This window comes from Rhea pennata, chromosome 3, assembly GCF_028389875.1.
Source record: "Rhea pennata isolate bPtePen1 chromosome 3, bPtePen1.pri, whole genome shotgun sequence".
Taxonomy (NCBI): domain Eukaryota; kingdom Metazoa; phylum Chordata; class Aves; order Rheiformes; family Rheidae; genus Rhea; species Rhea pennata.
In genome coordinates this window covers 5,437,476-5,543,782 of record NC_084665.1, presented here as the reverse complement: position 1 = coordinate 5,543,782, position 106,307 = coordinate 5,437,476, and the positions used below count along the sequence as shown (strand labels likewise).

Genomic DNA, 106,307 nt, shown 5'->3' with positions numbered 1-106,307 from the left:
ATCAGCATCTGTTTATTCAGATAAAAGATATACTGATTTTTTTCAGTTTTATAATGGTTTGAAAATAGTCTTTTTTTATCTTAATAACAAAGATATTTTCTAACTTCTTATTTCAATACAAGGTGGGTTTTTGACTCTAGCACCAATTAACTTACTATTTAAGAAGTGGAGAAAACTGGTCAAGAAAAATTGAAAGGGCAGTGATTAATAGTGCGAATTTCAGGAAATGGAAGACAGGAAAAGAAAGAAAAAGAGAGAGAAAATGAGGCAGAGGATCAAGTACCCTAAAACTCACAAAAAGAGTATCTGAACACCAAAAATGGAAGACACAAAAAGAAGGCACAGAGACACTAGCTATCATAGAAAGACGTACTATCAGCTATCATAGAAAGACAACGTGGCTGGGAAAGTGAGGACGTTACTTCAGCTTGGAAGAAGGTGATTAAGTGGAAATAAGAGGAGCAGAGAGAGATTCAGGCTGGATGAGAACCACAAAAGCTCCAGAGCATGGGAGAAGGGGGGTACAAACCATGAAGACTATGTTGGGACAAGGAAAGTGAGGACATCAGGAGAAGCTGGCATGTAGAAATCCTGAGGGAGGGGAACTGGATGGAAAAAGAGATTAGTGCTGTGGTAAGGAGAGAGCGAGGGAGGCTGGGAGACAGCATAGGAGGTCCTGGTGGGAAGCAGAAGTAGGGCAGGGAGGAGGTCACCATTTGGAGGTACAGAGTGTCTGTTATCCTATTAGCAGATCCCCTGCTCCAGCAGGTGTGAGATTAGAGGCAGCACCGTCATACCTGACGTGTGAAGGAAGCTGGCAAAAGACCAAGTTCCAGCAAATGCTGTGACAAGGCAGCTGTGAAACACATGGCATGGAAAGTGTCTTTGCAGTGAGGTGCCTCCACTGTGTTTATTTTGGCATTAGCAGGCAAATGAGCGTGACTGGAAAAAAGCCAAATATGGATGGCAGCTGGTGATGGCTGAAGTGGGATGGGTTTTGTTCACCCCATTAGAGTCACAGCTCTGAGGGAGAGACAGAGAACAAATGTTGTTCTGGCAACTCTGCTTTTCACTGCTACAAAGAAGTCAGGGCAAAATACAGCAGATAAAGTTGCAGGAAAAACTTAGGATGAAATCCTGCAGATCAGAAAAGAAAAAAAAAAGAAAGAAAAAGAAAAAGAAAAATCAAGATCAAGGCACTGATAACAAGAAAGGAGTAGCAAATATGCTTGAAAAATGGTCCAGAGTGTAGGACTGGGACAGAGCTTGAAAAATATTGCAAAATTCCCATGAAAGATGATGTTCCTCACATCATCACTGAGCCAACTCTTTAGGTTAAGGCAAGAGCACCTGGAGTCTGCAGGCCCTTTCCATACTTGGAAGGCTCTTGTCTCTGTCTCTGCCTGGACCTTTCCATGGAGTGATCCATCTCTGGACCTATCAGGGACCCAGGACAGTCAGTGCAAATCAGGATGAAGGTCTGAAGGGAAAGAGGACCAAATGACACATTTCCCCATTGCTTCTTCCCTCCCTAAGAAGCAGTGTGAGGACGCTTGAATCCTTCACCTGTTTCATTCTGATCAAAAGAGATAAATATCTCAGAGGATACTCACAGGAGTTAATTGACATTAGAATTAAAATGGAAATAGTCTCAGCTAGATTGCTGCCCCTGCCTAAGGCAAAAGGCTTTAGAAGTATGTGCTCTCTTTGAGCAACTAAATTTACACTCCTCTTGGGTAAAACACATAGGCATTACAGCCAGGCACGTTCTCCCACTCAACCATGGTGATGTTGGCATTTTTTCCACAGCTGACAGTGCATAGCTAATGGGCCAAGTTCACCACGGTGCGCAGCAGCACTGCAAGCAAGCAGCAGTCAGCAGAGCTCTCCAAGGAGTGGATTGATGGTGTTTTGTCTCCCTAGAGCAGCAACCCCTGTAGTTTGGGTGTGTTTTTAAGTTCAAGAGAACCCACCCCCAGAGCAAAAAGAGGCAAGAGTCCAAGCTGGAGAAAATAGGAACAGGCTCTCCCTGCTATTCCTGCATGGTTTTCTACAGGCACTTTTTAAAGATAGCTTGTGGCCTTGGACATCCGAGTAAGGCACGGCCATCAGGACATGCCTTACCTTCTCTTCTGACTCATTTCCTGCTGCACACTCGGGTATGCAAAATGAAAGGTTGCAGGATTTTTAGGCAACCTTCATTTAAACAACTTTATCTGAGACTGCGAGCTGACCTCCCAGATGTCTGGAAAGCAGGCTGTTCCCAGGGTACCACATTTCCCAAAAATGTATGCTCATTATATCAAGTGGATGTAGTACTTTGGTGCTTAAAGACTTTTCTTCCATTTATGCTACTTGACTGAATCAATACTATAAAGATAAATTGTTTGGCCAAACTACTGTTTCCCTTTCAGGGTGAATACATTTGTGTTTGTATGTGAATGCAATTTTTCCAGAGCTGTATTACATTTATATGAGGGAGAGCAAAGCAATCCTTTATCCACAGCATGTATACCCCAATCTAACTGGACTCCATCAAACTGGAGAAGAGAGGATGAGCCTGGGAGGTGAATTTCTCAATCTCATTCTATTTATTCTTTCAGAATTACTATTTTAACATCCTCCCTGTGTAGCTGTATAATCCTCACTGAAGTTGAGCTGTTGAGACAGGTACCAATTTTCAATAGAACAGACAACCATGAAGAAGATAAAAAGGCATTAGCTGTGATTGAATCCAACGTCTATTTGGCACTGCACATTGTGAGTGCAGCCCTCCCTTTAAAAACGTTTCTTATCCCTATGTTTTTTATGACTCGGTCCCACATTTACCTCATTTTCCATGGACAATTGGCACTGGCAGTGAAAAGTACTGATACTGTTTTCCTCATTGTTTCTCAGGTGACTGGAAAATTTCTTTGCTATACATAAAATAACAAGTGATGCTTTAGTGAAGCATATTTTAAATATAGTAAACTAATCATTCCCCCAGTAGAGAGAATAGTTCAGGTATATGTCCCTGGACAGTTTCACTCAGAGGCAGGTAAGGTCTTTTTGCAGGTAGTCATAAAGCAGACAGAAAGAAGAACCATAATGAGAAGGAGCAATAAAATCGGTCTTGAAGCATTTAAATCAAAATTAAATCAGACTGGATATTATGTTACTTGTGTTGTTATTAACTCTGCCCAAAATAGAAGTATGACATAAACTTACACAAGGCTTTGTTCACTATTTACTACTACACGTAGTAACAGAGCTCACACGTAGTTCATCTTTCCATAACCACAGCATTCTCAGAAGAATGAGCAGGTATTGAATTTAGAATGGGATGGATGCATTGCAGTAAATGTTAATATTTAATTTCACGGAGCTTGCCAGCCCTCTGGCACATGCAATTCCAGAAGCCTGAGCCAGGTATCAATCATGCCTTTTACAGTGTTTACACATTGCCCCAGTGATTACAAGGGCAAAGTCTTGAACTGTAAAGAGTATCAAAGTCCCTTTGATAAGATGAACTGAGTCAGCATGGGAGGTGTTGTCACAAAACACATTAAAACATTTTCTGCAATGGCTCCTTTTGATATAGAGCTGGCCTCAAAGACAAACAAGTGATTTTTCTTGCAGCACTGATGATAAAGGAAGACCTGAAAGATCCCTGGCTCTCTCCAGCATAACTTACTCAGCAGCTGCCAGCAGCAAACGCTCCGGGCTGGTTTGTGTTGTGGTGGTTCAGAACAGGTGCTTCTGTGCACTTCATTCAGGTTGGCATTTCTAACCCCAAGACAAGGTAGGAACCGTATGGTTTTCGCAGGGCTCTCCTGTAGCACAGTGTCACTATTGGGCAAAAGGGAGAAGCAGATCTTTGAGGAGAAGACCTGCTTGCTCACATACTCTGCCTTGCATTCCTCCAGACACAGGTGTCATGCTCTTTGAGAAGGCAGGCCTGTGAGGTTCATCATCCTTGCAGGAAGCTCATGCATCTTCACCCACCCCTCCTGGCCAAGTGCAGCTTTCAAAAGCCTTAACCCCCTGGCCATCAGGCTTTGCTCACTTCATCACACGTGTGTGCCGCCATGCCCTGAAGGAATGATGCTCCTTTCTGTGCAAAGGTGCACAAAGCTTGCTTCTTTTCTTAAAAAAATAAATAAATAAAAGCAGAAAAACTACCTATCTTGAGCTAGCCACCTCAGTATGTGTAAAGTAATATTTAAGCTCCTTTGTACTTATTTCACGTGATCTTTAACTCTCCAAGGCTGCCAGATGATTGGCATATGTGGTCATTTGTGGCCATCTGGGAAACACAAATCAGCTGATATCACATGGAGCAGCTGGGTTTGCTGATGCTAGGGTGAGTGGCTGAGCCTGGAGTTAGTTTCGAAGCTGGAATTTGTCCAAAGCTTATCAGCTTTCACCTTCAGAAGAGAAGTGCAACTAGGTCACACATCTCATCTGCCAAAAATATTGGGCCTGACTTTTGGGGATTTAGAGAAAGAGGGGATGAAAAGACAGCTGGAAGATGTATTGTTGGAAAGGAGAGAGTATTTTTATAACCTGTTTATTTTCTCAGGAATTAAGGTTGTAGCAATTAAACCAGTTCAGATAAGTGATAAGAGATAAAAAAAAATGGAGCTCTGAGAAAGTTAAACAATTACAAAATTATTTCAAAAAGATGATAGAAGTCACAAAAAGATTCTATTGTCCCATTTCCCTCCTAAAGGTCTCATTTTTCTGCTTTGCTTCTGTTAGCATGTGAACATCTTCCGAGGAATTTCTGGTCTTGGCTTCTGTCTTACACCTGAAGCACCACCAAGACGTGCCTCACTGCTACCCCTCGGTCCTTTCTGCTGAGCCATTCAAGACCCTTGGGTTTCACTTGCAAAAGCTGTGTTTCCAAACCAGTGTTTGCTCTAGGGGTTCACCCTGGAAAAAAGTGCATTGGATGTGCATAGAGTGATGAAGCATGGGGGCAGCTCTCGAGGGTTTATAGCTGTCCTGCCAGGCACCTTGACAGGCAAGCTCTCTGGGGCTCCTGCAATTCCTTGTCATCATTTGCACAAGCACATTTGCACTTCAGAGTGGAGCCAGGGACTCTCTGCCAGGCCTAAACCCAGGGGCAGCTGAGCTGCTTCACGTGTCCAGCCCGGTCAGGAACTGGTGATTAGCAGATGCTAATTATTGCTGCTTACGTGGGCTCAGCCGCACCAACTCACCACTATTTTTAGCAGTGATACAGCTCTCTGGTCTAAACGCACTTTCAGGAGCGAGGGGCGGTATAAAGCCGTGGACCCTTTAGGGGGAATCATCCCCAAAGGGGCAGTGGTTTCCTTGGCCTACAAACCCTTGTAGTCCCCTGAAACTCACTGGCCTGCGTAAGGATGAGCAAATGCAGAGTCAACGCCTTGAATTATAGCTTTCAGCTCTCCTGCCACCAGGTGTCCACCCTTGAAGGACAGATAGACAGGATAGGGGGTTTCTCCTCCACAAGGATCAGCTGCCCTGGCATAACCTGAGTTAGATAGGTGCAAGCGAGAGCAGATCTGGAGCTGGTGGTCTTTTGGAGGATGGAGTATGGCGGCGCATTACGCGAGCATCCGTCTGGGTTATGACTTATTTTGGGAGCAGTAGCAAGGCTCGCTGCCATGTTTCCTAAGAGCCGAGTAAAAGTCATGCCAACAAACAAACTTCTATTTTAAATGCAACTCTGACAACTGTCCCTCCTCTACAGGGATTTGAAATGTCATTTTAAAGACAGGGGGCTTAGTACATACTGTACAGTTTAAGGAAGAAAGTAAGATGGAGCCTCCTGAATATAGTTTTGTTGGGTTATACTAGGAAAACTAAACAGAAGTCACACTCCATCACTACATCGTTAAAAAATGTTCATATGATGTTAGTGAAGGCCAAAGACTGTCTTATGCAAACACACATGCTGTGGTTGAACAAGGACCCAGCACACCATGAATAGGTTCATTCACCTCTGCAGGAGTTACTGGTCTTTCACAGCAAAATGCTGTTCTTTAACAGCAGCTGAATGTACCTCTCTGGACAGCAGATTTTGGCTCACAAAAAAAAGCCACTGTTGCTTTTAGAAATGGAGATTCAGAGCTACTTTTCGGAGGAGGAAGGGTTGTGTCTGCAGTTTCTGAGCATGAAACAACTGTAAGCCCTTCTTCTGAAAGCCTGGTCTAACAGGGTGCACCTAGGGCGTTCACTGAGGAACAATTTCTGAACAGGCGAAAGCCTTAGAAGCCTCACAGGAACAACCCCTTTCCCCCTCTCACCCATCTCTGCTCATTCCACCTTTCTTCTTTCTGTAATTCTGTATAACAGGCAAAAATGCCATGCACATTTTCATGTCCCTGGGAATGTTCAATGGCTTTGATGTCGTTTTGCAAGTTATTTTTAATAGCAATATTTCTTCTTCTTCTTCTTCTTCTTCTTTTTTTTTTTTTTTTTTTTTTTTTTTAAGAAAAAGCAATGATAGAAGAGTAGGGGACATAAAGCCAGCTGGCAGGGCTGAGCAGATGTGCTTCTGCATGTCTCCTCCTCAAAGCAACCCTTGTTCTACTTGCATGCAACACTTCTGCCAACTCACACTTTCGTAAAGCAAATTTATAGCCTGACTTAGAATTCAGAGAGCACAGCAGGCCCCCAGATGAACTGTTCCTCAGAGAAGTTTCCATTTGTGTAATGTTACCCCACAGGGTAGCTGACAGGGTATGATGCTCGATCGCATGCACATGACCCCCAGGCTCTCCTCTACTGTGAAGGTGCTGAAGTTGTTACAGGAGAGCCTAGGGAAAAAAAAAAAAAAAAAAAAAAAAAAGTAGCTTTTAGTCTCTTGATCTGAAAACGATCAGTTAAAGATAAGTTGCCTGTGATTGCATTCAGGAATATTTTGCATTGCTCTCAGGTTTTTTAGGCTCAAGTTCGTTGCCTTTGCTTAGGCATGGCAAGTGCCTCCTTGTGTGTTGTTCCTAAGAAGACTGCTCAAGAAAATTGGTAGATCATTGCAGTCTTCTGTATTTCTGCCTGGCCACAACATCAGAAGTCGTGAGCCAAGCAGTAGACCTGTCTCTCCTTAAGGTTCCATAAGAGTCCTTTACAATTTTCTGTGAGTACTTCTGGTTATTATAGGGGGCGACAAATTGCAACATGCCTAGTCCCCTTATTTCGTATAGAAACAGCAAATCTCTCAGTGGGTCTCATCAGAATCTGGATTTACAAGACAGTCGTTTTTTCTGCAAGAAAATCTATTGTACTTGACAGGAAGCGTGTATCCTGGCAGAATTATCGGGAGGAAATGCACAGCGTAAAGAGGCAATGAAGGGGGAAAGTCTAAAGTAATCTGGAAACCTACAGCATTTTAAAACTTGAATTTCTTTGATGTTCACAACATGTTTCCCTCTGCTATGCCACTTAACACTTAGATGGCAATTGCTTATGGACAGAAATAATTCAAAAGGATTCACTTTTACAGAATTTTACAGTAGGACACAGTCCTAGTAGTTGCTCATGTAAGTGAAGTTACTTGCTTACATCCTTTGAAGGATTAAGAAATGAACTCTCTTTAACTTAACAGTACTGGCCAGCTGTCATTCTTTGGCCATTTCTTTGCAGCAAGACTTTAAAAAACATTGACAACAACTGCTGAATATCAAAAGAATGATATATGTTAAAAAGTTAATGACATATATCTGCAACCAGTAAAGCATTTAAGCAACAGGCAACTGAATACAAACAAATAGAGGAGAGAAAATGCAAATAGTAATAATTTGTCTTAAAGGACAGATGATGATAGGTGTATACTAGTAAAATGAGCTAGTATTGTATAACGACATTCATTATTTAAAATATTTCACTGAAGTCCTAGCATGCAGCTGAGCCCAACAGGAGTATCCTTTCAACGGGAAAACCACAGAATTTGCTTTTTTCTCTCCATCTGAAAGGTGTGTAAGAAGAGCAGCGGCGGGGGCGCCAGCAGGGCCGGGGGCAGGATGGCTCGATAGACCTCCTCTGTGTCTCGGCAGCGGCGCTGAGCCATGAGAAGCGCTCGGTGCGCGCTGCAGTCAATGCAGGGATTGTAGTGCGGCTCTCCCTGGCTTCCTGAGCTCTGCCCGCGGCTTCCCGGCACGGATTTGCCTTTCAATAGCCTCTACTATATTTGGTGCCTTTTCACCGTTTTGCTGCTTGGCCTCACAACGCCACGGGGGGAAATGGCATGGATCTGCCGCGGGAGAGCCAAAGGGGAGCCAGGATCCACCCTGAAGAGGGGGCAAGCAGCATGTAGGGAATTGCAAGCTTACCATGCACTTAAAAAAAAAGAAGATACAGAGAACTTCAGCTCGCCAGAGCTCCCCTGCCTCCCGCAACACACACGGGAAAGACCTGATGTAAGCGGTACGCTGCCAAGCCGGGCTCTGCTGGCGCTTCGCCTTGGAGACGTCAGCCCCGGCCTCGCCCACCTGGGCTTTTCTGTGTTTTCTTCACTCGTTTCCAGCCCCTGGAAAGTTTTCTGCAAGGCAGGAGGGGCCTGAACCGCCAATGCGTAAAACAGAAGGCGTCACGCCACGTCGTCCCTCGCCCCTTCCCTTGCCCAGCTTGCTCCGGGCCTCCGCTCTCTCCGTGCTTCCCGTATCCCTCCTCCCTGGCCCAGTTTGTTTAACAACGGGACACTGACTTCCCTTCCCACCAAACACAACTGCCTCCTCCACTACTTAGCTCTTAACTATCCCACACCCCCACGAAGGCTGCGCTCCTGCCTGCACGCCCGGAGCTCATTTATATTTGCTGTTTATGCTGTGAACTTGATATTGCCTAGTAACCCTAAGATATCTTTTGCCATGCTGGTTTACTGCTATTTACGCACGTTCACAATGTCAGTGCTGCAGCGCTGTTAGCGCAGCCCTTGGCTTGGGTTTTCTCCAGGCTGGCTGTCTCACCAGACTTCTGGCACGGCGTTTCGTGCCTCCATGGCCAGCCCCACTGACCTCAGCTCTCCCGTCTTTGCAGCCGCCTGAAATGGGCCGATACGCTCCGAATCCCAGCGGGGGCTCTTCTGGCACTTTTGGCGTCAGCATGATAAACACACGGTTTAAAAGAGCCCGGCTGAAGCAGCTTCTCCATGGCGTTTTGCTTCGGCGCCCAGGCGCTGGCTGCCTGCCCCCGGCGTCGCCCCAGGCCCCGTGCCCAGAGAGCCGGCAGCCCAGTTCCCGGGAACGGCCCGCCGGGGACTCAGGGTGAGTAACTCCGGGCGTCTCTCGTTGCAGCGTGCAAACTCTCTGCAGTCCTCGTCACCTTCTGCCTGTCTCTTTTGGACGTTTTGTGCTATTGAGAACTAGACGGGCCACATCTGGGCTTTTTAACCCCTCTGCTCCCCGGAGAGGGTGGCCACGGCCCGCCAGGAGCCCGCTTTGGCCGCTGCCGGCTCCTGCTCTGTGCCAGGACTAGCCAGCTTGGCCAAAACGGTGCCCTGGAGTGTGCTCACAGCTTATCCACAGAGGTGACCACAGTCCAGTGTCACTTCTATGGTGCAAGTTAGCACACATCAGTATAAAACCAGGTGGTGAGCGCAGGACAGAGACTTTGGGTGTTTCTCTCCTGGGAACTTGGTTCCAGACGGGGCTGACGGTGAGGTTCCTCGCACGGACACCTTTACTTGGACAGGGCACTAGCAGCCGGTATCTCCTGCCCTGGGGAAATGGGATGCTGCTGGAATATGCTCTTTTCTCTGGAGCTTTTGTTAGACACAGCTTCCGAATTGTCCCGTCCAAGCTGGGAACGTGCATTTGAGATGTTTTCTGGCACTGGGGGCCGAGTGGCAAAAACCAGCTTGTAGCCACACTTTTCAGCTCTCTTACTCCTGACAGCCTCCAAACTGCCTCGCAGGAGCAGGTTGACCAACAAGTCATCAGCCGGGACGCTGCGAAGTGGAGGGTGTGATCCATCTGGGTGATCCATCTCCTGTGCAGTTGGTATAATTTCTGCAGAACTATGGGGCAGCAGTGGCAGATCCAGCCCTGGTATTTTAAATTATATTTCCATGGTTTTTGTTAGCCTACACATACTTTGTTAGAAGTTTACATTTCTGTTTTGGTGCAAAGGCTCTGCCTGAGACCACTATCTAAACCCTTCTGAGCTTTGGAGGATGCATCAGAAATGGGCAGTAGGACCCTGATTTCAGAAGAAACACAAAATCTATACCTGCACACCCTGTGTGTGGGAAAAACATGGATTTAAATTTAGATGGTAACTTTGCCACTCTGGATTTTCTCTAACCATGCGGCTGCAAAGGCCTGTACAGCTTCTGTCCTCTGCAGGAGGGGTGTGAGGAAGGCTTTTCTGCTCTCCCCCAAAACATTGCCTTCCCAGAGGACCGCAGCTGGGGCAGACACAGAGAGCACAGCTCACCCAGGGACACTGCAGGGCTAGCACTGGAAGCCAAGCACGCGGCTGCCCGTGAAGCACAGGAGCTGACCTCCTGCACCGAAGTGTTCCTCACATATCTGGGACAAGAAACCAGCTGGAGACCTGCGTCCTTCCCAGCTGGTCCCTGCCCTGGAGGATGCTGGAGAGGGAAGATGCCTTACTACTGGGAAATGATGGAGCTACCTGGGGGAAACAGGGCAAGAAAGTGGAAAAAACCATCACAGCAGAAGACAGCAGTGAGGGAAAAAAAGTGGGAAATGTCTACAGAGAGAATTCCTAGAAACAAGTGATGGAAGAATGAGAGAAAATGGGACACGATATGCCACCAAAAATAATCACAGGAAGTTTTGTCAGTGTGTTTTTTATGTATGCTGTAATTAGGACTTGAATTTTCTGCTTACAGCTACAAAAGGCAAAGTGCTCCGAGCTCTAGCAGTGCGTGACAGGCCTTTGCCCCACGCTGCCTTCTCCATAGCCACCCACAGCATCTCTGCCCTGCCAGATGCTTGGGCAGGTAAGGGCAGCAAGAAGCTTTGGGGCACAAAGGCATCTTTGTATCTTCTTACTTGTTTTAGTATGAGTTTGCAAAGCCGTGCAAACATGCATTTTTCTTTAAATGAGAAAACGCTTGTATGCCAGATACATATTGCATACATACGTATATGCACATACACGTTTGTTGCCACGCAGAAACATGCTGCAGTTCAGCCGTTCCTTTTGAGTTCTTCAGTTAACCCACAATTTCTCCTAAGAAGTATGTGACAGCAATCCAAGCTCCAGTTACTTTGTAGATGGAGGGCTCCACACTCACGCTGTCCCTCCTCTGAGCTGCTGGGCATGGGGCTGCCCCTACATCACCTGGCAGCTTGCACCTATTTCCCCAGCAAACCCTCCAGTTTCAGGAGAAAGCTGACTCCCAAGAGCTCTACAGTGCCGAAGGGCAGAGGTGGCAGCAGAGCTTTTCTGCTCTCCTGTGTGCAGCAGCCGCTGGCGCTGGCGCTGGGTTTGGGCAGGAGGTCGGGGCTGCGGGAGGCAGCGGTCCAGTTTCTGCCAGCCAGGGTGATCTGCCCTCCCAGATACCATCAGCTGGGCGTACTAGTTTGGCTGGATTTTCACATTCCTTCGTTCCTTCGCATATTGCAGGCTCCCTTGGTGAAGCCGTGCAGCCACCGCGCACATGGGGAGAGCTGCTCTGCACTGCGAAGTGAGGGGGAGGGAATTTGCCCTATTTTGGCTTTTCTGGATGAGCCCCTAGATAAGCATCCAAAGGGTTGTACCCAGGAGGTGGCTCCCATTTGAACAGGCTTGGGCCACCAATCTAGCAGAAAAATAACCTTGATTAAAAAAGGGGGAGGGGGGAGAAAGGAGGCTATTTTTAAGCCGGATCCATTCCTTAGCATGATGCACTGACCATGTAAAAGTGTGTGCTGGGAGCTGGGCACAGGTAGTGGCTAGCTGCGACTTCTTGCATTAATTATTTCATTCCCCATGAAAGCTAAGCCAGCACCAGTGGTGGCCTGGAGGGCTGCGACTGGTGTCACCACAGGGCCATGAAACTGCCTTGCCTCCATGTCATTTTCCATTCCAAAGTGGACAGCGAGCTGATCCACTCTGAATGCTTTTAAACTGCTGAGGAAGCTCCTTTCCTTTCTCTGTATCACTAAGAAGAAAAGATGAGCTCTTCTTTTCAGGTTTGCAGAGAGCTTGACATCTGAGCAAAGTTTAGGCAGAGAGCCTAGCAGTAGAAGTGCTGGCAAAATTGACCTGGATGAGAGTTTTATTCTTTCTCTTAAGGTCTTTTCTTAAGATGCCCTTAGAAGTACATGCAAATGGATTCAGCAAGGTTTTATGCCACTTTTGTTGGATCGAGATCAATCAGCTCTTCAGGTAGTTTCTTGAAATACATATATATCTATATTTTGGTGAAGTGAGTGGTTCTTCATTCCAAGAGAGATGCTCTCATCTCATCTGAGAGGAGACAGGGCCCTGGAGAGCTACAGCAGCTTCAGATTATGGAAGTCTACAACCTGGGCAGACCGGGCCCTCTGAAAATGGACAACTTAATCCCATTTGCACTAACAGCACATTACATTATGCTGGGGTATTTTAAGGCCAGGTCAGTATAAAGTGGCTTTTGTCTTAATGAGTATCAGATCAGAGATTTTGTAACTCCACTTATTGCAAGCCTCATAATCAGATTGAAGTCTCTAATTAGCTGTGCTAATGACTCTGCCATGTAGATAAAACCTAAAGGTGAAGGGTGATGCGCTAGAGTTGCTCTCTTACCTGGGAAAGACTGAGATATAGTGTACCGTTTCTTTTTTCTCCTCTCCTCTCTTTTTTTTTTCTCTCTCCCCCCCCCCCCCCCCCCAAGGAGAGCCAAATGCTCTCTCTCTTGAGGAAATTTATCCTCTGTTCCTGTTCCATTAGGTGATGAGCTGACCGCATTAAAACGCCATTCAATACATTCAAAAGCCGTATCCTCCTCCATCCTGCCCGGATCAGAAGTCTCTCTAAAGTGGTTTTAAAACATCCAACTGCCAAGCAGCATGGCTTGCCGAAGGCCACCGGCTGCGTGGCTTTTCAGGTTGTGCCAAACGAGATCTCAGTTTGCCGACAACCTTCCTTAGCTTTTGCTGAGGACCGCTACAGCCCAGACGTCTGCAGGTGATCCACGCAGCCTGCTTCTGCTCCGGATTTGTGCATGGAGAAGTGACCCCGGAAAGCAAATCTGCTGGCCCTGGGCAATTTTTATTAAAAGCTGACAACATAAGGGAGGAAGTTCTTGAAAAAGGAGGGTTTCACAATTTCAAGAGAAAGCTGTTTTGCCTGCTCTCGTTGAGTGAACAGCGGCTGGAATTTCTTGAGCTCCCTTAAAAGGCTATAATTCATTTTTCAACTGTTTCTACTAACGGCTCAGTGGAAATATCTTGTAAAAGTTTACGGGAGCTTCCAATCTTCCATGTCTCTAAAAGAGGCCGAAGTTAGCCTGCGTCTTCTCCTGAACTCATGATCTTGTCAAGCTTCTCACCTCCTTCCGTTTCCAGGAACCGGGCCGGGGCTTATTTTGTGACAAGCTGCCGTGTAAATGACGGCGCAGCGTCCCCACTGCCCAGCCGTCCGAACGACGGCTTGTCTTGCACGGGGTTATCATCGGCAAGAGTCCTGGGAATGCTGGCGGAGAGGCCCAGAGCGCAGGCAAGAAGCTGATAAAGCAAAGCCCAGTCCTCCACGTGCTGATCACTGCCAGGATGTTTCGCATTTTAAGACCTGTTGCAATGTCTTCTGCGTGCTGGGTCCTACACCAAGCAGGCAAAAGAGGATCGACAGCAGCCAAGACATGTCTTTACAAGGAAAACACTTTTTTCCCCTCCTTTTTGCTGTCCCAGCTCCTGCAAAGAGCTGATGCAGAAAGCTTTGCCTTGACGCTTGGTGTGATGATACATGGGCAAGAAGGGCCAAGGCAAGGGTAGCTGGCGGTGCCCATCGCCCACGCAGGGCGCTTCTGGTCACCGCCTGGCCCAGATCCAGGCCAAAGCTCTGCAGCGTGAACTCAACACAGCAGGCAGGCGCCTCCTCCCTGTCCTTATCCGAGGCTTCAGACTGGCAACCCTGCGCTGTGCAAATGCGGTTGGCGTTTCATAATGAATTTATTTCCAAGGTTTTTTGCTAAAAGCTGCGGCACTTGGGGGCCTTCAAGTAACCTGCAGCTCCCGACTGCTCGCCGGCACCCGGAGCTGCCACGGCCGCTGGGCAGTCGCTCTCGAGCCTGTTCTCGGTGACGTGTGAGGTTGTTACCCACAGCTACAGATAAAGTTCAGTGACCCGAAAGGGAAAAAGAAAACTGCCCAGTCGGTAAAGTTACTCCTTAAGCAATATAGCAAACTACCGCAAATGTCTCTTTGCTTTAGCAAAGAACTTGTGTTGCCTTTGATAAGGCTGTAAAACATTTCTGGTTGCTTCTGGATTTCTCTGGCAAAGTTACATAACAGGAGATTAAACTCGCTTGTGTTTCGCAACATAACTTGAGGAAACCGGGATGGGAAAAGGAAGTGCTCTTGGAGAGAGCCAGCACTGGCTGCGGTGGGAAGCACGGCTTCGAAGGGGCCAGCTCAACGTCAGCAGGACCCAAATACAGAACAGCAAATGCTAGTGGCTTCTAGCAAGTGCTCGTGGGGCAAAATGCAACATGTTATGTACTGCCAGTAATAAGTATAACCCAAGACAGCACAGGAGATTCTTGAAATCGCCCCAGGGCTCCACTCCTTCAGCAGCTTTAGCTTTCTTTGCTGTTACGTACCAAGGTTTCTGCTGGTCTCTGGCCCCATGTTATCCAGCTTCTGGATAACATGTTCAGAGACCTGGTTCCCAATCCTGCCTTGTACCTCTGCAGTGCCGAGCGACAATTCTTGGCCATCACCGATTGCGTTCACTTTGGTGAGGGGCTTTTCAGGGCAAGGAATGCCTCTCCTGGGCTCACTGTGTGTCAAGAGCAATGGAGACCCTACCTGATTTTCAGAGCTCCCCTAAAATTAATAGTGTACCACAGTCTTGCCTTATGTTTGTGATTTCTGCCCCTCTTTGGAAGAGCAAAACATTTCTTCATGGGCAGGATCAAAGGACAGTCTCGCTGCTGGGTAAAAGCTTAGTGAGGACTTGAGGGTTTAGCTCACGTTGCTATCACCTCAAATGCCTTTGTAAGGCTTCATAGCTGAATGGCGGACATCTGCTCTCTCAGGGCCCAAATTTGGGTCAGAAGGTGTGGACAGCTTTAAAGAGGCCGCTTGCCATGTCTCCCACAACCTGCATCAGGAGCCTGCACCAGCCGTGGAAGCATGGGATGGAGCTGCTGGAGAAAGGCTTCCCCTTGCCGAAGAGGACTGAGAGCGGAGCACCGCTGATGCGCGCCTCGCTGGCTTTCAGTGACTCATGCAGTAGGGTAGGCTGCAAATCACTTGGGAGTGCTGCAGCAAACCAAAACACATGTGCACAAGGAACATCCACTTCTGCAGAAGAAAGCGTTGCTATGCGGCAAATCATTGAGTAACTGGACAAATGTTCCAGCAATCCCCACCGGGCCTGCTCCAACGGCGCCGCCTTTCTCGCCCCGCAGCTGCAACATGACATCGCTTGGCTGGCGGGACCCAGGCACAGCCCCTTCCCTCACCGTCCAGAGTACAGGTTGCCAAGAAAAGCAGCAGAATGACTCACAAGCCTTGGAGTCACCATTTCTGACTGTGAATGAGAAATCCCATCTCTGGGGAGATGCTGGAACATCTCCAGAAGTTTCAAGGTGCAACCACGGCTCAGTCGCACCCACCTTTGCTGAAGACCTCCTATACGACTTTGGCTCGGAGGAGAAATTCCCTGGGTGGCCGGAGGCTGCAGGCTGGCCCCACTGCACTCCTTTTCTCTGCTTATGCCATGTCCTACAGCCCGTGACGAGGGTCTGCTACTGCCCGTGGGAAGCCCTCAGGACTTCCCCAAAGGCAGGGGCTATGACTTGGTAAGAATGTCCTTCAAAATGGCCAAAACACCGTAAATGTGCTGTAGAAGCAGTAGACTAGCATGTTTAAGGAACAGTGCTGCAGGCCAATTTTAAACCCCCTCCTGAGCTTGAGGGGGAAGGACGGTGGCTAATGGGCTCAGAGACGATCCGTGCTGCCACCAGGAAAGCCCGAGGGGCTGTGACATGCAACCAAAATGGGGCTGGGATTTGGTGTTTAGCATGCCGCTGAAACGAGGTATAATAGCCATGGCATGTGTCACAGTGCGTGGTGTGGGTAATAGAAATAAATTAAATTGCTTTCTGATGTTTCACTTACTTTCCCCGGGCATATTTAGTACTGTGAAGAAAACATTTTAGCGTAGGTTCTAGCTGAATTTTTTTATTACTCTGTAGCTAAGGACGGGAATCAACCATGGTGTTAATTAAAAGGATTGACTAAGCACTCTTTTCTAGTGAGAGTCTGTGAAATGGGATTGCTTCAGCTTGGATGATGTACATACTAAGCAGGGAAGTCTGTCTTGTTGCGAGAAGAAAGCTAAAAGAGTGAAATCCACTGATTTCCCTGAGAGAACAGGGAAAAGAGCACTGCAGGCTTTGCTGAGAGTTGCTGTGCTAGGGGAAGCACAGTGCAGTTTCCCACCACAAACATCTTCATAAATATTAAGCCAGAAATGGAAAACACATGTCTTCCAGTATTTTTTGAGGGAGGCTGCCTTGTGAATGCTGACTTGGCTAGAAATCCAAGTCATAGAAGAGACGAGAAACATGCTCACTTGTAGCAATAAATGAGCAATCTCCCTCTTAGTACACAGTATACGTCTTCAGACCTCAACGGAACACGTCCAAAACAAGCAGAACTAAAATTAAAATTAAAACAAGGCAAGAGCCATAAATAAATGCATTAGCATTAAATAGATGCTTGGCCGCACCACCGTGGTGGAAGATGTTGCCTTGAATGGGAGCATAGCAGCCTAGAATAAGATCAAGCAGCTTGAAGAGTTTGTTTTATGCTAAAGATCAGGTGGTATTTGACTCCTTAGGTCTGCAGTGAGGTGTTTAATCCTGTGCACACAAGGCAAGGAGGCGGGTGGTGTCCGAGGAGGTGTCAAGTATTCCACAACCATTGCAAGAAATAAAAAATACAATTGGATCTGTTTGATGGCAAAGGTGCCTCCTCCCAGGTTACCTCATTTCAGGGGAAATTCTTGAACACATTGGGATTTTCCAGCATACCAGGACTGTGAGGGCAGTCAGACTGAGTGCGGGTCCAGAGGGACTGTGGGATCTCTGTCCTTGGAGGCACTCAACCCTCGACTGGCTGTGGCCCAGAGCAACCTGTTATAGTTGGACCTGCCTTGAGCAGGCGCTGGATGAGGGACCTGCAGAGGCCCTGGAAACATACATGCTGCATGGAATGAGAAATTGGAGAAGCTTTAATCCCTCCTTTAATCTTGTTCTTACCTTATCCTTCTATACATGTTTGTTTCTTCACTAAGAAGTTCGTCATGCTCCAGTGCATATCTTTCTTTCTGCATTTCCAACATTTAAGACCTAATTACTTGCCAACCAAATGTCTCCTGACCAACTTCCCTGCAGCCACTCCACCTTGCCAGGTAGATGGAGAGGACTGTACAACCCTCGGGCTCCCCATGCCTCTAGCTGTCCGTCAGGCAATCACAGAAAATCACCCAAAACGAAAAAGCAAACCTAGAGGAGGAAATGCCAACAGGAGGACATCTGGGCTGTGACTTCAGTCACCAAGCAGGCCTGTTGGCTGAACTGAGTCAGCACAGCAACTTCCCTGTGGTGCAGTGGTGCAATCTCCCAGGATCGTGTGAGCGTGCCTCAGCTTCGCGGGCGTTCGGGGCCTCGGCTAGCCACGGGTGCAGCTAGCAACCACCCAGGCACCTCTGTCTGTTGCTGGAACATCCTTCTAGGGGAGGGAGCAGAACACGTCACCAGAAGTGACATGTCTATGCTTTCCTCTGTGCTCCACAGCCACCCATGGCCTCCTCCTGGGAGCGCATCACTGACTTTCCTCCCTCCCCAACCCCAAGCTGTTCTATTTTGTTATTTTTCACAGCCTCTCGGTGAGAGTAACCACCTCCTTCTTGTGACGTTTCCCCTCTGTGGTCACGGCCATGGGGGCACCCATGGGGGCACCCTTGCAGAAGGCACTTACCATCTCCAATGGCTCTCGGCACACTGCCACTGTGAGCCTGTTGAGCCTCGGCCCCTTCTCCAGCCTGGGCCAGCCCGGCACGAGGTGGGTTTTGGCTGAGCAGGGCAGGTGGAAGGGCTGAGCCTCCCTGGGGCCGGGCTGGCTGTTGCAACGCAACAGGGAAGCTGGGAAAGGCTGAAGTTACCAGGTCTGCATTGCTTCTTGCCCCAGGCTGGGCTGGCAGGGCTTGGACTGTGCCTCCATCGGGATATAGCCTCCTTTAGGAGCAATCAGTCAACCCTCAGCTCAGTCCTGGAACAGGCAGAGCTGCCCGCTCCGGTCCCGTTCGTACGGGGCCTCTGTGAAAGATCTCTAAGCGGTGATTTATGAACCTCTGACCTTCTGCAAAACAGGTTGCTTCTGGAGCAAAAGTGATCTGGGAGGCTGAAAACAGCACTGGGAGGTTAATGGTTAGAAGGGACAAACTGCAGACGAGGCTGGAATGGCTGGCTACGGGGACTCTAAAATCACTCGCTTGGAAAGGGACTCCGGAGGCCTTGGGGTGCTCCTACGGCTGGCTTTTTTCCTGGCAAAGCAGCGTTTTGGGACCTCCCAGATGGCCCATAGACTAAGCGTGGTCATCGCCGCTGGATCCGAGCCAGCTGCCGCGGTGCCTGCTTGCCTGTCTCTGTGCTGAGGCCCGCTGGGCTCCTGGTTGCAAGGGACCTGCCCTATTTTAGGTGCAAACGCAGGGAGATGGCTCACCCGGCACACGGACCCCCATCCAGCACGCTGCCGGCAGGTTTGCTGTAGGGTTGGCGAGGTCCTCGCTTGGTGGGTTGGGTTAACTTGCTGTTAGAGCAGGGTGAGAGAGTGTCTTGGGTAAGAGACATGCCTAAGGAATTTTGGGATGTTTAAACCCTTTTCTTCACCCATTTTACACAAGGGCCCTCATTTCAGGATTGAATGTGGAGCCAAGTTTGCAAACACCTCCCCGCCTGAAAGGTGTGGAGCAACCAGACCAGGTGTGTCCGGGTTGGCATGGGAAAACCGAGCCACTTCCAAGGGAGCAGGAAACCTGGGAACGCTCTGAGCCCCTCGCAGCCCCAACGCTGTCCTCGAGTCCCAGAAGCAGAGACACCGCACCACGATTTTTTATACCCGTGTCCAGCGGAGAGCTGACGCCGGATTTACCCTTGGGTCTAGAGGCGGGACTAGCCCCGGGCGAGGCGTGAAAGAAGGGAGACCGGGTAACAGCAAGACCAAGACTTCTCTGCCACTTGCCGTAAACCTTATCCCGAGGACCTTCTTTCCTACGGCAAAGCAGCAAGGCAACGCGTGCTAAATACCTCTTTTGAGACGACTTTCAGCGTGCTGAAAAGCTGCTCACTCGACAGGCCCTATAAAATCCGGCTTTCACCTCCGCGATGCCCAGACCCGCACGAGCCGGTTATTTTAAACGGAGCCATGCCGCTTGCACGGCTACGTGCCGGAAGACGCCCCAGCCCGTGCAAAGTTAATGCGGGTTAAAAATAGACGCCCGGGTCGCTCTGCAGCCTTCACGGAGCCCGGCGGGGAGCGAAACGGCGTTTTCGCAGGTATTAGCGCTACTCCCGCTGCCACCAACCCCCCCAGGAGACGCTGCCCCGAGGCGCCCGCCGCGGCGCCCCGGCGGGACGGGAGTGCTCGGGCGGGACGGCGCCGCTCGGGCTCGGGCGCGCGCCGTGTCCCCTCCGGCGGGCTGCTCCCGCCTCCGCGCACAACAGCGGCACGCGCGCACACTCACGCGGGCACGCGCGCACTTGTGCACACACGTTCCTGTGTGCACGCTCGTGCACACAACCGCTGCCACGCACGCTTGCGTGTGCACTCATGCGCACTTACTCACATGTGCGCACACTCATGCACACACGCAACATGCTCTCACACTCCCCCCATGGGTGTGCACACTCACGCGCGCGCACACCCACCCCGATGTGAACATTCCCCCTCCATGTGTGCAGTTGTGCACACACACGTACATATTCCCCTCCAGTGTACACATTCATGCACCCCCCCATGTACACACACTCACCTACAAACACACACAGGTGCACACTCATGCACACACACACGCGCATACACCCCCCCATGCACACACACTCGGCTGCACGCACACACACCCCGCTGCACACACACACACACCCATGTACATGCACACCCCCTTGTACATGCACACCCCTGCACACAAACACAAGCGCACACTCACGCACACCCCCATGTACGCACACCATGTACGCACACGTGCACGCCACCATGTACGCTCGCCTCCGCACACACACAGACGCACACTCACGTGCACACAGACGCACACCCCATGCACACACATACACACGTGCACAGTCACGCACGAGCACGCCCGCACGCGCGCACAGCCCCCTCCCCCCCCCCCCCGCGCGCAGGCGCACCCCGGCCGCCCGCCGCGATTGGCGGCGCCCCTCCCCCCGCTCGCGGCGGCGGCGGCGGCGCGGGGCCCGCCGGGAAGGCGGCGCGGGCCGAGGGGCGGCGCGCGCGCTGTGGCGGCGGCTCGCGGCGCTCCGGGGCCCGCAGCCGCCCCGCCCCGCCGCGCAGCGCCCCGCCCCCGCCGCGCCGGCAGCGACCAGGTGGGTATCACCGCCGCAGCCTGCGGGGCCTCCGGCGGGGAGGGGCCGCCCGGGCCCCGGGCGCTGCCGGGGAGCCCGTGAGGGGAGCCCGGCGGCGGCGCGGGGGGCGCGGACGACACCCTGCCCCGCTCGGCGCCGTGCCGGGGGCAGAGGCGGAGCCGCCAACGGCCGTAACGGCCGCAACGGCCGCGCGGGGGGCGGGGCGGGGCCTGGCGGCCGCGCGGCCCCGCGGCGGGGGGGAGGAGCCCGCCGGGCGGCGCGGCGCGGCCCGGAGCGGCCCGGCGCGGCCCGACCCCGCGGCGGGAGGGAGGGGGGGGGAAGAGGAGGAGGAGGAGGGTGGCGAAATGCGAGGAATTTTGGGTCCGCCTCTCTCATTGATGAAATTTAAATTCTTGTGGGTTTACCTTTAGCCAGTCGGTGCGAGAGGGGCTCGCGTGTCTCCGGGGGCCAGCGCAGGAGGAAGGAGCGGCCGGGGACCGCGCCAAGTTGATAGGCTTCTCCCTCGTGGGATAGCCCACTCTTCCTCCCGTTTCTAAATTACCGCCGCTTTGGAACCCCCTCGCAAGAGGAGGGCAGGCGGCGAACGCCGGCTATCGCGCGGAAAGAGGCGGCAGGGGGCGAAAATAATATAAAAAGAGAAAAAAAAGGAAAAGGAAAGCTGCTCCCCAGCCTTTTATTATATATTTTTGGGATATTTTTTTTCTATATTTATAAAAGCAAATTATTTATTTTGTTAAAGAGCGAAAATGTCGTCTTTTGCACAAGGTAAGCTGACATGCTTTGTAATTTTGGGACTCTTGAGCTGTGTTTATGTAGGTACCCTTATTTATTTTTCCAGTAGCTCAGTAGAGTGCTGACAGTAAATGGCACTGATAGGTGTATCAGTCTGATCAGCAGCCGAGTTAACCTTTACAAGATTTTCTTTTTTTTTTCCATTTTTTTCTTTTTTCTCTATGGATTTGACAGCAAGGCCTCATCAGTTGCATTCTGCCTTGTTCACTTACCTCTGCGTATGTGTCTGTCTTTCGGTATTGCTGTGCAGGCACAGTAAAACAAGGCTGAGGCGGTTGTAGCTGCAGGGCTTATATCCACAGTTAATGCACAGACAAGACCTGGAATTTATGGAGGGAGCTTGCGAGCTTCCCTCCTTCGTTAAGCAGCCTTGTAAAGTAGGGGAACCGTGGGGAGAAGCATTGAGCTTGAGTAGTCTTGCTCTTTTTGGAGGTTTGGGAGTATTTCTGATCCCAGTAGGCTCTGGTAATCTTATTTATTACATGCATGTGTGTATGCAAGTGTATGTGTGTACGTGGTCTGAGTTTCAGGTTCCTTTATTGCAAAGCAGGGAATCAGCCCACAAGAGGTCATTTCAGGAAGAAAAATGACTTTGGTGCATTGCTGTGGCAATTTTCTTTCCCTCCTTTTGGTTATTCTTAATGGAGAGTGTGTGTGTTTTCTGTAATGAATTCCATGCCTCTAGGATTTTTTTTTGTTATATATTTATAAATCAGTGCAGGCTTATCAACAAATGTCGCTCTACCTATAGAAAGAACAGTATGCATAAATAAGTCTTTTGGTATAGGTACTTGGATTTTACAGGAACCTAGGAAGCTTTGCAGGCTTTGGAAAATTGCTGTCACTAACTGAATGGATGTCTAGGGCTGTACAACACTTGCTATGTAAATGCATCAACTGTTCGCAAATGTCCTGTGACAACTGGGCAAAATACAGTGAACTGAAGAAGGGGAGTGTTACAGTCACATTTCTCAACTTGACACTCTAAAAGTTAACAGTGTAAACCACTTCTTGTATAAATAGATTGCAAACATACCTTTTAAAGTGTTCTTTTGAATTGTAATTGGCTTTTCTCAGCCTACTGTTGAAGGTAGCCATCTTGCAGACAAGGGATTTTTTTTTATATAAAACTGAAAGCTAGAGAAACCTATGTAAAGATCATAATGATGTTGTAAAATGTTACCAAGGACCTGACAATTGTAAAAGCTTTTTTGGAAAAGCGTTAACCATTTAAATATTCTTTTATTAGGCCAATAATACTAAAACATGTTGCCAATGTCAAGTGATATTTTTAGCATGAGGATCAGCCGCAAGGCTGAGAAATCCAGCTGTGTCTGATCATAACATCTAAACTCTTGCTGTACACTGCTGGCAGGAATGGCTTGGTAGTTGCAAACTTCAGAGTTAGCTCAGGCTAACGTACTTACCTCTTGAGAGACAGGATATATGTTTCATTTCATGTATGCTTCAGTCCAACACACGTTAAGAAATAGCAGTAGAAAAAGAAAAATGTTTGTAAAGGCTGGGTGGATATGTTCAGTTCTAAAAATCAAATGAACTGACATTCATTAACTTTGTGAATTATAGAGTGTGAGTATTTAAAGAGATTTTTATCCTTGTCAGGGATAAAAAATTGCCTTGAACTTTGAGTGGAGCTGGAGGAAGTTAAGGCATTCTTTCTGTACACTCTGCACTGAGCTCAAGAATAGAGGATTTAAAGTTTAGCTGTGTGTTCCAACTTATTGGCTCTCCGTGGTTTTTATGCACATAGTCTGACTCCAACAGATCTTAAAAAAAAAAAAAAAAAGAATGTCTGCTCTGAGTCTTTTTGTATGCTTGCTTTGATTGCAAAAGTAATTAAAATAAAATTCATAACCCTCAGCACAAAAGATTCCCAAGTTTTTGATGAGATGACTTCTTGCTTGACTTGCACTGTGACTCCCTCCTGTGCTGGGACTTTGTAATCCAAGTTCCAAAACAGTGAAGTTCTCTTCTGACTGAATTAATGAACACTTAGGGCAATAAAACTAACCTTATTACCTTTCTCCTTTTTAAATTAAAGAAGGAGGAACAGCAAAAAGGAAATTCATGAAAGTCCCTAAATAAGAGGTCATTGCTGTTTTGTTTTTGTGCAGGTTTTTGAGGAAGCAGACTCTTTACTCTGTTTCTAGTAGTGTATTAAAACTTCTTTTTTCTTACCTTGATCTAATTTATCATGTTTTTTCAAATGCAGAGTATGAAATTATTTATTGTAGTCCTGGAAAATATTTTACAATATACAGTATTGCATACTGCAAAGGGAGGGAATAGGTTAATGGTGAGATTAAAAGCACAAAAGCAAACTAGAAATAATGAGAGTCCAGTAGAGTTTCAGTGTAACTCTCCACGTTTCAGACACTACTAGTAACTTGATTAAAGAGCTCTTCTTTCTGAACTACTTGTGAAAGCATTGCCTACAGTAGCATTACTGTCAACATTTAAAATAAGATGTCCTGGATGGTCATTTTCAAAGCCCAATGTTTTTTGAAACCTCAAATATTTAAATATGCTTTCCTGTTCTGTGCTAGTTTCCTGTGTGGACCGGTCTCGTAAGAGTCTTTCACTATTTTCTATCATCCCTTTCTGCCTTCAGATTAGTGTTAGAGTGTTGATACCATAAAAGTGAAGTTAAGCTGAAATCTGAGGCACAGGTTGCAAAATAGTTCTGAAGATAATTCTTTTCTAACATAATTTGGAAGTTTGTGGCAGCAGGTACCCTTGGAAATCTGTTCTTAAAGTTATCCAACACCTCTGCCTCCCATCTTATTTTACAGAGGCACAACTACAACTTTTTGTTACAGTTTTCTAAAACTTTACCTGCCTGTAGGAAATAACTGTTTTTAGATATGCAGTTGCCCTGGCCCCTCTACGTCTCCACTGCTATTAGGGTGAAGCAAGGAGTAAACCTTAACCTAGGCTGTTAAATTTAACAGCAGCTTGTGTTAAAGGACTGCAGCTGGCCTTCTGCTATCAGTAGGCTGGAATGTATGAACAGCAGCAACGGATCTCTTTGCACTCATTCATTGTAGGTGCTTGTGGGTCTGGGTTGCTAGTTTCATAGATATATTACAGGTGTGAATGAATAACTTGTGCCCAAGAAGACTGATACGGAGGTCATATGGTGGCAAGCAGCAACTGTAAGCCTATGCCACACTTCTTAGGCTCCTTTCCCAAAACTCTGAGGGGCAGCGACATGGAAACAATTCTGAGTTTATGTTTGGAGTAGATATACAAATGCTGTTGTAGTAGGATTGTTTTGGAGAGCCTGTCAGAAAAAAGCCCTAATTCCCCATCCAATCCAAATCCTGGTGGACATCTTGTAATAAGATAAGTACTTAAAAGTCTCTGGCTTGCAATTACATACTTAAAGCAGGAAAGCTTTGAGTGGCTGTTTCTCTTGGCAGTTAAAGTATTAATATTCTTAAGTATGCAGACTAGAGGTTTTTCCTGCACCTGTAATACTTTAGTTGAAAGTATGTTTTTATGGACTCCAGCCACGTCAACTCTAACTGTCCTTCCTCTTTCTTTCTGCAGAATAATGATGTTAGTAGTAGTAATAATAATAATAGTATTCTCTCCATGCAACCACGCCTTAACATGTTGAATCTGGATGAGACTGGGTGGAGTTGCAGAAGCAGTTAAGAGGTTATGGTGAAGCCTAAGTGTTCTTCATCCCTAATTAGGGGGCTGTCTGGTTTTAGATTTTCCTTTTTTTTTAAAAAAAAGGGATGATCTAAGTTGACTGATCTGCATGCTTGACACTTGATGTTTGCAAAAAACAGGCTTATTTTGCTTCTCTGCAAGGACATTGATGATTAAATACTTTAAGACTTAGAGAATTTATACTATTATAAAGCACTAGGATATTATTACACTTTTATGCATTATAGTTTTCCTACTTACATGGCAGACTGTGAAAGTGTTGGTGCTGTCTTACTTGGACTAAGTTTAACAGCAAGAATGAAATCTCTGTTAGAATACTTGTTACTTCTAGAGTTTCTTGTAAGAGGTGTTGCATCATATTGGGAGGTTGACATGTTTTACAGCCTCATGAGCTACAAGAATTGGATGCTGTTGTTGCTGTATTGCTGTAATTGCAACATATTGAGGGGAGGATTACAAACATCTGAAAACATCTTGTAGCTGTTACTTCCTTGGAAGTTTGAACAGTGTTTCAAGATGCATCAACTCAAAATGCCAGAATGGAGAAACAGTACCTGTGTCTGTTCCATATGAAAGTATCAAACCAGTATGTATCTAATTATTTTCCTGTAGGAAAGAGCACTTTTTAATGAAGAGCTGTGCCTGTTTTCACATAGTTGAAAGCCTGCTAGGTATATCTTTCCACATCAAATATTACCTGTTTTTACTAATAAATGAAGCATTTGATTAAAGAAGAACCATTGTTAATTGCTATACTCATCTTTAGTTTGCATTTCCCTTGTGTTTCCCATAGTATATGCACTGCAGCGCTCGTCTGTCTTTCTCTCTTTTTTTCTTTCTCTTTTCCCCTACCTGCAAAACAGTGCAGTCAGAAAAATGGCTTCTGTGGGCTCAGAGCAAGGATTAGCTACTGTCACTGAAACTGAGGCTGTGGAATACTTTGCTTTAAAAAATAAAATCAAAACTATATTAAAATGAACTGCCTCTGGCTTTCTTAGACATTCTCAGTAGGAGATATATGTGTGTGTGTACACACACACACACACACACACACACACACATATATATTTAATGCATATTCTTCATACAAAAACTTTAAACAACTTCCCCTTCTAACACTATTTCCTGGCAGTTTACTCTGTCCACTTGCAAAGTTTCCTCCGACCCCTTTTTGCACTAGTATTTCAGGGTGTTTCTAAAACTCCAACCAAATTTGGCAGTACATAACTCTGTTACAGAGAAGGGATTGCTTAAGGGATTTGGCAGAACTTAAATTAACTAAGGTCTTTAGAGATTGTACTCGGAGTGTCTTTTAAGAATGCATATGCTTCATATGCTTTCCTTTGAAAAACAGAAGTCATGTTATCTCCTGTTTCTTTCTGTGAGGTACTTTGAATGTATGAAGTTTACTATATAACAAGGGCATTTGTATACTTATAAGCCCAATAAATGTGAAAAAGAATCACTGTCAAAAGCAGAACAAATGCTGAAATGATAGACAAACTAATTTTCTAGGTTGCTTAGTAACTGAAATGCAGACTATAGTGTGAAAATAATCACAAGATAGAGAGGAAAAAGGGAATATTTACTGGAACAAAACTGAAAGTGCACTGTATATTCATTAAAACATATGTTTTTATTTGGTTGTGTGAACAGATGGATACCCTTGATCACAGTGTTCTAGATGGAAGGAAGAAGAATGGTTTAGTGATAAACTTTATCACACTTTAACTTGCTAAAGTATGATGATATGGCAGGGCCTGAATTCTTTAGCTGCTAGCAAAAAAGCGTCCTGTTGGGGATTTTCAGACTTCAGACGTTTCTTCAGATGGATTGTTGTTTTGGGTTTTTTTTTTTTTTTTTTTTTTTTTGAGACAGTGGTGGGCTTTTTTTGAGGCCCCCAATTTGGTGTCTGTGCTCTAAGTTACTGGGAACAGAAGCTTCAGATTCCTGCAGTGCTAGAACAGTAACAAAATGAGACTGAATTATGTGAGGGGTTCTTTTTTTTTAATAGAAAACTGAAAGCTATTTGTTGTCTAAACAAGCTGGTTTTTGTCGTTTTCCTTAAACCTATGTTTTCTTTTTTTTGGTTTTTGTTTTTTTGTTTTTTTCTTAGCAATGTCTCAAGCAGGCACGTCGCAGTTTCAGGAAGTCATTCGACAAGAGCTGGAATATTCAATGAAAGTAGAACTTGATAAGATACTTGCAACTGCACCTTCAAATGAGCTAGAGGTAAGGAGTAAGATGAGGTTGCAATGCAAAGCGTGAGAAATTAAATGTAGGAAATCAAACTGAATTTTATAAAGAGAGACAAATCACAGAACACTGTAATCCTTGTTTTTGTGGTGTGCTCTGATTCTGTGTTGAAAAGTAGCCTGGATACAATGTCAATAGGAGTCTTTCAATTCTATGCAACTAGGTGACAGATTTATTACTAAGCATTTAATCATCTTTGGGTATTAAAGGTTCTATAGAATCTTTAAGGGATTATAGAAAGGGAGGGTAAAGTTCTCGTAAAGATTGGGCTGAATTCTAATTTAGGGTTGTGGTTTTTACTAAAGAGTTGTATTTTATGTATCTGCATTTCTTTTTGCACCTTGAGTTTTAGTGGAAATGGGTTTAGTTTCTGATTAAATTTTAGTGTGCATATACTTCAGTGCTGACCAAATTTCTCTTGTGACTGGATTGTATGTCAAGTTTTGTAGAAAAGATTCCTAATTAAAACAGATAGGCATTAAATACAAGTATTAACTAATGCATTTTCTCTTTGTAGCACACACAAAAAGACCTGGAAGGATTTCAGAAACTATTTCATAGATTTTTACAAGAAAAGGGACCATCTGTGGACTGGGGGAAGATTCAGAGACCCCCAGAAGATTCTGTAAGTTGCAATGAGGTGACACTCTAGAGAACATATAATTGAGATTTGCCAATTGTGCCAAATAGTGTAGTTACTGTAGAATGGATATAACTATCACAATTCCTTAACATAATGTAGGACAACACTTAATTTGAGCTCTAACTTTAAAAGAATTATTTATAGACATGTTGTATGTGTTCCTGAATATCAGGTCCTGCTTAACATAGGTACCAAGTACTCTGGTGGTATTGTGTTGTTCTTTGAGCACAAGAACAAATGGGACAGGTACCATCTTACTGTTTGGTACCTTCTCTGGAGTTAACTTGTGTTATAGGAGAAATACGTGAGACTCTCGTGGTATGTAGAATACTCATTGCTCCTGCCTGTGAAAGAAGGTTACACATCTCAGATGAGATTGTTTCTATCAATCCATTCTGCTAAGTAATTTGAAAAGGACATATGGCAAGTAGGCTGGATTCTGTAGCTCACTTAGTAATTCTGTACTCTACAGCAGTTCAGTAAAAGCAAGGAATCTGGAAAAAGTAGTGGACTTTTTTTAAAGAACTGTAGTTTTCTAATGCCATGTATGTTGTTAGAACTTTTAACCTGCCGTTTGAGATACTGCTGAAAAAGCACTAAATCTGTTATTTTTTTTCCCAGTACTGTTTAGTACTGAAATAAACATTTTGTATTACACCTAACCTCATTTTATTGATTCATCTGTGGCCCTAGGCTGTCTTTTGGCTCTTGTGTAAGTAACTGTGTAGCTATGCTATGGATTTTTGCTTTTTTCCCAATGTAGTAATCTTGGCATATTGTGGGACTTCTGTGTCCTTGCACGTTTGTGGTTTCTTTTAGCCTCTCTGTGATGATTCAATCAAGGCTCTGTTTGCAACTGAAAGGCAGGCTTTCCAGTTTCTTCCAGAACAGATGCAGTGCTGCTCTCTAAAGCATTGAAGAATGATGCTGTTTTAGAGCAAGTCTAGTTTTTTTCCCAGGCTGAGTGTTTTCTTTTAACTTCAAAAGCATGTGATGTGTCTCTCTTCTGTACTGTAACACTGCGTGAAGTGTTGCTTTGGGGAGGAAAATCTACCTTAAATAAAGAGGGCAAAGTGGGAAATTGAAGTTTTAGGTAATATGACTGACAAGGAAGGCTGAAGGAAAGAGCATTGCTTTTAATCTAGAGGGGGATGAGACTCCAAGGAGTGGTAAGTCTCTTAATTATATAATGCAGTAATGAAAGGAATAGTTCTCTGTTTCAAGATAAAGATAAATCCTGAAATGAAATTTCAGCAATTTGATGCAAGTCAGTGGCTGCTTTGGGAAGAAGGAGAACTATTGTTTATTTTTTTTTAAATTTGATACATTTCCACTGAAAATGTATCAGTCTGGATGTTGGGAGCAACCCTCAAACAGGAGGGATGGTAAAGCATCAAAATAGATTGATGGGGGATCCAAGCTGTTTTAAAAAAAAAATAGTTAGACAAACATCTGTGAAGAATGCTGTAGATTAGAGGGCTGAAAAGAGGGCAAGGTGAGAAAAGATATCTTTTCTTCCTTCTGACTTTTACTGACTTACCCTCATCTGTATCCTTTAGCTATGTAGGAACTTGTGACCACATTAAAAAGAGGAAGGAAAAAAATAAAAAAAGCCCTCTCCTGCATCCATGTGTCACTTTGGCTCAGGTGAGATATTAGACTGGTCATAGATGAAAATCTGCTTCCTGGCAAGAACTCCAAATCACATAACCCTATTTGATAAACTCCATAAAAGAAAGTTGGAGAGGAGGGGGAGAGTTAGGGAAAAATATTCCCAAATTTCTTTTCCATGTTTTTTTTTTCTCTCCATAGTAAGATTTCTTAGATGTTATATAATATGTACATACTTCCTGGACTGGCAGGAGGTGGGTTGAGTAGTTTCAAAAACTGAGAGCCAACTTAACCTCCTTGATTTTTGCTTACTATAAGAATTCTGTTTTCCTGTCCTCCTGAACCCATACTTGTATTTATGCCTCCCCTCTTCTCCCCATTTTAAATCATAAGGGGATGTGCCTTGGAAAGTGAAAGGAGTTTTACGTGAAACGCTTTCAGGTGATCTACAGTATCGTATCTACCAAATTTTTCTTTGCTAAGGAATATGACCTGTGAAGTTATTAGGTAAATGCTGATTTCTTTAAGACCAGAATTACCGGTCTTACTAGTAGGTAAGAATGGTGGGAGCTTATAAAATGAGAAAGAATGATAATTTTGGAAGGGCTTAATAACAAAGACCATAATATTGATTTCTTTGGGACTGGTATCCATCTGTTAAATACATGCATTTTTTTCCTGAGTGCTGTTGTTTAGCTCTCCTTGAGCTCTCTTCAGTTGTGTCTAGTTGAGTTTTCTTTTCTTAGCTATAAAACTCATCTTATACGCTCCTCCTTATCTTGGTAGGACAGCACAGCAAATGTTATATGTTTATATGTTCTCAGAAAGTTAGTTGGTAATCTGACAAGTGATTTGTAATTATGCATTCAGAAGACCCCATTATAGGGGCAAGAGGGTGGAGAAGAGGAAGAGTTTCTCAGCTACTTTTGAAAATTTTTGCATTACAGATATGGTCTAGGAAGGACCTACCCTTCCCAATGTGAATCGGTTTGCCTCCAGTTATTTCAGGGAATTGGTTTGTTCTGTGATCTGTCCAAACCACTGAGAATTCTGGCATGTGTAATCTTCAGCTGATACTGGTAGAGCTCAAAGTATATCTATATATACACACTTGCACATATATACCTACACATGTCTGTATATATACTTAACTAACAAACAAAAAAACCCCTCCAATAACCTAAAAACATGGCAGAGTTTAACAGGGTTTATCTTCTAATCTTCTGTTTTACATAAGATACTTGTGAGTTTCACGTTCAGTGGGAAAGGTGTTTCAGGCTTTTGCCCAACGCTATGCAGGAGCAGAATTTCTGATCAAACTTCCATGGATGACTGAATTATCCGTTGTGCTTTCTTTCAGTGCAGTTCTCTGTTTTCTTCCTCAAGTATCTAGGATACTACGGAAGAATGAAAGTAACTCTGAGAAGTAAAAACTCCTGTTAGAACTAGCCAGTAATTTGAAATGTATGAATGATTGTACTGTAATACTCCCCTCTCTTTCTCTGCAATGGGAGGTTTCGTCCTTGACCTCCCTATTTCTAGTGCTGCAACTGATACCAAAGGGGAAGCAAACTATAGGTTCAAGACAATGATAACAGAAGACTGAAGCCATTTCACATTATATTCACAAACTTCTAACTTGTTTTTTCCTTACAGATGCTTTCCTTCTAAATGTCCAAAGGCTTACAGTGATAGCTGGCATAGTTAGAACTCATTCCTGTTACAGTTTTCAGAGAAGAAAATGTACTTAGTGAGAGGGCCATTTAACAAGGAGCCAAGGTAAAGAATGTGAATATGGCAAGTGTAATTTAATCCTGCTAATGTAGATTGCAGCAGTGTGTTTGCTTGAGGTGGAAGCAAAGTCCTGCTGAGAGGCCTCCAAGGAAACTGCACTAATGAAGTTAATCTCAGAATAGCAATGCAAGACTTTGTCTAAGACGTAAAAAGAGCATCCAAAGCAATTTGAGTGTGGAAGGTACTTGTCTATTAGAGATGTGGGTTTTTTCTTTGTTTTTATGTTTGGATGTTTGTCTGCAGATCAAGTTGTCATTCTGGTGAACTGTATCATGAAGGAGAAGGAAGAAAAAATGGCAAACTCTTAAACAAAAGCAAAATACCTTTCTAATCGTTAACTCAGAAAACAAGTTTTAAGGTTCATTTGCTACTATTTCCAAAACTATCCTTTTGGTGCTGAGTAAATAATACCTCGGTGCTCTGTAAATACGTATTGATTGGTATGGGTGTATTCATTTCCATTCTGCTCATGATGACAGCCTTGTTGCTCATTTTGTCTGTCTCTGGCAAACTTTTCCAAATGTTCTTGCACTGGGAGTATGCTTCTGAAATCTATTAGTCAAACTCCCAGCATTGCTTCATGGAAACTGTTGCAAAAATCACTTCTGTGACATTGTCTACGGAACCAGATGAAACTAGAGGTTGTTTTAGAACAATCCCAAAGCAGTTTTGTTTTGAGACATGTCTCAAATGAGTAACTCTGTAGTCATGCGTCTGTAAGGTTCATCCCTCCTGCCTGTTTTGTCCCTGAAATATTTGCCTATCAGCATCTATTGTCAAACTCAGTATTCCAAATCCTTAGAGCAAAAATTGATCTTTTTGTTATTGTGAAGCACTTCCTACTCTTGTGTGTGCGCTTATAGGTAATCATAGGATCGGTGGGGTTGGAAGGGACCTCTGGAGATCATCTAGTCCAACTTCCCTGCTTGGCAGGGTTACCTAGAGCATGTTAGACAGGGTTGTGTCCAGGCAGGCCTTGAATATCTCCAGAGAAGGAGACTCCACAACCTCTCCGGGCAACCTGTGCCAGGGCTCCATCACTCTCACAGTGAAGAAATTCCCCCTCACATTCAGGCGGAACTTCCTGTGCTTTAATTTCTGCCCGTTGCCTCTTGTCCTGTCACATGAGACGACTGAAAAGCATTTGTCCCTGTCCCTCTGACACCCTCCCTTCAGGTACTTGTACACATTGATCAGATCCCCCCCTTAGTCTTCTCTTCCCCAGGCTGAAGAGGCCCAGCTCCAGCCCTCTGAACATCTTTGTAGCCCTACACTGGACTCTCTCCAGTAGCTCCATGGCTCTCTTGTCCTGGGGAGCCTAGAACTGGTAAAGTTCACTCTTCTCAATGCACCCCAGGAGACCATTGGTTTTCTTGGCCTCAAGGGCACATTGCTGGCTCGTGGTCAACTTGTTGTCCACCAGGACAACAGGTCCTTCTCTGCAGAGCTGCTCTCCAGAAGGTCAGCCAGTTCTGCATGTTCGTGCTTACACATGACTAGAATTGCTAGATGACAGTGTAGACATGCACTAATCCTGATACAGCAAGGATCCTGCTTGCCTTTTAGTTCTTTGACATTTGTTGTTCTCTGAACCTTCAAGATCTAGGGCTTCATTGCCAGGTTGTCGTTTCCATTGCCTATGCTGAAACTGAATATTTAGCAAGGTTGAGTTATAAATTCTGTGTTGTAGCTGGTGCAAAATCAGCTTTTACTGATTTTACTCTGAGCTTTCTGCATAAGCCAGCTTCAGACATAACTGAGAAGACATAAAAGGGTAGTTGGCACTTGAGCAAGAGCAGATTGTTTTGGGACAGTCTGGTCCTTAACTGAAAAGTTGACTTTCTTCTTTTTTTTTTTTTTTTTGGAAAAACTATATTATCAGTGATGCAACAAGAATGTAGTGAGTATTGAAACATGAAATTGTGTTTTTTGGCTTTTCTGGCAGCATCTGAACATCGTGGGTGTGACTCATGTCCCACTCAGCTAGAGTTCAAACTTGAGCATTTTCAAATCCATTAACAATCTAACATAGAGTGGTATTGACCTTACAGTGTACAGGAGATTATGATAGGGAGTGAAGATCTATGCATATTTCTCTTCAGAAATTTACTTAACATCAGGGGTAAATTGCGCTAGCTCCTGTTTGTAGTGAATTGTCCTTTAAGCTTTCTGGTGAGGTATACCTTCAGTACATTAAAATCAGTATTACTCATCTATTTGTTGATGGGAAAAACAGTTGTTTTTAAGGATGTCTATCCAGTCTGAGCAAAAACTTTTTGACAAAACAAAGCTAAAGTCTCACTTTTTTTGTATGCTTCTATTGTTGAAATGTTTTAAGAACTTTGGAATCATTCCTGTAGAATTCTGTAGAAAGGCAGTAGTGTTTTTTTTTTCTTTAGCAATCTTAATTTAACAGCACATAGCTACTCTTGCACTTGAGTAATTAATCTTGGTGTTGACCTTGGGTAGGTAAGGGTCTGTCATATAGGGAATGGTAGGGATTAGTGTAGCTATAGCATAAAGGGCTTAGTAGTTTGGGTGACAGTCTCTTTAGATAAGAGTTGAAAGAATGTGTACACATTTAACTCAGTGCTTGCTTGGAATTGGATATTTGCTAATCAGCTCCTACACTCATGACCCCTCATGCTGTATCAGCTGTCCCTGCCTTTCTGACAAATCTGTACTTGTAACCTTCTTTTTTTTTTCCTTTTTTTAACCTTCCATGGTTTATTCAGATGCATCCTGTAGCACTGAAATACTATATCCTATGTCCTGCCTCTTTCATTTATTCTGCATGTTTCCGTTTGAAAATATAGCAGAATAAATGGACTGTGCACCAAATAAACTAACTATGAACAGATGGTGTTCCTGAACGGATATGCATTTGGAAAAAGAGAAGGACTTGCTAGATAACAAAACTCTTTTTCTGTTTTTTTTTTTTTTCATATTAATGTTTTGCAAACCTGTTTATATCAAAGATCCTTGCATAGTATCTGGAAGATTGCTGAAGGCTTTTCTTTCACGTAGCATCTGCTTTGATGGAAGGGTGAATGAGATACAAAGAATTTTCTATTCTCTTATATGCTACATGGAAATTGTTTTAGCTTATGTTTATAGAATATGCCTCTGTTATTCTTTTTAGCATATAGAACTGGCCATCGTTATGCTAAAGTAGTGCTTAAGGTCTAAATTACTCTCGAGAGTTTAGCTCAGTGGTGAAAATCATGTTCTCTCTCATTGGAACTGGAGTTGTTTGTTTGTAACATTCCTTTCTCCACCTTCCCCTAGCAAACGAATCACTAGCTTCCACTTAGCAATAACTCTCAAATGAAGAAGGTCCCATTTTGTTGAAGGTCCATTAGAATTGTTCTTTCCTCTGGATCTGCAGTGAGTAGATGACCAGATTTGACATCCAGACTTGTTGCTGTAGCTCGACTTGAAGTTGTGGTTTTATCCAGGAGTCACTGGCCTCTCTGACCCTCAGATTTCCTCCCCTTTGCATGCTTAATACCTCATAGTATTGCCTCAGAATTAATTTCACGGTAGTAAGTCTGCCTGGCTGTGTAATGCCAACACAGCAAGCATCCTGCTCTGAACTGGCAAGAGACAGTGATTTACAGGAACAGATGAAATCATGTTTTCCCTACAGTCCTGTTAGGGAATGCTTAGAATCCATTGCAACTCTTCACACTGGAAGTCCAATGGATGCTGCTGCATAGGTGTAACTGATAGGTATGACCAATGCTGCTGCTAGTTGTTGTCTCAGCTATGCTGATGCGCTGTGATGCATGAACAGTCACATCCAGAGATGCTAAGACATCACTAATGCAAGACCCATCTCCTGTATTGTAACTGCTATCTTTCTGCAGTGTTTATTCAGGTGAGTCACTTCTGTTTTATGGAGCCATGCCAGAACTTTGAGTTTATTGATGACAAGCTCCATAAGCCTACAGTGTTCAGTGATACTTCCAGGTCAGCTGTACCTGGTTGCCAGTCCCTTGAGGTAGGGTGGTAGGGTGGTATCTTCAGAGGATCCTGTTTACATGTGTCCAAAATACAATTTCTATGCATGAATGATGAAGTTTTATTTTTTGTTTATCGTGAAGATTGTCATGCAAGTTTCTCTTTAAATGAACTTCATAATCTACCAGATTTTTTTTTTTTTTTTTTTTTTTTTTTTTTTTTACAGATAGGAAAGATTCTGTTTGTATAACTTCTTTTCCTATTTCCTCATATCCTAAGTAGCTGACTCTTCTAGTCCTTATTTACTGCCATCTCATAATGTTTTCAGGAAAGCTTTCTCTAGTAGAAAGTATGTGTGTGTACGGGGTGGGGGGAGTATATGCAGCACATACTGTGTATATGGTAAGCTATGTATGTGTCCTGTTTGCTGTTTGTATCAAATATTAGTCTCCTAGTTCTCTGCATCTCACTTCCTGGAAGAAATGAGCTTCTCGGCTAAGTTGTAAATAAAACAACTCTACAGACTGAAGGCTTTCTCTGTTTTAATTTCAGCTGAATAACTACTGCCAGTCATAAGTCTCCTGATGAAGGGCTATAGTGTTCCTTGGTAACATAAAGTGCTTGTGTGGGGAATGTGAAATGGTCCTTTTTGAGATTGGTAGATCTGGCTTTTTTAGGAAGTAGCTTTGGTGCTGTGTTTATGTAGGTTGTTAGGGTTGCCCAGCTTAGTTACTTTTTCATGCTAGTATTCTTTCAACAGTTTATGCAGGAAATACCAAGGCTGGTGCATTGGGCATCAGTGATGCAGAGAACATGCTACCTGAAAAACAAACAGATCGACAGCTACAGGTGTGTCTTGAGGCATTTTATATCTTCCCCTGTGTAACATTACAACTTCATGTAAGTGCAAGTGTTGCTGTTTTTAGCTAGTTGAACCTCTACAACTTTATTCAACTAAAGTCCAAGGTGATTAGTTTTTTTTTTTTTTTTTGTTTCATGGAATGTTTAGACTATGAATGCGTAAGTCTTCTGAATTAAAAAAAAAAAAAAAAAAAGCACAACATTGGCATTATATTCAGATCAGTTACCTGCTAGACTTGTTTATCAAATTAAACCTGCTTGCAATTAAACCTGCTTACCAGGAAACCAGGAAATGGAAGGAAAAAGATTGACTTCTCTGCTGTGGAGCACTGAGACTCTACATTTGCCAGTGAAGCTTATAGTACATTATTGTGGTAGAATAGGGTAAAACTCTCAAATACAGTGCTGCTATAGTCTTCTGCACTACCAGGGTGAAATGCCTGGACATGGAAGAAAAATAAAGTCTTGAGTGAAATGTTTTCTAGCTTTATTTCTAATTTCCTCAAAAGAAAACAGGTTGCTACCTAAACAAGCAGGCAGGCAAGTTAGTCTGTAGGCCTCAGAGGATGGCTGAGCTCCTGACTTAAAAAGCACAACCCCAAATAAATAAATAAAACTTTAAAAACGCTTACCTCAGAGAGACAGCCAAGGGTAGATGCTCCCGGAGTAGCTGGTAGTTAGGAATTGTGGAGCAGAGTGCAAGGCAGGCCTGGAGTGCAGGACCAGACCCCCAACTCTTTGCCACAGCTGCCCTGGGAGCCTCTACCAGACTGCTGCCTTCCAGGGACACTGAGCATTTGGGCTCCCCATCAGCCCCGTGACTTCTCTGTCATAGGGCTTTTACCCAAGGGCTCAGAGCCACCTTTGAATTGCTCTCGAGCCACGTTTGGCTGCACCCAATTTTGCTTATCCTGCGTTATGTATCTTTTAAGCCTTTGCTGTAGCAGGACTAAGGACTGTGTAGAAACTTCCAGAATGCTGCTGTTCAGATCTTAAATCTGAAGAGGAATGTTCTGGTAAGACTTACTGGTCTTGCACTTATGTTACTGCACATCACTTATCTTCTGTGGGGCCTCATGACCTAGAGTCAGTAGGAGGGTTTCACACGGGAAAAACTGATGTTTTTTGTGGTGATTTTATTTCAGGTCTATCTTAGTCTTTTGTCCCTCTGCCCTGGGACTCCATTCATTTCTAGCTAGGCTTTGCTGCCTCCTATTCTTCCACCTTCCTATGTCCTAACAACATCAGCTGTCTCTTTATCTGTTCCAGCCTTCTGTCTTCTTAAGATGCCAGAAGTTCAGTTCAGATGCACTTCAACAGAATGTGTAACCTGGAGGCAGAAAGCTGCACAGGGTTTGAGGTAGAAAGTGGGGAGAGGAGAAAGGCTGGAACTGGCAGGAGATCCTAACCAGCAAATCTAGAGGAGGGCATGGACAGCGCTGTTTCTTGAAGAGGTAGGGAGGAAAGCAAGGCAAAAGTGGATGAATATTTCCCTTCTGGTCACCAGCGTCCTTACCTTGTGTGTGTTTCTTGGAGTAATATATGGCACGATCCTGTTATCTCTAGATACTGCATGACTAATTCTGAAGATGTGTTTGTGATTAGAACAAGTTGTTTAATTTCTTGATATTGGTAGATAAAGAATATTTTTTTGCCCGAAAAGAACTGTTGCATCCTCCTAAAAGAAAGTATAGAATGGAAGGACTTACTATACCATTTGTCTTACAAAGTGGTCAAACTGAGATACCTTTCAGTATCATACTTGATTCATAACAGGAACTTGCATAAGTCATTTATAACTCCTGACACCCTGAGACCTTGTTTGAAGGCGCCTCTCTCAGAGCAGTGAGTCTTATTGTGGTGACATAGGTACATTTCTAGGGAATCAAAGTTCTGGTTTTCCGAACGTTGTGTTCAAGCTAGTCTTGGCTGAAACAAATTTTCCCTCTCTTCTCTTTTAGTGATCCATACAGATTTTACTGACAAATCTTTGTGCTAATAACTTAAACGGTATATTGTTTCTAATATTAACATTCTCTGCTGATTAAATAGAAAATAGTATGCCAACATTACTTGCTTTCTTTAATTGGAACCTGGATGTTAGCAGATGACTGCAAAAATGATTGTGTTGCTCCTTGCTGCTTGAGCCATGGTAACTCTGTTTACCTTCTAGCTGGCCGGCTGCAAGTGTGAAATAAAGTCTGTTTAACTACTATATCTGTTACTGTGACTTATCTGGAAGGTAGTAACTTAAATGTGTATGTTTTTTCTTTTTTTTCATTCTTGCTCTTATACTAAACCCTTATTTATCTTGCACATAACTATAACTCTCAGGATAGGTTTGTGCATTAGTCATAAGGCTCCTTACTTGCATTTGCTAACTCAGGGTGTTTTGGCGTAGGGAACCTCTACTGCTTTTGGAACATAGATGGAGATAGTTAGTTCTGAACTTTTGTTGTAGGTGAAAACACAAGAACTTGGTTAAGAGCATGTAGATTGAAACATTTCTGTCTTGAATGTGTTGGTTGGTTGCTGTAGGGTCATGAGCAAGTTACCTCAACCTGGGAAAAGTATAGTGAGGGGGTATGTGTACTCCTAGTTTCGTTTCTTTGCTTGGAAACAGAGAAATTGCACATACCTGAAACAAGCAACAAACTTCCTGGTACGAGTGTCATTTGTGCAGAATGTAGCCTTTAAAAATTGCATTAAAGCAAAGTAATTGTTAGACTTATTTGTTAAACCTCATCATTTTACTTTCATATCTTCACTTTGATATGTATATCACAAAGTTATCTAAATCTGTCTTGTTCTCCAGTAATACTGCCCACTGAATCAAAAATTACATCAGAACATTGACATAGATGTTTATGTTCAACAATAAAGTTAGAGTGTCTCAGCAGGGAATCTAGTGCTATTTATTATATATATTTAGTATGTTTCACATTAATTCAAAAATACTTTTGTGAGGTGATAGGGGTTTCAAATCAAGTCAGTCGCTTTTTTTGGAGTGTGTATCTTGTGCATTGGGAAACTTTTCTAAATGGAACGAGTTTAAGCTGTTGGGTCAAGAAGCACCTCTGATGATTAGGACACGTTTCCACTGTTGAGTAAGGAGAGTTTAGTTAGTGATTGTGCTATAACTTGTGGAGTGAGCTTATCTTACATATCACATGTATATTTACTGTAAGCTTTCCGGATTATGCATAAAGTAGAATTTCCCCTCGTGTGAAGAATCTGCTTTAACCTGCCATCTGTGGCATACGGGAATGTTGGAATTGCGCAACCCTCCCCTCTGCCCCCACACATCCGGGTAAGAAATATGACTCTTGTTCCAGTGTGATGTGGATTTCTCTTCATACCGTAGCCTGAATTGACCAAAGCAAGCACAGAGTTTTGAAAACTACCTGGGACGTGTTTTGTTTGCTTGTTTTGTAAATGAGTTGTGGATCTTCCACATTGTTTATCAGAACTAAAGCCATTTCTTTGGTGCTAGAATACATTAAAAGCAGAAACACAAAGGCTTTCCTTCAAAAGAAAATCTCTAGAAAGGCAGGCTAAAGGATAATTATATTGATTTTGCTCTAAGAGTTTTGACATGATATTTACCATTGCACTGTTAGCATTGTTTCCTTAAGTGCTCTGGATTAGGAGAGAAGCAATGCTTAACACAAGGGACACTGAATTTCATTACACACCTGGTTTTGTTCTCTATCCTGAGCCCAAAACATAGTCCATACTCATTTTTAAACCTGTAGGATATAGCTATGAGCAAGGTAGAAAACTTCTTGTGAGATTTGATGCAAGCTGGATGAACAGTTCCTGAAAACAGCAGGATAAGAGGAGCTAGAAACATTCTTCCTCTGTGCAGCATGGTAGTGGAAGAGGTGAGTTATATTGGACTAGTAACTGGAATAAAAAGTCATTTAGACTGAGCCAGAGAACTAAGCTTTTTACTAAATTGTTTCATCCAACAACCTCAGTGCAAAATACCAAAAAATCTACTGTGTATTTAAGCTGCTTAAAGAAGAAGCATTATGTCCTGCGTGCAGTGCCTGTTTTCTTAAATTGTGGCCTCACTGGAGGAGGGCATCTTACTGGGGAAGTGAGTTAAATGGCTCACAAGGAGATCCCCGCTCCTCCTGCAGGGCAAGAGGAGGATTGTGCTAAGTCAGTTCCTCAGACCCTCAAGTCAGTTCTCTGGATGTCTGGAAGAAGAGACTGAGGCACCTTTTCATTTGAGTGAAGCTGACTATGACTGGTGCTATATTTATAAAACCTTTCTCAAGAGAAGATCTTACTTAATATGAACCAGGTTGTTTTAGAATCCTTTTACAAATGTTCTTTAGTGACCTAAATCATACAAATGACTCTGGGTATTGTTGTCAAATTTAAAGCTTTGAAAGGTTTTTAGGAAAAAGCAGTTTCCTAGCAAATACCTGAATGCTTCCTATAACTGCTTTCTTACAGATCCAGCCCTATGAGAAGATAAAGGCCAGAGGACTGCCTGATAACATTGCTTCTGTACTGAACAAACTGGTCGTCGTGAAACTAAATGGTGGTCTGGGCACAAGCATGGGTTGTAAAGGCCCCAAAAGTCTTATTGGGGTGCGCAATGAGAACACCTTCTTGGATCTGACAGTTCAGCAGATTGAGGTAATTTCTGACGAGCTTTGAGAATTACTGTGGAGACTTCAAGGGGTCTGTGAACTGGAACCTAATCTGAAACCCACCTAAAACTGAAATTCTTGCCACTACAGAAGAACCTTCCTTGATGAGTGTGATCTCGGTTAAATATCTGATTGACTAACTGGTAGTGCTTTGGGTTTTTTTGAGCGAGGAGAAATGAAGATCTACTTCTTGTTTGACACTGCCGCTGTCATTTAGCATGCTGGGTTTTAGGGTTGTACTTTGGAATAAAGCATTCCCCTATTTCCTGCAAGCAAGACGCATGGGACTAGTCCTGTGTAATCCTTTAAGTGTAATCACAGCAGAGGCTTACCACAAGAACGAGGAGAGGGAAATGGAGTCTGGTCAGAGTGCTAGTGGCAGAGTAGGGAATTGCTTTGGAAGGAATGGGCAAGGGTGATGCCCAGCTTACATGGATAAAGGGACAGAGCAATCAGCAGTTGAACTCTGTCCACTCCACACCTGTTGCTGCAAGTGTAATTCAGCGGGTGGACACAAATCCAGGCAGTGATGGCTGTGCCCATAAACACAATGGTCAAATTGTGGAGTCAACCTGTGGTAGCTAACTCCTGGGCATCCTCTAGGTGCAAGTTCAAACTCAGCTTTTTAAAAGCTTTGTTATATAGCTTAGAAAAAAACCTTTTCAAAGCAGCTTAGAGTTCCTGGTCCAATTAAAACCCTCATCTTAGAAGTGATTGCTGGGATTTCCCTCTGAAAAAAGAAAAGTGAAAGAAAGTAACAGCTGGTGGTGCTGAGAGGGAGCATTTCAGCTTATGTTTTTAATGCAGAGAGTTCCTCTTGCAGCAGATAATTAAGATGGTCATTATAGTTGGAAACTGGGTGCGTGTGTTCTGCAGTTCCTAGAGCTCAGAGCATTTCTGCTTTAATTCTTTGTTTTGTTTGGAGTGGTGCTCTCCCACACAGGTTAGACATTCCTATACAAGACTTAGATTAGCATCGCACTAATGCAGTGCTAATCCTTTACTGCTGCAGGTGCTTTCTCAAAAGGGTCACTGAGGCAGTCTCTGACTTCACTAGAGGTTAATGATCCCAAACTCTGCCCAGTGGATAAGGGTGATCTGATTCACCAAGCCCTGAACTCACTGAAGTATCTTTTCTGCCTGGCTATATTTTTGATGGAACTCTGTCTTGTTTTCTGAATTCTACCTTTGCTGTGCTGTCGATGTGAAAATGATCCCCTGTATTTCAGCTCCATTTTATAGGTGCCTGAAAAATTGTAACATTCCAACTAGTATGTACTCTTGATAGTATTAACCTATTCATAGTACACCAAAATGGCTTAAAAGTACTTACTGTGCATAAGAGATGGAAGGTTTTGCAACCTCACCCTTTAAATGTACAGTACGCAGAGTCTTATTCTGATGGTTTAATGATTTTTGAGGAAAACACACCTTTTTAATAAATGATAGTTTAAAGTTTAAAATAATTCTTTGGTTTTCAAATTCTGAGTCTTGATGTGGATTTAAAAACAAGGATTATTTATGCAGTAACTAATGTGGCCCTTGTCTTAAATACTTTATTATTTACAAGGATTTGTTTTCCTTTACCTGATTTATTATCAATTCCATTGGTATAAGAATCTCTTTCCTGTAACAAACAGACAAAATAGACTGGAAATAATAAATGCATTAATTTCCCGGAAACTCTTCGGTGGCAGGATTAAAGCTAGTAATATATGCTGAATTTACCATTTCTTTCCCATCTCAGCATTTAAACAAAATCTACAACACCGATGTTCCTCTTGTTCTAATGAATTCCTTCAACACTGATGAAGACACCAAGAAAATCTTGCAGAAATACAGTCACAGCCGTGTGAAAATATATACTTTTAATCAAAGCAGGTACCAAAAAATTTCTCTCCTCTACTTGGGATAGAAGGAAAGACTAGCTTGCTCTTTCTCATACTGGTGTAGGGCTTAGTTTGAGGCGGCTACCTAATAATGGCATCTTTTATACTTAACGTTCAGTCTCTTTTGGGGTGGTCTTTGGCTGTAATATGAGGAAGCTTTGGTAAAGGTAGAGACAGTGTACTGAAACTGGAGAGAAGGGTGAGGGAATTACAGTTTCAAGAAGTGTTCTGAGTAGCAGCATACTGGATGCTGGGGACTTGATTCCTGAATTTGCTTTCAGGATCCCTGGGCTCTGGAGGGAGACAGAGCTTGGCTTTCCTGCCAAGAAAAAACTCTGATCCGACGTGGCTGATGGATGTTGGAGGTGTGCAGGTAGCACAGGGCGGGCTCTGACCCTATGTGTCAGAAGAAAGCTGTTTTACCTCACAGTCTGAGGACTGAGTAAGATTTGCATTCTACATCTTCAAAGTGGATGGATCTTCCAATTCACAGTACTTAAACTAACCTGGAAAGCTCAGGTTTAAAAACTGTGTATGAAAAAAACCTGCACTTTTACCACTGCCTTTTGTTTTACTTCATGCTAGTCTGACATTGGTGAGAGCTTAACAAAACCATTGCCTTCCCAGGTATCCTAGAATTAACAAGGAAACTCTGCTGCCAATAGCCAAGGATGTATCTTACTCGGGAGAGAATACAGAGTGCTGGTATCCCCCAGGCCATGGAGACATCTACGCCAGCTTCTATAACTCTGGTCTGCTGGATAACCTTATTGGAGAGGGGAAGGAATATATTTTTGTATCCAATATAGATAACTTGGGTGCCACTGTGGACCTTTACATTCTTAACCATCTTATGAACCCACCCAATGGAAAACGTTGTGAATTTGTCATGGAAGTCACAAACAAAACCAGGGCAGATGTGAAGGTAAAAACAAATAGTTACTCAAGTCTGTTTGAATGCCTTGCATCTTGGTAAAATCTAGACATCTTTTCTTCTGTATGCATGAACTCAGACATTCAGTAAATCTTCTTACAGCTATTTCAGGCACCATTTAACACATCAGCTGTGATCTAATTTGAGATGCACAAAATCAGCAAGTTTATGAAGTTCTAATTCATGGAACAAATTGGATCTAGGTTTGGGGCAACAGCAGACAAAGAAAGCCTGGACTTGACAGATCACTGAAAACACAAGTAATTTCTGCAGGTTGTAGGTCACAACCTCGCTGTCTTCCCCAGACTCTCCCTTACAAAGGGGAGAAGTTGGGGATGCTGAAAGCAGAGCACAGAGGGGAGGGATGCAGCAGTTCTGTCACTACTGATTGAAGATTGCCTGAGCTACGTAGGCTGCAGCTTACATGTGAATTACACAGCTCGCTTTGTCGTGGCTGCCAGGCAGCATCCTGCCCTCACCACTTGTCAGATGGGCTAGTAGAACCTGACACGTTATAAACTGATTTGTCATGTAACAGTACTTTGCCCCTATTCTTTTAAATATGAGGATGGTGGGTGGGAAATGCAGTTTTCTTATTCATTAGCCATTAAGAAAAGTCTAACTTGGTTCCATAAAACCACTATGGTTAGTGGTTATATAGCTATTCAGTATAAGAAGACAGGGCTTCATCCGTGGATAGTCCAGGTTACTGAAGCAACGCTTGTTTCTCCAGTAAGTGCTGCAGTTACATAACAGAGATAAGTTAGAGTCTTGGAATCTAGCGAAGTTCTGCTGACGGTCATCTTTAAACTACAGCACTTTCAAAAGAATCTCAGCAGCTTTCATTGAAAGAAAACACTGTCTTTGGCACACTGACACGTTATTGCTTGACAGTTCTGACTGTCATTTAAACATATTCTGTAGTTAGGAACCTGGTACCTGAACACAGGCAACATGTTTTCACTGGGGCTTAACTTTCAAGAGTACCAACACATTGCTTGTGTTTTGGGTAGGGGGAGAGCTGCTCAGCTGGCCTCTCATGAATGGGACTTAAACTTGTTCTTTTACCCTTGCAGGGTGGGACACTTACGCAATATGAAAACAAGCTGAGACTTGTGGAAATAGCTCAGGTCCCAAAAGCACATGTTGACGAATTCAAGTCTGTGTCAAAATTCAAAATATTCAATACGAACAACTTGTGGATTGCTTTGTCTGCGATTAAAAGGCTGCAAGAGAAAAATGCTATTGACATGGAGATCATTGTTAACCCAAAGGTAATCAGACTGGAAGATTTTTAAGGAAACAGACTTGAAAGAACTGTTTGTTTCTAGGCAACTGAATAGTGGTTGCTACTTTCAAAAAGGAGCCAGTTGGTTGATTAATGCAGAACTCTTAAGTATGTTTGATTCTCATTCTGAGCGTATTTATCTGCTGGCCATGCTTACGCAAGCTTTCTCTTCCAGACCCTGGATGGAGGCTTGAATGTTATCCAGTTGGAGACTGCAGTTGGTGCTGCTATTAAGAGTTTTGAGAACTCTCTGGGGATAAACGTACCTCGTAGTCGGTTTTTGCCTGTTAAGACCACGTCGGATCTCTTGCTTGTGATGTCTAATTTGTATAGCCTTAACGCTGGATCCTTAACAATGAGTGAGAAACGTGAATTTCCAACGGTGCCTCTGGTGAAACTGGGAAGTTCTTTCACAAAGGTAACCTGCTGTAGTTACACTTTGTTTTCATCTTTTAGAATAAAAATGCAATTCACAGGTTAAAAGGGAGGTTGGCTTTATCTGCCTCTATCCATCTGGATGTTCCTGTTTGCTTTAAATTACCCTGCTAGAATGCAAACTGCTTAGTATCTGTGCCTAATGTCATGCTCTTACTCTGTGCTCCTTCACCCTGTCAGCCAAGGAAGCAGAAGGGTGAATTGGATTGTGTGTTCTCTAGCGCTCCCCAACTCTTACCCAATACTGCTGTCACTGTTTCTCATGTCTGTAGTTATCATCTCTGACAGAAAATGACAATATCATGCTGCTTCCAAAGTAGCAACATTTATATTTGGAAGATGAGCTTCTAGAAAGATCTCTCAGATAGCTTTCTGAAAACTCTCTTGCTTGTCTTAGTCTGCAAATGGATTTAAAACAGTCTCTATTCTTTTCCCTCCCCAAAGGTTCAGGATTACCTGCGGAGGTTTGAAAGCATACCAGATATGCTTGAACTGGATCATCTCACGGTTTCAGGTGATGTTACATTTGGGAAGAATGTTTCATTAAAGGTGAGCATATAAATGGGACCCGCTTGTGTATACACAATCATCTCTGCTATGCTAGAAGAAAACTGATCCTACCTAAATCACTGACTTCATGCACAGTCAACTGGCAACATTCCTAGTAATTAAAAAACTAACCCCTTGTGCTCGTTCATAAGGGTCCCTGTTCAATCAGTAGAGCTGCTTCTCTGTACGGTTTCATTACAAGTTGAGGTTTCTGTCTACCGGCAGAGTACCTTGAAAACCGTAGACCTCATGACTCTGTGCTCAAAACAGTGCTTGTGCCTTTTTCCCTTAGCTCTACAAGGCATGTACCACCTGGCCTTCCAGGCTGGGTTTACAGGTCCATTTTCATCAATTTGTGTTCTTAGTGAAATACACAGCTGAGCAATTTTGCGTGTCATCTCAAATTCTTCATTCTTCTTCCTTAATTTAAGAGCCTGTTTGGCCAGATCTGGCCAACCCCACCAAAACACTGGTGGCAGCAGCTGAACTCACCTAGACTGTTACAGAGCCATGACGATCAGTGCAAGATGTGATGGCAGCCTCTGGAAACTGAGCTGCCTCAGGCTGTTCTCTGAACCTGCAGGCTCAGCTGCTCCACTCTGTTCCCAGCCCTGTGTGGGGCACAGCAGTTCTGTTCGGTTGCCTTAGGGCTGCAGTGGGGACCTGCGTCATGACATGCTAACGGGGCGTTAACAGTCTTGCACCCAAGAGCAGAGAGCCCTGATAGCACTCACAGCAACCAGCTCTCACAAATAAGGCATCAGCTTAACTTGTAATCTGGCAGTATCTATTGTGCTGGTAATTGCAGCCTTTCCAGTAGTGCTTGTTTTAAACTTTTTCATGCAAAAAAAAAAAAAAAAAAAATGCAGAGACAGTAACTCGGTCCAAGTGCATGCATGATCTGGCTCTGTTACAGCTGCTATATAGCTGGACTTCTAAACAAAAATACTCTTGTTCATTCTAAATCAAGCATTACTACCAAGCAAAGTTTCTAAATGCGTGTTCCTCTCAAAATTTAGGGAACGGTCATCATCATTGCAAATCATGGCGACAGAATTGACATCCCAGCTGGAGCTCTACTAGAGAACAAAATTGTATCTGGCAATCTTCGGATCTTGGACCACTGAGTCAGTGAAATGGCACGGGCGGTTCTGCGTACTGCTGTGCTACACCAGCCTCCTCCTGGAAGAACCTTCTAAGCATTAGAAATAAGTACACAGAGGGCTTACGCTTTGTCATCGTCACAGTACCCTGCAGTATTAATTTAAAATTAATTTCTCTTATCTTTTTAAGCAACACACAGTGCAAAGGATGAGTGTGTGTAAGTAAGTAAGTAATGCTTTGGTCCTTAAAGAGATTCTGTAACTCGGTTAATATATCCTTGAAGTGCAATACTGTTTGTCTTGGGGGGTAAGATGGACAGATCTTTGATTAAGAAGTTCAGAGGCTTGCCTCTTTCTGCAGTTACAATTCAAAACTACTAAAATGTTAAAGCTGTGAAGCAATACACACGGGACACGGGTAGCTGCTCCTGTGACTTATTATGAAGTATAAATGGCAGATGCAGTTGAAAACCAAATGTTTCACGACTGCTAAATGAGCTGTTATGGACCCTGTATTTCATCTGTTCACAAATATCACAACCCTAATTGTCTTTAAACTCTTCCCCACCCCCAAAACCAGTAGTTGAAGTGTTCTATCACAATACGCTCTACATCGAGATACTGGGGTAAGGCTGTCAAAACCTCTGTTTCTGTATTGTGATAGGGAGAGGAAATGGGGATGTTTCAAACTCACCCAAAGAATCTTGAGAGAAATGCCTCAGTATCCAAGTGTGGCGTTTGCTTTCTCACATCCCCTTTAAGACTGGATCTCCTGTTAACAAACACCTTAAACCTTGTTCTGCCCTATTCAATACATGGATTATATCACTTTGAGTACACCCATGTTCATATTGTTACAGTCATGTATGTTAATTTATCACTTCGTTATTTCTAAATTTGTACAGGAATCAAGATCCCTCTCATGATCACGTTTTTGATTTCTTAATGTTTCTCTCATATTTACATGCAGACAGCTTTATTTTATAAGCTTAGTATAACACAGGTATATATCATTAAAGAAGTTGGTCTTTAAAAACAACTGTGATTTTTTTTTATAGCTTTATTGTGACGGACAATTTAACGACAGCTGTTGTGTTACCAGATAAGCATGCCTGCCTGAAGAACTCGTAGGCACACGCACTGTAGACCGTTCCCTTGTACATAATCATCACAGGGTTAGGCACTCGGACTAGGTTAGGTAATGAGTGGGAGGTGAAATACACAGGCACTTTTACTTAGTACTGGCAGCTTCCAGTCTTAAAAGGTAGCATTAAAAACTCTTAAATAAATTAATTTCAGTTGCACCTTTCTCTGTAGTGTAACTTTTTTTAACATTGTGTACAGCAGCCTAAAAACTTCAAAATGATTTCTGTGCCCTTTGCTCTGCCCTCCTTCTGTCTGTCTTTATATACACTGTTTTGAGTCTTTACCATTGTGGAGGAATTGGCAAAGTACTGAAAAAGTTACTGTGAAGTACCTACCCTAGTTATAAGTGGCAGAGCCTAATCATTATGTTGGAAGCTGGAAGAAGCGCTCTGTACACCAGCCTTTTTACTACCTTAAAATTCCACAGAAAGCCCACTGTTATCTTTACTAATGATTATAATCTCTAAAGTCTATTGTGGGGCTAGATAATGGCTTAAGCAAACAGACAATTATTAGAAAATTGTGTCTTCAGATGGCAGTTTAGAGCCCAGCTGTGAGAAATACCCTGAAACAGGACTGCTCCCTAACAAATCTGAATCCTAAATGCAAGCAATCAAAAAGACATTTATTTATATAAAGTTCCGTATAAAAATAATTTTTAGAACAGCATAGTGTCATAGAGAAAAACATTTTCTACAGCATTCAACTGCAAGATTTTTATATTGTACCATCATTAAATAAGGTGGGACACCATGTGAATTTCATTGCACTAGAAGAAATGCAAAGCATCTTTTTAATATAAAGATATACAGAGCATTCTAGACAACTACAGCTGTGTTACAGCTATGTGTTTTTTTGGATTTGGTCCAAAGAAACCTGAGTCTGTTTCCAGAGAGAATGAAAAACATTGCACAGACAGCTGATCACTTCTTTCTTGCTGAAGGACACTGAAAAGATCACTCCCTGCAGCTCACTGAATCTAGTTTCTCCAACTATCAATAGCGCCCTTTCTCAGACTCTGTTCTTAAGTATTCACCTCACAGTCATCAAGCTCCTAAGAAGAAAGTTGGTCTGTTGTCAGGGCCAAACGCCTGCTCCGGTGGATTATCACCTCTTCTGCTCCCAAATTTCAGCCATGTTTAGGTCTAAGTTGTTAAGGCCTTTCAGAGCTTGAAGGTTCCCAGTGTAAAAGGCTACATCTGCCATCACCAGTCTGTATTGAAACAAACAACATGATTAGCACCTGAGCCTGTCAGATCAGCTTGGGCTGATCAGGAGAGGGAAGGAAAAGGAAAGGGAAAAAAAAAAAAAAAAAAAGAAAAGAAGAACTGAGCACACAAGTTCAACTGTTAGAGTGAATTACATTTGTATTAAATATCAGTTTAAAACAAGTTTTATCTCACAAGAGTGATTGATGATAGTACACGACTGACTTACAATGGTAACTGCTAGATGTAAAGCTTGTTACAGGGAGGGGATGTAAAACAACGCAAGTTTGAAAAACCTCAACAGGAATTAGGTGTCTAAAACTTATTCTCTGCAGTATTTCCAATCTCATCACAATTTAAGATCCTGATTCCATTGTAACTTGGCATATTAATTATTGCAATGTCAACTTCCGTATTCTGGATGTTTAACATAATAGCAACCAATCAGCACAGCAGTTACACTGCATGCTTAACGATTCATCCAGCGTTAAAAGCCCTCATACATTGTAGAAACATACCATAGGATGAGAGAAACACGATAATGCCATCCCTACTTAGCTAGTAGCAAGATGTAGGAACAGCAGTTGTATTTTCATAGTAAAAATTTAACCAGGATTCACAGAACTGGACTTTCTTTTTTTAACCATTGTTAGAGAAACAAGCAGTTCAGAACAAGATAAGAATCAGAAAAAGAAACAAGTTAAAAACTAGGTCAACGAAAACTGCTAGAAAAACATCACTGGAATTAGGGTCAATTTTCTTCTCTAGCACTACCTACACACTCCCAGAGACCGGTGTTCTGTAACTGCTGCCACAGAAGAAAAGACTCGAAAGGCCTTACTGTTCATAGCTGCAGGTTACAGACACTGGGGACAGCAAGGAATGACTCTGTACTGGGAAATACAACGCCAACAGATCAGCGAAACAGCTGCCTGGACCCTTCTCTCAAAAAGGGGTCTGTTCAGGCCACCCAGCGGCGAGCAGCAGGCAAAAACCACGGCTCAGAACGGGGACAGTGCAGCACGTGTTTCAGGACTGCGCCGGGCGCCAGCGAGAGACCCTCCAGGAACGTACGCTGCGTGCTCTCATTTCCAGCCTGGGCTGCTGCAGCCTCATGCCCAGTCATTAAGCTTGTTGGCTCACAAATATCTTAATAAGTACTACAAGCACCTTGGTGTTATCTTGCAAATACACCGCAAGAAGTACAGAAAACTCTCTGCTCTCCAGATGAACTGTTACACATAAAGGACAAGGATGAATAAGCTTAACAGGACATGAAAAAAATAAATGGAGCACAACCAAAACTCCTCTTTACTCTAGCAACATTTGAAAGCATTTATAAACTTCCTTCTCTGTTTTCTTCAACCTAAGACAGTATTTTGGGCACATGGTTAGCCTAGCAAATTTCACCCCTGATACACTGCAAATAAACACCCCAGCTCACTAGAAAGGATTAAAAAAAAGCTCTATGATTCAAGGCATACTCCAACTTAAAACAGGGATTTGGCCTGGAAGATGCTATGCTGCTTTCTGACTGTATCTGCCACCCAGCACCTCAAAGTACACCCTTGCAGGAGAGGTGCCACCTATCTGTTTGGTGATAGAGGGTTGTATTGGGACAAGAAAGGGGTAAAACTCCATAATTTATGTGTAAAAGCTGCCATTGCACAGATGAAATATTCCTTTTTCTTACTTGTACTGTGCTGGCACCTTCACTCATCATCCACATTTGAAAATTGCTTCATGAATCACACAATTCTTGCAAATTAAGCTCTGGCTGCTGCTCTCATAAAAGGAGAATGACAATCCGCAAAACGAGGAAACCCACCTACGTCTTGCAACAAATCTGTGGTAGGACAAGTCTCTGGTTGGACTTAACTCCCAATCTATTGCCAAGCTCACGGCATTCGTACAGCTCCAAGTGTCAAACAGGACCTACTTAAACATGGAGCGTGGCTGCATTCTGCAACCACAGCTTTCTTGCAAAGACCAAAATTCTTCATTAAGCAGTAAAAGGCACCCAAACATACCCATTCTGAGGTCCTCCATCATTGACTACATTTAGGTGGGCTAGCTGCCTCTTCAAATGAAGTTTGTAGCTTGCATTAATTCTCAAAAACAACATCTAGAAGAAACCACAGAACCAGAATAAGAAACCATCCCCATACTTGTGTCATTGCCTACAAAGAAGAAATACATTGCAAACAACGTTTTAAGTCACTAAACTTCAGTTTTGTTCTTGTAAACCATGTTGTCTTTCCTTCTGCCAGTCCTGAGCTTTCTCGCCACTCACAGTACATATGTCATGGCAGGCAGGATAGTTTACACCCTCATCTGTTTGTTACATGTTGCATTTAGAGGACACACTCTGGAGCATGAATTTTTCTTCCCTATTGTCTGAAGCACCTAGCAGCATATATTAACGCTAGAAAGCAAGTGAATCCTTTTGTTGTACTATGACTATGAACCTTACATTAAAGGCTTCTTTTTTTTCCCCTCCAAGAAAAATTGCAGAAAATAGTTTGAAGGGACCATCTAATTGAGCATAAAAGAGAAACTACAACTAAGCACCTTCCATGACTATATCAGTGATCCCATCCTTAGTTACAGCTCTGCAGAAGCACTAACTGCCGGAGGGGAAACACATCTAGTAAGACTTGACTCCGTATTTAGGGACCTCAAACCCATTCCCTAGAAGGGCTGCCTTTGAGCCACAAAGGGCTGCCATCTGTGTGGAATTTCAACACTCATTCCTGAACTGAGGATCCACCTCTCTAGACATTCAGCTGCAGCTCAAAGGGCTGGAATCAATCAATCCATGTGCCTCACTGTTCTCCCCAAATTCTCATCCAAACTTGAACTGCCATTCAGACCAGCTGACTGCATTGCTACAGTCAACTCTTTTAATGTGCATTTTCTGCAAAGACTTGAGGAAGATGTTTTTGCCTAAATAAAGCAGAAATCTCTCTTGTTAGAGTTCATATGTGTGAGTTCATTGAGGGTGTTAAACAAGTCTCAAAAATACTAAAAATACTCACTTGAGTTTGTTCCTCAGGAAGGAGATCATATATAGCTTCATGCATCTTTGCCATTTGCTTACAGATATTCCTGAAGCATGCTGAAGGAACAGGAGCTTTCACTTCGTACTGTAAATAAAACCAAAAATAGTTATTCCTTTCTACCATCTTAGAACAGTTTATATAGGGGAATTTCTAAAACCAATCTGAAGCCCTGAATTGCTAACGACATTTTTTACATATTACGAATGAAATGCTCACAGGGCCACATTCTGTTGCTTTTCACCCCAGGACTAGCATTACACAATCTTCTAGCACTTCTGCTTTACTGTCTGCAAACACTACCGTTCAAACTAGTATGCAACTCCAGCATCTCCCAACTTCACCCATTTATCTTCATTAGGTTTTAATCGATTCACTTTGCTCATTATTTTTGGTTAGTTTCCATTACCCTATGGCAATTACCTATGCACCAGATCAACATTACACCTACTGGACCAAACATCTGCCTTGTACGAGGCAGCATGATTTCTACAGATACAGATGGAATAATTAATGTGACAAGTAAACAGACTCATACTGTGTGTCCTGTTAGCTGGCCCACTCTTCTTTCGGTCTATATTCTCACTAGAGTCAATGAGACAGAAAATTTTCTCTTATGTATATGTCCCTCAGTATTTCACCAGAATAAATTATTTCTCCAAGACATATACATCAAAATTTCTGGTCAAAGAAAAGCATAAAGAAGCAGAATATCGAAAACTCAGTACGGACAAGGGACTGATGAAACAGAAAACAAACAAACAAAAAATTCTGCAGAAATTCCTGTGAAAATAAAGTGAGAAATATCCTTTTTCTTACAGTGACTGAGATCTGAGAAACAAGACACTGAAAAACACCTAGACAGCAAGAGAAGGAGAATAAAATTCTTCTGTTCCTACCCTGGAAAGGGAAGATCTGAGCGTGACATTAGAAGTACTCAGAAAAACTATACCAGTGACAACAGTGAAATCAGATCTTCTGCAGAGGCTGTGCTAGCACAGGCCTGGGTTAAATGCTGGTAGGTCTCTTTCGGCATCTTCCTTCCTAGGAAAGGAGACTCTGATATTTCCACTGACCTGTGCAAGCCTCTGAGGGAAACAGCTGAATCACTACAATAAATTGACAGACACATGGGAGGGGCTGCTTTCCCTGATGCTACTCTGAATGGCAAAAGAGAACATAGCTTGCCTCAGCGTGAAAGGAAAAAAAAAAGAAAAAAAAAAAGAAAAAAGAACAGGTTACTGAGAAACTCTTTAAGGAAAAGCCAAACCAATGACCTAATTCTAACAGGAGAAGCAGCAAAAATAGTTTTTACTACTCCACAAGCCCCATGGGTGGAGTTAGACAACCAGAGCACTACACAACATGCAGGACTGCGCCTCAAAACGTTACCAGGGTTCGGCAATGTATCATTTAAAATTTACCAGCAAGTCGTAAACCCAAAGGGAACCAGCCAAGCTGCAGCTAGGGCTCTTGCACGACTGCCGGCAAATCACCCTCCCCATTAGGGCTGGAGAAAAGCAGCACCAAAAAGAAACATGAGCTCCAGCCCTGCAATTTGTTGGACATTTCTATCTCCAGCTAAGGTCAATTGCAATTAATATCATGAGGGATCAGACCTAAACTTACTGCTCCTCTATCCGAACAGTCACAGGACAGCAAGCTCCAAGAGAATCTAAAAATGTCACCTGAATTTTTCCATTAGCATTTATCCCTTTTTAAAAACCTACTCCTTTAAAAAATCCCTCCCCCCCCCCTTTTTTTTTTAATTAAACCCCTATGCCTGTTCTACCTCTGGGCTAAAGCTGCAAGACAGATGCCGGGAATTGCTTGTGCTGTTGTGAAACGCTCCGCTGAGAGCCCGGCCCTCACGGCCGGACTGTTTAACCACAGTTCCTGTCCCACAGAGCTCACAAAGCAAAGCAGTGCTCGGAGAAGCACAAGTCACTTGTCCAGATTACCCATGTACCAGGTCAGCGTCACATCTACTGCACCAAAAGGTACAAAGCAGTGTGATTCTAGAACATGCAATTTGCTTTTAAAGCATGCTGGACATCACACTGCCATGAAATTCTCGCACATTTTTTTGATTTACACACTTTAAGGTAGGTGACCACTCTTATCCACAAGTCACTCAAATATCTGGACCCCTGACAAAAACCTATGAAAACAAAGAAACCAATACGGTTGTGCTAACATGCTCATTTGCAAATTTCCTATGTTTTTATGTTCTTCGACATCTTCACTGCCAACATGTTGTTATTTCAGGAACAAGACAGGCCCATATAGGGGAAATGTGAGGAAGGGAGGCAAACCAACACATGGTCTTCTCCTCTCCTGAACTCTGTAGGTTGCATTCACATGAGCCTGGCAGTTTCACTCAGTCTTTAAGAGCTCTTAAGGACAGGAATATTCTCAGTTTACATCTCCTGTCAGCTCAGGAGAAAACTGTCTTGAAAGATGGAAGGAATACTAAGGGATAGACACTTACAGACTACACTCAAGAAGAAAAGTGGTGTTACTGGCTTGTTGTAGGCTAACATATTTACGATCCAGGATCTAAATTTTAGCATTTGTCTTTTATTTTCAAGAGATAACAGTAAAAGGGTTCAAAAAGGCACATTACTTTATAGAACAAGCATTCTATATAGTCCTTAGAAAAAGTTACTTTCTAAAATAAGTGACTCAAAAAGAAGATAACGTAAATGTAGAGCGAAAAAGATTGAGCTCCTAAAAGGAACAGGTTTGTTCAAACCAATCAAATCTGTCACTGAAGAATTAATCTTTCCCCCTCCCCTCATGAAACAGCTTAAAAGAGAGGCAGAAAACCCAAAGTAAAACATAAGCTTTAAAAGTTTATGTATTTTTAACCATAAAGGCCTAGAATAGTCCTATCTTGCTGCAGAGCCTTTTCATAAACCCCAGGAATGCAGATGTTTTGCCTCAAAGTGAGTAAGGGTAACCAGATTCAGCTCAGGAGCAGCCTTCTCGGCTGACAAGCATGCAAAACAACCCCCACAAACTGCCAAACCCCGGGCCTCTCAGGTGAGCTTGCTGCAGCACCTGAGCACCTCACGGGACAGCTACAGAGCAGGAACTCCTTAGCACGGACTCGTAATCGCCCGGCCTGCAGTCCGGCTGAAGGGCCAGTCCTTCCCCTCACAAAACTGTGCCTCCTCAGCAGGCCTTGCCATTTCCTCAGCTGCAGGAAATCGCATGCTCCCAGCTTCCAAAGAGGCACCACTGGCAAGAGCAGGAAATGAGAGTTGGCCCTTAAAGGCAGCAGCCTGACTACCAGAGCTGTCAGGTGATAAAACCGCCCAGCGTAGGAGAGCACTTAAATTTCTAAGCACTATAGCATCCGCACCGGCCAAAGCATACTGGAGGTGGAATAAATGAACACTTGTTTTGTTTCGATTTTTGAAGGTGAGAGTGAACCAAGACCCAGATGGTGAATGTTAGGAGAAAACACATTCACAAGCACAGCACAGAGCCTTGTGCATGTACAGTTTAAAGACATTCAAACAACTCCTGAATAGGAAAATTTTAGACTCCATTTGAAACATCTACAGTGTATACAATGAGACATCCAAAGGCAATTTAGAGAGTGCATAATTATTTCCATAAATCATTACCTTGGATAATAGTTTGTCAAATAAGCTATCCATTATGGCTACGAGCTTTGCTGAAATTTCAGCTATGTGGTCATGATAATCCTGTAATAAAAGAAACCAGGTTTTATTTACTATCTAATGGCATTCATATTCTTCAGAGCACAATTGAAAAGCAGAACTTACAGTTTAATTAGAAATGCCAAAAGAATTACCTTCGTAATGTGGTCAAAACGCCTGAGCATGCTGAACTGTTTTGGCTGCAGTCGAGCTTCAAAATGAGCCCTGATAATAGGAATGTAGTGTACGATTAGCTGTAGGCAACGTGAAGAAAGAGCTGTAAATCCAGAAGCAAGAGAGAAAAATAATTATTTTAAGAACAATAATTTGGTATAGATTGCATTTCCTTTAACATAAGTTATAACAATCTAACAAAATTTAATGTTAAAAAAAAAAAATCATTTCTCTCCATTGGAGGAAGTTGCCCAGTGAAGAGCAGCACCTGGCTATTCACATCCAGGATTCAAAAATTTCTGTATAAAATAGCTTAAGAGACAAACTTCAGTTTAAGTGCCCACTTGCTGTTTTGGGCCCTGAGCACATGCAGACACGGGGAACATGGGCAGAGAGGACAGCCCAGCTCAGTGAAACGCATGGGGAGGCTGGACTCCAGCTAGGTGCCTCTACCTACGTCATTCCAATCTCAAGCTCCAAACACTACACAGCTCCCAAGCATGCCAAAGCCACCACTGAAGAAGTAACTCCACCTCACCACAGTCAAAATATTTTAATGGAAAACCCATTGACTCGTACGTTGGCTCTTTTATTTCCTTCATGTAACACAGTGAAGCTTTATATTTAAAGTGATCTGATGGACAGCAAAGGAACTTGATGCATTCCAGTGCACCCCTTAAACAGAAAGATCATAAGCTTTTATTTATATTTTACTATCAAAGCTGCATCACCCTCTGCCTTCTATGTACAGCACAACACAGACATAACTTATCTTAAATATTTAGCTTTTATTAAACAGCCAGAAGAACAAGATTTGACATTTTAAATAAAAAATCCATACCTAGATTTTTCGTAGTGATTGTTTTCAAACCAACAACTTGCAATGCACCAGCTCCAAGCACTAGTTGGCAACTTCTAGAGTTGAAATACTATGAGAGAAAGAAAAAAGGTAATGAAAGCATATGCTGTCACTTTAAGAACTGCAACTGTATCCCAAAGCAGCATTCTGTGATGAAAGGCAGTTTAGAAATAGCATCAACAGAAGTCTGCAAGATTAAACAGGTTATGACAAAATAAATGAAAGGTAATAGCATAGTTTCACATACTCCTCCTTATGGAGGAGTCAAGGACTCTTAACTAACAGTTGCTCTAATGATCCTACTCAGGCCTACTCCTACGGCCTGAAAGCAAAAGGAACATTTTCACTAGCTTCAGTGGTCACTGGGTCAGGCCCTTAATATTTTGACTCGGCTTATGCTAAAGCACTCAAGACAAGGTCTCCTGAAATACTGTTATTAAAAATACAGTTAGCTACTCAGTGATTTCATCTTGGGGGCTTCTTGATGAGACCGTTGGGAGAGGCTTCTCCCAGTGGCAAGGAAAGTAGCAGACTTTCTGCAGACTAGCTACATTCAGCCTTACTTTGAAAGCAGTACACAAGAACTGCGCTTGGCACAGGAAATCTAAAAACGCACTTCTCAAACCAGGGCCTTGTATGGAATGAAGAGTACAGGTCTCACAAGCTTTGCTAAGTAAAGCAAAGTAATCCAGAATGGAAAATATCAAAGGAGCAAGTTTCTGCTCTGGCTTCAGACCCTCCTCACAGCCCTGAGCGTGAGCTGTTCAGTGCAGGGATATGGTATTGGGCAGAGCAGAGAGCAATTCCACTAGCAAGAATGTGTTACTCTGTGCTGATACCCACCGTACTAAAGAGCAGTAAAAGTTGTAGCAATGAATATCAATGAAAGAGTCAAAGGTAGCTTTTTTTTTTTTTTTTTTTTTTTTTTAAATGAGGATGTTGATAATAGCCTTACTTACAGACCTATTTTGAGCAATAAGATCCTTTACATACAAGAGGGCAACAAAGATGGAACAAGAGGTTTCAACCCCTTCTGCTGTCTGCCTACTTGTGCCTGAGAGTATATCTCAGTGATAATGCACCCTGATCAACATAGTGTTTAGAGCATCTTTGGGGAGGAGGAAAGGAAGGAAAGAACCTCAGCTTCAAGCATTTAGGACTTAACAAAGGAAACCATCAGTTCTGATAAGCTCTATTCTGGATACTCTCCTGAAAAAACAGCATGTACAACAGCTTCTACAACTGTGGAGGCTCTGAGCAGAACATCAGTAAGGAGAGATTCCTCTATAGCAGAGAGGGAATAATTAACCTCAGTTCTCAGCACCGTAACCAAGGAAAACTGAGAAAGTCTGCATCAGGGCGAATAAAGCTGACATTACAGGACACTTGAAAGCACTAAATTCGCTACTGCTTAGGTGGCTAAATTTGTGTTTATAACACTGTAAAATGCTGACATCTAAGAAATGATGCACAGTAGATTTTAAGCTATGTCAAAAATCCACACCGTAAGAACTCCAAGAACATCGGATGACTCATGACTGGACCGTCCTATGTTGGCTCCAGCAGCAGAGTGTTATCATTAAAGGTATACAGGCCATCTAAGGTCTCTGCCACAGTAAGACGGTCCTAATTAGCATAATCCATCTTATTTTGGTATTACGGTCAGCCACCTAGCTTGAGACACAAGATACTCTAGATTGGGTTGGATGAATCAATAAGAGATGGGGAAACTGTCACTGTCATCCCCAGTTCCTGTAGTGTGAACATAAGGAGCTTCCTTGCTAGTTCTGGGTTATGAGGAGTTCTGCTTCCACTCCATCTTCGAACATTTCCCCCCTCCCCCCCGCCCCGAAGTGTGGAAAAATATAGAGAAAATAACGTTGTCACCTGAGAGCAAGTATACCAGTTCGTAGCAAGCGTCCAGCAGCAGGACATGTCCAGGCTGAAGTGGGCAGCACTGCTCTCTAACATGCTCTCAGATGTATTCTAACTCACAAAATTTCTTGAAGAGCCCTGCCCAGCAAACCACCTGCTTTCTCGCAGCTTGGAGCCTCATATTATGTACAGCCCTTTGAGGACGGAAATCCTAGAAAATTCTTGTGCCCTTTTTTCAATTTATCTGCATTAGCCAGAAAATAAAATGACTGAGAACTACAATTAGCTACTTCCTCAAACAATTCAGTCATCAGTATGCTTTTGTCGTCCCTGGCCTTGTATGCAAGTTTTTATGTATCACTATGCCCCAGATTAAGATAACCATCAAGGATTTTTTTCATTTCTTTGTGACTTTAAGGGAAGCATGACATGGGATGGAAAACTAATTCACAACTACTGTTGGAAAAACATTTGGTCTGTCTTCGTTTCATGACCGTCTTTCTTTTGGCAAGATCTCAAGTATCCTATAAGCTGGAAACAAAGCACAAGGAATTCCATTGTTTTTTCTGCCTCAGTATGCCTTTGAGGCAGAAATATATAGCGAGAGCACATGCAGGAGGAGAACAGTCCAGTGTGCTATTCGGGTTTTATTTTTACCTTCAGTTCCCCCTTTCTGTCATGGACTACAAGATGTCTTTCAAGTTCTACTCTTCTCCATCTGATGCAGCACAGAAAACGTAAGAAAGGAAAAGTAACCCAATGCAACTTGGGGCTTTTAAAAACATTATCCTCACACAGAAGTGATCCTGGAGGAGAACAGGAAGCTTAGGTACTGATAGAGGTTATGGGGTCAGACTAGTTTTGTTCATTCAATTCTCCCAGACCTCCCACTTTCTTTTATGGAAATGGCAGCACATTATGTACTTGTCAAGTGACGTAAAAACTCCCGAGCTCTCAACGGAGAACAGAAGTCTCAGGGCTCAGAGGGCCTTCTGGGCTCATGTTTGAACAGAACTGTCCTCTTGGCAATAGGGCAGAAACTGGAGGCAAAACCTACAGAGAGCTCAAAGGCTGACCCTTTCTTTTCCACGGGAAGAATTCATAAGCAATTGCTCTGCAGCTTGCCTCTGCAACACAGAGACTTCCCTGGCCCTGAATTCCATTTTTTGCCATGCTCCTGCTCCACAGTTGTACTTTGCAAGAACTCAAGAGAGAACCCCAAAGTTCAACCCTCCTTGAGAAAAAACAGGAAATAATCTTTATGACTACTGTCTACATTTCAGCCACAGACCTCAGGACCACATCATGAGCAGCACTAACCTGCTCTCAGTTGCCAAAGTGGAGCATCTGGGGAAAGAAACACAGTGCACACCTAGCACTCACAACTGAACCAGAGCTATTTGCGCATCTTATCAGAGAGGCAAAAGCTACTCTGGTCTTAGAGAAAAATCAGGATCTGAAACTGTCTGGCATTTGCTTCCTCTTCTCCTCCTCATAAAAAGCAAAACTTTTCTTTATGCCTCCTGGTGGACTTTAGAAGTAGATCCATCAAGCCCAAGACAGATATTCTACACTGTCTAAGCTCCATTGTGGTATTCAGCTTAGGTTAGAGCCAGCTCACTGACTGTCTAGTAGACTGCTAAAAACATGCTCTATAAAGGGTGGAAGACACTCGTGCTCGCCTCCTGCAATATGTGAATAGTACTAAGTTACCAGATGGCCTGTTGTGGACAAAGGAGCAGGGAAGCAGCTTGTCTGAAACATCAAAAGAGCAATATCCCCTCCTTGTGACTGCTTCGAGGAAAGCATTTCTGCATCCTGTTACGGTGACTGCAAACCTTTTATTCTCAGCACCAGCTAAACTAGTCCAGCAATAATGACTTCATTTTGGTTTATACACAGGTGTCGTTTCATTCAGGTTGCAGCCACAGCCCAAAACAGCCCAGAATCTCATTATATGGGAACCACTTTACAGCTCCCATCACAATAAAGACTAGCTCTTGCTACCTTCTGAACCTGCTTTGTTTGACAGCTGTCAAAGCTGAAGCACAGTGACCTGCAAGGACACCTTGACAGGCTCTTTGTTCTGTTCAATGTGTAATAAATGAGCTTTTGTTATTGCTAACAGTTTTTGTCATCTCTGCTGCCAGAAAATAGAAACTATAACAATTACACTGCACATGATGTTTCAGTAACAAGGAATTAAAATGTGAGTAAATGTGAATTACTTAGAGCCAGAACAAGACAAGAGGGAAGTTTTGTGGATTAAACTTAATGGTGACTGCAGGGAGAAACGTTCCTGGATCTATATACATGGTTGCTCACTTAAGAACTACCAAAAGGAAGATTATTCAATCTGTTGCTCTTTTAACGATTACGCTTATGTTCAGAACTCTTAATACCTGATGTAACTTTTGTAGGCAAAACCACAAGTAAAAACCTTGGAATAAATTAACTGGTAGACTTTGGATATATATAACAAAATTTTTTAGGTACATTCATGTGCTCCTTTCACTACTATTTACTAGTATTACCTTGTTGTACCTTTCTTCCAACTTTTGTCTTCTCTAGCAAGAAATAAATGACAAAGAGATCCTAGTCTTTCATCACCTTTATATTTTTATAACAGTGGCTTCATCACAAACTATTTTCCATCCTTCTGCTGACAATACCATTACTAACTTGCACAAACCAAGTGACTGGTTTCTTTCCTGACTGTAGGTACGTCTCAGTGAGATGTGGAACCAAACTGCATTTTCTTCAACAGCATTATTTGTACCTCCTGCCTGAAGGACTAATTGCTATGACAAATACTACTGGATGAGACTTCCAGTATCTCAAGCGAAGAAAAGGAAAGACAGCCTTCCGAAGTTACTTCACCCAACATAACTCATTTTAAATGCCCTTAGCTTAAAAAGCCTACCTTGTAACACAGTAACAAGCACAATCATTTCAATATAATTTATATCATTTATATTAAATCATAAAAGCACATGAAGCATGCGAGAGAGTCAGGGCACAGTCTGTGCCCTGAGTAACTCCGACCAGCACAGGCAGCACATGCGGGGTCATACCTTCAGTAAATCAGACAGTCGGGTAAGCATATCAGTGGTGATGGAGGGAATGTTATCCACACACTGGCAGTACTCAAGGATTATTCTTATTAACAGCAATACTGTCCTGCAAGAGAGGCAACAGAGCCAAACACGACACGTTATCGCAGTGCACATAAGATGTTGAAAAATTAAACAAAATCCAGTCATATGGACAAAAAAAGTTATCAAATGCTACAGATTATAGCATTAAATAAACCCACTAATTGATGCAAGGCAAAAGTGAACTGTAAGAAGGATATATAAGTTGGTTATAAAGAACATCCATTTTACAGGGTGGTGGGGGGAAATACTTAACAGGTATGAGAAAAAAATATCTCTCTAAAGTTCATAGTCATAACTTTTTATTTCCAAGAGTAACTACTGTGGAACTGGAAGTGTCCATTCAGATGTCAGTGGGGAAAAAAACCTTAAAGCTTTTTTCTTAGCGTACTGTACAACTCTGGCCAACTGTGAGTGACTGTAAAAATGTATAGCCTGTAGACAATGACAATAATTGGAAAGGCTGTTATGAATGCTGAAGAGTCAAAGAGAGAAAGCAGCTGTGAAGAAATAGTGCCAAATATTAAAAAGGTGCCGAGTACCTGTATTTCCCCAAATTCAGTGGGAATTGGAGAATTTGTGAGCTACTGGAATTAAGAAGGATCCACAAAGAACAGGTATTCTCTTGGATTCAAATACACAGAAGGCAAGAAAAATCAAGGCAAGACCAAATACGCAGAGCAGATACCCTAACATTTCAAAAAATAAAATATTTCTCTTCCTTTAGGCAGCAGGTTTGGAGGAACCTGCTGAGTACAGGAAAATAAACAACCACTGAAAGTAAACACGCAGTGAATTTTAGGGGAACCTCTTGGGTGTTTTGGGTGAATACATTTTATTCGATTAAATGTAATAAAATGCACATAGAAATGTAAAGAACTTAAATATTTGCACCAACATGAAGCTGACAATTGCTTCAAGGAGCTAAAAGTAAGCTTCAAATCAGCAGATACGGCTAATCAAACAGATGGTCTACTAAATAAGTTTTTTCAGAGGAATACTCTTTTTAAAGGGTGCTTAAATGCTGCAACCTGAAATGCTCTTTTGCGGTGATAGCAGCAGCTTACTGTTGAAGTTCTGAGCAACTGGTTTCTGTTCGTAATTAAACAACAGCACATCATGAAGCAACTCAAAATGACAGCTGGTCAAAGACACTATGAAAATCAGTACTTTTGTGTTTTAAGTTTGGGGCAAGTTGATGTTTTTGGACTCAAGAGAGTGAGACCTTTCACGTTTCACTCCATCTCAAAAAAATCTCGTGCATACCTAAGCATCTCCATCTTTGGAAATGCAGTAGGTTTTTAAATGAAAGCAATACTTGGGTATTTCATATTTTTAGAACTCTTTGATATAATCAGTTTTAAGAAATTATATTCAAACCAAAAGCAATCCAGATACAAAGAAATAAGGTATGCAGCATATGCAATATGCTGTGAAGATAATCTTGTATCTTCACAAATACATGTTTTCATGAAGTAACTGCAAATCAAACAAAACCTTAAATGTCAGCCTAGTTGTTCAAAAAAGAAACAGCATTTTAAAGTACAGAACAACTGGCAATGTTTTATAACTGTCTGGGAACAAAAGAGTAACTAATTGGTGGAAGGAAGGATTTTCTTTTTATTCAAGTAAGATTACTAACAATGTTAGTATTCACTACAGTTGTATTCAAAAGCACTTCCCACCTAACCCACTGTTAAAAGAAAAGACTGCATCTTACCCAACAGTTGCGTATTTTTGTCCTTCTACAACGAGGAATTCAGCTGGCTTTCTTTCTTCAGCAGCTAAACATTTTAGCAAGAAAGGAAAAGGGATGAATTGAACAAGCACAGAAAATGTTGGTTTCTAGAAATGAGGTGTTTCGTTGCTAAGGCTTGAGGTGGGGGGGGAGGAATCAATCTTTGGAGCACCACTCTATTTTATATTCCCATGCAAAATGCAGCTGGTCACCCATCATAATTATGATCAGTATAGTTACTTATATTGTCAGTACACACTGCTAGGATTTTACACCAAGAATCTGCAAACAATATGAGAATTTACTCAGTCATTACATATAAACAGCTAACGAGCTCAGACAAGTGTCTAGAATATTAGAGTTCATTTTACTGAGAAGCTGTAGGTGCTTAGACTGCATCACCTGTTCTCAAAAAGGAGCTGTGTCAGATTTAACATCTACCTGGAAAGTCTTCAGGCTGCAACAGCAGCTGTCTCTGCCTGCATTAAGACTGCATTAGCTAGTTCATAATCTCTCACTCAGCACTAGATTTAGAAATTGCTAGTACAAAAAGTTACAAATGAAAGAAAAGCGGAGGAAGCCGCAAAGGTATTTGACCATACATTCTCAGAAGATTTGCTGGGCACATTAATATTTTAGCCTCCAACTTTTACTTCTTCCTCAGGCTTAAGAGTGCAAGCTCTTACTGATGCAATTTCTTATCCCCTTGAGGGAAGCTGCAAAAGCTTCTGTTAAAAGCAATGGCTAATCAGCATACATCAGTGTTAGTGATTTCTATGATTAGTGCCCTATATGCCCTCTATCTCCCTTTTTGGGGAGAAAGGGGCTTTCTCCACCATGACATTACCATATTTTTTTTCTCCTTTCTCCTCTACTGTCATTTTGCATCCCCTCTATGTATGTTCTCTTCCTACTCCAGCTGTTCGTGTAGGTTCATCACCACCATTTTGAAAAAGCATTCCTATGAGGTAAGGAATGTATAACAACGCATTCTCATTTTGCACACAAGGAAATGAGGCACAAGAAGAAAAAAGTAACTTATCTGAAGTCACATGAGGATTTTGTAATGAGATAAATTATTGAATATACATGAGTTTTCAATTCCATCAGCAGCCACATAGCATGCCAGCTTTCATTTGAACAATTGGCGTATCAAGTAGTGCAAAGGAGCAAGCACTGTTTTACAAAAATGGGGTGGAGCACCTCAGTTTCTTGCAACAATTCCATGTTATATTCTAGGAAGAAACTGTATTTGTGCAAACACTCTAAGCCTCTACTTTGGGAATACTTGTATAAGAAAGTAGCTCCCTTCCTATGCTAACCTCTAAATACGCAGTTTTTTTGTTTTTTGTTTTTTTAAGGTCTTCTAAGGTCAATTCAAATTTGAACATTGTAAACAGGAAAAAAAAAGGTACAAATTCTCTCCCTTCTGCACCCCCCAGAACACAGCAAACAAGCACAGATCAAGACTGACATTGGAATACATCTGGCAACATTCACTAACAGCATTTGCTGATAATCATTTAAATTCAGTTAATAGTAGGATTGCAGGATACCCACCTGCTGCTTTTTTTTCAGGGAGAGAAATTCTGCCATCTGATATAGAATCGACAAGATCCTGAAACTCGGCAGGAACTTCAGCTTGCTTCCAGCGCTCATTGTCCAAGAGAAGACTATTTATAAACACAAAAGAAAGGAGACTGAGAAAACTGAATAACTTGTCCTGATACCTCTCCTGCATGCACTGCAGTGGAATCAAAACTACAGTAATTTTAAAAAAGAGCCAATGGCCCAAAATATTACATAATTAATCTGTATTAGAAAGAGGTGCCCAATGACTGGCAGTAACAAACCAGACACACACTCTATTGCTTGGACACCTTATAGTCTGCTTATTCAGTCTACCCTAGAAATGCAGTTTCATTGGTAGGGTATAGAGATTCTTATGTGACCACTGCCACTGAAATGATGTTGAAACGCTGGCATTTTAAGAGCTGCTGATGGATGAAAGCAAATTGACTTGATACATGTTATTAGGAAGGCTGTTCCCCAAGTCTTTTTTTTGTTGGTGGTGGGTTTTGTTTGTTTGTTTGTTTGTTTACATAAACAAACAGCTGGCTGGGGGTTAGCTATCCTGAAGTTACCAGTCCCTGAGACAGGGCAGCTCTACTCTTGAATGCCAACAAAAACTCGCAGGCAGTCTTCGGTCCTTCCTGTAACTATTACTGTCCCAATTTAGACAGCTATAGAACAATCCAGTTAAATAGATTAAGTTATGAGGAATGTAAATATAAAACGATTGAAAACAATTAGGTTTTCAGTTTTCCATAAAACAGTTTCCACCCCCCTACTACTTGTCAGTAGAACTGAATTACTAGTGTACTAGGCAACAAAAGACTTCTGCTTGCCTGGCATACAATTGATAAAATTATTCTTTTAAGAACATGATGAGCTTCTACTCAGAGATACCTTAGTTTCGTCCTCCTCTCCTCATGGAATCTATACACAAATCTACTGGCTTGACTCTGAAGCGCTCCTCGTAAGGACATACTTCTTCTGCCACAGATCTGCTCAGTGTCTAAGATAAAGCCTTCCATCAATCGAGAAAGTGCAACAAACTCGCTGGAATTCAGCTTCTCTAGGAAGCCATCCTACATTCAAAGGGAAACACTGTAAGAAGGTGTAATACCACAAAAATTCAGAGATGTAAAGAAACAACTAGCTAGTGCCTCTGAGGGCCAGAGAGCAATTAAAGATGCAGAATTCAGTGTCCAGCTCTTAATAATATCTCCTACAACAAACTGATTTGACTCCAAGCCAGAGTTCTCTAACAAGGCTCATTCACGTACACAGCTGAGGTTAGTGTTGCTGGGTGTCTGGTTACTGTAACTTTTGCTGGTGGTAAGTCTTACCCCAGACTGCCTACCAGTGCCAAGCAAACAGCGTGTCAGTGTGTTAGGTCTTTTGTGCACTTTCCTTTCTGTTAGATACTGGAGAGCGACAAATCTTAATGCTGAGCTCTTTCAAGATAAAATGTAATAAATTCTTGCTAGAAGCAAGTAGGATCCTAACATAAGCTCAACTATGACACCGTCACAGTCAATTTCATAGTGTAGAGAGATTGTATCTTCCTGTAGTTTTGCACACACTGGGCTAGTCTCAATCTCCAAATATTTTCCCTACTGACTTTACACGAAAGTGAGAGTACTGAGAAGTCCTAATATAGATGCTACTAGCGTTTTAAGCGGCACATTACTTTACCCTACAGGGTACAGAGTAAGTAAATTAGAGTGCAAGCAGCCGCCTTGTCATAGATATGTATTCCCTGCGTGGAGCTTCAAAGATGACAAGTCAGGGGAGGCTAGGAAGGGGAGGGGAAGTAGAAGGTCAGAGAAACTCACATAGCCTTACAATGACATACGTTAATGCTTGTGTGCTCTGGGCATTAATTAACACCAAGTGCCTGTGAAAGCTGAATAGTTACTTAATTTCAATTGAGAATGCTCTTTTAGAAGCCTTGCTTATTAAACCAGTAACATGTAAAAACTTCACATCAAGGATGAGATTCCAACAGCAGTCTGAGTTAAGCTCCTTACCTTCGCTCTCGCCATGAGGAACTTGGCTGAACGATCGTGGCAGATATCGGAGGCATTATAAAGCAATTCTTGAATGTTGTTTGTCAGCCTGCCCAGTTCTAGGTCTGTCAGTTTCACGTCATCACTCATCCTATGAGCGACAGAACCATGTGGTTGAACATGAATTTTATATACATACAAAAAAGCCCTCTACCTAATTCTGCTCACCATCTGAAGGAAGAAAGAGCCTTGCAGCAGCTTTCAAATACAGTTAATCACCAAAGTGACTTTGTACAGATGGGACCTCTTAAGCTGTTGCCAGTGTCATATCATCCCTGTGATAAGGAAGTGCACAACTGTACTATCTTAATATTTTGTTTAAAATCCTCATTCTAATTGTAATTAATTATCTAAGAAAGAGAACATAATATAGCAATTATTAATAAATATTACTAAAATTTACCCACCTAAAACTTACCCAACTAATACTTAAGCATCACTAGCACGACAGATATACACAGTATTTTTCTTCCAATGCAAGTGTAACGTCTATAGTAGATATTCTGCAGTCCCCACCACCTTAGTCCCCAAGCTATCACTCCATTAACTTTTTAATCTTCAGGCTCTTAAGTCCGTGCTTTTTGAAAATAATTTCATGGCTTGTTAACTGTTTTGAGGCTAGCTCATGGCACAGCTCTGCCATTCACTCAGCTAGTTACAATAACCATTTTCTGGTCTAGTCTAGTACAGCTGCTGATGGGCTCGGCAGCTAGCTTGGCAAATTGTTCCAGATCACTTGGGATCCTTCCTCCTAACTCTAATTCCTTGGATTCCTCTTCACACTACATTTTACCTCCTGTGTAGCACTGGTATTTGGAGACCTGGAGGCCTGAATCAATTTTATGAGCAGCGTGTTTATTCTAAGTCTTTCAGCTACACTGTAATTTGGAGGGTGCAAACACTGACAGCTGCTTAAACACACAGATATAGATACTTGAGTGCCCACCAGCAGGAGTGAACAGGATACTTGCTACCTCCATCCTTCAGTAATTAGTGGCATTTCAATTTTACCTTCTAAAATGCTATCCAGATATGCTGGTGTTTGATGTGGGTCATATCCGCGCCCCACACACACCACGTGTGGTTCTTTTACAAAGGTAGCTGACTTCCATCCATAAATATGGAGCGTGCAAGGTTGCCAAAGAGGGAACAGCTCTGCAGCGTCTGGATCACTACAGGGCTGCACTGCCTATGTTACCACAGCACTGAGATGCATTTATTTAACCATGAGAGTCAGTGAGTTGGCAATGAACAGCAGTTTTTCTCTAGAATTCATCAAGGTATATTTCACTGAGATAGCTTAAAAAAAATGGGTTAGCTATCATGAACACAGGCAGGGAAACAAGATGCTGCAACCAGTCAAGGGCACAAAAAATGATTAATGTCTTTCATGGAAGCTAGACTTGCATCTCCCCTGCTTTGCATAGTAGACGAATCCCCAGCAAAACAGAGAGAGAAGGGGCCTTTCTCTGTAAGAGGTAACATACTGGCTCCCTGTTAAACTATACACAGAGGTGAAAATAAAGCAAATAAAACAGTGGGGAGCTAGGGACAATGTAGTCTGATAGCAGTCTCCAGGGATGATGCTAGAGGGCCATTTTATTTCACTTAGCTAGAAAAGCACATTGCTCCGAAGTAAATTTTGAACTGCAACATCAAAAACAATCCCTTACACCTAATACCTCGCTTTAGTCACATTGTAAGTTCGAGATGGGTAGCACAAAGCCTACATTTACTTACATAATCTCCACTCCTCCTGGAGTAACAGGAGATGACGTTTGCTCTTTGCTGGATGAAGAGTCGGTAGTGCATTCTGGTTCAGAGACTGAATCACTGCTACAAGGCTCACTGTTTGGGGATATGTTTCTTTGAGAGGTAGTGTCAGCTGCTACAGGCAGGAGGTCCCCTTCGCTGAATGCATCACTTATAAACATGCCTTCATGAGTCAGATAAGCTACTTCTGTGTCCGCTGTACTGTCTTTAGCAGGGTCCTTTTGTAATGTGTCCTCCAGGTCTCTGGTTTTTTGGTTCTTGTCTAGAACCAAAAGAACCACGCTACGGATAGTATTTACCGTTGCCTAGAATCAAATATAATGCTTATTACCAAAAAAAAAAAAAAAAAAAAAAAAAAATCCTGTAGCACAAGCTTCAGTTGGAAAAAAAAAGATATTTTCTTTTACCAACTAAATTAAATTCTGGCTTTATTTTCTATCGTGTAATTAGCATTCTGAGGCAGACTCATTCATCTCTGATAGCAATCAATATCAGATATTTCTGAGAAAGGTGCAAGAAACCTCATTTGGAGTAATCTGCCACATACAAAAGTGCTGTCCTAATCCCTAACCGCCTGAGATGGATGTAATCATGCAACAAGAGGTATTATCTCCCTCGCAATGCTTTCTTTGTTAGCACTAATCATTTTTGCCCTGGATGCTGATATTCACATATCCCTCTTTCAATCAAAAGTTTGAACTCTACAATCAAAATCAACACCTTCAAACTTCAGATGGAAAATAACTTCATCCCATTTCTGCAAAAGGTCTGAACTAATTATTTGAAGCTCTTGATTAATTTATCTTAAAGGTCTTACCTTAATTCTCTTGAGGAAGATGGTAAACTTAGAAAAAATATTCTTTAGTAAATCAAACCACTGAGGAAAATTCATCATCCTCATCTGGTCTGCAAGTCTAAAGAAAGAAGAGTATTCAGGAAGCAGCAGAAGTTTAATGACCATGCTCACTACCATCATTTAAAGAAAAAAAAATGCTTTAAATGGAATTGTAAATACAAGGAAAATAGTGCAGGCTTATCCAGCAAGACAACAGACATCACCTGAACAGTCATGACACAATGTATGCAAGTGGAACAGGGAAAGAGGCGTTTAAAAACGTATCATGCTATGAAAGTGAGAGCCTCACATTTAACATTTAGCTTTTCCATAGCATACCGTTATTTTCCCCTGGGATAAAGACGTATTAAAAGGGGAGGTAAAAGGGGAATCAAATTGTCACAGGCTATACCACAAAGATACAGGAGAAAACAAACAAACATATTTTTACAAGTAATAGAAGAACCTCATTATTAAGCCTACATTGTTGCTTTGCAAAGAGATCAGTTCTGCTAATAAAGTGCAAGTCAACAGTTGATGGCAAAAAGGCAAAAAAGTCACTGATGGAAGGAAAGAAAACCTTGTAATAGACACCTAATCCCCAAAATTAAGTTTTTTTTTCAGAATAATAAACACTGGAGAATGGGGAACAAACATAGTGTTTTTAAAAAGACCTCGTTCGTTCCCAGTCTCAGTATGAATGTCATACATTCATATTTATTCATATTCACTTTGCCCTGTCAACTGGTCGGATGTTATCATCTTGGGGAAACCCTTTGCTAAGCCAAAAGAACAACAGAAGTGGGCAGGGGCCTCTGGAGGTCCCTTGTCCAGCCTCTGCTCAAAGCAGGTCCAACTGTATCAGGCCACAGCCAGCCAAGGTTGAGTATCTCCAAGGACAGAGATGCCACAGGCCCTCTGGACCAAAGGTAAGTTTAAATTAAAGATTAATAAACATTAGAATCTGAACATAAAGGGAAATATGCGCTATTTGCACAGAAGCAGGCAGGATCAGAGGCTTAGAGAGAAACAGAAGAATAATCCTTAATTATTGGGAAATTTAAATACAAGTTAGCACAGTAAATTTATCTATGCTAAAAATACCCATTTCCTACCCCCATCCACCACAAAAAATAATCTAGCTGTATACTTACTTAACAACCACTTCTGTATCTATTTCTTCTATCTGTGATACCGTATTAACCACACACTGGCGAATTTAAAAGGGAAAAACAAAACAAAAAAAAGAGATCTTAGCTTCTTTCTAACTGCTTCTGAGTTTCATAACATATACAATAATCCTCAAGTTAAGTAAGGAAAAGAAAAACAAAGGAAAGACATATTTGTATCATATAACAATTTCTTTAAAACAAAAACAAAAGCCCCCCAAAACGTCTAGTTGCAAGCTACAGAAGCCTAAAACGTTCACAACTGTGCTCTAAGCTCTGGCAGGCACACCAGCTCTGTTCAAAAGGGACCTGCTTTTCCAAGCACGGGTGCTAAGCATTGTGTCAAAAATGCTTCTCAGGTAAGGTAGTTAAGAACAGAAGCCATCCCTCTTCCCTACAGTCAATCACCTCAGAAAATTTGGGGGGAAACTTCCTTTTCAGTTTTGAATACAGGATGTAGTGGCTGACTTGAACTGGGAGGAGCAGTACCAATAAGCATGGAAGTATATGCCTGCAACCCTGCGCTTTCTGCTGTCAAGGAAGGCCCAGCTATAGCTGGCTCTCACACCACACACGGTATCTGCTATCTGACTATCCTGCTGTCGACCTCCCAGACACTGCCCACATCTGTCCCTAGATTTCTGCACACCTTTATTGCTACTCTCTGGCCTTTCCTCAAAGAACACTTGCTGTTCAACTATGACAGAAGAAACCATCCAGTTTCTGCAGGTCTTTTCCCCCTTTTAAGTCACTTTTCTTTCCAAACTTACTCATTGTTTTACAGTGATTCATTTACTGCTGCTCTTTTCACATGAATGTCTTGTAAGCCCTAGATACAAATCTTAATTTAGACTAAACTGGGAGTTTTCTACCAAACTTTAATCAATAACCTCATTAAATGAGTGAGATGAGTCAGTAGCGTATGAATTCATCTCATCTTTTTAAGTGAACGTGTACAATCCAAACAGTGACTGATGGTACTCACGTCAGGCTACATAGATTTTTCACCTGTGTTTTGAATAACGGTATTCAGTGTGGAAGCTTCTTAAAGACACTGACCTTGTTCTTAAACTATGTAGTGTGTTAAGGGCTTACAGACCTCTGCTCCTTAATTTGCCTACTAATACAGACCTACTAAAATACTGGTCAAAAGAGTCCAACAATGAATTTGAACAGGAAACACATTTGAGATGAGAGAGGGGAACAGTTTCCTTTACTAAGGAAAAAAATCTATAAAAGCCCAGACAATAGGCGACAAGCTAAACATGTTCCACAAATCACACAGAAAGCACTCTGATGCTCTCAATTTTCCCTATTCAGAAACTTACATTGGAAGTTGATTAAACTTCATCTGTTACTGAACAGAGGTGACACCTGAAAAATCCCAACATTAAGACAAAAATTCCCACCAGGATGGAGAAAAGGCTTTATGACAGAGAAGAACAAGCACGGAAATATGGAGCACTATCTGCCTGTTACATGACTGCACAGAGGATTTAAAGGAAAAACATCTCCTCTTGACTGCCAATACAGGCAAGTGAAAAGCTGGTGGAGACTGATGGGCAGACGAACAGTTTTATCCTGTATTCCTCATTTATGAATTTTTTGTTAAATCCAGGCCCTTATGCAAGGGCCAAGAACAGCCACACATGGGTCTTCCAGGTCCACAGTAATACAGCACTACTAGAAAGTGCTGACAACTCTAGCCTATGCAGCTTTATTTCTGGTGAGACATTCTCCAGCTTTTGGGGCCAGTTCTTCAGTCTGCACTTCTCCTCACAGTGCACTCTCATACCATCCTTCACTGCTCTCCCACCTCTCAGTCCTGCCCTCTGCTGAGCTATTCAGGGCACTGTGCACTGATCCAGCCCAGCATCCCATTGCTCCCAGGCAGGCAGAGAGCACGCAGCTAGGAGCAGGGATGCTTAACCCAGTTTAAGCTGTGTTGTGGTCAAGCGAGAACAGATTCGTATCACAGCCTAGCCCTTACATGAAGTGGTGGTGCAGCCAGTTACATCGCTGGCCTGGCCGACTCCTTAGCAGCCATATCAGCTTGCATTATCTATAGCCACCCTGCTCAGTTAGAGCAGCCAAACTCTGGGGCTGCAATGTGAGCTGGACTGGGGAAATCAGTTGAGTCTAAAACTAAGTCCTTAAAATAGTAACAATAACACAATTTTCCAAGTTTTTCAAAGGTGAGCAAGTTCCCAATCTGGTTGACAGCAGAGCTGTGAACAGCATGCTATACTGTGAGGACTAGAAAGGTGGTCTTCATCTGATGGCACACCTACCACCTGAATATCTCCCAGCCTTTGAGACACAGGTCACAGGTGGCTCGTAACATATCAGAAGATGACTCTTGAAGTAATCGCTTATCTGTATGGGGAAAAACCTCCTACTCCATATTCCTACATATGCATGGTAACAAACAAACAAGATGAGGAAAACAGAAGTACCAAACATATGTTCAAAGCTCAGCCTAAGGTTTTGTTTGCAAACAAAAAAGTATTGTGTCACTGCCCAAAAGAGCCCATGCATTCTTCCCCAGAGAACTCATCTGAACTTTGTGCTTTTTTTTGTTTTAACTGTTTTTAATCTACAAGATTTCCGGTTTGAAAAGACACAAATACATTGCTCTAAATGGCTAGCAACCAAAGCACTGCAGACAGAGATTTTGTTGTTTTAGAAAACAAAAAACACAATTCCTACAGGCAAGCACATTTTCTACCTTCTCAAGTACCTCACCTTGCTCTCTTTTCAAAAAAGGCAGGGATATTTTCCAGCCTTTTGCCATGTGCCTATATTAGGTCTGTGCTAACACTCAATTAATTAATGTTTGCTGTATCATTTACTGGGGAACTGCTTGTTTCAATTGGGAATATTTTTGACTTTCTTCTATGAGTTTATGGCAAGAAATTGTTTTTTTAAAACAGGGTGTTATTACACAATTATACTATTGGGGAAGGCTGTGTAACAACAGAAAGAAAAAACTAAAGTAAAATCAGCAGATTAGGAAAAACAGTATTATACAGGCTTGCTATCTTCTGCCATGCTTGTGCTACCTACTGCTAGCAGAAGGTCCCTCCTGCAAACAGATCTTTGGCTTCAGATTGTTCTTAGTGTCTGCAAGCTCAGCTGCTCTAAACAAGAGACCATCAGCTACCAAAAAAATTCATCAGAGCAGTTCTTAACTACTTAAACAAAAACCGAATAAAACATGCACTTGTAAAAGATCAAGACAATCTTGTCAGATGAGTTAGAAATGTTTGGCTTACCTGTTTAATTATGTTCTTTGCAGTAATAATCATTTCATCTCCATATATCTCATAAAAATTTAGCTTTCTTTGTTTTAAAAGTCCAAATACTAGTGATACAAGTCTCTCCTATCAAGAAAAAAAAATAAATAAAAACACTAAAGATATCAAAGGTAAGGACAAGAAAAGCAATTTTTAAAAACTGCAGAGGAGTAAGACAGAAAATATATCTAAATCCTGTCCACCACATATTTGATACGAGTCTAATGCCTTGAGACTACTGCCACGATTTCATTATACTACCTCCTGTGGCACCACCAGCCAGCCCTTCCTTCTAGCCCCTTTCACTCCTGTTTCTAGCTTGTGCCAGCACAGCAACCTCTATTTGAAACTGAGTCAGAAGAGGAACTGTGCTTAAAAAAAATGTATATATTTCTGAAGCTGATTCAGTTTCTTCATCCCAAGCAAGCATGGCGTGAAATAAAATTACACCATCCTAAGGTGAGGCTATCAAACAGCAACATGAAAGTGGGAAGCAGCTGTAGGACAGAAATGAGAATATTTAAGTCTTACTGCCATTCATTATGTATCATGTAATACACGGATGAAACAGACTGACTAGTTAATAAGAATGTTCAGTAGCAATTACTGAAGAACAATGCAGGAAAAATCCAGAAAAATCTTTTTCTGGCTAGAAGGGCAATCACAAAAGCTCCATCTTCAGAAGGTAAGGTCTTTAAAGGAATAAGAAATATACGCTGCAAACAAAGCATTCATTCAAAGTAACCATATGCTTGATATAAGGACCCATAAACGCACAGGGAGACAGTATGAAAAAACTGTGCACCATCAATTTTCACTGCAAAACTGTTTTTTTTTTTTTACTGTTAACTGCATGGGAGTACACCCTTTCCTCACTTAAAATTGAAGTGATGAGGTTCATGAAGTGTCCAAACTAAAACGTAACAAGTATTTAATAAAAATAAGAAAATATTATTTTGAAAAAAAATAAAGTAGGACTGGGTTACAGTTCCAAGAGCTTAGCTATAACTATTTAATTTTATCAAACAAATAAAAAAGGGGGTGGAGGCAGGAACTTGGATAAGAAGAGAAGCAATGTAAAACGATAATGCTGCTACCAGGGAACTGAGTGAATTAGTTGATGATAATTAAGTATGTTAAAGATGCAAACATATTCATCAGACAGTTTACTTCAATAACAGACATACCTCTTCTAGAATTTGGCAATCATCTTCTAGGGGTCTATTTAAATCATTGCGAGCGTATGTTGAAAACTCTGCAATCATCATTTTATCTATCAGCTTTTCCAATTCACAAAGCTGTGAGCCAAGATGCCTAAGAAGAACAGCCATTGAGATATGAGCTAAATAATCAACCTGTAAATGAATCATTAGTTCACAGCTGAAGAACATAACCACCCAGCAAGTAATTTGCATGCAATCAGCACTGTCTTAATGGGAGGTTCAAATCATTCACTCCTCAAAGCAGCTGAAACCATGCATTTTTCAGAAGCACTATCACCTTGAAGCAAAATACACGGACTTGAATGTCAACGGCAAATTCAAATTGGTACCAAGGATGTAGGATCTTTTTTTGTGTTGTTTTGGAAGGTGCTGAGTACCTTCTCTATTCAATGAGACCAACCAAAACTGAGACTACTCAGCGCTCATCAGTATGCAATTGTTAAAAAGGAGTATTTCTTTTGCTTGTCCAGTTCCTCAACTCTTCAATCTTGAAAGTTCTTCCATTTCCAATGTCTGAACATTTAATATGGTCATGGACATTTAATTCACATGACTGAAATACAGTAATAGCTTTAAATGACAGAATAGCTTTCAGACTAGAGTTCTCAAATTTGCCATTTTTATATCTCTCTGAAAATTCAAAATACTTTTTCACCTATAGCAGATTTTAAACCATATCTGGCAGATATGCACATGAAATCACATGGGAATTTCTCACATCAAAAAATGCTGACCAGCGTTCAGAATTTGGGCAGCTAAAGAGACTTTTAGCTGAGTGAAATTAAAAGCGAGAATTTCAGAGATGTCGAATACTCCTGGTTTCCTAACTTTCTGTGAAAGCACCAACTTGGAAACATCCAAACTGGAGTTGCCAGCGTTTCGTGCCTCCACTTTATCCGAGATGTTCTAGCCCTAACAATGAGAATTCGCCATCCAGAAATACCCAGGAATAAGTTAGACCTTAGTTTAGCCTCCAGCCAAACATCCTGGCTCTGAAGAGGCACCGATCACACATCAGGTCATTTCCATGTCTGATTATTACAATTCTTCTAAATAAAAATAAGGAATGTAGGTTAAAAAATCTTTACAAATACTTAGACTGCAGTAGGTTTTCTAGTCATCTCTGTGTTCTACTTGTAAAGATTGTGGCTTGCCAACATACCTGTGTAAAAATTTACTGGATCTCCATCACTTCAACCAAGATGTTAAAACAATGTAAAAATTATCACTATAGATTTGTAATTTAGTTAACACATGTTAAGTACTTTTTCTAATTAAAAAGATGAACTTGCAAAGGTTAAGAGCTGTAAGACTTTAATTCTATCCTATAATAGCAGCAAGCAATGATCATAAAGTTATGACTGATACATATAACCACATGGGATATTAGACTAAAGATATGAATTTACTACTTCATGGCACTATTAAGGAGCTTTCCTTTTTTGCTATAACTAGAATCCAATTACCATTTTTCCTGGATCTAGTGTGACAAGAGGAGAATAATTTTTTTTATATATGGATGATCTGAATAGTTTTCTTATTGTCTTACAGTGAATGATTCTGTGACATGTCTCCATTTAAAGCTAAAGATTTCTGTTCAGGAGCAAATTCCACATGCTGTCATACACAGCACACTAAAGTCTTAAAAAAAATCGTGATACTAACTATTTATCTCGCTTGACAGTGGCAGCACTCTTGCCGAGAACAGAATAAGAACATCCATTCTATATTTCTGAATACAAGAACAAGTTGAAGTATTTGTGTAGGGTAAAAGATTTTAATTTTTTAAACAACATTTTACTGAGAAGTTTTCTTCAAGACTGCCATCCTTCCATTGCACATTATTTCTTTGGGCATGCAATACACACAGGCCACTTGGGAGGGAGGGTGCAGGGCTTCTCAGACATAGCTTTGCTCTTGCGTCTCTGGTGGGGGTAATGGTAATTGATAGATTTAAATCACCTTTCTGAACCTTTAATCTCCAAGACAAAGAGTGTATTTCCCATTCACACACATATATATTTTTTTAACTATCAAACTAACCAATTAAGCGTTATTCACAGAAATCACTTTTTACATGCTACATGACTGTTTACATGCAAATATGTTCTAGAAAGTGAGTATAATTTTAAAGATAGACACATTCTTGGAACATCACATACACTACAATGAGAACATAACAGTATTCTCTGTTGATGTAGCAAGGAAGTACCTTAATCTGCTAACTAAAGCTAGTTCTGATGTTGTCAAATATTTCGCTCACTGGAGGGCCAGGCACTACAGCCAAGTGGCTCAGAGCAGGAACACTAGAGGAAGGAAACTGCTGCAGTGCTTGAAAGTGGACCATTTAAGCTAAAAGGAGAAAGACTAACAACTTTCCTTCCAATAGTTCACTAGCTCTCACTCCTTCTGTGAACCAGCTAGAAGGGGATGCTCGAAGAACAGCTCAGCAGAACAGAAGGACCAGAGTACTAACAGTATGAAGTTCTGAATATTCATCTTAGTTATTAAGCAATAACCGTGGAGCTAGCAACTTTTAAATCGAAGTATACAACACCCTGACTGGCTGATAGAAATTGCCAAGCAGATTTAACATGCACTGCTTCTGACAGTGTCATAACGGAGGGGCAGCTCTGTATATGACACTTTTGTGCTACAAGAGTTGTGATAACTTATTTTGTATGAGCTGAAAGGATGCTGTAGTGATGCTCTTACATATTACACAGGACCTTGTACAGTGCAGGCCCATCTCTGAGCAGAGCTCTAAAGCATCCATTCTAAATGAGAGCAGCCAGCACAGGACCCTCAACATGCCAACTCCCATCCACTGCTGCAGCAAATGGGTGGGTTGAGCAGAAAACAAGCAGCAGTGGCTTAGGCAGCATCTTCCCACAGTTTCTTTTCCTTGTGCTACAACTTCAGCAGCCCACAGAACTGAATTTCTGCTGGATGAGCCAGACAGAGTACCCCTTGGCCGTACATAGAGCAACATGAGAGCAGACATTGATGAACACATCCACTCTGACCAGCTACCAGCCTCAGATTGCATTTTGAGCCATGGTTTGATACCTTAGGCCACTTGTGCTGGGTTTAGCTTGCGAAGTTTCTTCCAGCACTGCTGGCATATGCACAGGCTGGAGCCAAACCCATTCAATATATTGTCAGTGCATATTCCTTTAATATCACATGTCTAGGTCCATCAGTCAAGACGAAGGCCTGGAGTGGAGCTATGTGCTAAGAACTATATCTCTGGCGTGCTGGATGCATGAGGACTGCAGCCCACCACTCAAAAGCCATCTTTAAGCTGTGGGCTACAAGCCCTGCAAGATGAAAGTGCAGCCACTGCTCAACTCTCATTTATGCCCTGCACCTTAAGGCATACAAAACATCTAAATATTAAAAGTACTCTTAAAAACAAACAAACAAACAAAACATCATCTCGCTGGTTCACACACTAATCACACCACTTACCTCACACTCACATTTTGTACCACTTGTACAACATCTTCTGAGAATGAACAAGCATAAATAAAACAATCCCTTTCAGTTTGACGCTACAACATGCTTGACACAGTCTAACACCACTTGCATTTTGTCCGTTTTCTAGATGGTCACCTACCGGAAACTATGAATGCCTTGAAGCTCTTGCTGCAACACCTCCTGTGTTGTTGCTATTAAGTCCAACGCTCCAACAAACTCAGAAGTGGAGAGTAGTAACTGCACTGTGGGCTGTGTCTGGTGTACAGTAGCCATTAACTTCAGTTTATTGTATGCTTTTATACAGTTATTTCTAGTGAGTGATAGTCTTAAAATTCGAAGCGATCCTTCACACATTACTTTATCAATTTTGGAGATTTTCTCTCGAAGTAATTTTACAGCCTGGGAGGTTTTCCTGAGGTAGTCCTGCAACTCATGCTGAGAGGTCATTGCATGAAAAAATGCTTCCGAGCGCAGAGAAATTTGATGTGCAATATTGACTTCCACAATATCCAGATAATGGCTCAGCTAGAGAGACAACAGGAGGAAAAAAATGAACAGCACTGTTAGCACATGACAAGTTTATCCCTGTGCAAACACTCTTTGAGGATATAGTAGAAATGTCTTATTGTATCATGAGGAAATCTATCTAATAACCAAAAATCTTATGATCCCCAATTAAAACCCTTTGTCGTGTTGGCAAGCAAATCACTATCCATTGTAGTTTACTCGCTTTTTGAACAAGCTCAAAACCATTTTGGGAAAACTGACTTGGTGGCTCTCTAGCTTGAAAATGACAAGGTAGAAAAGTGAGTAATTTTAAAAGAACTTTCAAGCTTTTGTACAACAGAGGTTGCATACTGGCACTATCACAGCCATTAATTAGGAAACAACTCTAGAGACTAACCTGCAAGAGACCTGTATACACAGGCAAATACGCTACATACTTCAGGTCATTTAAAGATGATGAAGATACAGTATAGTATAGCTTGGCTTTGGTCTGGCCCTGCTGAGCTAAAAGATTGTAGCATCTTCTTCATAGAAGGACATATATTGCTGCAGCTGCTCTTTACCAACCAGTCAGAGTCAGGAGTTCCCATGTAGCATATTTCATGTGCACTGGCACTGTGGGATTCCTAGTGACGCAGTACAGCTACATCTTTGGAACATGAATTTCAAATTCCCTATGTTGAACTGTTACCAGACTGCTGGGTTGGTCTGATTATTTGAGCTGTAAAAGTTCTGTGTTCTGCCGTATGCTGAATATGCAAACTCAAAAGAGTGAGGCATTAGGATACTCATCTGAATGCCAATACTCAGACATCTTGGTCTCTAAGAAGTGCCAAGCACTCAAACCTCATGCTGAATTTAAAAAGGTCCTATGGCTGGTTAAGATCTCTGGAAAATAAAATCAGTTGGAGAATGTTTCCTTCTTATAGTTATTTTCACACTGAATATATTCAACAATAGTGATTTATTGTCTCAACGCAATATGCAAACTCACCTTTTCTGTAACAGGTATAATCAAAAATGTCCTGGGCTGTAACCCTAGCCCATGGTAAAAGCCTACTGAGACAGACTGATACAGGGGTCAGAAAAAGGGTTATTATGATCATTTATTTGATTGTGGCAACAAGATGCTCTAGGCCCTTTCATTGTGCTAAGTCCTGCAGATAAACCAAACAAAACGACAAAATGCCTCAAAAGAGCTTACTGTCCCAATGTACAGCAAAAAATTGCAGGAGATAAGATGGAGAAAAGTATCAGGGGAAAATGGCTGCATATAGATTATCAGCAATCCAAAAGCACTAACAGCCTAAGGATTTGTTATGGCAAAGTTTTCCAAATCCTGATGAAAAATACTGCCTGGAGCTAAGGATAATAAGGGCAGCAAGGTGCCTGTTGCACCTGACACGAAGTGTAAAATAATCTTGAGCAAATCACAGCTTTTAGAAAGTAAAACAATAAATTTGGACTGCTTTCAGTAACAGAGCATTGTAATACTTTGAATGTGAGGCATGTGGTTTTGGAGGTTAACAGAACTGTTTTATACTGCTTAGGTATACCCCTCTAAAGAAGTGTGGCTCAAAGGTGTTTGAAGCCCTATTTTCACTTCACTGCATCAGAAAGGGCTCTGGGTCTCCTTCACTGGGTCCCTGCTGAGCATCCATCCTGCTGCTGCTAACCCCGCCGCCAGGCACATTCTGCAAGTTTCAAGTGTACTTCATATACTGTTTTTAGGCAGTGACTGCTACAAGAAAATCCAAAGGCAGATGTATTCCCAAAGGCCAACTTTAGACCACAGAGGACAATCCAATGCAGGAGCAAGCTACCCTCTAGCAGAGCCTGTCTCTCCCTCCTGATCTGAAGAAAGACGAGGAAGACCAACTCCTGGAGTTATTGTAAACATCTTCCTGAGAATCTCATGCTGCTGTTTTTCCAAGACACTTAATTTTTTTTCTTTCTTAACTAGCTTCCAGAACCTTTAGTAGGTTATGAAGAAGGGAAAATTAGCTGGAAAACAGACCGCAAAAATCACATAGTTTTCCAAAGTGCTTCATGGAAATTTATGCCATTAAAATGATTTGCTGTGTGGTTTTCTCCACTATGACTATGTAACTCTTTAAAAAAGAAGAAAACCTATGACCTTATTTTACAGACTTCTGTTTCCAACATGAATGAAACCGCTCTGCCTTCACATTCTCCAATGCACTCCAGAAATGGATTGGTGCACATGCCATGACAAGAATAAGTAAGAGAAAGCTACCGCCAAATAAAACCTTAGGATTTAGTATTTATTTTGGCACAGAGAAAGCATAGTGCCTTGAATCTGGAGTTTTCCTGAGATGAGACAAAGCAATAGTTTTAACCAATTGTATATAACCTCTAGCTTTCCTATCTGCTTTCCCTTCTCATGGAATTACTGTTCCTCCCAGCAGCTCCACATCTCTAAAATTCTCAATATATACCTGCTTCACTAAGTTTTAGCAGTCACGAAGAGCCAACCACTATGCTATATGCAGACTTCTTTAGACTTCTTTTCTAGATTGAACAGATATATTTATCTAGCGGAGGAAAGAGTTCTTTGGTAAGATATTTGCCCCATTATTGACTAAGAATCCACAGCCTGATGTAATCAAAAGAAATACCCAGGACCATAACAATGATGTCTCAACAAACAGTATAAAACAACAGCAGTCAACTCGTCTGATAAAAATTTCTTTGTAATGGGTAACAGCTGCAATGGATAATGACAAGTTGTATTGAATTTGCACCTTTTCTTGAAGCAACTTAGAAGAAGCTGCATCACGATTTCCTTTTCCTCCAGCGGTATTAAAATGAGACCACGGTAAAACTGCATTAAATGTTATGGAATCTTCCAAGGCAAAATCTGGTTTCATAAAAATCTGAAACAAACAAACAAACAGAAATGCATCTCTCCTGTTTTCTTTCCCAGTTTAACAGACATCTCACTTCACAAACCTATCAGGACTTTATTTGTTGATTTTTCCAATTTCCTTTTACCCAGGTAAACAAATTCACTCTATGCCTTAGGACTGACTTAAGAATGATTTCATACATTAAAAGTCTGTGTGATCTGATAAAGCTTTATCTTTCTACAAGACCAAGTCAAGAGCTCCATATAATCTAGGTTATCAAGTGCCTGAGCACTAAAATACAGGCAGCATTAGACTGCAGGTGGGTCCTTTAAATGACCAGAACAAATGTTCTTCAACAGGGGGAACATCCAGCAGGAAGCAATCAGGAATGAGTGCTGATATACTCATTTTTGAGACCTGTGGCTTCTACCAAACTGAGCATCCATCCAAATGCCAGGGTGGAGGAAGTGTTCCCTAGGAAGGAACAGAGCCTCAAAACGTACCTCCTTTAGCACAGTGCAGCAAATATGTCGGCCACAGAAAGGGTCAATAACATTTAATATTTATAGTTCTTTGAGATCAGTAGAGTTAATTTAAGTTCTCTCTGATCGTATTATTTTTAGGTGACAACATTAGCACAAACCTGAAACTTCCAGGTGGGTTGTACTACCCTTTTCCTTACATTTATGAAGTGGGGTAATGTTAAAAGTTTCTACATAGGTTACAGCATCATATCACACTCAAAAATTCTTGTTTACTGGAGTTTAAATATTAGTGACAGCTACTGAGGTAAGTCTACATGCCTTACATACAGATGCTGAACCATATTATCACACTGACTTCTAAATGTGCCTAAAAAAAAAAAAAAAACAGATTGAACTGGAATATATGTTTTGTGTCTTTTTCAAACCTGTTGCAAACAATATATCACATGCTGCAAGCACCTTAGAGCAATCTACTTTACTACAACAGGGCCGTAGGATTCAAGGAGCCAAGCCTAATGCTAAGTTGTATACCATACAATATTCAAAACTTTCATCAGACTCTCCAGTTTCCCTTTCCTCCAAGATGCAGTATGGCTAATTTTGCTCAATTTTGATCTTGTAACTATTAAAGATGAAAAAAGGCACTTGTATTCTACTTTAAGAAAATTAAGGTCACAGAATGAAAAAAAAGAAAAAAAAAGAAAGGCAGACTGTTCTTAATATCTGCAAATGCTATGAGCATTGCCTATCTTCTGAGTTGATTACTTGAACTGATTCTCAAGAAAAACAACTTCCACATATAAAAGAGTATGTTCATATATTCGAAACCATATAACTATGTGAGAAATCTTTTTAACAGCTTAGAGTGCACAGCAACCATACCTTAGGTACTTGTTCCAGATCTGTCCTGGATTTATCTAAAATTAAAACAAAACAGAAGTAGTCATTCATGAGCAAACAATGGAAAACAATTACCAAGAGTAACTGAACAATTTCTCTTAGACCCCACGAGGAGGTTATCAAGAAGACTATGTCAGACTCCTCACAGCAGTGCACAGACAAGAGACAATGGTTATAAATTTAAACGAGAGAGATTCTGACTGGATACAAGGAAAATTTTTTCATTGTGAAGACAGTCAGGCATTGCAGCAGGTTGCCCAGAAAGGTTGTAGAGTCTCCATCCTTAGAGGTTTTCAAAACTGAACGGTATAAAGCCCCAAGCAATCTCATCTGACCTCAGAGCTGAACCTGCTTTGAGTAGGTCAGACTAGAGTCCTCCTGAAGTCCTTTCCAATCTGATTATTCTGATTCTCTGAAACATTCTGCTGCCCTTTGTAGTTTAGGTCTCATGCCCTGAGCATTCAAAAGTGGTCATAACTGCCTGCTTTGAAAATGAAAATATTAGTCATACAAGACAGTCTGATTAACACTTCGCATTCCTCAGTGCACTCAAGCCGCTGCCCAAGGCCAGGAAAAGTTCCCCTTACATCACCTTGATTTTTGCACTTCAGACTGAATCTGCCTACATAATCACTTTGCACAGCACTTAGAGTGGATGGCAGATGCACAAAGGCTGGCAGTAAGGATGAATGAGGCCTGCTAAGACAAAGTCTCAGATATGATGAGCAAGCAGAACAGAGGTAGCCCTCTTCCTGGCTAAGCTGAACTGACAGTTGCAGAGAGTGACAACGAGCTGAACTAGTAGAAGATGTGCAGCACTGTATCCCAGCATAACCTGAAGAAAAGGCAAATTCAGACTTTCGGAGTTCATCCAAAAATCCCCCCTTTCTCTTCCCTATTCATGAATTAATGCACATTATGAAGAACACTGCATCAAGCCAAGAAAAGTTAGGAATTTAAAAGCAATGTGCCCGTATTTCAGCTGGACTTTATTTTCCTCCTCGATAACCACAGTGAGAGTCTCAGCACTGTCTCCCTAACTTCTATTCTCTAACCTCTTCAGCTGGTACTTTATTTGTATTGAAATACAAAAGGTAATCAGGCCTATGAACCATCCTGCTGTTCTCAGTCTTAGGACAGACCAACTCTTCTGGAAGTGAAATGCCAGGTCTTACGAGCTGGAATTGGAGAAAGACTGGCAATACAAAAAGATGGAGCTATAAAATATCCAAATTTTTACATTACCAAATGCTGCTTCTACTAGGAACAGCCTATCTACACAAGTAGCTCCCAGTTACTTTGATGACTAATTTCCTTTGATAAAAACAAAAAACTCTTTCAAAATGGATTAAGCTAAGTCCAACGAAGGCACTTTTATTTTGCAATATGTGCTACAAACAGAATCTTTCAGGAACAGCTATTTGAAAAATAACATTGAGCACAGAAACCCCACAGAAGCAGGGCTTCCTTTTGCACAGAAAAGGAGGAAGAAAGATGACTGAAAGAAAAACTTGATCAAAAGAAATAAACTGCTGAAAGGTTCTCGTTGCATTACCAATAGACATGGATATAGACAAGCCCAGTGAAATGGCAACTGACAAATTAACTCATTTATGTTAAAGAAATGAAATATTATAAGCTTGCTACAGGTTCTGGGTTTTTCTTTTCTTTTTGCTTGTCTTTTCATTTTGCCTCTCACCTTCCTTTGTCTAGTTTCATATTAGATGAACTACTTGCATAAAATCATAACATACAGCATCGCTATAGCTGTAGATACCAAAAAAAAGTGCTTCAGGTAGTCTTTGCAAACAGTAATCCTTGGGGTAGTGAGTCAGGCCCAGTACTTCAATTCTCACATGTAGCGTCTCTCTTCATTGCAAGGTTTGCAATGAAGACTTGATGCAACTGAATGATCTAGTTGCAGCTTAAGTAAAAGAAACTTGAAAAAAAACACTGCCATAGACATCATAACCTGCCATGAAGGCAAAAATGCCACAGGAGAAGTCAAGAGCAGGGATCACAAGCATTTTGACCTATAAATTATCAGCAGCAATATGAATACTTCCAGTCAACCCCGTTTTCAGTTATGGTTACAATGAAATCACCAGGAGCTTATTTTGCACATAAAGCCCACAGACAACTACAGGATGTGATCAGTATACTTTAGTGTCTATTAAAGAAGAGGAAATGAGTTTTAAACACACAAAAGAAGGCTTTTCCTGTACCATGGGTGTGTATTAGAGTCCTGTCGAAGGTATCTTTAGGAGGACAAATATTCTTGCATTTTTCATGAATCTTCTCTCTCTGTAAAAGAGAAATGTACCAAAGAATTATTCCCAGTTGTAAAAAGATTTTCCTTCTTTGAAATGGAACATGTGGAACATTTTCAGTGAAACATACTGTGTTACGCCAAATAATTCTGACAACTTCACAATAATATTTTTTCCTCTTAAAAGCTCAGATGATGTTTGTCCAGGTGAGAGATATGACAGGTTGAAATTTTTGGTCGATATGTTGTTTTTTCAATATCTTTACATCTCAAGAAAGAAAGGAACATAGAAGTTATTAAAAATGCAAAATAACCTCTCCACAAAATGAGATATAGCCATATATTGATTGTAATTACATATCTACAATCAATTATTTGTTGTTTTATCTAGAAATCACATTAAAACACTAAAAATGAATTTTTTGTTGCTAAATTAAATCGAATCAAATTCAAAATTACCTCCACATGATATTAATGAACATCTTGCTGAAACCAAGTACCTTGTTTCATCATGCTGAGCTTCAAATTTTATCTACAGGTACAATCAACACCCCAGACCTTAGGCGTCAGGAACTATATTTCTAAAAAACACTCATGTTAGGTAGGGCTCTATTAGAAGTTACATCATGGGTCAGTTCCCTCTTTCCAAACCCTTCTGTCATTTCACAATCAGTAGGTTACATGCTAATTTTAACGAACAAGCTCTTAACTATTTAAATGATGGATGTACAAACTAATAGCGTTAGCATTACAGACAATTCCCTTCCACATATTTTAACTATGATTTATGCCAGTAACATTTCCTGTAGCCAATTCTGTAACAGTAGAAAAATAAGAAAGTTACAAACCAAGGAAGCAGAAAACAGTGTGAGACTTATTACATATTCTTTCAGTCAAAAAATGAATGTTACTGCATACTTACTGACATAAATATTTTAAGAGTTTATAGAAGTCTCCTACTGTTCCTAGTATCCTTAGATGTAGCTTTAACTTTCCTGTTAGACATCATCAAATAATAGACCTGCTTACTGTTTAATAATTTCATCTTTATATGTTTGAAATTACAAGAGATTCTTAAAAAACCACAAAAAAAAAAAAAAAAAACCCAAACACAAAGCAGTCCAAATTTTGCAGCATATAGTCATGTTTTACCTTTGATCCAAAGGACTTAAAATGCTATATTGCACTGTAGATCTCAATCACTGAGCAATTCTTACCAAAAAGGATTAATAATCAGAAAGAATGAACAAGAACTATAAGCCCTAACGCAGAGCACAGTATTCAGAAACACAAATGAAAAACTATGAAATCATCTAGAGAATTTAGACAACATTTTTCCAAATTGAGAATATTGAGATTATAAAACAATAAATACCTAGTAGAATACAACACAGTAATTATCAGTTAATAGTTTGACAGACTACTAACAAGGACAATCTCTAACTAGAAGGAGGATCTCAAACCACTTTCTGGCCCCTGGTACTATGTGCATCTGATTTTGGGTTCTTACCGGAGTGATTTCCTGTTGGTATAATGCAAAATGTTCCTTGGTGATCTGTGGGAGGTAGAATGAAGGCGTGACTTCAGTGTCCACAAAGTCCACTCCCCATGTTTTTGTAAAGAAATCAGATTCCCTTTTTGCTAACCTAGGATCATTCAGAGCTGCTGGGAGATTGACTTTGGAATGATAAATAGTCCATCTATGTTGATCCGCAACTAGAGACGGGCTATCACATATGTTACTGGGATCGCCTGTGGTACAAAAACAAGGCAATTCATTAAGACGAGAAACTGAAAGTCATATTTTGGCTAAAATGTAGTTCTTTAGCAAATCACTTCCTCACAATTACACAATGGATCCAAATTATCTAAAAAAAAAAAAAGACGCATGACATTTTCTTTCTGCAACACTTTACTTTGCATTTCTTTTTTCAGATTAACTAACACAAGTTTTGAACACAATGGTATATTCATGCTCATTAGATATCTTTACATGAACACCATTAACTTCCACTGAAGAGAAAAAAATCCAAACACACAAATTTTTTGTATTTTGAATTGACTACTCTGAGTTACAGCTGAAATTCATCAGCATTATATTTTGCACTTCTCAAGATTCCATCCCCACCTACTGCTCTATACGAGCTAAGCTTTAGTATACCACAGCAGCTATATCTGTGACCAAAAATTGGTCTTATGATAGTGCTAGCTCTGTGTCTTGATCTCTTGCTTCCTACTGCACTTTGAAATAAAATTATACCTCAGTACCCTATACCCAGAACACAAGAAAATTTGACTGATCCATTAAAAACTGATGTCCAAGGTAGGAGGTTTAACTGCATTTTTTCTCTCCTTGCAAGTCAACATTACCTGTAGGCTCCTTGGGACATACATCAGGCAGTGACTGTACAGGTCGAAAGCGTTTTGATGCATCCATTTCCTTTTTAAAGAAAGCATCACTGCTTTTTGACTGAGGCACTGGTGAAGAACTGTGGCTTGATGCCATTGCATAAGATCACCACTTGATAGAAGCTAAATAAGAAACAATAAATATCAAGGCTTTAATGAAGTTCTGGTTACAGACTATATCAAAACAACAACACTCTGACAGCTATATAAACTGGTACAGTTTAAAAAAATACTGAGAAATTTCAATAGCAACACAGAAAACTATATTTTAAACACAGAAATAAAAGGCAGAATGTAACTTTATAGTCTGTTTTTCTCTCACTAATCTTGATCTGCGAGACAGCTCACAAAAGCCATCCCTGCCCAACTCCAAAGGCTTCATGGAATTGCTCTATTCCAAAGAGACGGCACTCCACAAGACATAAACACATGTATGCTGCACTCAGCCAGCTTTAACCTCACTAAATTACATGGTGCTGTGCAAAAGGTATCCACAACTGGCAGGATCTACTGTATCCTTGCTTTGTTGCAGTGTCCCAATATCACATCTCCAGCAGTTGCACTGATTTTTCCAAAGGAGCCGTTCTATAAACTGTGAGTGATTCAGGCTAGCTGGCACCAGCTGCCCAATGATACAACGTATCGCTAATCATTTACTGAAATTCGATGCTGGAGCATTATCAAACTTCATGTGAATCGTAATTTGAGAATAAGAGCACACCACATATATTAAGAAAAAAAAAGAATAAGCAAACACTGTACATAGAACATAAAAACTTTAACCTAGAAAAAAGGCTTTTTTTTTTTTTTTTTTGGCTGTGTAGTAAAGTATACAGCATGACAAGCACTGTAGAGAGAAGACAATTGTAATGCAGATCAAAAAGTTCTGGAGAAGGACAGTCCCACTAATTTTCAGTTGAAATTTTAATTCATATTCCTTTTGAAATTTTTAAAAGGAAATCTTAAAAATTTTACACTGGGACTGGGAGGAGTTCTTTCCATCTGTAAACAAAGCTGCATTTCCATCGAGGTGTTGGTTGAGTCAGTAGTAAATTGTAAAACTATTACAGGTTTGAGAGTTTATTAAAACAGCTCCACAATGTATGGCTCAAAGAGTGCCCCTTCAAAGGGGCTGATGTGAATCTTCACTTTTAAAGAGAAATAAACACATCTAGCAAGACCTTAATATTTAACTACCAACCCTTAAGGGATACCAAAGCAACTTACTATCCTGTAAAGGAGCTCAAAAAGATAAAAGGCCTATTTTATTTTCAGTCGCTGAAGTAGGCACCAAGGAGGCATACTTAAAACACGTCAACTTCTAACAGCATCATGCATATGACAGCAAATTTCATTTGCAGAAAAGTTCCAATTTCTAAACTAGGCTGAAAGCATCCAACAAAAGAATTATAAAGAGGAGTTAAGATGTAATACGATGTAATATAGCATCCTGGTGAACAGGACCATGAAAGGAGGAGAAACCCGTGAGCACGCATTCTGTCCAAGCACTTGTCTGTTGGGTGTCATTGCCGATGTACTCTTGCCTGGTTCCCTACTAATCAGGGCAGAGAACTGGAGCACCAATGTAAATTTGAAAGTCGGGGAGGGGGGAAAACAATCTCAAACATCTGACAGGCCTTCCTTAAACACCACAAAGCATCAACCACTCTCCTCCAAAAAGTCTCAGACAAAATTTATCTCACTACTACTTTTGTTACATGTTCACATTCTTGTGTTCTTCCCCTCATATTTCCAAGGTATCGTCTTTACTAATGTTCTGGAGAGTTTTTGTGAAAATCTAGTTTATGATAATGATAGAACACTATCATTTCAACCTTGTTCAAAAATACATCCAATGGTAATACATAATTATCAAGTATCCTAAAGGCAAAATTTATCTACATTTTAACTTTTGTATTTGCAGCTTTTCTCTTGAAAAAGCTTCTGAAATGTGACAATCAAAGTATAGAAATACCAGATATATGTGCAACTGAGGCAATCTGTAAAAAGCACTAAAATCCTGTACTCTTTCAAATAAACCCTTCATTAAGACAGTCTCCAAGCTGTGAACTGTCTCAACTGCATAAATCTCAGTGGAGTAAATGCTTTAAGTATTACAGAAGTGCAAGATTTAAGAAATATTTAAAGGACACAAGTTAACGTTGAAGATGAGTTTACTACTTCAAAATGTTCCAGTTAATTTCAGTAACAAACTATACCGCCTCTTCTGCAAGTATTTTTATTGCTTGTCATCGTAAAATATTCACATTGCCTTGGTACACTGACAGAAATCTTAAAATAGAATGAAAAGGAACAATAAAAATATCAATACAGGCAGGAACCTTCATACTATTGAGTGGATTTCAACAAGATATAAAGATTAACAGGCATAGGCCTTCTTAAGTGGCATGCAATATGATGCTGTACTAAATTATTCATAGTTAACAGCTATTCTAGTAGAGTCATAAGTCAGGACCTGATGGATAATTAACCTCAATGAGCAGCCGTATTTGTACAGGAATAAATCTATCTATATTGCCAAAAACAGACATTCCTCAAATCGCAGTCCTAAATTAGCCAAATAAGTATAATTCAGAGCCAGAAGAAGGAAAAGTGGACAGAATTACCCTGAATTAAATCCAAATTACAATGGAAAACGTGACAAGTCTATACAAAGCCAAAAATCCTCCCCTGTACTGAGCCTTTCTATGTATGCTAACCCTGCAGAGAAGTGAAAAAAAAGTTTTGCCCATTCACCAACAGAACAGCTTCTGCTTGTGCTAGATTTTATAGACAAATGACAAATATAACCATCCTGATGAATCAGCATTATAAATATGCAGTGATACTCATTTGCTGATTTAAAATACTAGAAAAATGAAATTTAAAGTTAGCATAGAACAAAAAAAAAGGTAAATTAAGGATAAAGAGGACCACTACCACAGAATATTTTAACTCATACAACTTTAACTACATTTATCTGCATTTCACTTGCATTTAACTACATAAGCTGTGCAGAATGAATTAGAAAATGGCGAGTCCCCTGAGCTTCTTTCTCAGAAGAGCGTATGTGCAGCAATAAGAATATGCAACTCTGAGTTAATGACATCAATATTTAAATGGTTTATAATTAACAACTGGGTTAGATTGACTCTGTTCTCTCCAATAATGATCACAATTTATACTAAATTAACACAAGAAAAAACATAAGGGATTAGATACAAGAGAAATGACAGAAAGGCTGACAATTATGATTGCATTTGCAACCCCGTCAACAGATTTAATCTATTTTGCACACACTGTATTAATTTCTTTAGGGAAAAAAAAATCTACGGTGGTATTAAATTACATTATCACTGTAATGCCCTAATATAATTAAGCATTTTTTTAAAAAGCTAAAAAAATCAAGCATCTCGACAACAACAAAAAAGGTTTGGACAATTTATACTATTCTTACAGTCTGAAAACATAAAGATTTGTATTGACATTATAAAAGTCTTACAGCTTCCTCTATTTAAAAAAAATCCTTATTCAGTAACACACTTAGTAGCTATGATATGACATAGTCATTCAACGTTGAGCACAGAATAACGTGTCTGGGATGACAGATACAATAACTACATGCTTGAATATTATCTAGTCAGCAAAGCGTAAGATCTGCGCAGTTAGTAATATCTTAATTACATCAATTTTAAGAAGTTCTTTCTGCGATGACTACGGCATGACTCTAAGTTTCACAGGCAAGTATTCAGCAGTTACAAAAAGAGCACAACAGACAAAGGGAATTACTCAGAAATAGTTGCACAAGACAGTTATAACTGCAGTGCTTGTGCTCTTTTTAAGTACCAACATTTGCAAGTGCTCAGAAAATGCCCTGCCATACTCTGAGGGCTATTCTCACTCTTTTATTATTTAGACACTAAGAGTCTTTGTTACTGAAGCATCCAGTATTACCTCCATATACACATTATACTAGAGAAGGCACAAACAATATTTCACATATTCGAGCATATTCGTTCCATTCTGCATACTTCCTCCTCACTTTTAGGCAGTTTTCCATTGGTGTTATTGAGCAAATTTTCTATTTGCTTCTTAAAGCTGTAACCTTACGTGAGGTAATCATCAGAAGTTTTTTTTGTGTCTGCACCCTCATTTGTAAGGCTATAATTTGTATCAACAATATAAATGAGAATTTATGAAGCCAGTACAATGCCTGCAGTAAACAGTAACTTATGCACTGAAGGAAGCCATTTTTCCCCTTTCTATGCACTCTCCCTTCCAAATGAAAATAAATCTATGATCTACTAGTAATACCTTCAACTTCAATTACAAGTTATTAACCATGTGCAAGTTACCGGTTTAAGATAAGCAGCCAGGAACATGGAGCTTATTAGCTCCAGTACCTGGTGCAAGTCAGAGAATTTGCTCTCGAAACTTAATTTTGGCTTGAAAATTGGTAGCATCCGAGAAGAGACACTAAACATCCAATGGGAAGCCCCCAGGACTTCCAAACAACAACGCAACACTGAACAAGTTCTCCTGCAAGTATTCCACATCATCTGAGATAAGGCAGACTTGGACATCATGAGGTACATTCTAAGAGAGGTTCACTCTGCATCCCAAAGGTAAGAGAATTAAGAAGTTTCAGTGAAGACAAATAGTATGCTAATGTCCCTGCTCCTATTTATGGCTTTGTCTGGCAACTAGAGAGTGAAAAAACCTTTGTAATACTGCTCTTGCTATCCCGCTCCCTTCGGAATACAGAACCATCAGAAGCCACCTGCAATTCATACTAAAGTCAAACATTTCACCACGTTTAGAAGATGTGACAAATATTGTAGATATTTATTAAGGCAAAGGATACCTGATACATAATTGAAAAGAGAAAAATACACAAGAGATTGTTTTCAGGACCTCAATAGCAAAACACTTATCTATTATTAGGCTAATATATTTATTTACCCTCTATCCTCAAAGGTCTAGGTTTGCCACTCCATTACTCTATAGCTCTTTGTTAATTCAGCACATCTTCTTGTTAATTCAGCACATCTTCTTAACCGCACAGTAAGGAAACTGTGGTATGAGCAAAGCACATACCACCACTTTTGTAAGAGGATGCAAAGCAGCCTGGACTAACTCAGGCTTCCTATTTCTTTCAACAGTCTAATTCCTTGGGCTGAAATTTCCATGCTCGCCCCTGTGAAAGATAGACATCTCTCAGAGGACGAGCAAGAGGGTTAGCTTTTATAACAACAAAGTTTAAGCAGTTTTTCAAATAACGAGGTCATGACTGCGGAAGTTTTTCTGCTAAGTCAAGCTCTTTCTGAACACTTATTTGCATCATGGGGTTTTAGAGTAGAAAGCAGCAAATTGGCAGGGGGACAAGGCTGGGGTCGGAGGAGAGCTGCAACTTGTCCCTGTGACGTGTGGTGCATGTTCCAACAGTACAACACTTCCTTACACAACTTGGAGAGGAGTCTGTGTCAGCCTGGCCTTTCTAAAAGCACATACATATACACACACGTACACACACATAAATACATGTATTTATTTCTGTGCATTCCACATATCTCTTAATAGTATCCCAAATCCCATATTCCCACACCGAGGGTGCATCATCTCTGCAAAATTAGTAATGAGCGATGACCACTCACATTAGCCTCACTGGGATGTAGGCAGCCTGTCAAGGAAATCACGTATGAATTATCCAAGATTCCCATCAGCCCTGCTCTTGCCACATGTGCTGTTAAGATTGACCATACTCCGTAATTCCTTAGACAACACTGGGCTGAGCCAGACTGTGCTACTTAGCAAACCACACAGAGGGACTGAAGAGCTTAATAAATGCCACCTTCCTCCCATATACTGAATTGTTCATAATTCAATCTTAAATTGCTTTCCTCAAACGAGGAAGTAGAAGAAAGAAAGTAATCTGACTACAATCAAGGACCAGGACAGCTGTGTCCCCATTGCAAAGCACTGAGGGCAGACTACAAGATCAGGGAACAGCAGCACCTGATTTTCATACTATGATATTCTGTACCTGTTCCTTTTCTCCTCCCCAGATGAAGTCATCTTAACAGTAGATTTAAAGAAAAAAAAAAAAAAAAAAAAGTAATACAAGCTTTAGATGAGCATCACTTCTTTAAATATAAAAATAGGATCCTCTGAGAAAAACTACCCCAAAAGCCCCATTGCTGTATAGTCTATAGTTATTTGAATGCACGTGTGCACAAATTGTTTAGAATACACAAGTATAAACATTTGTTAAAAAATAGAGATTTATCTCCCTATGAACAAACTATGTTAAAAGTAGTATTTCACAGTTCTGCAGGTAGTAAATAAAACAATTAAATGGAACAACAGCAATATAACCAATTTCCAAATCCATTTCTTCTCATCTGGAAACCGTATTTCCTAATGATAAATACTTACTTCAAATCAGAAGGTAGCTTCTATGCTAAATGAGCAGACTTTCCTACAGCTATTTAGGTCACTATACATCAAGTTCTTCACTGCCAAGGGTGGTAGGAGCATTCAGAAACAATTAATAGAGCAGTAATAACGTATGTCAGAAAAGAAAAGACCTTGTGGTTAGTTATGCACACGAGACAAGAGCGAAATCTCTTTGTACCAGCATCAGCATTACAGATAGCATGTATTATCCACTTTGAAAATGGTGAAACGTGAGCATCTCATATAGCTCCACAGAGGTATATGCAGCCGAACAAAGATCAAGGAGCCTTGGGAGGCACTGCAGCTAGAAGTCTGTCAAAGACAGAGACTGTGGAGTGGTGACATTTTGAGGAAAGGCAGAACTACAACAGCAACACTAAAAACTGTAAAACACTTTCTGAAAGGAATCCGGGAGAAGCTCTTGCCAATTTGTGCCAACACCAAGCTTCCCTGTGCAGAATCTCTGCTTGCTTTCTTCAGTTGGATTTAGCTCAATTGGATAATCTGAAACTGATTTTCTAAAAATGTAATTTTTCATAAGATTTTTGTCTATCCAAAAATCTTACTGAAGCCCTGAACAACTGCAAGCAGCTATGAGAGAGCTAAATAAAAATATTTAATGATCTTGACGTTACGCAAAAAACAGAGAGTGGGGAACATTATCCAAAAGCAGGCACAGCATACTTTGCAGCAAGTCTTACTGAAGTGTCTTGACATAAGATGCCAGCCCACTAGCAGGAGGCAGTAAGTCACTCTGCAGGGCAAGTACTCAGCAAACAAGATTATCCGACCTTAACCTTGGTGAGCACCAAAAAGTGCCACCCAAGTCTGTTGATAATTCTTGTGATGTTACTACTTGCCTAGTACGTACTTGCCACTTAGGGGATTTGTTTGTTTGTTTTAAGATCAGCTTAGTAGCTGAAATATTCTAGCTTTGTGTCTGTCCAAAGGCAAGTATTTTGGAACATTTGGTCAGAAAATGGGTCTGCCATTTTTGTGTACAGAAAGAATTATTTCCTGACATAAGAGAATACTGAGTTGGTTTTTTTTTTTTTTTTTTTGGGGGGGGGTGGTTAAACATAACACCTCAGTGAGTGGCTGCAAAAGGTTAAAATATGGGGAAGACAAGTCTTGGATGTGCTGGTGAATATTTCTTTGGACTTAACTGCATGAGCCTCCAGAAAACTGCATTTACGTGAATGTAGAACACCCATCCATGCTCACCCTTTCTCTCTGTATGCTATATTCATAAAACAAGATCTGATATTAAAAAAAGAAAAAAAAACACAGAAACTAAAAGAAAACTGAGACTCCACGTTGGATTTAAAACTCTAGATTTTAAGAGGTTTGCAGCCCCTCATTCTTCTTGTGAAACACACAGCTCCTCATTTTCCCCACAAGTCTGAAAAGGGAAAGCAGAAGTGCCTTTTATACAGAGTTGCTGTCACAAAAGAAGAAACGATACCTACACAATTCCATTTCCCAACTTCTTCCCACCAAAACCAAAAAACAGCTAGTCTGCTGTTTGCCTTCTCTACCCTTTCTAGTGACTCCTGACACTTCTCAAACATTCCTGTTCAACCTTGGACACATATGCCTCCCCCTTTTCCTCCCATGAAGTCCTTGCTGCCAGAGGGAAGGGAACATCCTCCACGTAAGCTAGACTCCTCCTACAGAGGAAAATAGCATTGAAGACAAAGGTATACCCAGGAGAGATCCTGTTATTGCAAACAGGATAGGAGAGATCGAGCTTCTTCCCAGTGTGCAGCCTTCAGACCTCACTGGTAAGGCTACCCACATACTGCACAGTAGGTTTTTTTCCTTAGATAGCTGCAGATTAGAACTAGTCAATTAGTTCACTTTAGCCATTATTTTCCTACCCAACAGGAGCACTGTCCTACTCCCACAGGATTTCAAGGGAATTATAGCTTTTGTCTATATCACAGTTTTGGAAACAGTCACACCACCTCTCAGGCTAATGTAGTAATTACTGCATCCACTAGAACAATTAACATTCCACAGTCAGGGCTTTTAGTAAGAGTAGTTTCTCACAGGATACAAAACAAAGCATTTGTGGTTGCACAAGGCCACTATGGTTACACTTGAGGATACCTGATCCAGAAGACTTCTTCCTGTTAAAGACTCCATCAGACTGCATACAGATAGGATAGTGAAGTCAACATACCACCTATATTTTAAAACTCTCAAAACATATATGCAAATCTGCAGTCAAATATTTCGCTACACTTAAAACTGGTACCATACAAGTGTGAGATCACTGATGCTCTAAAACAGAAAATGCAAGTATTCACAGAATATAAAAAAAACAGATAAGAAAAGAAGGAGAATTAATAAAATAATAAAGCAAAAATCATGCAGTCGAAGAGACAGAAAGTTACTTTTTTGTTGAGAGTTCAGAAGGCCAATTTTTGACAAACAGCATTTCCTCTCTCAACGGGACATAATGCATTTTTTTTTTTAATTACAGTAAGGAAACGTGAAAACCAATGTTTCTCTGCACACACAGTTCTACTACCTCAGCTGCCTATAAACTATTCTCAAAGCATTTCTGGAAAGAACAAACACACACATCTTTTAGTATTCCACATCCCAGTCTGTGCGGACTGAAGTCATCTGTCAGAATTCCTGAGAAAACCCAATAGATCTGTTGCAAAACGTATCTCCCTGTGCAACTGCCAGTCACTTACAAAAGACGTATTGGGTAAGTATCACATCACAAGTTGTCTACAGTACCTGAGTGAAAATACTCCAAGATCTCACGCAGACAGTCGTCATATCTCTTCCAGTTGCATCATGCGGAAAACTGCTTGATTTTATAACTCTCAGTGCTACTTTGATGACCTAAACGAAGGAGCGCATGTTAAAGGAGAGCGTGGAATCTGCTAAAAGTGCTCAAGACACAGGAAGTCTGACATAACATTGACATTTCTGCACTTAACATTTCCCCACAGGGGACAAAAACACTGTGAGGGGAATTGCAGAACTGCTCGCTTCCCACCCGGTTGTTACCATGGAAATGAAAAAAAAATATATATATATATAAAAAAACACACACATTCACACACACACACACACATATATATATAAATATACAAACATATACAAGCACACACACATATATATATATGAACACGGGAAAAGCTAGGCAACAACCTGTAGTAGCTCCCCTCCCTCTCACTTGACGCCTGCCCAGCGCCGCTTGATGCTGGTGCCAGGCCACGACGCTCGACGCTGACCTGCACGCCAGGCCGCGATGCCTGACACCGGGCCGCGACGGCGGCCTGCGCCGCTCGCGGCAGGGCCACAGCACTCGACGCCGACCCGCGATGCTCGCTGCAGGGCCGCGATGGTGGCCCGCGACGCCACGGAGCGATGCTGGACGCCGGCGGGCCTGAGGCAGGGGGCGCCGGGGCTGGCGCCCGCCACCGCCGAGGGGGCCGCTGGGGAGAGAGTGGGGCACGGAGCCGGCGAGGCGGCGGCGGCGGCGGCTCAGCCCGCGGTGCTGCTCCCCGCGGGCGGACCCGCGGGACCAGGGCCCGCCCCGGCGGCGGGCGGCACCTCCCGAGGCGGCCTAGCGGCGGCGCCAGGCTCTGCCCGCTGCCTACCTGCGGCGCCGGGCGGCGCGGCCTGGCACGGCGACACGTCGCTCCCCCGGCGCGGCGCGGCGCAGGAAGCGGCGCGGGCGGCAGCGGCGGCGCCTCTCCCCGCCGCCCGGGGGAGGAGCCGCCGGAAGGGGCGGCCATCACGCGACTGCGGAGGGAGGCGCCGCCGCCGCCGCCGCGCCCCCGAAATGGCGCCGCCCCCCGAGCCCCGAAATGGCGCCGCCCTGGTGGGGCCCGGCCCGGGCGCCTCGGGGCACCCGCGGTCACGGAGGCGCCGGGCGGTTAAGTGCCGCGTAAGGGCTTGAAGCCAAAACAAACGCGGATCTTGCCCTGTAAGCGCCAACTTACTGGTTCATCTGGCAAGGGCCGAGAGCAGAAAACGTGGGACGGCAGGGAAGAAGGCGTTAGCTCATGCTCCCTCACTTCACCTTCCCGCGTTATGGCCTGTTTGCCGCCGTTTTACCTTTCCTTGGCACACTTTACAAAATAAAACTGCTGCTGCCAACCCGGGCCTCCTGCGGCGCCAGAGAGCGGCAGCAAAGCCAGCTCGAGTGGAAGGCAGGAGAGCAAAAGCAGCAAAAAAACGTGCTAAAGATTAAGTGCATTTTGGGGAGGGCGATGGGGACTTCCCCTTGGGCAGCCTGTGAGCTTCACTCGTGGTATTTTCGTAGCATTTTTTCCACTACCTGGCAGAAAGTCTGGAGAGCTGATCAGAGGGCTGGAGCACCTGCCCTATGGGAACGGCTGCGAGAGCTGGGCCTCTTCAGCCTGGGGAAGAGCAGACTGAGGGGGGATCTGATCAGTGTGTACAAGTACCTGAAGGGAGGGTGTCAAGGGGACGGGGACAAACTCTTTTCAGTTGTCCCGTGTGACAGGACAAGAGGCAACGGGCAGAAATTGAAGCACAGGAAGTTCTGCCTGAACATGAGGGGGAATTTCTTCACTGTGAGAGTGACGGAGCACTGAACCAGGTTGCCCAGAGAGGTTGTGGAGTCTCCTCTGGAGATCTTCAAGGCCCGCCTGCACACAACCCTGTCTAACATGCTGTAGGTGACCCTGCTGAGCAGGGAGGTTGGACTAGATGATCTCCAGAGGTCCCTTCCAACCTTACTGATCCTGTGATTGTACGAAAGCTCTGTGTCCCTGGCAGGCTCGGCTGTGCTCGGGCGGCAGGCGCGCCTCTGATGCTCTGCTTAAGGGCGAACTGGGGCGGTTTGAGGGAGGGTTTTTTCTTTTTTTTTTCTTTTTTTTTCTTTTTTTTCTTTTTTTTCTTTTTGGGGGGGTGTTTTGGGACTCAGGGCAGTTGGAGTCCATGTGGTTTTTAACCCCTGACGTGCGTGCGACACAGGGGGCAGGGAACAAGAGCTTTGTGCGTATGGGACATAGTTGTGCCAGGAATCGCCTGGGTGAACAAGTCCTGTCCCTTGCACCCTTTCCTAGGAAAATTTTTCTCTCATTTTTTTTTCAGAGATTTGAGTCATCCCTTGGGATGCTGTGGTGGTCTTACAAGGTGCTTACTTGCAAGGCACAGCAGGCTTTCAGAGGCTTTCTCACAACGCTTCTTCTCAGCTTGAACTGCAGCCGGGAAACACGATACTGAGCTCGATAAGAGAGAAAATAATAATTAAATGTAAGTCAGAGGGGCAGGTCCCCCAGGAACCCTGTGTGCAGGGAGCTCTCCTAGGAAGAAGCAAAGGGATATGAAATAAGTATGTAAAATGATAAACACTGCAGAGAAAGCAGATGGGGAGTTTCTGCTCTCCTTGCTTTTAGAGATGTGAAGGGATTTTAGGACTGATTTTTTCATGCCAATACTAGGAGAAACATCTCCGTGCCTGGGGTAAATGGAGCGTAACCTTGTGAGGGAACCTTGTGAGGGACAAGGTGCAGAACGAGACGGGTGCCTGGTCTGATCCCAGAAGCCGATACTCACATTTTCCCTCAGAGCTGGCGATGATCGGGGCCACTGCTGCACGTCAGAGTGCACGAAGTAGGAGACGAAGAGGCTGTGCCCTCAGCCTGCAGGAAGAAAAAGGGTAATGGGAGTCAATGGCTGTTATCTAGGGAAAAAAATGGTGTTTTGGGTAGACTCCATCAAGTTACTGTCAAAAACAAGAGCAGCCCATAAAAACAAGGATGTCAAATCGCTCCCGTTGCTCCTAAATAATCCAGCGTTTATTCCTCCAGGCCTGCCACAGTAGTGGAGCTCCTTCTGGCACTAAGTCCTTCCTCAGCGTGTTAGACATGCTGCAGCTGTGTCTGTGCTTAACCCAGTTTCTCATTAGTGCTGTCAACCTCCAATAAGGAGGCTGCATAAATTTGAAGGCATTTACCTCTGTAATTGGAGCGAGCACGTTTTATCAGACAGCAGCTTAGCGTGATGAAGCGCTTTAACACCCGAGTCGTCACAGTTCTGGGCTTCTTATGTCCGAAGCTTTCCAGGCGAGTTAGGTTACACGCAGCACTCCCGCTGAATTCGGGCACCACCAGGCCCACATTACAGAGGGAGGGAATCTAACGGGATGGTTTCAGGGGAGTGTAATGGGAAAAGGTCCGGTCCGAGTGACAGCTCCAATATCATCAGCCATGCATGTAGACTGGGCTGTGTTTTTTAATTAAATAGCAGCACAGGAAGCTATTGAAGAACACAGCCGGAGACTCTCCTGTTTGACAACAAGGAGTCACTGTGTAAAGACCAGGTATGCCATCTGTGTATGGAATTCAGCTATAACATTTACTTAAATCATCCACAGGGATTAAGATGCCTTATCAGGGCCTTCCAGCTTTTCTAGGTGTAAATAAGACTTTTTCCTCTTGCAGGCTGTTGACTCCTTTCTAATCCCACTTCTCTCCAGAAGATGTTCCCTTCTCTCTCATTTCTTTCTGTCTGCATTTCTGTCTACATCTCACCCTGGAGGTTTTCACTTTTCTTACCCGCATCTTTATCCGCCGCTCCTTTGGTGGCATCTCTTCACCATTGAGATTTGAGGACCCACCATCCTGTCCTGATCATCTCTTTAGCAATATTTACTCTTTGACCTCCTGACTACTCTTGACAAAACACGGCCAAAATCAATTATTTTCCCTCACAAGCATTTTTTTTTTTGGTGGAGGGTCATCATTTGGGGTCATAGTTTCTTGGGGGCACATCCGGTGCTTCTCCTCCCTTCCCCCCCATTTCCAGCCATCATCTGTTGGTCTCCCAGGAGCAGCAAAATGACTTGATGTTACTGAAATTCACAGTGTATTAGGCACGTCTGCCAAAGGGACAGATGCAGTCCCTGCCTCTCCCGTACAAGCACACAGAGAACGTACAATCCAAATATTAAAAAAAAAAAAAAAAAAAAAAAACCCATTCCCTAAGTGCATCTGAGCAGGCTGTCAGGATTGCCTCTCCTTTACTCCCACCTTTTCTCCATACTGACCATCCATGGCTTGGAAACATCCTTGCTGACCTCTCTGCCTTTCTTTAGTCAAGCAAACCAGAAATTTGTTTGTGGGACGCCGTGTGTGCCAAACCATGCGGTTTCAAAGCAAGCGCTGAGGGGAAGCGAGAACAAAACCCCACAGAGAAAAATACAGAGCAAACTGGTCATGCCTAAAGGAAGAAGCAAGCAAGTACCTGGGCTAGGGTGCTAGCCCAGCGCTATAGAGATACAGACTCAAACCTAGTTCTAGAGTTCAGGACAGATTTTTATTTTCCCTCAAGGCACAGGAGATAAGGGCCCTGAATTATGGATTTTTTTTTAGACTTTGCTCTGCTCCAGGTTGCAAGGTCCACTGAGGGTACAGCCACGCCAGTCCTAACCGTCTGATGCAGGAGTTGTCGTCTTGGGCGTCACACCCATACTGCTGTGAAGGAGAAACACCCACCTCTGAAAAAACCTCCCCTTTCCCTCACTGGCCTCAGTTCCCCGTTACAGCGCACCAGCCCTTCCTCGCCTCGCGCTGTCACGGGAGGGTGAATGCATTTTTGAAAGGAGCTCGTCCAACACAACGGCGGAGGGGCTGCAGAAGGAGCGCGGCTCCCTGGGCTCGCTTGCGGGGGGCCGGGGGAAGCGGTGCCCTCTTAGTCTCCTAAGAGCAGGCTCCCCCAGCTCTCTGGAGGGTGCTACATGCCTTGCTGTATCTCTTGGGCTCTGCCCAGCCCTGCCCTCAGCTGGAAACATCAGAGATTAAAGCAGATGGGGGCCACAGGGATGTTCCTTTCCCTCTAAGGATCTGTTTTTATAGTGATAGGTAATAGCTGTTACTAGGCAAGCGATGTGCTTGGAAAACATGTGCGTGTCTTTAAGCACATCTTTCGTCTTTGCTTCTCTTACCTTGCCTCTATCCTAAGCTCATCCCAGCTTCAACATGACTATTGGGGTTTGATGTAGGTCAGTTCATTTCCAGCAGCCACCTTGTACTACGGCAGATGGCAGCCTTTCCACAGATTTCCAGGCATGGCTTTCAGACAATACATGGCTTTTCTGGTTTCCTGGCACCCACTTCCCAGCAGCAGAAGCCTCCATAGAAAAGGAGCAGCTAGATCAAGGGAGCTGGTAATAGAAACAAACCTGCAATGTCTCCTTGTGTTTGCAGGACCTGGCTCCTCACCCAAGGGCGGATCAGCTGTTGCTCCTCCTCCCTGTTTAGCTGGGATGACGTTTTCCTTCCGACTGGCATCAAAGTTCAGGATTACAGTAATTAAAAATTCACCCAACTGCATTTCTTCACCCTGACAACCAAACTTAACAGAAAAAAACATCATGCTTTGCAGGTAGGGTGTCAAAATCAAAGAAACATTGTTCAAAGCTTCATTTCAGTAGGATGTTAATGCCATATTAAAAAGCATCTCTAGTAGAAGACCTACAGCAGTTGGCTCCACAAACTGTGGTGTGGCGGAGGCCTCAGGGTACTTCATCTGCTGGTGACTGTTCAAAGTTGCCTCAGATACACTCTGTGGGTTCCCCCGAGCCTGAAAAGCAGAGAGAAACACCATCAGCACCCTTCTGTCCTGCTCCCTTTTATTCCCTGCTCTCAGGGGCACAACGGGAATGCTTCCTGCGATGGGTTCCACCACACCAAGCTCTTTCTGATGCCTTCCAGATCCTGTGGCAGCATTTCTTGTTATCAAATGTTATCAAAACTCCCCTGTCCTGCAGTATTTCGGTACCTACCTGGCTAGTCTTAATCAATCATGGTGTCCTGTGCCACAAGCATGGAGGAGAGGTGCAAAGATCTCCTCTTTGGCAGGTTGTTCCTCACACAAACATAAAGGACATGGGTCTATTTCTGCTTCTGCTCTACCCTCCATTTCTCCTATTTATTCTGCTTCTGTTCTCACAAAATATGTTAACAATATCCAGATGCTTATTAACACGTTTCATACTAACGACCAGAGACAGGAAATACAGGCCAGATGAGGAAAGAACAGCTTCAGCAATAGTTAAACTAGATAAGAAGAATTCAGCGTCAGCAGGGCCAAGCAAAATTTACTCTGGAGCCTTCAAGAAACTAATGAAAAGGCTGTAAGACTGTAACTTTATAACCTCTGTGGGACAGGAGCGGTCTCGCAGGATCAGAGAGCCTGTTATCAATATCGAGGGGCACATCCAAACACAGTGTTAATTAATTTGAAAGACCCACGTGGTACTAAAGCCGTCAGAGGCACCCGCTATGGGCTTACAGAAACAAGCCGTGTCTAATGAACACCCTTTCTCTCTTTGATGAGGCAGCTGGCCTGGCAGCGAGGAAATCACAGATGTGCCGCGTCTGACTCGAGCAACGCCAGCCCGTGCCGCCGCCAGAGGAGGAAACGGTCTAGACAACATCGTGCCGAGGTGGGCCGCAAAGCGTGACACTCGTGGTTCGCCTCCAACTGCCGTGGGAACGTCAGCCCGGGAACTGACCCGGTGCCTGTGTTGTGCTCAAGGCCACGGCGTGCACCGTTTTTCCCTTACAAGACATGCACACTCTGCACTCCAGCTTTTAAGAAAAGAGGCACTTAAAATACTTTTCCACCAATGTGCCCGACCTACAGAGGCTCTCGCAGGCTGCTTCTCATGTCTGTCCCTCAGAAGAGCTTTTTCATCCTTTTGAAAGCTGTCCTCTTCTTTCCCAGCTCTGTAGAGAAATCTGACTAAATAAAAATCTTGAGGCCATTATACTGCAGTTCTCCCATCTTCCTGGCTGCATTCATTATTAATAGCTCATCATTAAATTTTAATAAATTGAATATCAGAGGTTTAAGGCTTGTTAGAAGCCTTTCCTCCCTGTTCTCTTCTAAGTTCATTTGCTGGATGTGCTCATTCAGTGTCAGGCAAGAGAAGCTGTTGATCTAGGGAAAGGAGACGCAGGCGTATTTTTGCAGAAAGCAGTAACATCTTTATTTTCAAACTCTGCACAAGTGCTCAGACTAAAAAAAAAAAAAAAAAAAAAAAAGCTGTTTTGTTTTGGGGTTGCTCTTTTTTTAAAAGGAAAAAGGAAAGAAAAAAAGAAAGAAAGAAAAGCAGTAGGTAGGTCTTTGGTCTCAACTTGCTCTTCGGTCTACCTTGTAGAGCGAGAATTGACAAGTTGTAGCTTCATTTATTAATGTCACGGGGAACATAGGAGCAGCCCAGCTGTGCGAGACTGCCAGTTCCCAAATTCAGGCTCTATCCCCCAAAGCAGAGAGAACAGTGGATGCTCTGGGGGAAGCACAGCAAAAGCATGTAAACAGCGATTAAGCCAAAAAAAACCCATAGGCAGGGAGCCTCCCTGTAACACCTTTTAGGGTGCAAGTCGCACTGCCTCCCTCCTTGAGGTGCGCAGCCCTGAGCCTGGCCACAGCAGTGGCACCATCAGCGTCTGCTTACGTGGGGCGAGCAGGCGGCTTTGGTGCCGATGATCCCCCTCACTTTGTGCTTATAACCCTGAAGGAAGGACTCCCTGCAGAAGATCTGCTCCAAGTTGCTCAGGGAACCAAAACTGAAATGCTGCTCAATGGGCATAAAAATGTGATGAATCTGCAAACCATCGAGCTCTTTTTCCAGCCCCTCAGAGGAGGTGGCTGAGGGGTTTTGGAGAGACACGCAGCTTGCCTGACCCAGGCAGAGACCTGTTCACTGTTCTTGGCCAAGCAAGAGCCCATGGGAAGACACAGCCAGGCTGGAGATAGAGGTCAGGAATCAGCAGAAAGAACCACTGCGGTCTGGCAAACCCAACCTGCCAGGAGAAGTCAAAGGGACTTTTTAGCACAGAGAAGAAAAGGCTGAAAAGAGACATGCTAACAGCCTCCAATTACC

The 106,307-nt window shown here is 42.2% G+C and overlaps 2 protein-coding genes across 3 annotated transcripts; one reads left to right on the top strand and one right to left on the bottom strand.

Annotated features, from left to right (window-relative positions):
- Window positions 1–20,676: 20,676 nt before the first annotated feature.
- UGP2 (UDP-glucose pyrophosphorylase 2) lies at window positions 20,677–48,528 on the top strand. 2 transcript variants are annotated; one of them, XM_062571436.1, is made up of 10 exons: window positions 20,677–20,737; window positions 27,348–27,463; window positions 28,005–28,112; window positions 40,827–41,012; window positions 42,774–42,907; window positions 43,543–43,840; window positions 44,926–45,123; window positions 45,313–45,555; window positions 46,017–46,121; window positions 47,141–48,528. In XM_062571436.1, the coding sequence occupies exons 2-10, from the start codon at window positions 27,350–27,352 to the stop codon at window positions 47,246–47,248; spliced, it is 1,494 nt and encodes a 497-aa protein (XP_062427420.1). In that variant the 5' UTR covers window positions 20,677–20,737; window positions 27,348–27,349; the 3' UTR covers window positions 47,249–48,528. The 2 variants fall into 2 exon arrangements, with proteins under 2 accessions (XP_062427420.1, XP_062427419.1); XM_062571435.1 differs by lacking the exon at window positions 20,677–20,737 and adding an exon at window positions 21,074–21,502.
- Window positions 48,270–99,090, bottom strand: VPS54 (VPS54 subunit of GARP complex). The gene is made up of 24 exons (XM_062571433.1): window positions 99,043–99,090; window positions 98,171–98,278; window positions 88,922–89,083; window positions 88,062–88,303; window positions 86,508–86,586; window positions 84,265–84,299; window positions 82,793–82,924; window positions 79,660–80,045; window positions 76,005–76,131; window positions 74,797–74,904; window positions 71,507–71,562; window positions 70,335–70,431; window positions 69,485–69,822; window positions 67,706–67,835; window positions 66,579–66,760; window positions 65,670–65,782; window positions 64,092–64,155; window positions 62,291–62,396; window positions 57,324–57,411; window positions 56,464–56,585; window positions 56,273–56,353; window positions 52,617–52,724; window positions 51,609–51,703; window positions 48,270–49,583 (listed from the first exon to the last, which is right to left on the bottom strand). Exons 3-24 carry the CDS (start codon window positions 89,055–89,057, stop codon window positions 49,478–49,480), a joined length of 2,931 nt encoding a protein of 976 aa, XP_062427417.1. The 5' UTR covers window positions 89,058–89,083; window positions 98,171–98,278; window positions 99,043–99,090; the 3' UTR covers window positions 48,270–49,477.
- Between the last annotated feature and the right edge of the window lie 7,217 nt (window positions 99,091–106,307).

What these genes read in the sequence shown, in the direction of transcription:
- UGP2 (XM_062571435.1), top strand. An exon ending in AGAGACCCCCAGAAGATTCT is followed by an intron (nt 28,113 to 40,826) that starts GTAAGTTGCAAT and finishes GCTTTCTTACAG; the next exon opens with ATCCAGCCCTATGAGAAGAT. An exon ending in GGAAGAATGTTTCATTAAAG is followed by an intron (nt 46,122 to 47,140) that starts GTGAGCATATAA and finishes CTCAAAATTTAG; the next exon opens with GGAACGGTCATCATCATTGC.
- VPS54 (XM_062571433.1), bottom strand. Translation starts at nt 89,057, where the DNA reads ATGGCATCAAGCCACAGTTCTTCACCAGTGCCTCAGTCAAAAAGCAGT. An exon ending in GATACAGAAGTGGTTGTTAA is followed by an intron (nt 70,432 to 71,506) that starts GTAAGTATACAG and finishes TTCTTTCTTTAG; the next exon opens with ACTTGCAGACCAGATGAGGA. An exon ending in CAAAAATACGCAACTGTTGG is followed by an intron (nt 62,397 to 64,091) that starts GTAAGATGCAGT and finishes CCTCTCTTGCAG; the next exon opens with GACAGTATTGCTGTTAATAA.